The sequence below is a fragment of the Microtus oregoni genome, unplaced genomic scaffold (assembly GCF_018167655.1).
Source record: "Microtus oregoni isolate MIOR12 unplaced genomic scaffold, Mior012 000034F_ref0000314, whole genome shotgun sequence".
NCBI classification, from domain to species: domain Eukaryota; kingdom Metazoa; phylum Chordata; class Mammalia; order Rodentia; family Cricetidae; genus Microtus; species Microtus oregoni.
Window position 1 is genome coordinate 17,450,736 of NW_024543093.1, and position 109,595 is coordinate 17,560,330.

General features: G+C 37.9%; 1 pseudogene; it reads right to left on the bottom strand.

Annotated features, from left to right (window-relative positions):
* Nucleotides 1–3,828: 3,828 nt before the first annotated feature.
* LOC121432334 lies at nt 3,829–105,819 on the bottom strand (annotated as a pseudogene).
* Between the last annotated feature and the right edge of the window lie 3,776 nt (nt 105,820–109,595).

A 109,595-nucleotide genomic window follows, 5' to 3' on the forward strand; every position in this document is an offset into this window, starting at 1 on the left:
GAAGTGACTCTCCACAACTTCAATATCCATTTTTGGTCACAGAGGAAGAGTACATTTTAGCATATTTATTATAATATGATAACAAACTGATTGAACTTTATTAAAATTGTCTAGTATTCTAGTATATTTTTGCACTATTAATCAACTATATTGTGTTATATTTCACAAATTTTAAACCTAGAAATAATTATCACTTTTAAAATTAAAAAAAGTTACTTCTATTAACAGAAATATACACCAGGATATGGAAATTTCCTCATTTCTGTATAAGATTGTGGTCCTTTGTCTTTGATAGGTATTTTCGATACCCATTAGCAGTAAGCCAGATTGAGTTTAATTAAAAACTGAGGGACCAGGTTTAATCTGAGCAAAGCACTCCCAGGTGACTCTCGGGAAAGGGAGCAGGAGAGCAATGCCATGGTAGGTCTAAGGACAGGGGCTTAAATACCTTATAGGCATGATCTTGTGCTTTGGAGAAGGAGCTTGGACTTTGGCAGTTTTTCCTGAGAGGGGCAGGGTTTGGAAAGGGAGGAGTGGGGCCAAGACTGAGCTTCCAAGTGAACAGTCTTCTTAATGACTGCCATTTGGCATCTCGATACAGTATTAATTTTTGTTTCTCATGCTTAAGGATGCTGAATACATTTGCAAATATTTATGAACCATTTGTCTTTCTTCCTTTAAGAATCCCTATTCAGTTCAGTGGCTTATTCATAGACTAGAAGACTGGAAGATTATTCTTGGACTGCGTCCACGGTTCTAGATATCAATCCGCAGTTCCCTGCTGAATATATAGTTGGAAAGATTTTCTTCCATTTTCTTTTGCTGTACAAAAGGTTTCTTTAATTTCATGCAATTCAATTTCAATTCTTATTTTTATGTGTGCTTGCGTCTGTGGGTGTATGTCTGTGTCTCCTTGTCTGTATGTTTTAAGAACAAATAAGTAAAGCTGAATTTTGAGAGGGGAAGGTCAGTTATAAAGGAGGTATGAAGGGGGAAAGGTTAAGAAGTGAACTCTCTGTGACACAAAAGCAAAAATACAGGGCTATTTGTTATAGATGAATGCTAGGAGGAGAGTAAGGGGGCAGATAAGAACAAATCATAATACACATGCATTAAAATGGCACCATGAAACCCATTACTTGGTATGCCAAGAAGTAAAAAGAACTTCCCATCTGCTTTCATGGTTTTGTTTGTTTGTACTTTTTATTTTTGGAACTGGATCTGTTGTGGTGGAAGGGTACATGAGATCTTAACAATGGGTAAGAACAATCAAAACATATTCTATATATGTTTAAACATGTCCTAGTTGAAGGGATAAAACCAACTCCTTTTTTGCTAGGCCTCATGGTGGATATCAGCAGAGCAGGAAGTTCCCTAGATGTTGATAGCAGAGTGAAAATACCCTAGACTGGAGCCAATCAGAGAGTCACCTGTACCCCTTATGCCCATACAATAGATATGCCGTTTTTTGCCTTTATAAACTGTTGGGACTAATGAGTCCTGGCCTTCAGCTGGATGTTGGGACTAATGAAGGCTGAAGGCCAGGACTCATTAGTCCCAACAATAAACCCTGCCTAAGAACAGTGGGGCTCCTCCTCTGGCCCCTGCTGCATCATTGTGCGAGATGAGGTCCCTACTGAGATTTGTACTACAGGATTGAACTTTGCTTTTGCATTCGGTGAGTCTGTGTCTCCAGCAGTCTTTGAGATCCAGTACATTCTTCAGCCTTCCATTAGTCCCTAAGAGCTTAGCCTGCTTCACCTTCAAATGACAGACAAACAGATGCTGAGCCAAAATTTGGCTATTGTGACCCCCCCATGCATTGTAAGGAGTGCTGAAGCACCCCGAGATAGGTGGCTGAACAATGCCCAAATGACCCACTTTCAGGCACTACTGCTTAACCCGACCCAAATAACCTTCCATGTTCCAATTGTCTTAAACCCAGCCATCCTACTGCCAGATCTGGAGTTAGAGGCCCTGCTACACAATTGTTCTTGGATACTAGCTCAGATGCATAGCATCAGACCTGACCTATCCCAGATGTGGAGGTCACCTGGTTCACAGATGGCAGCAGTTATGTGTAGAAATGACAAAGGTATTTGGGGCCGCAGTGACAAGGACTACAGAGGCAATATGGGCTGAACCCCTACCACGGGAACTCAGCACAGAAGATGGAGTTAATAGGCCTTACAAAGGCCTTACAGACTGGGAAAAGCAAAAGCTAACATCTATACAGACAGCAGGTATGCCTTTGCCACAGCCCGTATTCATGGGGCTATCTATAGGGAGAGGAGGTTGCTTAGAGCAGAAGGAAAAACTAAAAAAAAACAAACAGGAGATTCTGGATCTCTTACAAGCATTATTGCCATAAAGTTGGCAATAATACACATTCCTGGACTCCAAAAAGGCTCCAGAACAATACAACTGAGAAACAACTTGGCTGATTTCAGTGAAAGAGGTGGCTTCAGCCCCAAGGGCTATGGTGAGTTTAAATGACCCAGGAACCAGGGACCTGCCACAAAGCCCCAAGTCCACACCTGAGGATCTATCCTGGATACACACTCTCCCCATGGTCCAGCAAAAAGTGGAATGGTGAAAAACTGCTGATGAGCGAGTCATCCTGTCCCAAAGGCTGGGTCATAAGAGATTAAAAAAAAATACACTGGTCCTCAAACATAGGGACTCGTAGAGTACAGGACCTGTCGCAAGGGCTCAGGTCAAAGTTCAAGATGGTAACCAGACTGTTGAACAGATAGTGACACAATGCCAAGCATGCCAGCTGACAGATGCGGTGAGCACCCCTCCAGCCCAGGGGCCCATCAGCTGGGAACTCGACCAGGTACATACTGGGAAGTAGACGTTACTGAAATCAAACCTGGAAAATTTGGATACAAGTATCTCTTAGTGTTTATAGATCCTTTTTCCAGAATGGACTGAAGCCTTCCCCACCAAACACGATAGAGTCACAGTGGTGGCTAAGAAGCTGATTGAAGAAATCTTGCCTAGGTATGGGTTCTCAGTCATGACAGGGTCAGACAATGTCCCTATTTTCATTTCTCAAGTAAGTCATGGACTAGCTGCTGCACTGGGGACTGATTGGAAACTTCATTGTGCATATAGACCCAGAGCTCAGGGCAGGTAGAAATGATTAATAGAACCGTAAAAAAGATCTTGACTAAATTGGCCTTGTAGACTGGCACTGACTTCACCCTTTTCAGAGTCAGAAATACCCCCTATCAAATGGGTTTGACTCCTTTTGAAATTATGTATGGGCATCCTCCTCCGATGTTTCCTAGCTTACAAACTGACCTGATTGCTGACTTTGATGATCAGGACATGTTCAATGCCATCCAGCAGCTCCAGTCAGTTTGTAAAACCATATGGCCCAAGCTTTGGGCAATTTATGAAGCTGCCTTTGTTCCCTCACAGATTCAGGCCCAGAGACTGGGTTTTTATTCAGAGGCATCACCTAAAATCCCTGAAGCTAAGATGGAAGAGGACCTGCATGGTTGTCCTGACAACACCAACTGCCCTCAAGGTGGAGGGCATCACCTCTTGGATCCATTATTCACAAGCCTGCCTGGAGGTTCCCTTTTCCCTACAAGAGAACTATTGTGGCAAGACTTGGGAGGCATCCAAATATCGCATTAACCCCCTAAATGTCCAGCTTATGCATTGTTCCTGATCCTGTTGATGTTGATGCTGGGTCCCTTTGCTCCTGCTAACAAAGTCAACCCTTACGTACCCATTAAAACTGATTTGCGTTCTTAAGGATGGAGAGGCATACAAAACTCCCTACCAGCCCCATGGAACACATGGTGGCCTGACTTATATTTCTGCTCTCATGACCTGACCCATGTCTACAGAGTAACAGGACAGGTGGAGACCAGGAGGTATGGTTTTTACGTGGGCCCAGGTCACATCAGGAATAGGAAGCAGTGTGGAGGCTTTGAATCCTCTTTCTGCAAAAGTTGGGACTGTGTCACCTCTGGTGACAGGGAATGGAGATGGTCTGTAAGTAGACCAGACTTAGTCACGTTTAAATGCGTAAGACCAATCTGGAATGCTCCCCCTCTTTCTCAGTCTGACAAGCCCTACAGGACAGGTGATTTAGACCATATAAAAATTCCTTTCACTAATCAGGGGAAACAGGACACACAATGGTCATCAGGCCTACACTGGGTGTAATATACTATAGATATGGGGGACATGTCCTGACCACCCTTGTAATTCAGCTTAAGATAGAGCTAATAAAACCAGCAATAATAGGCCCCCAATAAGGCACTGGACCCAAATACTACTCTCCCACCCACAAAGAGACTGGTGCCCCAACAACTGACAATAACCACACTTTCACCTAAAACACAGGCCCCAGATGCTTCAGCTATTACCAAGCCTTTAGTGCCAGAACAGCATCCCTTCCTGGAGCTTCTGACAAATACTTATGGTTCTTAACTCCTCATGACTGAACCTAACCAACTCTTGTTGACTCTGTTATGATGCAACTCCCTCTTATAATGAGGGAATTGATGTCCAGGGCTTTATTCAAGAAGTGGCTAAGTGTGATGAATGTCACTGGCATTCACGACACTCTCTAACCCTGTAACAAGTAACAAGGTAGAGGCTTTGCGTAGGTAAAGTTCCCATTGCCAAGGCTTTTCTTTGCAATTCACCTTATCCCTCCCAACCACTGCAGAGTACCTAGCCCCCACAATAACACCTGGTGGGTGTGCTCCTCGGGTGTAACTCCTTGTGCACTTACTACGGCTCTAAAGAACTCCAGTGGATATTGTGTCCTCATCAGACTGGTATCCTGGCTCCTTTACCATGACTACCAAAGTTTCCTAGATAGAAGGGAGCAGGATGCTGGTCTAACTAGAATAAAAAGGGAGCCCATAAGCACCCTTCACACTCAGTATCCTCTTAGGGGTGAACCTTACAAGGTTGGGAACAGAAACTGCCCCCCTTCTGTCCCAAAGAGAACATTACTCTGCTTTGAGAAAAGCTAGAGATGTTGACATAGAATGCCTAGAGACCTCAATCTCCGACTTGTAGGACTACCTCTCCAAACTGGCTGAAATAGTTTTACAAAACAGAAGGAGACTTGACCTAATCCTTTTGCAGCAGAGAGAGTGTGTGCAGCCCTGGGAGAAGAATGCTGTTTCTATATAGACCATTCAGGACTTTTAACGGATACCATGGCCAAGGTGTGGAGAGGGACTTACAAAGAAAAAGAAAGGGAAGCCAGCCAAAGATGGTTGAATCGTGGTTTAATAGTTCCCACTGGTTGACTACTCTCATCTCCACTCTGACGGGACCCATCATAATTTTGTTGATACTGCTGACTTTTGGATCATGTATACTCAATAGGCTAGTCCAATTTATGAAGGGAAGATTGGGGACCATCCAACTTATGGTGCAGCGCTCTCAGAACTAAAGACCCCTCAGGACAGAAGATACCTGTGAACTAACTATAAGAGACCAATCAACGACAAAAAGGAGGAATTAAGGGACAAAACCAACTCCATTTTGTGCTAGACGCCAAGGTAAATACCAGTGAAGTAGGAAGTTCCCTAGACTGGAGACCAGCTGCTTGAGGTTGATATCATCAGAGTGGAAAATCCCCTAGACTGGAGCCAGACAGTCACCTGTTACCCTTATGCCCATAACAATAGATTTGCTGGTTTTTGCCTTTAAAAATTTTGCATAAGAACAAAGGGGCACCTCCTCTGGCCTCTGCTGTGTTGGTGTGTGAGACAGGTCCCTACTGAGATTTACTACAGGATTAAACCTTGCTTTTGCAATTCGGTGAGTCTGTGTCTCTGGTGGTCCTCTTAGGATCCCTGCGACTCAGGCACTACACTAATAAGATCCATTATTTTGTATAATTAATATGGACTAATGAAAATTGTGTTTAAACATTGGGAAAAGGAGAAAATGCTTAGAAAAATTCAATAGTAAAAATTTAAAAACACATTTTTAAAGGAATATCAGCCTAGAACAAGAAGAGTGGAGTCCTCCCACATGTCTCAAATGCCCATGTAGGCATTCTCATTTGAACAACATCAACAGCATTTGAAGCTGCGCACCAGGCTATGGAGTTAAGCATAATGCTGGAAGTTGATCCTAGGAGCACGTTCTTGCTACCTCCAAGTCTAAAGTTAAGGATTCTAAATAGAATGTGCTGTGAATTACACATGCCATGACAATAACTTAGAAGCCTAAGTGTGCGTCTTTTGAAATAAATTCATCCACTCATCTAAAAGAGCATGAGAGTGTTCCCAATACTGGGAATAGTATTTCATGCTTGTGTCTTTGTAGAAAACTTTCATTTAATGAATGTGGATTTTTTTAAAAAAAAAATGTTACTTTAATTACATCCAAAGACTTTATGATATGCAGGACTTTTAAGGGAGGTCAAAGTAACAATCAGGAATACAACTGACGTACTTGATGTCCTATAGCCTAAGTGGGAAATTACAAGGGTAAAGTTATTCTGCGCTGTTGTTCTACATCTGCCATGGTTATTCAGGAAGAGGTAAATTCCTAGTTTTCTGGTTCACTTTCTCTCTTTTTTTTTTTTAATATTAAGTTCACTTATTATTCTGGTTACTCATCAAATGTTGGTGGGGATTGATTTGCTTCAGCACAGGCAGAACCTTTTGCAAATAAAAGGCCCAGTTACATTCCACAGGGTTACATTCTGGACCTGTCCTTGATGCATGAGCTAGCTTTTTGGAACCTTTTTTCTAGGATGGGATGCCTTGCACAGCCTTGATTGATGGGGAAGATCTTGGTTTTGCCTCAACTGTGTACACCATGTTTTGTCAACTTCCATGGGAGTCCTTACCCCTTCTGAATGGAGAGAGAGGAAGAATGGAAGGTAGGGTACAAGGAAGGAAAGGGAAGAGAGAATGAGGGATGGGTGAAGAGAGAGGAGAAACTGTGGTTAGTATGTAAAATAAACAGATAAATTCATTAATAATTTAAAAAACTGTAAAGACATCTGAAAGAAAAAAAAGCCCCAAATAGCCACACACATAGGACAGTTCTAGGCTCATCTGGTGAGATGAAAGACAGCTTCCCAATAAAGGTTTGGAAGAAATGGCAAGGGTAAAGAAAAGAGAAAGCCCTAGAGGCAGGATTATATTGGGGGTAATGGGAGAACCCAAAAATAAGTCAGCTCGCCTTGAGAATGGATGGCAGAGGCTGGCAAGTCTGAGTCTGAGGCAGACAGAGCCTAGAGACTTAAGAAGCTTGAAGGTCACTTGAAAGACAAACCTTCTTCAATTACAGTAACTTAGAGTCCAAGCCCTACAAAATTTGAAAACAAAGTGAAACTCAGCACAAAGGAATAAACACCTAATTAAAGCTTTTGAATGCCAATTAGTGTTTTGAATTAACAGCACTAAGCAATGCTCACAAAGATTTCAAAGGAATCCAGCTTCCTTCCTTTAAGTGGCAAGTTTTATTCCATTTTTTTAAAATTTCATTTCTTTCTGCCATAACAAACTTATGCTTCCTTGATTCTCCTATTCCTCAAGTGACTCAAAAATTCACCCCATCAATAATTGAAGTGAATAGACTGGAAAAATTTAACAACTATTGCTTAGTGACATGTTCATGTACTAAACTAAAAGAAATGGTTAATAAAGAATATTATGGTGCTAAATATAGACATTGAAAATAGAAATATGCACTTAATAAGCTCTGTTAGGAATATGGATAACAGCAATAACTGGAGGAGTTCCTTAACTTAGTGTACAGCTAGGCTTAAGGCAGAGGTCATCAGTCATCCCCCACTGATGGCTTCTGGCTGAGCCCAAATGAACAAGATTCCCAGTGCCTTAAAATGACTCAAATCACTACACCTTTTAATGAAATAGCATACTATAATTTTTAAATCTCCTTTTCTGCAAGTTGTCAGTAAACCATTTTTAGAATGACTGCGGCCTTTATATGAAGCTGCATCTTTTAAGCTATGCTGACTTTTGCTAGGCAGTAAGATATATAATACTTAGACAAGGTTTTATGATTTTTGTCTTAAAATTTTACATAATGCTCATGGTTAATGTTTTTTTTCCTAGATATATGTATTGCCATTAAATTACCACTAATGTCTTTTCCCTCTGATGTGTGAATGTGGCCATATTCCCCTGGAATTCTATATTCACTAAAAGGATATCTAAGTATTTCAAGTCTTATGCATTCAATTACCCCTTTACCCTTTCATATTCCAGACTTTAAAAGTAATGGTTTCTTTTTCAGAAACTTTGCATTTACTAATCTCTTTTGGAATTCCATAGATACAAATTTACAAACTACATTCAGGCAATACAATCCCTTATTTTGCTAATAGGATATATTGTTTCCATTAAGAAGAAGTTTTGGTAAATATAATACCTTCCTTTAGGATTTCCAAACCATATATTCAGAAAATAAATGCAATATGTGATTTTATTTTTATTTTTTTATTTTATTTTATTTATATGTATTCATGGGATTATGCTATCACTTGCTTAAGTCCTGGAAATTACCCTCAAATTAGGTTTGTGGCTTCCATGTGCGCACAGGTTCATGTGAGAACAGGTGCATGTACCCAAATATATGTACACATAAAACATATACACATAATTCAAAAACACTCACAAATATGCATGCACTGAAAGTAAAATATTTGAAAATGTATGTGATACATATGTGAGGGTGTCATTGATATTTATAACTATGGTCAGGAAAAATGACCAGTGGCACCTGGGTCTATAGACAATCTTGGTTCACATCGCTTTGCCACCAGATTATTCACCTCTCCATATTTCTTTACTAATTCTCACAATCTTATTCTTCTTATTTTAGTGAAAATGCACTTCTTTTGGGTAACATTCTCTTCCTTCTTTTATTATGTCTTCCACTGTTTTATGTTCTACTGAATCCTTAGAGTATGTTAGAGTTGCTTTAAAACAAACATCATGGTTTATAATGAATTTGCATTGTTCCATTAACAATGGTATACTTAATTACAGGTAACAAAATTCCAGTTAAAATGTTGTGATATGGCATGATAATAGACACATTGAACAATATCTGTGTGCATTCTAAAACCAAACATGCGTTATAGATCCCTGCCAAGAGCTTCAAGTTTGGGAAGCAAGGATTTAACTACTTGGTGTGTATTCTTCTCTGTATGCCTGCCTCTGCTTTGTGTTCACTCTTCTGCTGTACATGTTGATGGACAGACACTCTAGTCTCTTTCCTGCTCCAGATTTTGAGAAGCAGAAACAGAATCTCTCTGAGCCAGTTTGAGTCATATGTCAACTCTGGACAGATTACTATAGTTGAAGAGGAATGATGTGGCCATGTTAGAGACATGGCAATTTCTTTGCAGAAAGATGACTTTTAAAAGTCCTATGAGTGTGAAAAGGCTCTACCTGGCAGTGAGTTCAACAGAGGAAACATGCAAGCTTTGTGTACTTACTTGTTTAAGATCCATAAAGAGTACCGGAAAACACATTTTGTGATGAATGAGAATGTGTTGAATTTCTGCATTTTTTTACAACCTGACCCCGTACCAGGAGCATCAGAGACTTTTGATAATTGTTTACTGATTGCACAAATGTATATATGCAAAGAAAGTTGTTTTGATTGACGAAGGAGACAGAGGTTAAGTGAAAAGACAATGACCTTGACAGATAATGAGAAACTTCTGGTCTTATAAAAGTGAGAAGGATGACTCAACCGTGTGTGTGTGTGTGTGTGTGTGTGTGTGTGTGTGTGTGTGTGTATGTGCCAATGCTAATGTACTCATTTTTAGTTTGCCTGTTCAAACTTTTTAAGTCTCACTTCCAAAAAATTAATAAGACTTACATGGTGAGAAGGGCATTAGTTGAACAGATGTTACATTTCTAGTGGTTTTGTCCTGTTAGGATGAAATGAGTTATAGAGCACTGCTTTAAACCCTGTAACCTCACTTAAGAGACATTTGATAATTGTAAGCCTTAATATTTCCCATTTCTTTGGGGAAGACAACTGCATAGTTTCCACCTAGAACAGCCATCGACACTTCTCCTGTGGAGAAAATGCACACCTTAAATACACAAATTTGTGGTTAATACTGAACCTACCAGCTTGATCATGAGACACAGTTTACTCCTGAGGATCCTTTACTCCCTACCAGCTTTATATTCCCTGATTAATTGGTTATAATGTTTTCTCAGAAATCTAATCTTGTGAAAGTGTTAATCCCCATATTCCCATGTAAGACTTTCTTTAAGACATAATCATTTTGTTATCTTTAACCCTCTGGTTACTGCTGCAATTAATAACTAGGATCAAGACATAACTATGTAGAGTAGGAGAGAGGGCACAGCTGATAAAGTTACTTGCTGCCAAACCTGATGACCTGAGTTCAATCCCCAGGACGCACATGGTAGAAAGAACAGGCTCTCACATTGTCCTCTGACTTCTACAAGTACACTGTGGTATAGGTACACACACACACTCACACACACACACACACACACACACACACACACAAAATGAATGAGCAACTAAATTATAACAAGTAACAAAAATGATTTTTAAAGATATAGTTAAATAAAGAGGACAAAAAGATGACTGTGAAGAGCTAGAAAGAAATGGGAAGATGTAACAGAATTAAGAGGAATAAGTCACCTCAAATCTATAAGAGGAAGGAGGTGAACAAGAAGGGGAACTGAAAAATCATCTTCCTTTACCACCTATTTTGTGGCAGACTCCCAGATAACAAATGACAGATGTAATCCTTTCAGTAGGCAAGTTACCTTTTATCTGGATGTGGCAGACAGGGCACTGGAATCTCAGAGGTGCTGAATAGATCGCCCACAAACACAAGTTACTATTTTGATTGCTTCTTAGAAATGAGACAGAAAGAGTAAAAGGAAACGTGATTCAAAACCCAAAGAAATGCTAGTTTAAAAAAAAGGCTCCAAGGAGATGTTGAGATAGAGATGTTACTAAGTTAAACTCATTCATTCATTCATTTTTCTGTTGCCTGGAACTGTATAATTCTGTAATAGTAATTCTAAAAATTGTCTCAAAAGAGACAATTTTCCATGAAAATCTAGTTAGTTGAAATCATTGTAAAACCTAATTTGCCATTTAAGCTGGAGATTTTCTCTCTCAAAAAATATGCACGATTAAACCATTCAGATGAAAAAGATGATAAATGCATTCCCTTTGGTTGCCTCAGTAGCTCTCAGGTCTGTAATGAAAGAAAATGCATATATATATATATATATATATATATATATATATATATGCCTTAAAGATATTGTTAACCTCAAGTGCAGCATGGAAACCTTGCGAGGACCAGGCCCACTCTGAGAATACAGTGAAATCCCTGTTGACATAATTAGGTGTTGCTGTTCAGTGAGCACAGACCCTTCAGCCTCTGTTGTAATAAACCTGTCTAATATTATGCACAATAATTACTGAGCCAGCATCTAAATGAGTGCTCCTTCCTCTTTACCCATACCTGCATGCTTTCTACTTTCAAAATTAATTTCAAATTGTTATTTGAAGTCTAATGACTTATTCTTCAGGATATTTCTCTTCTATGATCCTGGTGACTCTCTTACTCAAGTAGACTATCTACTCATGTCCTCTTTCCTTTATTTAGCTGTCCATTCTTCAAGACTCTAGAAATACATGTTAGAAGTTACATGCTGGCTAAATGACAGATCCATATTTACATTAAGAATTTAGAAAATACAGCCAAAATATAGTTGATTTGGTGTATGGTTCAAATCTGCTCCCTGCCAGAAGACAGAAGCTAAAGCCCTAGAATGAGCTACAACTCTAAAAGTGTCAGACAATGTTGTTTCCCAGGTAGCTACTTTAATTTTTCTTCCTCTACTTCGGGACTCCAATTAAGTTCAAGGAGAGAATGCGTTCAAAAAAGTTCAACTCTCCACAAAACTTAAATATTAGGTGTTAAAAGAAAAACCCACTGGGACAGGTAGGTGAAACATAACTATATGGTGCCTGCCAATTGTGCAAAGCACAACACTCTCCCCCCCACACACTGGAATTAATAGACCACTGTAGTGAATTCTACTGTTCTCTGATTCTTAGAACATAAAACTTCAACATGGCCATCTCAGGTTTTTTTTTTGTTTTGTTTTTTGTTTTTTTTCTTTCCATTATTCCCATGGGTGATCCAAAGTCTTCGGTAAGAGAGCTATGTGTTATACTCAAGTTCTAGGGATGAAAATAACTCTGAAAAGCTGCATATAAACAGTAGTTGGTTTTGCTTTGAAATGAGGACAGTAACATTCTTAAGGTGCAAAAATAATAGGAAAGTACATGCAAATAATGGAAAGTGCTTGGTCACTTACATACCTCTTGACTGGCCCCATCCCCTAGAGAGTATTATCCAACACCCCTAGGTTCATAGTTTCACTAAACAGAGCCAACATTCAATCACCCTGGATTTCCACAGAACCAGTGGAACACCAGTCAACTGCAGCCTGTTTGTATGACTGTGGGCAGCCTGAAGCAGAATGTTACTGATATAGTCACCAGCACTGCCATGAGTTCCAGAACTGTGACAAGGGCTTGTGATTCCTGGTCAAAGGCACGCTATGAAGACAAAAAGTGAAATCATCATTAAATAAAGTATATTGTGTTTGTTGGACTTCTGAAGCCATCTTGTTCTGTGAAACAAACAGTCAACTTACTGTTTCCCAAGATAGGTCAGTTGCTTTCACCACTGTGATCTCTTCTCTCTTCACAAAAAATCTATAATTTTAAATTTAGGCACCTGAACAGGGGTATAACTTTAGCCTATCAAACAGAAACTGACTGCAAGGATGAGTGTGCAAGAAGAATGAGTTGGTAACATAGAAGACATGACTTCTGCTTCCATGGAACTTACATTTTGCTGACAAAGACCTTAAAATATTTTCAAGATGAAACTTGAATAATTGCAGCAACTCCTGCTAGAGCATCATGGAAAAGAGGCACTAAACTACAGTCCTGAGGAACGTAAAAACACTTCCTCAAAGAAAGGATATCAGAGTTGGAACACAGATGTCAGTGCTATTGGTGAGGGATCAATGGTTTGCTTTCTACAGGAGGAATGCATCTGAAAGACCCAGAGGCAGCAGAGAGCATGGGGATTTGGAGAATCAGTAATTCTGCCATGTTGTCGGAGGTTTCTGTCCTGCCTAATCTGGCAATAAACACATAGAAACTATACTATTTGCAATACCGCCAGGCCAATAGTTTAAGTGCATTGCTAGCTAGCTCTTACATCTTAAACCAAGCCATTTCTATTAACCTATGTATAGCCATATGTCTGTGGTTTACCAGCAAATTTCCAGCGCATTTGTCTCTTTTGGGTGGCTACATGGTATCTCACTGACTCTGCCTTCTTTCTCCTCCTCTATCTGCTAAGAACTCCTGCCTTGCCATACCCTGTGCTGCAAAGGCTCAAAGCAGCTTCTTTATTAACTAGTGGTACTCACAGCATACAGAGAGAAATCCCACATCACCTCTACATTTCTGTTCAAATAAAAAGTAAAAAGGATCCGGGTGGTGGTGGCGCATGCCTTTAATCCCAGCACTCGGGAGGCAGAGGTAGGCGGATCTCTGTGAGTTCGAGGCCAGCCTGGTCTACAAGAGCTAGTTCCTGGACAGGAACCAAAAGCTACGGAGAAACCCTGTCTCAAAAATCAAAAGAAAAAAAAAAGTAAAAAGGATGGTTTTAACTTTAACATAGTAAAATTACATATAACAAAACAGTTATCAAGCAAGAATTACAGTTACAATATTTATGTTTACCTCTCATTTATCATAACTAAGGAAAACTATAACTATAACTATAAATTCTTCAACTCCATCAAATACTCCAGAAGGATATAATATTACCTAAGTAAACAGGAAGTGCATTGTAAGTAACTTCAAAAACTCTAGAATTGACAAACATTTCTGCCTGGAGTCACCCAAATTTCTTCTTTCTTATTGGAGCATCAATCACCAGCCTACAGGCCCATAGTATCCAGCAGACTTTTCCATGAAAAAGGAAATTTCAAAGACAGTTCCGCCTATATTGGCAGTTTGTCAGTCACTTTCAGAATGTCTGGCAGACTCTTTCATGTAGCAAGAACTCTGAAGGACTGTCTCACATTTAGCATGTTTAGCAGTCATTTTTCTGTGAGTACTGCATGTCCAGTTTATACAGCGTACTATCAAGCAGTCTAGGCAAGAGCAGTTCCTTGCCCAAATGGTTAACAAACTCCATAAGGAGTCTCCTTGATGCCCATTTTCCTCTTGAAGTAGATTGGTGCTGCTAGGAGCACATATGTCTCATTGTCATGAAAAGTCTTATGTTTTTAAAACATTTTAAATGCCATATTCTGTTAGTCATTGAAAGGCTTGAAGAATATCTATCTAACTGAAATATATCTTTATATGTCCAGAAAACCTAACTTATATGACTACAAACTTGACTACTAAAGATGACTGTCTATTAACCTGTACTTCTTAATTACACATTTTATTTTTAAATGAGCTGCACAAACACAATACCTTAATCAAGAGCAAAAATATACATATAACAAAATTGACCTTAAATTTGTATCAATAAACCAAGATTCATACCAATGCAAATCTCTGTATCATATCCCCCTTTAAATGTAAACAAACATTTCTAAACCATCATTTAGGGAATTTGGGTGTAGTTCTCTCCAAACTGCTTCCTGCTTTTTGTTGGATGAAGTATTTTATTTTAGGGGGTGGTTCACAGAGACCTTTTGTGGGGTCTTGGTCCATCAAACCACATTAGTCTGGAATTAATCCACAGGTTTTCATCCTCTACGGAAACAAAAGAAGAATCTCTTTTCCAAAGCAACATATCCTTAGAACCAAATTTTGAAGACAAGATACCTTTAAAACAGCCCATTTAATAAATTGTCTTTCTTTACTTAGCTCATACACAGTCAAAAAATTCAAAGAAAACACAATAATATTCATAACTCAGACTCTCTGTGTATTTTCCATCTTTACATTTCTTATTTTTTCCCCTTTAGTCTATGACTGTCTCTATTCTGTCTCTTTAAAGAATTTGTTTTAATTTTAAAACCATTTATTTCTTTTTATAACTGTCTATATTCTTATTCTTTTTTATCTTAACCCTACATATGTTTATCCAATACTGAGACCCACACAGAGGTCTTTTTTTTTTTATCTGAATTTGTGTTTATTGCATATCTGTAATCCTTTTCTGATTAGGACCACTTCTTAAAATAACAAGCAGTGTGACTAGGACTAATGCTGCTTTTCATTTTGGCTCCGCCCAGTCCAACATGGCAGAGGTTTGTTCATTGCCTCTGAAACTGCCAGGTAAGAGCCGTCCTCACCATCTCAACTCTGGGTAGCACTGTGAAGCATATAAACCCATTTTATCTGAATAATACCTAAATCTGCCATACAGCACACCAGCTGCCTGGAAATATAACTGTGTATGACAGCAGGAATCCACCATGTTCTCCTCCCTGTGTCATTCTTAGTAGATCTGATCCCAACACTTGCCCAGGCAGGGGACACTGAGCAATAGGCATAGATAGTTTCAGCTACTTTTTCCTGACCCCAAGTAGGCACAAACGCATCCGGACCTGAAGTGGGTAGTAGGTATTAGCCCCAAATGATTCAGACCATGTTAATGTGCCAATCTGTTGGGACAGGCTCCTCATTTGCTTCCCGGATACCCAGACCCCTGAAATAATCAGACAGAAATCCGTATTAATTGCAATACTGTTAGGCCAATAGCTTAAGCATATTTTTGGCTAACTTATATCTTAAATTAACCCATTTCTATTAATTTGTATATCACCACATGGCTGTGGCTTATCATCAAAGTTCCACTGTGCATGTCTCCTGCAGATAACTACATGGCTTCTCTCCCACTCTGCCTACTCTCTCCTTTTCTATCTGCTTCAATCTCCCACCTTGCCCTGTTCTGCTAAGCCACAGATTGAAACAGCTTTATTCATTAACCAATAAAAGCAACACATAGACAGAAAGACAGGACTTCCCACACTACCACAAAGTCTGGTGGACAGAAAAGATGAAGCAAGTGGACGTCCATGGGAAGCTGCAGACAGAAAGCAAGAGCCATGTCTGTTGTAATAGGAGAGGTGGGGCTGCGTTCCTGGCACCCGGCCGCCTGCATGGCTAGCTTTATACCCGAAATAATTACATGGAAACTGTATTCTTTTAAACACTTCTTGGCCCATTAACTCTAGCCCTTACAGGCTAATTCTCATATCCCGATCAACCCATCTCTAATAATCTGTGTAGCATCAGTCTTACCAGGAAAGATTCAGCATGTCTGACCTGGTGGCTTGCTTCATGGTGTCTGCCCAGGAGAGGGAAGCATGGCCTCAGTCTGAGGCGTCTTACCTCACTTCCTCTTCCTCCCAGCATTCTGTTCTGTTTACTCCACCCACCTATGTTCTAAGCTATGAGGCCAAGCAGTTTCTTTATTACTTAACCAATGAAATCAACAGATTGATATATGACACTCCCACATCACATGTCCCACAGTGCCCACTGTCAAGGTCATGTGGATTTTGTATTTCAAATTGTTATTCAAAGGGACATTGCTTGTATTGTTTTTCAAGCACAAAAGAATAAGGTTTTTTTTTAAGTATGCTTTCTAGATGATGAGGTTTCTTTGTGACAGTTGACTGTCAGGAAAAGCTCCAAGTCTTCAATAGCTTATAAATTATATGGATGAGTTGCCTATGGCCTAAATTCTAGCATTTTGAGAAATGTTCTTCCACTAAGATGTCATTAGACATGAGTCAGATAATTGTTTCTCTTCTAACTGCTGTAGAATGTTAAATAATCCCCATGGCACACTAAAGAACTAAATGGGCTAGCCAAAAGACACAAAAATATTTTTCAGATTCAAACTCCTTATTCATACATTGGAGCAAATCTGCTTCCTCCTATAGGGTTGCAAAGTAACTACCTGAACTACTCAGAAACCTTCAGGAGTCATTATTATAGAACTACCATATTTATGCATAGCCTTTATGTGAGACGAGAAAACAGCCCCAAGGTCCTAGACAGCTGTAATCATAAATGCGGACTTAAATCAAGCCCCATTATTATACCATCTGTATATCTAATATTTCATGATAGATGTACAGAAGTTCAATAAGCCACTTAAGAATTTCAACTGGGAAATAAGTGTCTAAACCCAATAGCTAGTTCTGAATCTAATTGCATGAAATGAAGATAGGACTGCTCCAAGATTGGTTGAGGAAGATATTATTGTAGATATGAGAAAGAGTACAGCCAGAGGAATTTAGAAGTCATCAAAACAAGGCTAGAAGGAGTGTGGGGAGGCAGATGTGTTGTGACAAGATCTGGAGAGAGAGGAAGAGAATAGACAAGGGGGCAAGTCGACCAAGAGAGCTCTAAGAGAACCAAATGAGCCTGTGGTAGAAATGGCAGTGTTATATGGGAAAAAGAAGCTGGAAGAAGAAAAGAGTTTAGGGTACTAGGTGGAAGTGAGAAGAAATGCCACAGGTACTGAATGAGTCTAGAGGCCTGTCTGCTCTTTGGTATGCCAATAGGCATCACAGTTAGCCATTTGCCCCAGTTCTTTGGTACTTGACACTGATATGAGGCCTGCTCAGAAGCACAGGCTGTACCTATCTCTCAAACACTGTGTCTCTACTTCCCACCTTTGAATCCCATTCATCAATACCCTATGTATCCAAAGTAGTGAGATGCATTCTCATGAACATGCAGTAAACTGTGCAAGTGATTCCTGTGTAGTATAGGAATACAGTCAGCAGTTGAACTGCTGGAGTTATCCAGAGACCAGGATCTGAGCCTTTTGAGTGATCTTATGTAAGTGGTCATTAGTACTAACAAGGGAAGTTTCATACTAGATAGTGTTTCAAGGTTTTTTTTTTCCTTTGCCAAGGATGTATTTTTTAATTCTTATATTTTAATTTTATTATTAAATGTTTTTGTTTATTCTTTGAAAATTTCATAACTATGTACAATGTATCTTGTCTAAATCATCACCCAACTAGGTCTAAACCTATTTCTTTCTCCATAAAATCTATATAGTTTATCAATCATGTATATGTTTCTTTATATATTATATAAGCAAAAATAAATTTTGAGTTAGATGATAAAAATGGTGGTAAATGGCTATGTCCCTACAACAGATTAAAAGATACTGCAGATCTCCATATGACATTTCAAGTCCTGCCTGTTGGCTGACTTCAGAAAAAGTTTTGGATCACAATTACACATATCTGTTTACTGTTGTCTATGGCTGCTTTTCCATGGCTACTTCTAGGAGCACTTGCTGCAGAACCTTCACAGACAAACCCCAAAATGTTTAACTTGTCCACATCATTCTTCCAAATGTAGTGAGACTTGTATAGGTGAGAATGAGGTCAGAGGAGAAAGCCAAGAGCATGCATTAGGCGTAGGAAACCAAGAGAGGCAAATATTGTTGCAATAGATGCAATCAGAACAGAGAATGTGCTAATTCCTGAGGAGAGTGCAGCGAGGAACTGTGCATACCCGAGCAGCAACCAGAACAATACAAGGTAGCAGTGACATCAGAGAGAAACGTGTAGCCAGGAACAATAGGCAGTATTCAGGAGGAAAGGATTTGCTAAAGGTCAGAGCTGTAGGAAGGAGGGGAGCTGGTATATTTAGAGACATAAAGAAGTCATGAGTTTAAGGTTTGTCAAGAAATAGACTACAGTTAAGAGATTAGGTAGTATCAGAAGAATGAGTAATGGAACAGAGGAGTTAGGAACCAGGGTGCAATGTGAAAATAGAACGCAATCAGGAGATCTACTGTTGTCATAGACTATAGTACAGCGAGGGTGCAAGATGTGTATACAAGGAAGGGGGGTAAAAGGAAGAACGGTAGATAGATACGGGAGATAGGTATGGTGGAGAGCAGAGTGTTGACATGGAGCAGAGTATGGTCAAAGGCATGCTCAAAGGACTGAGGGGCTGTGCTGCAGAGTTGGTCCTTATTGAACAGAGTCAGTGTGTAAGTTACACTCAAGAAGAAGAATGTCATCACAGAGCAAAGTGTATTAGAGAACAGACTGTAGCAGCCAAAAGAGGGGGCAGGAAGAATAGGGTAGCCAGAGAGGAGAGAGTTTTATAGATTTAATTAGAGAGATGGCTGGTTATTGTCAAGCAGACAGGGAGACTATTACAGAGCCAAAGAGAATGGTCCAAGTTGGCACTGGGGAAATTGAGACACCAAGTTTGAAGTTTAGTTCTTGGTCAAAGTCTGTTTGTCCTCTGGATCTCGAACCTTAGCATATACAGCAAGGTATCAAGTATTTATTGTAAACTAGGAACTCTGCTAAGTGTTCTTCCATCTGTTGCTTGTGCATTCGCCTAGACCAGGGGCAGGTGTTGTTTTTCCCTAAAGGAAATCACAGAGCCTCAAAGCCAGAAACCAGTTTCTGAGTGATGCCAAGGTGTTGGGATCATAGGAAGGGTTGGCACAATATAACTGTGCTCTGTGTTTTTGTAAATAATAATGAGAATAATTATAAAACTCAATCCATATGTGCCTGCTGGCCTTAGGCATTGTACAAAATGTTAGCTGAAATTCACTCTGCACAAAGAAATAAGATTTTTTATATTTCTTTTTAGGAAATGAAATATAATACTTTTTCAAAATGATTTTTCAGATTCAGAGAATAGTAATAACATTGTATAATAAGTTAAACCTGGAATAGATTATTTCTCCCCCCACCATACTGAAAGCTGTTAATGCAGTTTAACTATATACCTAATTAAAACCGCATACCTTAATTGCCTTTGATGCATTCATAAGTATATTTACCAGGATGTCAGTACACAACCTACAATATACACATGGGTCTTGATATACAATGTAGAATCCTCCTACATTTGAAGAAATAGAAATAATTTTAGAAGGTGGTTATTAGAAGGGAAATTATATAAGGAGCTTTTTGTAAAAATTATTTTATTTTACATATTGGGATAAATATTTCTTTTCTTGTATCACAATTTTATCCTTGTGCTTCCCTATAGTATATGCTTATTAGTTAATAGTTAATTAATATATGTTGAGTAGCTCTAGCTCATGGAAGGCATTTATTATCTCAAAAATCAAAATGGAATGAAGTTGTTCACTGGAAGAACAATTTAGTTATTTAGTTATTAGACTAGTTTATTAGAAATGATCATTTTCTTGGAGGAAAAAAATGGGTGTGCCATTTCAAGGTAAGCCTTAATAGCTGCACAATTATCTTACAACCTGTGAATCTACACAACATCTTAGGAAAAGAAAAATGAGACTCAGTAAGTCTGGTCAGTGGAGAATTTCTTTGCATTAGAAAAGCATTCCTAATACACAGAGATCATCACACTCATTCTGGAGGATAGCTGAAACCATGGGTCTTTCTGTAAAACCTGCCTGAACATTTTGCTCTGAAATGCCTAAGGCTGAGTTACGTTGTGTTAAATGGTATATTTAAGCTTTTACTATGGTAAGGAAAAGGCTGTTTTTATTTTCCCCATGTTCTATAAATGCTTCTTTGCATTGGTGGCCCTTTATTTCACACAAGAAAATATTCTATGTGAACATAGAATGGTATTGGACAGGGAAAGTTTTCAAGTATTTTCATAACACATACATGAGGCTGGGGCCTATTTATTTGCATCTGGGCAGAAAACTCTTGTCTGTATATTGACCAGAAAAGTACCCATTCAAGCTCTCATATTTATGGCTAACTTAACTCCAAAATGTTATTATTTTTCCTGCAGAACTGCAACTATTTTCATTGTCTTATTTCCTGATTAGACTCAATCTGAGTAAGATTCACTCTTATCAGCTCTACTTTCTTATCTGACTCAGTAAAATGTGTTTCAAAAAACCCAAGATTCAAAGCAGTTTTCTCTCCAGGCCTTGCCTCCCCAAAGAAAATCATGAGTTTCCTCTACATTTTGAATTAAAGCACGTTATCAAACACCACACAGTGCTTATGACTTCTATTTTAAAGAGGGCAATGGACAATAATTTGTAAGGAATCCTAACATATGGCTTTTCTCTTTTCTTTTTCTCATGGAGTACAAGGTCACCGCAAAGCCACAGTGAATGTCTCCCTAATTTGAGACTGAGCCTCATTATAGCAGATGCTATTTATTATGCCATTAACCCTGTCTGAACCTTATTTACAGTAAGGCTTCTCTCCCTTAGCCATAGAGATCTTAATAGTGGCTTACCATTAGCTTTCTCTTTTCCTTTCTGACTTTATCCACCAGCCCTCCACAACCTAGCACACTTTTTCTGCCTGTACCATCTCTTTTTAACCAGTGTTATTCTAAGTCTTGAACTGTGCTAGGCCCTAGAGAGACTGAGATGAAAGTTACAGCATCTGCTATAATGAGGCTCAGTCTCAAATTAGGGAGACAAAACTACATTAATGGTTCCAATATGGGAAGAGGAATAGTAGAATAGTGGTCTTTCAGGTACCGCGTGAGTTCTAAGAACTAACTTCTCAAGATCAGTATAAGATCAGTATAAGAGATACCAGTGAGACCAGAGGAGATTGTGAATGGGTCATAAGGAATAACATATCCTGATTAGTTTATTCTTTTTTGCTATGTGATGGAAAACTAGGAATTAAAGTTTTAGTTTTTTATTGCATGTCTAATATTCATAACTAGATAAAAACTCAGTAGATTTTTTTTTGTTGGTGAGTGATAAGGATGAGTGAGGTCAAAACTCAGAAAATATACAGGAGAAATTTAGGATAAATTCTTGTATCCAGTGCTAGAACAATGGAACTGGATAAGCTATTAAACTATACATTTGAAAGAATAAGTTATAAAGCACAATCATGCAAAGAAAAGAAAGAAGGAAAGAAGGAAGGGAGGGAGGGAGGGAGGGAGGGAGGGAGGGAGGGAGAGAGGGAGGGAGGGAAGGAGGCAGGGAAGGAGGCAGGGAGGGAGAAAGGAAGAGATGGAGGGAGGAAGGAAGATGACTAAAGGAGTAAAGAACTTTGAAACGGGCTGAAGAGATGGCTTAGTGGTTAAGAGATCTGTTGCTGCTCTTCCGGAGGACCCAGGTTTGATTCCTAGTACCAATACAGTGGCTCACAACTGTCTTTAGCTCCATTTTCAGGGAATTCAATGCCCTCTTCTGTCCTCCATAGGAAATGCTTGCATGTCGTGCATAGACATACATGCAAAGCACTATATATAAAAAGAGAACGTTGAAATAAAGTATTATTGCAGAAAAGTATAATGAACAGATAAAAATATTGTTATACAAACACTGTATACTAGATCATATGGTTGCTTGTGATACAAATACAGGTTAAGAATTCTAACACTACCATACAAGTGCCTTGAGGATTAAGAAGAAAATAAATGAGGGTCAGATGGCTGGAGCAAGATTTCTCACTGTTAGGGAAAGACATTACAAATACACAAGGAAAGGGGAAACAAACCAAGCTCTAGAGACAGTGATTCCATTCTTAGCTTGCTATGTAAACAGAGGATATGGAGCAGAAAGGATTGTAGGCATGTATAGAAACATGAATCAGCACACACACAAATTTCTTCTTTAAGAGCTCAGGAGTAACTGAATCTCTGAGTCAAAAAACCTATTGCTTTTGTCCTGGTAAATACATGCTAAGAGTCATTCAAAAGATGACTGGGGAAAAAAGCTTATGGAAAAGATTTCAAAAGTATCAAATTTGTAGTTAGGTGTGGTTGCAGAGAAAGAATGTTAAACTCTAGAATGAGAAATCAGAGCATTTTAGGGATATTTATATGTAAAATGCTACAGCATTCTTGAGATTGACAGCAACAAGATGTTCTCATTTATCTCATAATAAAGAGGGCCAGATATAGAATTTAGGTAAAGAATAAATCAGCTTGAGTTAGGGCTATGACATTTGTAGAAAAGTAGATAGTAGCTGGGCAGTGGTGGCACACACCTTTAATCCCAGCACCCAAATGGCAGAGGCAGGTGGATCTCCATGAGTTCGAGGCTAGACTGGTCTGCAAGGGCTAGTTCCTGGACAGGCTCCAAATCTACAGACAAACAAACAAACAAACAAAAAAAAAACAGAAAAGAAAAGTAGACAATATTCCTGAATGCACCACAGAGCAAGCCAGTACAGAAGCCAAAGGAAGATGGTATGCTTTCCCCATCTGGCTTGGGAATTATAATTCATGTGTTTACATTTTTACATTTTTCCATATTGGAAATAATTGTAGCAAGCATCTTGTGAATCCTAGCGTTCCATACCAGGAAACAGGAGCTGAACCTTAATCAGCAATTCTAAGAGCATGCAACACTTCCTGTGAGCTTTTCTGTCCTGGAACACGATAGATGACAGCTCTGGTTGTGGCCCTCTCTGTTACCACTTTAGGAAGGTGAAGAATTAATCTCTAATGAGTTTTCACTGGTAGGCATGAGGGAAACCATTCTTCACTTTTCAGTGATTGACAATTTCAGAAAGATGCAAGTAGTTGAAGCACTACTTCCCTCTGGGGATCAAACTTTCTGGAGACATAATTTTCTTATATTTATAAAACTTATATTCCTTGCAGATCTTTTTCTAACCATCAAAAAATACTGTGGTAAACAAGTATGAGCTATATAATTCTCATTGTCTTGTTTATCTTTTGCCCTTTAAAGTGTATGGATACTGGCAAAGGGGAATAGAAGCATCGGAGGGGAAAGGTCACTTGAATGGAAATGTTCTTTACTGATTAGAGAAAAATGAAGCTTGTTGCTACAAAGATAATTATATAAAGAAGGAAACAAATTATAACAAGAATAATATTAGTACCTCCTCTGCATGCCAAAAAGGTGACATTGCTGGGCACTGCACAACTCTGGTGTAGCCTGCTCCATTCTCAATCCAATAAGGAAAATAAAACCGGCTTATTTTACACAAGAAAAATAGAGTTGAACATAGGCAATCAATAGTATAAGAAATGGAAATAATAAAAACCAAAATAAAAGCTGGTGAAGAAACCCAGATACACAATAGACAGTATAACCAACTTATAGGTTATGAAGAAGAAACATAGAAATGGTTACAGTCTCAGCTTCCTGAGTCATCTGGAGAAAAGCATGATCATAACAAGTCCATTTACAAAACATTTTATCAAAAACGCCCAGAACTTTGTATGCTTCACACCCTCCAGTCTTCCACGTGCATGTCCCTGAATGCAGAGCAATAGGGGAAGACTAGAAAAAAAAAAAAAGAGTATGAGCGTAGAGTTAAGGCCTGACAAACAGGGGGGCAGCTGATGAGTGAGAAAGTCATTTCAAAATCGAATGCCCACTAACTAATAGAACCTCTCTTTTCCTGCAACACAGCACATGATCTGGATAGAATTCATGTTCTGAATGTTAATAGATGATGTACTTACTAGGGATATTACACTTTCAGCAATAAGACTGAAAATGTAATGTTTGCATATCTTGTACCATTAAAAAATATGAAAGAAATGCTTCAGATAAAGAGATGAGAAGTGGGTTAAGGCATCAGTTTCTATCACACAATACAAAAATACAAATGCTAGAGTAACTGTTGCTATTTATTTGGTGCTACATGATCTGATTTAGATCATTCCAAAGAAGTACAGTTAAGGAAGGTGGCTGAGATTCCAATAGCATAAATACTAAAATGCAAAACAATAATCAAAATGCTAGAAAATGAGGTGTGAAATCTTGGGGGGAGGGTAAACACAAAGCATATTACTTTTCCTTAACCACGTATATCTGATTTTCAAGCTGGTTTGTAACCACAATGAAGCAACATAAAATAACAATTAAGAGAAAGGTGCAGTACAAAGTACTTGAGGGTCTATTCCTGACTCTACCAACTAATTATCCTGAAACTTCAGCATAAGTATATGAACCTTCTGTACACCAATGTTTAGTTATAAAATGGTCATTTTTATATCATTTTATCTTCATTTTCATCATAGTTCTAAAGAGGAAATTCATTCATGCATAAAAGTGCTTATGTCAGCATCTATAACAAAATACACACACACACACACACACACACACACACACCAAATCAGCGATTCTTTTTCATGATCATTACACTTAGGTGCAGAAACACTATGTTTTAAATTCAGAAAGACAGTAATTATTTTTATCTCTGTCTATGCTGTTGAAATTTATTTTTCATTGTCCTCAGCTTTCAAAGGATATACACATTTACATATGCATGTAACTGTATGACTATGCATCTGCCAACACTGCAATTCACATACGTAATTTATGCTTCCATAGATGTGAAGTCATGTGCAAAATGGACTGGCATTGCAGCTGTCCAAATCTTTCTGCATTTGATACCTTTCTTTTCTTATAGAAAGTGAAGGGGGAAATGTCAATAAATTATTCATTACAGCAATCTGATGATAGCTCAGCAAATAAGAAGGGCAATAGGACGTTGTGGAAGAAAATTTATTAAAAAGTAAGAATTTCCACAGATAACCTACTTCACACTTGATTTTTCTAAGTAATTAATTTTATCACAAATGTATCTCTCTTACCTAATTTGATACTTATGGTATTAATGTAAAAGAGGGTACATTTTCTACAACATTTTTGCCTAAGCTTCATATTGATTTTCACAGCAAAAATAAAGTGATCCCAGATCTTAGCTGCCCCAGTTGTTGGCATTTCAGCCATTTAAGCACACTCACTCAATAGAGGCTTTGGTATGTATGAACATCAAAACATTGTTGCAGGTCTTGTTGGGGGCAGGTAGAAGTTTAAAGAGAAAGTGTTTATTCTTTATTTGTAATTGCATTAGTCTACAAATAGGAATCGTGGAGAAACTTTCAATTCTCCAAGTGATTTCTAAAGAATTTCTGCTAAATGAAATCTTTGTTCATTTCTTACGTGATGCAAACTGTCAAGGGAGGTAGATATATAGACAATTGTTAACTCATACCATGTGAACACGATTGTCATGCATGACATTTTTTTGTGATCATTATCTAAAAAGGAGACCATATCTCTTACTTTAAATATTGGAAAGCCATGGTAAAGGCATTTCTTAACAGCCCTGCAAAATACCACAGAATTACAACTAGAAAGTCCCATCTGAAAGCATTTCATTAAAGGAAGCATCCACGACACTGCATTGAGAATCGTTAACTACAGGCCTTATGTGAGTTTTTTGACTATGTGCCTTCTGAGGAATTTCACTAATATCCTACTGGTTTCAGGCAATTACAATGCAAATAAACATTTAAAGGTGTTAGATTGAAGCTCATATTTAAAAAGGATATCATTCTCCATTCTCCAAAGCTGCTTGCTTCTTTTAAGTGGATGATGCTTTGTGGCTATACCTTCTGATTAATACTGTTCACTCAGACAGGCTTTTCAACTGGCAGGTAGAACTTTTGTTTCTTTGCTTTTCATTCTAAAATCTGATTCTTCCACTTGCAAGAGTATTCATTTTTTTTAATATGAAGCATAAACATCCTTTCAAAGATGGAAATTTTAAATCTTAATATTGGGTTTAAGAACCTCTCCAGGAAGCACTAAAGAAAAAAGCCAGTGATGGTTTCTTGAAGATAAAAGAATGGCAGCAATGATCTGTTACATGTGTTCATTGGCCCACTCTTCAGCCATGAATAAATGTATGCTGAAGAACATTAATCTGTGAAAGAAGACTTCCTAACAAGAGATAGCCAGATGGTGCCATAGCAATATAAGTGCTCCTAATGGAATTATGTGATGCTTCTGCAACTGATGGCAAGGTATTTCATCTCATCTTGTCTGCAGAAAGGCTGATATTATCTCAGTCTGGAATTATAATAGCTATCACAATTGTTCAAGGAACTAATGGCGATAAAGACATCATTTTATAATACCCAGAGTGGTAAATGAGAAACTTGGATTCCATAGTATTTACACAGGATTTTATACTATTATGTTCAAGTACAGTTCTTCAAATACAATTTCATTTTCTACTTATATCTACATATAGTCCTATAATAAACATAGAAAGATATATTATCAAATGAGACACTGTCTATTGAAATATGCGATTTTTTTCTCATAACAGATCATCTCTCATAATCACTAATTAGAACTAAACAAGCAGTTATGTTTGTCACACAACTGGGAAGTCAAAGGGGGTAATTTGAGACTGACTGTCTCAAGCACGTTTTCAGGTGATTGGACACGAAGCCCTGGAACTGAGGTTGTTCTCTCCATGTTTCTGTCAATATAGTAGACTAGTTCAACAGAAGCCGACTACTATTTTATAAATGCCTTGCTTGAGACAGGAAAGTATGTAAAGCAGAAAGTTGCTTGCTTAAACTAATGACAGGCTTAGTAAACACATAACTTGAGGATAAAGATATAGAATTAAGTATTCAATGCTCTGAAATGGTTGGAATACGCATTCCTCATATATATCACTATTTATAAAGATTATTTTCCGAAGAACACTGTTGAGTTACGAGATTCAAAAAGAGTTCTCTGTCTTCCCCTCAACTGCTTGAAACCAAGCATGCCTTCATTTTCATTTCTTTTTGTGAGTTTATAATATATCATTTCCTCTCCCAAACATTCTCATGTACCTCCCTTTGCTCTCATTCAATTTCATGACTGATTTTTTCATCAATAATTGTTTATATTCCTATATGCCTATATGTTCTATTTGAATTTATGATGTACTTAACAAATAAGAAATCATTTTTGGTGCTGGAAACCTAGGGTAAGTCAAGTTATAGAACTTGGAGGAAAATCTGCAACTGCCACTTTACTAAAGCAGCATAACACCTAACTACAGGCTAAATATCTTACAGATCAATGTGGTCCTCACTCATCAAAGAAACTTCTCTGTGTAATAGATGAAAACATTACAATCACAATCAATCAAAATGAAGCAGTGGGGAGCCCAATCTCAACTGATACAACAAATAGATACAACAATGGTATAGACATAGGTAGACATAGATATAGACACAGATATAGATTTATGCATACATATAGTTAGATATAGATATAACATATATATCATATAACTCCTGTACCCAAGTCTTGGGATCACTTCAGTAGAGGGGACAGAAAGATTTTAAGAGCCTGAGAAATAGGGAGTTTTCTGAGATTGTGTGTCCTAGGAATGTCAGAAGCATATATTTCCTTTTGGTATCCCACTATATGAGGAAGAGGAAGAGTCATTGCCATTGGAGTTGAAGTCATCATTGAAAGGAAACAGGGTCAACAGTTCTCACGAAGATAACTCCTCATTTCCATAAACTCCCCCATGTAGTCACTGCTTATTTGAAGTGACTAATCATTAGTTAAAGCCAACCCCCCCTCTTATTTATGAAAGTGACATACCCAAAGCTAACTACTATTTTGAATTTAAGTATTTTGTCTCAAGTCATAATGTACAGAAATCATTAATAAAATCTAATAAAACCATATAACCTTTTCTCTTGCCAGACCTCCTTGGTTGCTTTAGTTTAAAAGGCCCCTCAAATACTGCACCCAAGAGGTCAAGGGAATGCTTTCCCTTCCCAAAGTCACTTAATAGCTAATCAATATAGCCCCTTAAAATTCAAAAACCTTAACTCCTTATCTATTTCTTTTCCATTTGTATAGACTATTTAATCGCTGCTGTCCTGGACAGTATAAACTGCTGACCAGAGGTCAGAAACATTTTAATTCCCCTAGTTTTACTCAGGATTCTTCTTTTGTCTGATACATCTTTAATTTAAACCTTTCATAATTGCAACTTCCATCCAGCTCATTGAGGAAGCTTTCTCTATTTCTATACACAATGACATTGTTTCTGTAAGACTGTAAGTAACTTAATCATTTCTACTCATTTGCTTACAGTACGTGTTGATCTTTATGAAAATGGAGAAATTCTGCCTTATGAGAACCCAGATGAAGTAGGAGCAGAGCATCTTCTGAGCTCAGGTGTGTGGTTCATAATGAGTACACAGAAAGAAATAAACACATGATCCCTTTAGTCACCACCTGTTAACAATACAAAGTAAAAGCTGCTTATACATGGAAACCAGCATCATCAAGTGCTACCGTAGATGCCATTCATTTGCTCATTTGTCCAACAATATTAGTGTATCCAATATGCACTGTGGTTAAAAATGTAAGGATGCCATTGATCTTCACTTTGAAGAGCTCAGACTCTGAGTCAGTCTGGAGCCAAGCTAAACACTGCTTTTTCTGTGCAATACACTTAGAAAAGATATTAGGAATGAGCTTCAAGGAGATTGAATCTTTAAAACAAAAGATAACAGAAATATCATTTGATTGATCTAAAAAGATCACCAGCAAGCTTTCAGCAATCCCAGAGGAGAGGCCTCTTTGAAACAAATGACTGAAGTGACTGCTCAAGTTGATGAGAAGACACTCCTTCATTTTTGTTGGCACATGTTACTCATTCTGAATCATGGATTTCATTGCAGTATTTCACAGGTGTACACAATGTACTTTGATAATGCTCACCCTTCACGCCTACTCCTGTCTCTTTCTCCTTCCTGCCTGTCTCTACTCCCTACTCCCAACTGTTGTCTTTCTGCTTGCTTCTCATTTCGCTTCTTAAATCTAGATTCTGCATATGAGAGAAAACACATGATAGCTTTCTTTTTGAGAGACTCATTAAATAATTCAAGCTTATTTGACATTGGTAAAGGATAAGGTGATGATCACTTACTAGTTGACAAAATAATAAATTTTTCTTTGGGTAAGATTAATATTGTAGTGATAAAAACATAAATACATATTCTGTTTTATAACAATTATAAAAATAACAAAGAAATAAATTTGTTAGTTATAGAATCATTTTAAGTGTGGGTGTTGGCTGACTAGGAAGCTGAAGTTGAGTTTCAGATGACTGAGTAGGATTTGCAAGTGTGATATTTAGAAGGAGGTAAATACATTACAAACCAAAAGAGAAGTGCATGCCTGGGGGAGAAAAGAAATTGGCCTATCCTATGTTAACAGTCGCTTTGGTCAATTCCATTTTCATTTTAGAGACCACCAAATGAGTACAGAATTTGCTGAAGTGAATCTCCGTAAGGCTCCTGTCTCAAGAGGCTATTCCAGGGAATAAGGTTTGTGAAATGAATAAAAATACAAGTTGAGCATAACCATCTTCTTTATTTCCTTAGTTCACAACCTGCCTGAGTCACACTTGCTTTGGGAACCATAATTTTGAATTCCTGGACTCGACGGCACTTAAAAATTCCCTTCAAAAATGGGAGGTGGGAAAAGAAAAGTGTTAGGTATGAAAGGGAGACACACAAATAGCTGCTCTGCAGGCAATATGAGAAGTGTCACTGAGAACAAAAAGCATTTTCAAAATCATATTTAAAATATCTGCACAACATCAGGGAAATCCAGGGCATAACAGAAGTTTATTGCTGCTTATAGTACATTTTGCCCCCTTTACAGCCATTCTTTCTGTGGTTTCTTTCATTCTAAGATGTTGGGGGTAAAGTGGAATATAAAAATTTGAGGATATTTTTATTTCAAGCAGCTAGTTCTGCTATACTGCATAAAGGAAAGCTACATATTCAGAATCATCTATATGGAAGCATGTTTTTGGAAACTTACCATGACATTTAATTGTTCAGAACTTATTCAGCTAATGAGTCAATTTGGATTCCTTTTATTAAAATTTTAGCTCATAATATTAACTCCCTAATAAAATTCTGGTGCCATACTTAAAGAATATATTTAGTATTGATACTACTATGGTATGCAGTCCGGGAAATTTTTCCTTTCACTAAAATGCAATAAAATTGTAAATATAGTCACATATAATGTCAGTATGTTATTGTGCCCTATTTCTCTATAGCAGTATAGAAGTTGTTACTAAATGCTTCCCAAATTCCAATCAAACTAATGAAGTTACTCTTTATTGTCATAAATACTGTAGAGCTGTACTCAGCATTGTGATATGTGTAACATAGATAGAGCAAAACCGTTAGACCACGTCAAAACATTAATCATAACATAACATTGGGGTCAATAAATAAAGGATCTCATCAATTTATGAGCCACTAACTATCTATAAAAATTCATTGTTTATAATTAATAATCTGTTAAACAAAACACTGACATGCTTCAGCCACTCATTTGACAGGTTTACAAACTGTTTATTCTGTGCAGGAAAAATATAGACATGGAATGATCCAATTTATGTCGCCACAATGCCTAAATTTTAATGGGAAGACAGTTGGATCTCTTAAAATCACCAGAATAAACTGACAAAGGTCTGATCTCCAAAATATATAAAGTTCTCAAGAAACTAGACCGTAAAAGGCTAATCAACCCAATTATAAAATGGGGCACTGAGCTGAACAGAGAATTCTCAACAGAAGAAGTTCAAATGGCCAAAAGACACTTAAGGTCATGCTCAACTTCCTTAGCGATCAGGGAAATGCAAATCAAGACAACTTTAAGATACCATCTTACACCTGTCAGAATGGCTAAAATAAAAAACACCAAGGATAGCCTTTGCTGGAGAGGTTGTGGAGAAAGGGGTACACTCATCCATTGCTGGTGGGAATGCGAACTTGTGCAACCACTTTGGGAAGCAGTGTGGCGGTTTATCAGGAAATTCAGGATCAACTTACCCCTGGACCCAGCAATACCACTCTTGGGAATATACCCAAGAGAGGCCTTATCATACAACAAAAATATATGCTCTACTATGTTCATAGCAGCATTGTCTGTAATAGCCAGAACCTGGAAACAACCTAGATGCCCTTCAATAGAAGAATGGATGAAGAAAGTATGGAATATATACATATTAGAGTACTACTCAGCAGTAAAAAACAATGACTTCTTGAATTTTGCATGCAAATGGATGGAAATAGAAAACACTGTCCTGAGTGAGGTAAGCCAGACCCAAAAAGAGGAGCATGGATGTACTCACTCATATTTGGTTTCTAGCCATAAACAAAGGACATTGAGCCTATAGTTAGTGATCCTAGAGAAGCTAAATAAGGAGAACCCAAAGAAAAACATATAGGCATCCTCCTGAATATTAACCTTCATCAGGCGATGAAAGGAGACAGAGACAGAGACCCACATTGGAGCACCAGACAGAAATCTCAAGGTCCAAATCAGGAGCAGAAGGAGAGAGAGCACGAGCAAGGAACTCAGGACCGCAAGGGGTGCACCCACACACTGAGACAATGGGGATGTTCTATTGGGAACTCACCAAGGCCAGCTGGCCTGGGTCTGAAAAAGCATGGGATAAAACTGGACTCGCTGAACATAGCGGACAATGAGGACTACTGAGAACTCAAGAACAATGGCAATGGGTTTCTGATCCTACTGCACGCACTGGCTTTGTAGAAGCCTAGGCAGTTTGGATACTCACCTTACTAGAACTTGATGGAGGTGGGGGTTCCTTGGTCTTTCCACAGGGCAGGGAACCTTGATTGCTCTTTGGCTGAGAAGGGAGGGGCACTTGATCGGGGGAGGGGGCGGGAAATGGGAGATGGTGGTGGGGAAGAGACAGAAATCTTTAATAAATAAATAAATAAATAAATAAATAAATAAAATCACCAGAATAATCATCGGGGGAAATAAACATGAATCGTATTAGAATAACTACTTTTGGTATCAGGGGAATCCTCTGATGTGATGTGTCAGCTTTAAAGAAAAAATAAGGATGTGCAAGAATTTCTTGGTTGTTCTAAGAATGAGCATTCTCAACCTGGGAAGATAGTTCAGAGGGTAAGACAGCTTTCCGTAGAAATAAAAGATCCGAATTTGAATCACAGAACCAATATAAGATTAGGACAGAGTCATGTACACCTTTAACCCAGGTGATGAGAGGTTAGAGACAGGAGGGCCACTTGACCTTTTTGACTGCAAGACTAGCTTCATATTCAATGAGGGATGCTGTCTAGAAGCAATAAGAACAGGGCAGGACATCCAGGATCCTCCTCTAGAGTTTGTATGCATAGCTACTATACACATTTATATCTCTAAAACACTGTCTGTATATCTCTCTGTGTACTTCTATTTCTGTCTCTCTCTCTTATGTTCTTTGGTCCACGTGCACAAAAGCAATAGGGGGTTGCATATTATCATTCCATTTGGAGGAACTGAATGCTGCAAGGTCATAAGGTGGAGAGAGTTCATAAACCCAAGGTACTGAACTTTTGCTCAAGTAAAGGCTTTAAATAAAGAAATAAAAGAGCAGGTATAGTAGGTGGTTTGGCATAAATCTAGAAGCAAAAATTCATACCAGGTGCTTTAGTTTCTTAGGAAAGAGTGGCTCAGCAAAAGTTGAAAATGTAATTATTTTTATAAATAACCAATAAAATATGCATGTAAGAGCTATGATGATATTGGAAGGATGAGAGACAATTAAAGACATGTTATTATGCATGCTAATTTTTAATTTGCTTATTTCCACAAGGAAACTCAGAAACCAGAACACTACAGAACCCGAGTTATCTGAGTGGGGCTCCCATATCTATACACTGAGTCCCTTTGATCATTAGTTGAGATGAGTGTTAAGTCATGATACTGAAAGCTGTAGCACAGGTCTTAAGCAGACTCCAGGGGCTTCTTCAGTCAAAGAAATGCAAATACTGGAAGATGGAAGCTCATTGTGCAATGAAGCAAAATGCACAGTACACCATTAGATATACACAAATAACCTTAAACTTTAGTTTGTGGAGCAAAGGATGCTGATGACATTGTGTGGAATAAATGGAAAGAGCTTTAATGAAGTTACTGCTATTCACTCATTGTGTTGTGACTTTGTGAACATTTTTAACTTCAATATGCCTGCTTTCTCATCTAGAAAGCAACTTCATAGTATGGCATAAGAATAAAGGGAAGGAATTCATGCAAGATGCTGAGAATGCTGTAGCACATATTAAACTTCAAAGACAATAATAAAACTATCAGTGATAAAAGATTTTGAGCATGTGAAGTCATGACTAGATTTTGTGATCTAAGAGAGAAAGCAGACGTGAAGTGTGGATGATGATGATGTTAGACCATGTTATTTTGGCAATGCTGTTGGGAAAGAAAGAAAAAAACAAATAAATAAGTTGTTTTAAGGAAGAAAATAAGTTAACTAGTTATGGGGAGTATTGATGTGGTTAGATGAGTGGAATAAATAGATTTGCAGAACAAAACTGCACTAGAAGTTTCTTTCTCTAAAATTGTTTCTATATAATATTCTATATATTGTATACATGGTATTTCCCACAATATATATATACTATATTAAATATAATATACCATATAATATAAACACATATATACAGCAATATGGAAGACCAAGAAACTCTGCTAATAATTTAAGACACATATGTGGGTATTTATAACTTTTTTATGAGTCAGGCTACTCAAATACACATAAATATATAGCAGATAGTATAAAATATATGTTTATTAATTTTTTCATTATTTACTCAACCAGGAGCCTTTCAAATTACAGCACAAACATTTATAATTTTTGAAGAAATAGTAACTGTAAATTAAAAATAAAAACTATGTAAGTATAAAGTATCTAATATTAAAAGACAATATATGCTTTTATATATATCAAGATTTTTATTTCTTTAGAATTTAGAAATAACTTCATAAGATATAAACAGTTGCTAGTTACTTCCAATCTATATTGCATACAAAATTTTCCATGCCTTTTCTTGTTTTCCTTAATTATGTTGCTACTTTACTTGGTTTTTTTTTTTTTTGTCTAAAATCGACTAGTAAATACAAGGCACTATTACATAAAAAATTATAGATTTATAATCAATATGCATCTCTAAAAATTGCTTTTAGTTTGAGGTAAAGAAATGTTAACCTGGGTTTCTTTAAAATGGTGCTCATCAACCTCCCTAAAACTATGACCTTTAATGTAATTCCTCATGTTGTGGTGACCCCCAGCCAAAAAATTATTGTAGTTGCTACTTTATAACTTCAATTTTACTACTGTTAGGAATCATAATGTGAATATCTGATATTCAGATTATCTGATATATGACTCCTATGAAAAGGCCATTTACCCCTAAAGGGTCATAACCCCCAGCTTGAGAACTGCTGTTTTAAACGTTTTTTCCTTATGTTCTTTCATGTGATAGACTTGAACAAAAAATAGTGTAATATAGAAAAAGAATGATAGTCATAAGTTAGAAGAAAACTATTTAGTCATCAAGAGTTTTCTACTTTATTAAACAGACCATTACATATTTGCTAAAAATAAAAAAGTATACAACAAAAAAGACAGGAAAAATTGGAGTTAAAAATTTGGGTTCACAAATCTCTCTAATTCCCTTCATTATTCTACAGTTTTCCTTCTTGAAATTTCATTAGTGGACCCAAAAGTTAGCGTGTGGCCTCAGTGGAACCCTGGAACACAGTTGCTCCAATTCTGAGGGGAACTGGGAGGTAAGTCAACAGCCACAGGGCTGGACAGCTGGACACCCCACTCTCTAGGACCTCTCCAATGGGGCAAAACACAAGGGCCCGTCCCCAACTCCCTTGGCTTTTCTAGCCAGCCAGCAGGGAATTTTTCTGCCACTAGGCTATCCCCCAACCTACCCTGCCTCCAAACCCACCTATTCACCTTTGAGTTCTGTAGAATACTGAAACTCGCCTTGCTCCAATACTAAGGAGATCTACAAGACAGTGACAGCAAGGATTGGACCAAGACACCAAGACACTGGCAGCCTCATTTGAAGGGAGAGATGGGTAGGCACCAAGGCAAGAAGAATTCCTCTAACATCCTAAAAAGCAACATGGTAAGACCAGAACCCAGCAGACACACAGAAGGAAAACATGATCATACTAACCCAGAAGAAGGAGAAGAAAATGACTTTAAACATAACACTATGAAATAATGGAGACCTTTAAAGAGGAAGTAAAAACTTACTTCCCTTAAAGAAATGGAAGAGAAGACAAACAAAACGTTGGAAGAAATTAATAAATCCCTCAAAGAAACCAAGAAAACCAAGAAAAAAAAAACAATCAAACAGGTAAATAAAACAGTTCAAGACTTGAAGAATAAAATAGAGGTAATAAAGGAAACAAAAACTAAGGGAATTCTGAATGTGTAAAATCTGGATAAGTGAACAGGAACTAAAGAGACAAGGAGAACCAACAGAATACAAGAGATAGAAGAAACAATCTTAGGCACTGAAGATACTATAGAGGAAATAGACACATTGGTCAAAGAAAACATTAAATCCAACAAATTCTTAACAAAAAAACATTCAGGAAATCTGTGACACAATGAAAAGAATAAACATAAGAATAATAGGGGTAGAAGAAGAAGAACTCCAGTTCAAAGGCACAGAAAATAAATTCCATAAAATTATAGAAGAAAATTTTCCCAACCTAAAGAAGGATATCCCTATGAAGGTACAAAGAGCTTACAGAACACAAAATAGACTGGATCAAAAAAAAATCCCCTCACCATATAATAATCAAAACACAAAACATACAGAATAAAGAAATAATATTAAGAGCTGCAAAGGAAAAAGGTCAAGTAACATATAAAGGTAAACCTATCAGAATTACATCTGACTTCTCAATAGAAACCATAAAAGCCAGAAGGTGCTGCAGACACTAAGACTACAGATGCAAGCCAAGACTACTCTACCCAGCAAAGCTGTCATTCACCATTAAGGGAAAAAAACAAGATAATCCATGACAAAAACAGATTTAAAAAAAAATGTATCCACAAACATAGTACAGAAAGTACTAGAAGGAAAACCTCGACCCAAGGAGCTAACTACATCCACAACTGCACAGACATCTGATAACCCAGCATAACTCAAAGAAGGGAAACACACAAACACTACTACCGAAAATTAACAGGATTTAACAACCACTGGTCATTAATATCGCTTAATATCAAGGCACTCAATACACCTATAAAAAGACACAGACTAAGATAATGGATACAAAAACAGGATCCAGCCTTCTGCTATTTACAAGAAATACACCTCAACTTCAAAGACAGACACTACCTTAGAGTAAAAGGTTGGGAAAAGGTTTTCCAATCAAATGGACCTAAAAAACAAGCAGGTGTGGCTATCCTAATAACAGAAACAAGCAATCACTGGTCATTAATATCCGTTAATATCAATGTACTCAATTTGCCTATAAAAAGACACAGACTAACATAATAGATATAAAAATTGAACACACCTCTACTTCAAAGACAGACATTACCTTAGAGTAAAGGATTGGGAAAGGATTTTCCAATCAAATGGTCCTAAGAAACAAACTGATGTAGCTATCCTAATATCCAACAATGCTACTTTTACAACATCTCAATTCTGAACAGCTATGACCCAATTACAAGGATTGGGTAAATTTTGTAAAAGTAACATTTGTAAAAGTAACATTACTAAAGCTTAAATCACACCTCAAGCCCCACTCACTAATACTGGGGACTTTATCACTCCACTCTTACCACTGGACAGGTCTCCCACATAGAAAATTAACAAAGAAGTAAAGAAACTAACAGATATTATGACTCAAATGAACTTAACAGACGTCTGTAGAACATTCCACACAAACATAAAAGAATATACCTTTTTCTTCTTAGCACCTCATGGAACCTTCTCAGAGATTTAAAATTGGTCACATACTCGGCAGCAAAGCAAACCTCCCTAGATTCAAAAAAACTGGAATAAACCCCTATAGCTTATCAGAACCCCATGGCTTAAGTTAGATTTCAACAACAATGCAAATTCCAAAATAACTACAAATTCATAGAAGCTGGATAAAGCCCACCTGAATCACCCCTGAGTCAAGGAGACATAAAGAAAAACATTAAAGATTTCTTAGAACTCAAGGAAAATAAATGTACAGCATACCCATACTTATGAGATACTATTAAATAGCACTAAACACCTACCTAAAGAAATTGGAGAAGTCCCATACTAGCAAATTAAAAGAACACCAGAAAGTTCTAAAACAAAAAGAATCAAGCTCACCCAGGAGTAGTAGATGCCAGGAAATAATCAAATTGAGTACTAAAAATCAATAAAATAAGCTGGGCGGTGGTGGTGCACACCTTTAATCCCAGCACTCGGGAGGCAGAGGCAGGTGGACCTCTGTGAGTTCGAGGCCAGCCTGGTCTACAAGAGCTAGTTCCAGGACAGGAACCAAAAGCTACGGAAAAACCCAGTCTCGAAAAATAAAAAAAAAAAAATCAATAAAATAGAAACAATGAGAACAACACAAAGAATCAATGAAACAAAGAGCTGGTTCTTCAATAAAATCAACAAAATAGACAAACCCTTTTCCAAACTCAACAAAGGCAGAGAGAGATTATCCAAATTAACAAAATCAAAAATGAAAAAGGGGGCAACAGCAATACCACTCTTGGGAATATACCCAAGAGATGCTCTATCATATGACAAAAGCATTTGTTCAACTATGTTCATAGCAGTATTATTTGTAATAGCCAGAACCTGGAAACAACCTAGATGTCCTTCAATGGAAAAATGGATGAAGAAAGTGTGGAATATATACACATTAGAGTACTACGCTGCGGTACAAAACAATTACTTCTCGAATTTTGCATGCAAATGGATGGAAATAGAAAACACTATCCTGAATGAGGTATCCCAGACCCAAAAAGATGAACATGGGATGTACTCACTCATAATTGGTTTCTAGCCATAAATAAGGGTCATGGAGTCTACAATAGGTGAACCTAAAGAAGCTAAGTAAGAAGGTGAACCAAAGGAAAAACATATAGTTATCCTCTTGGCTAAGGGAAGTAGACAAAATTGCCGGGGAGAAAATTGGGATCTTGCGGGTGGGGTGGGATGGAGGTAAGGGGAGATGGGGAGAGAAAAGATAGAAGGGAAGGAGGGGGGAACTTGGGGAAACAGGAGGATTGGGATAAAGGAAGTTTGGATAGGGGAGCACGGAACCACAATTCTTAGTTAAGGGAGCCACTTTAGGATGGGCAAGAGACTTGACCCTAAGAGGGCTCCCAGGTGCCCAAGCTGAGGTCCCCAGTTAGTTCCTTGGGCAGCTGAGGATAGGGAACCTGAAATGACCCTATCCTATAGCAATACTGACGAATATCTTGCATATCATCATAGAACCTTCAACTGGTGATGAATGGAGATAGAGACAGAGACCCACACTGGAGCACTGGACTGAGCTCCCAAGGTCCCAATGAGGAGCAGAAGAAGGGAGAACATGCGCAAAGAAGTCGGGACCACGAGGGGTGCACCCACCCACTGAGACAGTGGAGCTGATCTACTGGGAGCTCACCAAGGCCAGCTGGACTGTGACTGAAAAAGCATGGGATAAAACTGGACTCTCTGAACATGGAGAACAATGAGGGCTGATGAGACGCCAAGGAAATGGCACGGGGTTTTGATCCTACTTAATGTGTTGGCTTTGTGGGAGCCTAGCCAGTTTGGATGTTCACCTTCCTAGATATGGACGGAGCGGGGAGGACCTAGGGCTTACCACAGGGCAGGTAACCCAGACTGCTCTGTGGACTGGAGAGGGAGGGGGAGAGGAGTGGGGGGAGGGTGAGAAGGGTGGGAGGAGGGGGAGAAGGGTGGGAGGAGGGGGAGGGAAATGGGAGGCTGGGAGGAGGTGGAAACTTGTTTTTTTTTCCCTCCTTTTCTCAATAAAAAAAAGGGGGGGGCAAGCATAACAACAGACAATAAGTAAATCATCAGATTCTAGAGAATAATCAGGTACTTTAAAAAACTGTACTCCACAAAATTGGAAAATTTTAAAGAAATAAACAATTTTCTGGATAGGTACCACATACCAAAATGAAATCAAGACCACATAAACAATTTAAATAGACCTATAACCACTAAGGAAGTAAAAGCAGCCATTAAAAGTCTCCCAACCAAAAAAAAGTCCAGGACCAGATGGCTTCACAACAGAATTAGACAATATTTTCAAAGAAGAGCTAATACCAATACTTCTCAAATTGTTCCACACAATAGACAGAGAAGATACATAGTCAAACTCCTTTTATGAGGCTACAACTATCCTGATACCCAAACTACACAAAGATGCAACAAAGATAGAGAACTACATAACAATTGCCCTTATGAACATTGATGTGAAAATTCTCAATAAAATACTGACAAACCAAATCTAAGAACACATCAAAAAATCATCTACCATTACCAAGTAGGTTTCATCCCAGAGGTACAGGGTTGGTTCAACATATGAACATTTGTCAATATAATCCACCATGTAAACAAACTGAAAGAAAAATAAAACACATGATCATCTCTTTAGATGCTAAAAAAGTCTTTGACAAAATCCAACACCTCTTTATTTTAAAGGTCTTGGAGAGAGCAGGGATACAAGGAACATATTGAAATATAACGAAAGCAATTTACAGCAAGCCAACAACCAACATCAAATAAAATGGAAAGAAACTCAAAGTTATTCCACTAAAATCAGGAACAATAAGTCTGTCCATTCCCTCCATATCTATTCAATATTGTACTCAAAGTCCTAACTAGAGCAATAAAACAACAAAGGGAGATCAAGGGAATACAAATCTGAAAGGAAGAAGCCAATCTATCACTTTTTCCAGATGATATGATTGTATATATAAATGACCCCAAAAACTCTAGCTGGGAACTCCTACAGCTGGTAAACATCTTTAGGAATGTGGTGGGATACAAGATTAACTCAAAAAAAAAAAAAACCATTAGCCCTCCTATACACAAAGGATAAACTGGCCTTGAAAAAAAATCAGAGAACCATCACCCTCTAAAATAACAATAAATATAAATTATCTTGGGGTAACTCTAATCAAACAAGTAAAAATCCTATATGAAAAGAACTTTAAGTCTTTGAAGAATGAAATTGAAGAAGACATCAGATAATGGAAAGATTTCCCATGCTCTTAGATAGGTAGGATCAACATAATACAAATGGCACTCTTATCAAAAACAATCTACAGATTCATCAACACACTTCCCATCAAAATCCCAACACAATTCTTCACAGACCTTTAAAGGACATTACTCAATATCATATGGGAAAGAAAAAACAGCATAGCTAAAACAATCCTATACAATAAAAGGAATTTCTTGAGGGATCACCACGCCTGAGTTCAAGTTCAACTATAGAGCTATAGTAAAAAAAAAACAAAACAAAACAAAACAAAAAAAAAAAACAACTTGGTATCAGCATAAAAATAGACATGTGGACCAATGGAATCAAACTGAAGAACCTTACATTAATCCACATTCATATGAATACCTGACTTTTGAAAAAGAAGCCAAAAAGATACAATGGGAAAAGGAAAACTTCCTTAACAGATGGTGCTGACATAAGTAGATGTGAATATGTGGAAGACTATAACGGGAGGGCCTGCCTGTTGGGGCCTACATCCTGCCCAGTTCCCACGACTGCTAAGCTCCCACAGAAAAATCACAAGGCGAGTCTACATTAGGTTATAAACTGGTTGGCCCACTAGCGCAGTCTTCTTATTAGCTCTTGTAGCTTATATTAACCCATTATTCTTATCTATGTTAGCCACATGGCTAGGTACCTTTCTCAGTGGGGTAGATCACATCCTGTTTCTTCGATGATCTGGGCAGGAATGGGCAAAGTGCTTCTTTCTTCCCAGAATTCTCATGTTCTCATCATCCCACCTCTACTTCCTGTCTGGTTGTCCTGCCTATACTTCCTGCCTGGCCAATCAGCATTTATTTAAAACATAATTGACAGAATACAGACAATTTTCCTGTATCAGAAGACTGCAAATAGATCCTTATGTATTGATTTGCACAAAACTAGAGTCAAAATGGTTCAAAGAGCTAAACATATAACCAATTACATTAAACCTGATAGAAGAGAAAGTGGGAAGTAGCCTTGAACTCATTGGCACAGAAGGCCATTTCTTAAAATGAACACCAGTAGCTCAGATACTGAGAACAACAGTCAATAAATGGGACCTCCTGAAACAGAAAAGGACACAGTAAACAAGACAAAATAATAGTCTACAGAAATGGGAAAAGATGTTCACCAACCTCATATCTGATAGAGGACTGATTTTCAAACTACATAAAGAACTCAAGAAACTAGACAACAAAATACCAAATAATCCAATTGAAAATGGAATAAAGAGCTAAACAAAGAATTCTCAACAGAAAAAGCTCAAATGACCAAAAGACATTTAAGAAATTGCTCAATATCCTTAATCATCAGGGAAATGAAAATCAAAAGACTCTGAGATCATCTTACACCTGTCAGAATGGCTGAGATCAAAATTACTGAGGACAGTTTATGTTGGAGATGACTTGGAGTCAGAGGAACCCCCCATCCATTCCTGGTGGTAGTGTAAACTTGTACAGTCATTCTGGGGGAAATTAGAATGGCGTTTCTCAGAAAATTGAGCATCAGTCTATGTCAAGACACAGTGATATCACTTGTGTCCTGGCATATACCTAAATGATACTCAAAAACACTTGCTCAACAATATTCATAGCAGCATTTTCCACAGTAGCCTGAGCCTGGCAACAATCTAGATGCCCTGCAACAGAAGAATGGATAAAGAAAATGTGGTACATTTAAATAATGGAGAATGATTCAACTGTATAAAACAATGACATCATGAAATTTGCAGGCAAATGGATGGAAAGTAGAAAAAAAAAACATCCTGAATGAGATAACCCAGGCTCAGAAAGACAAATACAGTATGTATTCACTCATAAGTGGATATTAGTTATAAAGCAAAGGATAACCAGACTACAGTGCACAGCACCAGATAAGCTAGAGCTTTGTTCCAGTAATTGATGGAACCAGATGCAGAGATTCATAACCAAGCACCAGGCCGAACTCCAGGAATCCAGTCAAAGAGAGCGAGGAAGGACTATACGAACAAGTGAGATCAAGATCATGATGGAGTAATCTACAGAGACAGCTGAACCAAGATCGTGGAAACTCATGAACCCAACATGGACAGCTGGTGAGCATCCATGGGTCTAAACTACACCCTAGGTATGTGGGAGACAGTTGTCAGGCTTGGTCTATCTAAGGGAACCCTGGCAGTAGGACCAGAATCTATTCCTGGTGCATGAGCTAGGTTGTTATAGTCCATTCCCTGTGAAGGGATGCCATGCTCAAACTTAATGCAGAGGGGAGGAGCTTGACCTTGCCCCTAATTAATGTGCCAAACTGTGTTGATTCCCAGTAAGAGCCCTTACCTGTTGGGTAGAGTGGATGGGAGGTGGGCTGGGGGAAAAGCAAGGGGTGCTGGAGGAGTAGTGAGAGGGAGAACTTTGCTTGAAATGAAAATTAATTAAAAAAATAAATTTGTAAAAAGAGGTACTTTATAAGTCCATAAGTAACACAGAATTTAAAGCAGAAGTCTTATCCTGTTTTGACAAAATCAGCCCCTTGAGAAACTAATCAAAATGTATACATATAAATGTTATAAAAAGGAATATGCATTGTGGTCAAGTTTTAAAACATATTTGAAAACCTGTATTGGGGTTAAGTTAAGCAAAGCTTCAGATTAATGCAATTGGCCAAGGTGCATTAATCAGAAAGATAAAAAGAAAATGGAGTTGATCTTATATGCTCCCAATGAGGAGCAGAAGGAGGGAGAACATGAGCAAAGATGTCGGGACCACGAGGGGTGCACCCACCCACTGAGACAGTGGAGCTGATCTACTGGGAGCTCACCAAGGCCAGCTGGACTGCGACCAAAAAAGCATGGGATAAAACTGGACTCTCTGAACATGGCGAACAATGAGGGCTGATGAGACGCCAAGGACAACGGCAAGGGGTTTTGACCCTGCTTAATGTGCTGGCTTGGTGGGAGCCTAGCCAGTTTGGATGTTCACTTTCCTAGATATGGACGGATGGGGGGGAGGGGACCTGGGACTTACCACAGGGCAGGGAACTCTGACTGCTCTTTGGACTGGAGAGGGAGGGGGAGAGGAGTGGGGGGAGGGGGAGAAGGGTGGGAGGAGGGGGAGAAGGGTGGGAGGACGGGGAGGGAAATGGGAGGCTGGGAGGAGGTGGAAACTTGTTTTTTTTTTCTCTCCTTTTCTCAATAAAAAAAATGAAGAAAAAAGAAAAAAAAAGAAAATGGAATAAAGGGAGTGGTGCCCTCAGGACAAGGCTCCACACAGCTAAGCTTCCAACTTGTGAAAAGAAAGGGAAAGCAGAAGGCTCAAAGGAAACCATCATCAACAAAGGAAAGCTTATGCAAATCAAAGTCAAGGAGGGGCCAAAGCAGAAAAACTTGGCAGCTTTGGCCACAAAATTCTGGCTTTAGAGTCAAGAAAGATACTGGAAAGGAGTTATAGAATCTTCCTCCACAGTTAAGGAAGGACTTGGCCAGGCAGTCCCTGCGTGGAGGCCTGGAAAGAGCATTTCATGAAGCTCAGAAGGAGAAGCTTAGATCGTGTTAGAGACACTGGAAATGACAGAGTGCTTGGATACCTACCTAAATGAGCTGATAGCAGATTGTGGAAAGTGACAGAGAGGGAAGCTTGTGGCTGTCAACAAAGCCCAAAAGAGCTGGAGACCTGGAGTGTTTTGACATCAGGCATGGAGGTGCAGAATTTAGAGTTTGCACTGCTAGGTTTGTACTTTGCTTTGGTCCAATATTTTCTACTTGTGCTCTTTTTCCTTTATTTTAGAATGGCAATGTGTCATTTTATGTTGGTAGAATGTAATCTACATTTTGATTTTGATTTTATAAGAGTATACAGTTAAGAAATTGCTTTCAGTCTCAGATGAGATTTTGGATTTTTTTAAAGTGTTGAGACTGGAATAGATTATGGGGACATTTGAAGTTAGACTAAGCATTATAATATGACTATAAGCCTATGGGGCAGGGAGTATAATGTGGTGGTTTGAATGAGAATGCCCCCCCCCCATAGGCTCACATATGTGCACACTTAGTCCCCAGGAGATGGACTGCTTCAAAAGGAATAGGAGGTGTGTCCTTGATAAAGTTCTGAAATAGACTTCCCTACTTTGAAACCTTTCACAGTTTATTTCATAATTAACAAAGATACCAAAGTTTAAAGACAATCCTGACATTTCTTGTCCAAAAAAATTTATACCTTGTTTCGGTGAGCATATTTAATAAATTTAAATCTTTTAAGATACCAATATGATGTAGCTCCAAATTACCAGCCTTGATGAATAGTTTATCCTCTTGCTATATGTCCTAATGAAAAGTACAATAGAAGTACAATCAGGACTGTTTCCATCATGGAATGTTCCAGTTGGACAGGACCAGTATATTCTAAAGACCTGTTGTATAACATAGCGAACATATTTAACACTGGATTTTACAGTTGCTGAGATGTGTATTTTAAATGCTTTTGCTACAACAATGTAATTATGTGGGCAACGGAGCTATTAAATAACTATTTTTTCTACAAGGCAGTGTATTGTGCACTAGTAATATGCACAAATTTTATTTAGCAACTACTCCTTGAAAACACAGAAGTGTATGCTGTATCCAAAAAGGCAAATGTGAAAATTAAATTTACTAAATGTGGTGATATCTTTCACTTCATTTGCTAAAAGGTTCTTTTTCTTATGCTGTTTAGAGTGACAATGCCATTTTCTTCCAAAGACCCAGGTCAAAGTGTACACATATTATTAGCATTTCTCTGATTGTCTGTTACCAACCATTGATATTTCTTAAATATATTCCAGAAAACATGGAGTATTATCTAATTAGATTGCTCATATACACTTATAATACTGTTCTTATTATAGAACCATAATTAATTAGAGTAATAGAAGTGCAAGTCTATTGAACACTACTTAACTCATAAAATAAAACAGTTGATCCTTGATCATTAGACTATATTCAGTAAACTCATAAAGTTAATATTTCTGCTAAGTACACAATTGTAGATACATAGAGTTGTTTAGTTGTCTTCATGTTACTTAGCACACTTAGAGTTATTACTAGGGCTGAAACAATAATTGCACTAATCAGACACCAGCAACATTTGCATATAAAATGGGGTCCTATTTTTTCTTTATATGGTATATACACACAGTAGGTAAACTGCACTATAGCAGTATTTTTCCTCAAAATAAAAAAAAAAACAGAGCTTCTGACTACAGTTTGTGTTTATATCTTACAAAGGGAGACAGAGTAACAAAATTTAGTCCATAGACAGAGAAGGATAAGAAAAACAACTAGAATATATAAAAATTAGAATATCCATTTAGCTGGTAACTAAGAATCATGAATAGCAGACTACTCTGTTCCATTGTCTGAAAGTCAACAAGACTGTTGTTTCTGAATTCTTTGCTCTGCTGAAAGAAGAAAAAGTGTCAGGGGCCATACATGGGGACCAACAGGTACCGCTGAAACAGATGGCATACGGCTGGGTGATTGGAAAAGCTATGCTTTAGTGAACCGTGGAGAGGCAAAGCACCAAGGGTTACACCTAATGCTGTAATTGAGCTCTGATTGTGTCCTCGTGGTCAACACACCCCTCATAATGTTTGCGTTGTATGAAAACTCTTAGGGGGTTTCTAGCCCATCACCGGGTAGTGTTACTGATTCTTACAATAATAGTGATTGATTTTTCCAAGTACTGCTGCTAGGAGCAGATTACTGATCCAACCACCACCCTTAAAAAAATTTAGACATGAAGAATTGTTAGTAAGGTTAGGTTATGATGTTTTTGCTAAGGACTTTGAGATAGAAAATCTTGGGGAACAATTTAAAATTTAGAAAGGCACATAGTTGAGTGAGGGATTCACTGTAGTCAAAAAGCAAGAACAATGGCAGCCTGGCTATTGCTAGCAGATGTATCTTTCTTGCTAAATGGGTTGAAGATCAAAGATGATGCTCAATTCCTTGTACCACTTCTGCCCTCAGTTTCCTGATAATAATAATAATAATAATAATAATAATAATAATAATAACAACTATTGCTGAGAGGGTATGCATCCTGAGGATTTAAAGTAGAACTGTTTTTCACATATAAAAGTTTAGATTTATGATTCTTTTAAGATTTTTTATAAGATTATCTTTTGAGATAAGTAATAAAGTGATTCATTCTTTCTTTGAAACTGCAAAATACAGTCTGTCAGGAAAAGAACTGACTAAAAAAAAATACCTCACTTGCTTATACTCTGGCATTCTACAACAAATCACTTGGATATAAATGTATGCGGGTGGTTGGGACATCCTGTTCCTCACCTGTAATACGTAAAATCTTAATCATGTAAGTGACGTGGAAACATGCAGTTTTTACTTGCAGTCTTTCTAATCATTCACATAAAAATAGCATGTAACCACAATGGAATCGTTAAACTCTATGAAAGATTGTGCTGGAGTATATAAGCTGTAAGAGAAAAAATAAAGACACAGTAGAAGGAAAAAAACAGGAAAGCTATAGAAGGAAGACATCAAGACAGACAAAAGGGAAACATAAGGATAGAAGAACAGAACAGAAAAACAGAATAGAGTAGAACAAGCAGCAGTAAAAATAATAAGAGATCTATTGGGTTCCAGAGAGTTTCATTTAGTAATTTGAAGAAGAGAAAAATAAAGAATGATGTAGAATAGTTTTGGAAACTTGGCTTGGAGACAGCATGCATTACCTTCTATCAAATTCCAGGGTTATAAACCTTGCCTAAATACAAATTGCCAGTGTTGATGAGACTGCCTTATTGTGACCAAAACATCTAACGTGAACAACTTGAAGGAGAAGCCATTTATTTTGCCCATGATGGAAACCTAATTGTTAAGAAGCCTCTCAACAGAGGAGGACTAACAGCAGAGCAAGCGTTGAACAAAGAAGACATTGGTTCTTTTGTGTGGGACTGTTCAGTCAGCACTGTTTCCTAACTCATTGAGACTGGAACATTTCTCCTTTCCCAGTGACAAGTGTGGCTAAGGAGATCCGTGCCACACAGAAGACACATCTGCTTTTGTCAACAAGCCCTAAACTTTAAAAATGTCTTCAAGTCTTCAATTTGATCATTTCCACATCCACCAAAATGATCAAAATTTTCTAAAACATCAGTTTATACCAAATCATGCATGTAAAATCAATATACTTATGTAATTGACATTGCTGGTTGCCTGAATCTCATTTATTTATGCAAAAGCATTATATATGCTTGCATTAAGGTACACATTAGTGCAAAAATAATCATCTTTTAATATTCACAAATGCCTATAATCTAAAAATACACCACCGTTTCTGCAAATAAATGATATAGAGCTCTATGTTTAAATATTTAGTAACAACTTTATAATAACAAAAAATTTAAGAAATATAACTACTATATATTATAAAATATGTTCATAACTTCTGGAAAAATTTAAAAACTATTGACCTAATTTACTGTTCACAACTAAGCCAATCATTATTGAACTAGTGCCACCCTAATATATTAGCAACATTCTACTTTTAAAGCTGTAATGTTTTGCTTCAAGGAGGAGATTTTGGTCACTATGTGCAATAATAAATAAAATTAATAAATAAATGATAAAATAAAATTAAAGCTATATGTATTGTCCAGTAGTAAACAGAACAGAAGCATTGAGTAGGAATAAAAAAAGTCTCTAACAGGTAAGGGAATTACCTGAAATGATATTTTGTGTTGTTATTGCTGTTAAAAATACATACAAATTTAATAATCAAACTTATTTTTTGAATTCTAGAAAGGAAAATCTTCTCAAACAAGTGATAAACATCTACTAAGCCACTAGTAAAACAAATTTTTCAATATCTGTTTTAAAAATTGTATACCTGGTAACTTTAAATAAGTCTCCTGTGCTCTCTGGGATCTTAGTTCAACACACACACACACACACACACACACACAAACACCAGTTTTCATGAGCTCTGATATTATAGAAACATAAGATATTCTCATTTGAAAAACAGTATTTAGTAGATAACTAGATAACATTAGGTATTCTCATTTGCAAATAAAAACTAGAAATAAAATGACTCAGATGATAAGTGTTTGTCTGTTTGTAATTTTATTTTTAAGATTATGGCATAATTACACCATTTCTCTCTTCAACTTCCTCCCTCCAAACCCTGTCATTTAATATTTATTTCTCTTTTTCCAAATATATGGCCTCTTTTTTCATTAATTGTTGTTGCATGAATGTATGTATACACACACACACACACACACATACATATTCTCAAATATTTGTAAGGCATGCTTAGTCTGTATGTTATTTGCATCTATGTTTTCAGGGCTTGCCATTTGATATGCTCTTCCCTGAAGAAAACTATTTCTCCTGCTGTCAGCATTCCTTAGTTAACTGTTTGTTTTTTTAATTTATTTATTTATTAAAGATTTCTGTCTCTTCCCCGCCACAGCCTCCCATTTCCCTCTCCCTCCCCCAATCAAGTCCCCCTCCCTCGTCTGCCCAAAGAGTAATCAGGGTTCCCTGCCCTGTGGGAAGTCCAAGGACCACTCACCTCCATCCAGGTCTAGTAAGGTGAGCATCTAAACTGCCTAGGCTCCCCCAAAGCCAGTACATGCAGTAGGATCAAAAATCCATTGCCATTGTTCTTGAGTTCTCAGTAGTCCTCATTGTCTGCTATGTTCAGCGAGTCCGGTTTTATCCCAGGTCTTTTCAGACCCAGGCCAGCTGGCCTTGGTGAGTTCCCAATAGAACATCCCCATTGTCTCAGTGTGTGGGTGTACCCCTTGCGGTCCTGAGTTCCTTGCTCGTGCTCTCTCTCCTTCTGCTCCTGATTTGGACCTTGAGATTTCTGTCCGGTGCTCCAATGTGGGTCTCTGTCTCTGTCTCCTTTTATCGCCTGATGAAGGTTAATATTCAGGAGGATGCCTATATGTTTTTCTTTGGGTTCTCCTTATTTAGCTTCTCTAGGGTCACTAATTATAGGCTCAATGATTGCTTTTCGGGCTGAGGGGGGGGACTTAATTAGGGGAGGGGGAGGGAAATGGGAGGCGGTGGAGGGAAATGGGAGGCGGTGGCTGGGAAGAGACAGAAATCTTTAATAAATAAATAAATTTATAAAAAAAACAGGAATATATACATATTAGAGTACTACTCAGCAGTAAAAAACAAGGACTTCTTGAATTTTGCATGCAAATGGATGGAAATAGAAAACACTATCCTGAGTGAGGTAAGCCAGACCTAAAAAGAGGAACATGGGATGTACTCACTCATATTTGGTTTCTAGTCCTTAGTTAACTGTTGTTCTTTGTGTAGGACTGAGGCCTCCAAGGCTTTTCCATTCACTTTAGAGTGTATATCTTGTTTCGTTCTAGGCAGATAAGAGATCTACTGTGTGATGCTGTGGCATTCAGATGGCACCTACATGTATAAAATCCAGCAGGAGGAATCCTTGAGCTCCGTATTACACTGCTTGGAAACTTTATAATTCTTCATAATTTTGTATAATAATTACAAAATATAAGGCATGTTTTTCATGAAGTCATTGTCATAAACACCCAAATAGCACTGACACTGTCAAGCATATTTAAGTTAACTATACTACATTTGATCAACTTTTAATCAAGCTGTACCTCATAATTGAAAATATTTGATGATTTTCAATAACATTTTTTCTCATCAGGTAACATTTCTAATACCAGCATTTACCTCATAATTAATAGTTCTTATGTTTAAAGACATATAAATAACTATAGTTTGAGACATAGGCTTTTATATCCATTTTAATCATCACTGATACCTTTTAATAAAAAATTCTCATCTTCATATTTCAGAAGATTTTTGTCTCCTAATCATTACATTTATGAAGTAGTAGTTAATCTTTTTTCCTTTTTTAGGTAATCATAATGATGTATTAGCCAATCACACCCTTGGATTCTTAGATAATGGAGATTATTGCTGTTAACACATTGCACGATTGCCACATTGTGCTATTTCTGCCACTTTGGCATTTTGCTTTGTTGTATATAAATACATGATTTAAATTCTGGCTTTTGAAATCCCAAAAATAGTGCAAAGGCTGTCATTACTATTTCATACACCCCATGAAACTAGAGACACCATATTGGGAATCTTGGTCCCAGAAAAATATGTATTTCTGAATTATAATTAGTCCTCATGTGGCATTACAGGTTAATAAATTATGTTCTGGTCCACAACTTAGTATTTCTTTTTTAAAATTTAGATATTATTGTAATAGTAATAAGGAAATGTGAACACTCTGCAAATCATTTATATTTAAAAGAATTCTATACTGTTGTGAGTGTGTAGGAGTTTAAAATCTGAGCATTTATACGATTTCAATAGCAAATAGCTAACATATAATGCAAATAATAGATTGGAACAGCATAATATGTTATCACATACTTATTTTACAGGCTTGTTTGGATCTTCATATTTCTCATGAGATAATATTAAGAAGGTCCAACAACTGTATACACTGCATATACTAGTTTTATTTCCTATATTAATAAGTGTGTATGTATGCACAGGTACATGTTTAAGTGTAAATGTATAATTGTTAGAAGAAAAATGAAATAAAACAGCCATAGCAACCAATGGGTATTTGTACAAGTGCTTTTTATGATTTTCTTTACATTTATGATTAAACAATTAGACATCAGAAGCATACATACCTTATGATTATAATATGTATTATTAAAACTCCAAACACAGAAAAATTAAATTCAGTTTGAGTCCTCATTAAAAACTTCTCACTACTTCTTTGTCAAACAATTGATATATCCTCAGAAGACAGAAATGATGCTTCTTGCTAAATGATTAAGTTTTTTATTTTTTCATGTCATAAAGATTCATTATTTTCAAGGAGATATTTGTTCTTTCCTATTAATGAGGTCAAGCAAATTGTTCTATGCAGCAGAGCTGCTGATTATGAAACAGTGTTTCCTTTTGGTACCTAAGATAAAGTTAGCCCACCTCCTACACATTACCACTTGGGTTACTTATCTTTTATACTCAATAATAATTCTTGAAAAATATTTATTATATTGCCTCTGCCATTTTGAAATATTATCATATGTTATTTTGCATTTTTGAGTTTCATGTTGTATTTTTATTTATTAATTTTATAAAATACATGTATTAGGCACAATTCTGTAAGGGGACAAAATATATGGAATTTATTAAATTGGCTTGAAAGTTGTGGCCTAGGTAGCCCAATAATAACTTTTTCATTCAAGACAGCTGAAAACTCAATAGTTGCTCAGAATTTGAGGCTAAATGTTTCATCAGAGTCAACCTGAAAGTAAACCTGGATTATTCTTGGAAAGCTTGGTTCAGTCTATGTCAAAGGTCCAAATAAGCTGCATTTAGTATGGGCAAAGGACTGCAGCAGCAGGGTGGGTGCACCAGAGTCAGGGAAGCAGGCACAATGCACAGTCTCATTCTTCCATGTCCTTTTCATCTGTGCAGTCCCCAGAAGGTGCTGTCTGGGTTTAAGGTGGAACTTCCTGTTTCAAATAATCTGATAGCAAGAAAATCCTTGGAGCATGTGTTTTAATTAATTTCTGGTTCCTTCAAGTTGATACCCAATTTTGGCTATCATAATAGTTTATGACTTTAGTAGTCATTTATAAACACTTTTACAACCTCTTAAAATATAGTATGTAAGAATGGAATTCAAGACCATGAAGGGGCCATCCACTGACACAGTTTGCTTGAGCTAATGGTAGCTCACCAACCCCAACTGGACTGGGAGTGAACAAGCATGGGAACAACCAAGCCCCCTTGAAGAGGGTTGACAGCTGGGGCAGAATGAAGGGCCGCTGATAGAGATACTGGGATGTGTCTCTACTTGCATATACCAGCTTTATGGGATCCTATTCTCTTTGGATGTAAACCTTGCTCAACCTAGATGTAATAGGGAGGGCCTTGGACTTTCCACAGGGTGGGGTGCATGGCACTCTCTTAGGGTTGGAGGAGTGAGGGGAGGGTCTGTGGAGGGAGAGGGAGGGGACTGGGAGAAGGGGAAGAAGTAGGAATTTGGATTGGTACTTTTTTAAGTAATAAAAAAAGGAAAAAAAAGAATGGTGTTTGGATATAATTTTTATCTATCTGTGTTCATGTGTGAGAAAATATATACAAGTATGTACATGTGCATGTGTAGAATAAAAGTCAAAGTTAGACATCTTCAATCACTCCCCACCTTCTTTTTGGCACAGAATTCTCACTCAGTTTGGATCTCACCGATGTGGCTTTGGTGATTAGCTGATAACCCTGGACATTTTGTGTCTATCACACCCAGGCTGGTATGTACTGCCACACCCTAATTTGTATGTGGGTTCAGGTATTCCAAACTCAGGAACTTGTGTCCACAGTGCTATTAAAATACTGACTAAGCTACTCCTCAGCCACTTAACTGGATCCTTTATAGTTCATCATTTAACTAACAAAACTAATTTCAATAATTACCTACACACTAATCCTATATACTATCTGTAGATAATAACTTTCATATGAATTGCCATCAGAGTTATAACTGAAGCTACCCGGATATTTCACAATTTCACATAAAGCAGAAATACAGGATATGGGATTGGATTGGTTTTTTTTGTTGGTGGTTTTTTTTTTGTTTTTTGTTTTTTTTTTGTTTTTTTTTTTTTTTTTTGATTTTTATGACAGGGTTTCTCCATAGCTTTTGGTTCCTGTCCTGGAACTAGCTCTTCTAGACCAGGCTGGCCTCGAACTCACAGAGCTCCGCCTGCCTCTGCCTCAAGGGTGCTGGGATTAAAGGCGTGCGCCACCACTGCCTGGCTGGATTAGTTATTTTTGAGTCATACTTTTTTTGTTATTTGTTAACTAAATGGCATGTACTTAGTTAACCTCTCTGTGCTTCAGTTTCCTCCTTTGAGATATGATAGAATGGACCTATCAATTTCTGGTAGATTAAATATGCTTTTTTAAATCTTTTAAAGATGATGGTAAATACATATTTGTTGAGTAAATGTTCACTTTAATTATAAAAAGGGTGTTCATAAAGTTCTAGAAAGAAAATGTGATTTTTTTCCTGTAATTGATGCTGGACCACTTGGATATCCAGGTGGAAAATATATAACTTGATCATATAATATACAGCATAGCTAAAAGATTCTTTAGGATAAGTTATACATCTAAATAAGATACCAAATCATATACATTTTAGGAAAGAATATAGAAAGATGTCTTCATGACCTTAGTGTAAACAAGGATTTCTTAAATGGAAAATATTATGCATAAACCATAAAAGAAAAATAGATACTTCCAGTTGAGAACATGCCACTGAGTGCTCAGTCTATATCATAGTTAGGATTTCTATTACTGTGAAGAGACACTAAGATAACAGCAGCTTCCATAAAGAAAATATTTAATTGAGGGTAGTTCACTTGCAGTTTCAGAGGTTTAATCAATTGGCATCACGATGGAAAGCATGGCAGTGTACAGGCAGATGGGCAGATGTGGTACTAGAGTAGTACCTGAGAGTTCTACTTTAATGGGCTGTCCTGTCTCTTTAAGAGACAAGACACATCCACTCCCTCCCCATCCACTGAGACAATCTGATCTTCAGCTTCCAGCCTGAGTTCCTCCTCTTTTCCGTCTCCCCCGCCTCTCTCTCTCTCTCTCTCTCTCTCTCTCTCTCTCTCTCTCTCTGTCTGTCTGTCTCTCTTAGCGGTCTCATGCACTATCCCTTCCTGGGACTGGCTGCTCTTAGGACCTGCTGCCCACTGCTGCAGCTCGGGGGACCTGCAGTGTTTCTGCAACCGCAGTCATTTGGGGATCCGCAGCATTTTTAATTAATCCATTACACTTATATCTTTCAAGCAACAGGAATAAGACTGTCGCACTGAGCAAAACTTAAGCAAAAGACCTCAAAGCCCACCTCCACAGTAACATATTTCCTCCATCAAGGTCGCTCCTACTTCAACAAGACCACAACTCCCGATAATGCAAGTCCCTTTGAAGGGCATTTTTTTTTTTTCAAACCATCAAAGTCTGGCAGTACATATCTATAATCACAGGACTTAGAGGCTTTTTACAAGGAAATTTGAAGTCAATCTAGGCAGGCAACATGGTGAATTCCAGGTCAGCCTGGGCTAAAACATAAAAGTCTCTGCAAAAATAAAAGCAAGGGTATAAATTTCACAATAAGAAAATAAAAAGGCATATGACATGTCTAATCAAATATAGAAAATGCACAAAGCCAACAAAGGACTTATATTAATTTCATACAAATTATTTGGCCAAATCAAATATGGGCCAAATAATTCATCAGTTACTTCATAAGAGAAGCTAACAAAGGATTGAATAGATGACCCAAATCTTTTCTCCTTAGAAAACATAAAGCCAAACTTCAAAGAAATTTGTATTCCCATAACTGGATAAAAACTATGATTGCTGATATAAAATGTTGGTGAGGCTAAAGAACAAGTGTGATGCTTGTGCTCTCTGTTCGCTTATACAACCATGAGAATGTACCTCATAAACCCCAACAGCCATTTTAATTTGTCACAACTCCAGCACAGAATTCTGAAATCCTTAGCTCCTTTTCCTCAAGGCTCTGCTTTCCATGGACTAATTCTTGTCAAAAGCCAAATTTTGCCAGGATCCAAGACAGATGCAGAGCATTCCTCCATAGGTAATGGTGGTGGGAGAACTCTGCACATCTTCCTCAAGCTCCTTCGACTCAGTCTGATATTCACCCACCCAACTCATTTGTGCCAATCTCAGGAGGCTCAAACTTACACTGCATTTAACAGCCCCATCAGCCTCCATTACATTTTTCCAATAGTATTTTATAAAGCAAAATTTTCATACACTCAATTCAGTTATTATATCTTCTTTCTGGAACAGTAAGGTAAAATATCGAATCCATTTCAAAACCATTCAAAATGAAATCTGGCTACCAGATATACCTATTGTTTACAACTGAATATCCAAAGGAAGTAAATGTAAGTTTTTTTTTAAAAAAATAAAATGCTGGCAACAATTATTTTGAAAATGTCCACAAATAGATGTTATCTATTTTTTTTCAATAGGAGTATGAATAACTTGTGTTAAATTCATCATAAATTCATAAGTTGCAATCCAATGAAACAATAAGAAATGAACTTCTATTATAGCTCTCCCTGTAAGTGACATACGGCAAAGTAAACTAGACACAAAACATTAAACTCAATGGGATTTCATTCAAGAATAGACAAAAGTAGCACATAATATTAAGAATAATAATATGTCAGCCAGGTAATGGTAGCACATGCCTTTAATCCCAACACCCTGGAGGAAGAGCCATGGAGATGTCTGAGCTCAAGACCACCCTGGTCTACAGCTCGAGTTCTGGGACAGCCAGAGCTGCTCAGAGCAATTCCATCTCAAAAACAAAAGTAAAAACAAACAAAAAAGTAATAATATATAAAAAACGTTTTTTCCTTGGATTTGTTTAAATAGTTACATACATGCAAATTTATGTTAAATTAGCACATGAAAATTAGCATGCTAACTTCATAGTACTGATTTTATCTATCACTTAGGCAATGAAAAGTAAAATACCTAAATGACACATATGTAATAGTACTGATTTTATCTATCACGTAGGAAATGAAAAGTAAATGATACATATGTATGTAAAGAGAAGTTTCTCTTCTGTTTAATCTGCTTCTATGGTTGTCTGTCACTAAAGTAACTTACTTTAAGTAAGTTTTCTGAATTGCTATTCATCTCTTAAAATCCTGCTTTTAACATCATTAATTCAAGAATACATAGGGTTCTGGAAAGATGACTTATTGGTTAAGATCACTTTTTTCTTTTACAGGAGACTGGTGTTATGTTCTCAGTACCTACATAACAGTTCACAACCATCTGTTACTCAAGTTCCAAGAGGATATGATGTCATCCTCTGTTGAAATACGGATCGGCGAGGCTGTGTCCCGCCACCCGGCTAGCTTTACCCGAAATAATTACACGGAAACTGTATTCTTTTAAACACTGCCTGACCCATTAGTTTCAGTTTCATATTGGCTAGCTTTTACATATTGATCTAACCCATTTCTATTAATCTGTGTAGCCCACGAGCTGGCTTACCAGGAATGATCTTAACCTGCGTCTGTCTGGAGTGGGAGAATCATGGCGACTCCCTGACTCAGCTTCTTTCTCCCAGCATTCCGTTCTGTTTACTCCGCCTACCTAAGGGTTGGCCTATCAAATGGGTCTAGGCAGTTTCTTTATTAATAAGAAATCACTCCCACATCATTTCCCCTTTTTCTGTTTAAACAAAAAAGAAAGGCTTTAACTTTAACATAGTAAAATTACATATAGCAAAACAGTTATCAAGCAAGAATTACAGTTATAATATTTATATCTATTTTATCTTTTATCATAACTAAGGAAAACTATAACTATCTATTCATTCTTTAACTCCATCAAAGACTCCAGAAGGATATAATACTACCTAAGTAAACAAGAAATAAGAAAACTCTAGAAATGACAGAGACATCTTGCTGTCTGGACAGTCACCCAAAGTTCTTTTGTATGGTTGGGGCATCCATCTTCAGCCTTCAGACCCATAGTATCCAGCAGACATTTTCATGAAGCAGGAAATTTCAAAGACAGTTCAGTCACTATCTGCTGTGTCCTGCAGAATGTCTCGCAGACTCTTTCATGAGTCATGAACCCCAAAAGACCGTCTCACCTTTAGGCAAGTTCAGCAGTCCTCTCTCTGCGGGTTCTCTGTGTCCATTTTATGCAACAGTCCAGGCAAGAGCAGTTTCTTGCCCAAATGGCTATCCAACTCCATAAGGATCCTCTTCGATGCCCATCTTCCTCTCGAAGTAGATTGGTGCCGCCAGGAGCAGATATGTCTCATTGTCATGAAAAGTCCTAAGTTATTAAAATATTTTAAATGCCATATTCTGTAGCCTTTGAGAGATATGAAGAATGCCTATCTGAAATATATCTCTATATATCTAGAAAATCTAAGTAACATGACTACAAACTTGACTATTATGATTATCCATCAACAACCTATATTTCCTAATTATACATTACATTTTAAAAATGAACTACACAACCTTATTCAAGATCAGAAATACATATACATATAATAAAATTGACCTTAAATCTCTATCAATAAAGCAAAATCTATACTAATGCAAATTATTCATATCTATATCATATCCCCCTTTAAATGTAAAAGAACATTTATAAACAATATTTTGGGAATTATGGGCGCAGTTTTTTCTCTCCAAACTGCTTCCTGCTGAATGGGGGCGTCGTTAATTAGGTCTTTCATGGTATAACCTGTGTGCTAGTTTCATCTCAGTCTGCAGTTGAGCGAAGCAATTTTTTGAAGATGTTCACAACAACCTTTCAGGAGGGCGTGGTCTATCATACCAAATTGTAATAGAAGAAATCCACAGGGTCTGGTCCTCTGTGAAAACAAAAGAAGACCCTCTCCAAAGCATCATATTCTTAAACCCAAATTTTGAAATCGTAATACCTTTATATCCATTTTGGTTTAGCTTGGCAGCCCATGTAATGAAATGTCTGTCTGTACTTAGCTCCTTTACAGTCAAAAATTTTAAAGAAAACACAATGTACATAATCCAGACTCTCTGTGAATTTTCCATTTTTACGTGGCTTATTTTTCTTTATTTATTTTAATCTCTTAACTATCTGTACTCTGTCTCTTTAAAGACTTTACCCTTTTTTTTTAAGACATTTACTTTATTCTCTATATTCTTATTCTTCTCTCTCTCAAGCCTATGTACATTCATCCAACACTGTGATCCACTGAGGTCTGTTATGTCTGAATCTGTTTTATTGTGAATCTGTAATATTTTTACTATCCAGGAGCATTTCTTAAAATGTTAAGCACTTCTTAAAAACTTAAGTTGCACCATGTACAGGTAATACGGTACCACCTGTGTCCTGCCCAGTCTAAACCTTAACTGTGCTGTTATTATGGTAATTACGGTAGTTCCTGCCAACCAGCACAGTTCAGCAAGGAGCAGCAGCTCCTGCCTCAGATCCATTTGGTGCCCCTGAGCTGTGCACAGTTCCAGGCACACAGCAAGTCCTCATTGGAGCTGCACTCAGTAGTTTAATTTTGAGACTGAGCATGCAGCACAGAAACTCTTTTTATCCAAGTTACAACCAAATCTGACACGCAGAGCACTGCGCAGTCTGAAAACACGTCTCTTCCACCATGCTCTTCCGCCTGCCTAAGCCTGATTCTGCCATCTGCCCAGGTGCAGGCGGGGAGCGCTGAGAGCACTCTCCTTCCGATCCCAAGCGGGAACACAAACATCCAGTCCCATAAAATCCATTGAAATGCTTTAAAGCCAGAGTTTGCACTGGCGGCACAGTCCCAAGAAGCCGCACTTTAAAATGACGCAGCTTTTTTTTCTGCTGCTGTTGCCGAATCAGGAAATCTCTCTACAGCACGCCACCAACAAACAGCAAAAATCTGTGTTAAAGTCTCTCTCCCTTATTTTTAAGCCTTCTCAGGTTTTTAAGTGGATTTAGCCCATCACGTCGGGCGCCATTCTGTTGAAATACGGATCGGCGAGGCTGTGTCCCGCCACCCGGCTAGCTTTACCCGAAATAATTACACGGAAACTGTATTCTTTTAAACACTGCCTGACCCATTAGTTTCAGTTTCATATTGGCTAGCTTTTACATATTGATCTAACCCATTTCTATTAATCTGTGTAGCCCACGAGCTGGCTTACCAGGAATGATCTTAACCTGCGTCTGTCTGGAGTGGGAGAATCATGGCGACTCCCTGACTCAGCTTCTTTCTCCCAGCATTCCGTTCTGTTTACTCCGCCTACCTAAGGGTTGGCCTATCAAATGGGTCTAGGCAGTTTCTTTATTAATAAGAAATCACTCCCACATCAATCCTCTGATCTCCACATGTATGAGGTACACACATATTGTAGAGACATGCATGCAAGCAATTGTACACATAAAATAAAAGAAATTTGAATAATGAAAGAATGCATCAAAAGGAGAACCAGCAAGAAGGCTCAGTAGGTAAAGGCATGTGCCACCAGTCCTGACTATCTGATCTTGATCCCCAAACTCATGGTGAAAGAAGGGAAACTGACTCTTGAAAGCTGTCTGCTGATGTCCGCACCCATGTACATACAGCACACATGCATGCATGCGTACATACACACAATGAGGAGGGGATAAATTAATGTACAAGAACATTTTTTAAAGAAATGCATGACAAGGTAACTGATGAGTGAGTAATATGTAGGTGAAGGCGCTGCCCTGGGAAAAAAGATTGTGTCAGGAATTTCTTGAGCGCTGTGCTGAGCAGGAAAACCCTGATGTGTTCCAGGAGGTGGATCCAGCAGTTATTTTGGGCACAGCACTCATCTCTAACTGCAGGGAATTGTATCCCATTCAAGTAGGAAATGGCAGCCTGATGTGGAATGACAATTACTGGAGAAGTAGTAGAAATGCCTGTCTTTCAGAGGCTATATTTGGGCAGATATATTTTGGGGGAAAATACGTTTAACTTCCTTACTTACATCTTGTCTCCTGTAAATATTGTTTTAAAGAGGTAGTCACAGTTTTGATCTTGGAATAGCCCAGGAATTCAGGGTCTTTTTTACTAGATAGAGGGTTGAGGTTTTTTCCTTCCTTTTTAAAGATGGTCTTGCTTTTTTGTTCATTGCTGCTGGAGAGGATTTTACTTTAAAATAGTAATTTTGTACAAGATCAATTCATGCCTTCTTAAAGTTTAAGTGATTTTTGTACTTAATACTGATAAAATATGTAGAAATGACAATAAGAATTATTTCCTTCTGTGACAGTGTGGTTATTAAATACACTTGCCTTTAAAGAGCCTTGTTTTATTTGAAATTTTTATTTGAATCTTTCAGCACAATGAGTTTGTATGAATTGTGATGGGGGAGAGTCTTCTGTTTTGTGTTAATTTCATTGGTTAAATAAAGAGACTGCCTTGGCCCTTTAATAGGACATAAAAGTAGGTAGGTGGAATAAACAGAACAGAATGCTTGGAGAAAGAAGCTGAGTCAAGGAGTCGCCATGATTCTCCTACCGGACACAGACACAGGTTAAGATCTTCCCTGGTAAGACACCTCGTGGTGTTACAGGGATATTAGAAACGGGTTAGATCTATATGTAAGAGCTAGCCAATAAGAGGCTGGAACTAATGGGCCAGGCAGTATTTAAAAGAATACAGTTTCTATGTAATGATTTTGGGTAAAGCTAGCTGGGTGGCAGACGAAGCCCCGCTGCTCATATTACAACAGAATTGTATAATATATCAGTTTTTTTCAAAGGTTTTGGACTTCAAATGACTATGTAAAGATTCTCCATTTCCATCACATTATGCCATTAACATAGAGTTACCCTGACATTCCAGAAAAATGCCACCTACCTTATGAAAAAAATGAAGCTAAAAGTGTTGCATTCCTCAGTCACAAAGAAGAGGAGAGAGTAGGGTTGGAGGAAAACCTCGAGGCAATGATTCTCACAATGTATTCAGAAATGGCTTCTTAATCATTTGGGCATGCTACTTTTAGATTCAGTATCCTCCCTGCATCCCTGCATCCTCCACCCCATACACTCAAGGAACATTTACGGGCATGGAGGGAGGAAATTCACATTCTGAACTTGATGCCCAAGTGATTCTTTAATGTGAGATTTCTCCTTTCTGTGTGTTTCATTTTATTTTACATTATCCTAGGATAAGTGTGATGGTTACTCTCATAAAATAATCCTTCATTATACTATCCTAACAATTGAAGTCAGGGCCAGAAAGATAGCAAAAATGAAGGTGCAAAATCTGGAATACTACCTGAAATTTAAATAAAATATGAGCCCTGTTTATTTATACTACACTATTCCATTTTTTGTAACAGGACAAAAATGTTTTCTTATTCATATCCCTTAGTGAAACCACAAGGGAGACCTCAGGATCATTTCAGAATTACAGGTTGATCCTTGTTTATTTATTATTATATCAAACAATGAGAAATTATAATTTTTTAAAGATAGAAACTGAACAAAAGAGTAACCATGATATTTCTTCTATTTTTTTTTAATTATTTATGTATTAGGTATACATTATTCTGTTTCTGCTTGTATGCCTACAGGCCAGAAGAGGGCACCAGACCTCATTACAGATGGTTGTGAGCCATCATGTGGTTGCTGGGAATTGAACTCAGGATCCTTGGAAGAACAGGAAATGCTCTTAACCACTGAGCCATCTCTCCAGCCCCCTATTTCTTCTATTTTTAATAGAAGAATCTTTTACTTTAAAGAGCAGGGAAGATGAGAGTCTGAGAACTTTAGCTTTATTTCTGCAGATGTGATTCAGCTTCATGTCTCAAAATTCTTAGCAAACTTAGGACACATTTTTAAATCCAACATGAATGTGAGAAATGCAAGCAAAGCATCTCATTGTAGAATGATATTTCCTTTGGATACTGGAGTTGTTACAAGTGGAGCTGTTAGATTTTACCAATTTAAGATGTGAGAGACTTGTCTATTATTAACAATCCAGTTCACCTTTCACAGGTTGAAGGAGAGATAGGCAGTCTCTTTCTACTGCCTGAGTAAACAGGGGAAAAACTGGAGGAGGGGAAAACTTTTTTAGGAACCAAAATCCAGTATCCTAACATTTTCCATGATCTGATTTATGTATTTAATCTGGGTAATATTAGATTTGTATACATACCAATTTGATGATAAAATGGTAGGAATATAACCAATGTGCCTCCTAATGTTATACAGCTCTGATGTAAATAAAAATTTTGAGACAAGTTAAATAACTACATTGCCATCATGATCAGCCATTTACATTTTGGTCTTTTGTTGCTGCTGTCATTTGGGGGAAATGCAGGCATCTCTCTTTGCCCCCTCCTATTCTCCACATACTGATATTAGGAAGAGTCTTGTCATTCCTTCCCATAAAGTTTTTGAAAGTCCAATTTTTGTTAGGAAACTTAATTTCTGTAAAAATCTCCTCTACAACTTGTTGAAAGGGGTTCTGTGGCATTAGAAAATGATGGTAGAAATCCTTTTAGGATAAATATAACTAAAAGTGTTCCTATTACTTCAGTCATATCCTGGTGTAGGAGGTCCTTCTGTTTGTGTGTTGCTTTAATTGGTTAATTAATAAAGAAGTTGCTTGGCCTGATAGGGCAGAACTTAGGTAGGCAGAGAAGACACGACTGAATTCTGGGAGGAAGAAAGCAAAGTAAGAGAGAGAACTGCCATGGAGCTGCCAGAATCAGACATGCTAAATCTTTGCCGGTAAGCCATGACCTCCTGGTGATACACAGATTAACAGAAATGGATTATTTCAGGTGTAAGCTATCTGGGCAACTGGAATGAAACAAGGGCCTGCTCTCCTTGCAACAATACCCTAGGTATGGCAGTGGCTGATATAAGTATTGGTTCTAAAACATGATATCGCATATATTATATATATATATGCTTATGGACTTGTATATAATATATTTAATATTAAAGCATACTTACATAATATATATATGTGTATATATACATATATATATATATATATATATATATATATATATATATTTAATAAAGCCACTCCTCTGCATCTAACTGTAGAATGTATTACCCAGTATTCTGTTTTCTTTGGGAAAGAGTTCCTTAGATAGTCTGAAATAATCTCTAGAATTTTCTCACATTTTAACTTTGGCCTTTGGCATTTAGACAGCTTGGATCTAGGGTAATCCAGAGAAACTTCCAAACATGCCTAGTGATAATTGTACTATTGTTGCATTTCAAGTTCCATACCAAGAAAGTATTAGCAACTTAAGGAAAAGACAGTTTATATTGGCCCACTGTTTGAGGTTCACAGTACATCAGAAAGGGGAGGTTATGCATGTGGGAGCGTGAAATGGGAGGCTGTATTCTATCCACAATTATGAAAAGAGAGAGAAGATTCTCATGTTCAGCTTTCCTTGTTTCCTTTCTCTTTATTTTCAGGACAGGATGCATGATATGATGTTATCTACCTTCAAAGTAGATATTCACAGTTAAACACTTTTATGAAAAACTCTCCCAAAGACAGCCAAAAGTATGACGATTTAATTTTTTTCAATTTTATTAGATGATATTACATTTATCAAACTAATAACCATAATTAGCAGCACATATCAGAAACAGACAATCAGCATTCCCATGGGGAAGCAGATGCATGAAGAAAACATGGAGATTGTTAAGCCAAGTATCCCTTCCACTACCTCAGTTTTTCAGAATAAGTAGAATTTGCTCTAGCTCCAGCTGCCTCAGGATGGCCTTCTACTCTATCTGGAAATCAGATATTTTTGACAATTTCTCAATTTAAGAATTCTCTTGGCAACACATTTGAAACTTACCCTCTCTACAGATTTAAGGGTTGAAGGAAAACAGGGACAATTCCATAAAATATGCACAGTGGAGCCCAAATAGAATGCTTTTGGCCAAATGATATCTGATGATGTTTGTAAGGCTGGCAATTACAGAGAAAATGCTGTACAGAAACATGCTCTTTTAGAGAAAAGAACAAACTGTTCTGTCATTGATTATAAAGGCATGTTTAGAAGAAAAACAAGAAATTTATGGTTGGTTTGTCAGGCATAGATTTCTTCGATTTTGAAGCAGAGAACGGTGTGATCCAAGTCCTGGTTTTACTGCTGACAGTTTAAAAGGCTCTGGGTAAGTGACTTTACCTCTGCATGTTTCAGAATCTTTCTGAATAAGGACTATTCCTGGAAATCTAGTCACATCACCTACAGTTTGTTGAGACTTACCAAACATGTGGGACTTCTATTTCATAGTGTTGCAAGGATTCAGAGAGCTTATGTAAGGTAAGTCCTTAAAAAATGTATAATCAAAATTATGCTCATAGAATATTTTGTTGAAATATTTCCCCTTTTTTCAACATTGTTGGTGTTGGATTGAATCACATCTATCAAAATTCTGTAGAGCCAGTCTCCAAGTCTTTAAAAAAAATAGGTGAACTGATTAGGATGAACCATCCATGAGAACACTTTGGAGATTTTTTTTTTTTTTTTTTTTTTTTGGAGAAAAGCTACCGCTCTGTGCCACTAGGTCATAGGTGATATTTGTCATATTTATCTTCTTCACCAAACATGAAATCATAGCAATTCAGAATGCCTAGAGCCCATTGTGAATATTTTGCTCTGCATTTCAGTCTTTTTCTTTGCTTAATTAAAAATAAAGAATTATGATTTATTTCTTCTTCCACATACTCTTCTAATGAAGAGAAATCATTTTGATTACTTTGTTATTATTTATTTCAATAATTTTTTATTAAAATATAATTATATAAACTCCCTTTTTTCACTCAAGTGTCTTCCAAGCCCCCTCTATCCAACCTGCCCCATGACCTCCCACTCTCAGGATGATGACTTATCTTCATTTGATTATTCTTGTTATACTAACACACACACAAAACCTGTGTTTTTGTTATTTGTATGTATATGGTTTTTGTTATTTGTGTGTGTTGGAGGATGGCCAAACCCAACAAGCAGCCCCTCCTCCAACATGTGTGTATATGGTTTTATGTTGACCACTTTGTATTGAATAGCCAATTAGGGGCTCATCCTTCTGAAAAGCTAATTCTTCCTCTGTCCATAGTCATTAGTAGCCTACAGTTCTTTGTTTAGGGGAGAAACCCCTTGAAATTTTTCCCTTTTCACATTAGTATGTCTATTGATATGGTCGATGTATAGAATACATACAATTATGTGCATACATATATAACTTAAAGGAAGTTATGTCACTTGGGTGGACAATACTCATCAAAAGAACTGTAAAATAACAAATCCCTTAGAACGAGGCATGAGAAATTGTTCAGTGGTTGGTCATGATAGTTAAAGTGACTCCCAAAGCAATGTAGGCTATTGTTTGTTGGCTTTAGTTGCTTCTCAAAGGGTGGACATTAGCCATTACTTTAGAAAACACCTCAAGCTTAGGACATAAATGACTTCTAACTACATTATAACTCCTGTCCTTATACCCATAGGTAAGTTTAACTCTGTTACCCCCTCATCAAAAATTTTCTCTTTACATTAAAAGGATACCATTAGTGAAAACCACAGCTGGACACAACACAGAGGGCAATGCATCATGAGGAACCCAGCCTCAATGAATATATCTACAACACAGCCCCTGCATCTGTGTCTTAGGGAACAACATGGAAGTGAAAGAGAAAAGATTGTAAGAGCCAAAATACCAAGAATTCTGCTCTGAATTTAAAGAAGCGTTCTGAAGATCATCTCTTCTAGAAACAGCTGCATAAACAAGATCTTCACAATGACATCAACATTAATATTTTTTATTAATCTTTATATTTTTCCTGAAATTTAATCTTCTTTCTCATGTTTTGGTATTATTAAAACAGTACTAGGATGAATAACATGTATGGCTTTTGAAACTTTAGTCTAAATCCTAGTATAAATCTTTGTGAGTATACTATAAAATATAGTATGTAAAACCAAATTCACCCAAAGCAACTATACTGTAGCAAGTAACATTAGTATTATTTCTTTGTTTCCATTATTAAGGAAGGATGACAATTAAGAAAAATGGTTTAAGATGCAAACATTATGCAGAGCTTGGGAATCCTGAAAAACAAGGGCATAAATGATTGTAGGAGTCAGAGGGGTCAAGGACACCAAAAGAAAACTCACAGAATCAACTATCCTGGACTCATAGGCATTCATAAAGACTGAACTGAAACTCAGGTAGCCTTCATGGAACTGACCTAGGCATTCTGCATATATGTTACAGTTGTGTACCTTGGTCCTCTTGTGGGACTCCTAAGAGTGAAAACAGGAATTGTCTCCAAATCTTTTACTGACTTTTGAAACCCTATTCTTCATATTAAGAATAGGTTACATTGCCCAGCCTTAATATGAGAGGAGTTTCTTAGTCTTATAGCAACATGAAATGCCATATTTTGTTGGCATCAATAAGACACCTGCCCTTTCCTGAACAGAAATGTAGAAGGAGTGGATTAAAGGGTGGGAGCACCGGAGGGTATGGAGAAGGACTAGAAGGAGAGGACTGAGGAGAAACACACACACATACATACATACATACAAAAAATATGGTTTAGCTGCATATTTATTTTTAAAAAGTCTCCTTTCCACATAATAATCGAAACACTAAACATACAGAATAAAGAGGGAATATTAAGAGCTGCAAAGAAAAAAAGGCCAAGTAATATATAAAGGCAGACCTATCAGAAATACATCTGACTTCTCAATGGAAACAATGAAAGCCAGAGGGTCCTGGTCAAGCATTATGCAGACATTAAGAGACCAAGGATGCCAGCCCAGACTACTATATCCAGCAAAACTTTCAATCACCATAGAAGGACAAAATAAGATATTCTGTGACAGAACTAGATTTACATAATACCTAGCCACAAACCAAGCCCTACACAAAGCACTAGAAGGAAACCAAACCAATGAAGTTTGGTACATCAACAAAAACACAGACAATTGATGGTCTCATAGCAACAAATCCCAAAGAAGGGAAAAACACACAAATTAACATCACCAATTTAATATAAAAGAGCAAAAACCCAAAATAACCAAAACAATCTTGTACAATAAAAGAATTCTGGAGGTATCACAGTCCCTGACTTCAAACTCTACTATAGAGCTACAGCACTGAAAACAGCTTGGTATGGGCAGAAGAACAAATGGGAGAACGAATGGAACCAAACAGAAGACCCGGATATCAATCCACACATCTTCAAACACCTGATTTTTGACAAGGAAGCAAAAAATATCAAATGAGAAAAGAAGGCATATTTAATAAGTGGTGCTGGTATAACTGGATATCAACATGCAGAAAAATGAAAATAGACCCATATCTATCACGATGCACAACACTCAAGTCCAAATGGATTAGACCTCAATATAAAACCAAACACACTGAGCCTTATAGAAGAGAAAGTGGGAAGAACACTTGAATGCATTGGCACAGGCAACCACTTTTTTAAAAAAAAAATTATTGATATTTATAGAGCTCTACATTTTTCTCTGTTTCACTCCCTGCCTCTCTCTTCTCCCCTTTAACCCTCCCGCAAGGTCCCCATGCTCCCGATTTACTCAGGAGATCTTATCTTTTTCTACTTTCTACTTTCCATATAGATTAGATCTATGTGAGTCTCTCTTAGTGTCCTCATTGTTGTCTAAGTTCTCTGGGATTGTGGTTTGTAGGCTGGTTTTCTTTGCTTTATGTTGAAAAACCACCTATGAGTGAGTACATGTGATAATTGTCTTTCTGTGTCTGGGTTACCTTACCCAAAATAATATTTTTTAGCTCCATCCATTTTCCTGCAAAATTCAAGATGTCATATTTTTTCTGTGGTGTAGTACTCCATTGTGTAAATGTATGACATTTTACTCATCCATTCTTTGGTAGATGGGCATTTAGGTTGTTTCCAGGTTCTGGCTATGACAAACAAAGCTGCTATGAACGTAGCTGAGCACATGTGCTTGTGGCATGATTGAGCATCCTTTGGATCCAAAAGTGGTATTACTGAGTCTTGAGGAAGGTTCCTAATTTTCTGAGAAAAATCCACACTAGCATCCAAAGGGGTTGTACCAGCTTGTATTTCCATCAGCAGTGCAGAAGTGTTCTCTTTTCCTGACAACCTCTCCAGTATAAGTTGTCATCAGTGTTTTTGACCTTGGCCATTCTTTCAGGTGTATGATGGAATCTCATTATTGTTTGGATTTGCAATTCTCTGATGACTAAACATGTTGGAACATCCTTAAGTGTCTTTCAGCCATTTTAGATTCCTCTGTTGAGAGTTCTCTGTTTAGGTCTGTACTCAGTTTTTTTTTTTAATTGGATTATGTGTTCTTTTGGTGTTCAATTTCTTGGGTTCTTTGTATATTTTGGAGATCAGACCTCTGTCTGAAATGGGGTTGGTCAAGATGTGAGAAGTATACTCGAATGCATTGGCACAGGAGACCACTTCCTAAATATAACCCCAGCATCACAGTTACTGAGAGAAACAATTAATAAATGGGACCTTCTGAAACTGAAAAGCTTCTGTAAAATAAAGGACATGATAACAAGACTAAATGGCCACATAGAAAATGAAAAAAATACCTTTACCAACCCCACATCAGACACAGGACTCCAAAATATATGATGAACTGAAGAAATTGATCATCAAAAGAACAAATAATCTAGTAAAAAATGGGGTACAGATCTAAACAGAGAACTTTCAACAGAGGAATCTAAAATGGCTGAAAGATATTTAAGGAAATGCTCAACATCCTGAGCCATCAGAGAAATGCAAATAAAAACAGCTCTGAGATTTCATCTTACACCTGTAAGAATGGCCAAGATCAAAAACACTTATGATAACTTATGCTGGTGAAGATGTGGGGTAAAGGGAACACTTCTGCATTGCTGGTGGGAGTACAAGCTGGTACAGCCCCTTTAACTATCAGTATGGTGGCTTCTCAGAAAATTAGGAGGCAACCTTCCTCAAGATCCAGCAACACTACTTTGGGGTATATACCAAAGGATGCTCAATCATAACACAAGGACATGTGCTCACCTACGCTCATAGCTGATGTGGGAGGTCCTTCTGTTTATATGAAGAGACCGCCTTGGTCTATTGATAGGGCAGAACTTAGGTATGTAGGGAAATCTAAACTGGATGCTGGGAGAAAGAAGGGTGGAGTCAGGAAGAAGCTATGTAGCTCCACGGGAGACCAGATGCCAGAATTTTAGCCACTAAGCCATAGTCATGTACACAGATTAATAGAAATGGGTTAAATTAAAATGTAAGAGTTAGCCAATAAGAAGTTAGAGCTAATGGACCAAGCAATGATTTTATTAATACAGTTTTTGTGTGATTAGTTTGAAGCTGAGCCACTGAGAACCAAGAAGACATTTCCTTAGTAAAAATTGGCATGCCAATGTGGTGGACTTAAATCCATATAAGACCTGAGAAAGCTTTAAAAAGTAATTTTAAACACACACACACACCAAAAAAAAAAAAAGAAAGAAAGAAAGAAAGAAAGAAAGAAAGAAACAGAGTTAAGCATGGTTTGGTAGCACCATCTTCTTGGGTGGGCTCTGTATGCTAGAAGCAATCAGAGGCATGGCTTTTTAAAGAGAGGTTTTCCTGATTCAGCAACAGCAGAAAAAAAAATGTGGTTTTAAAATGGGAGCTTCCTGAGCTGTGCTGCCAGCACAAACTCTGGCTCTTTCTGGAGGCTGAGCATTTAAATGGTGTTTTCTGGGCAGAGTGCTACAACTGCTTAATAACTCGACATAGACCCACTGCATACTTGGAACTAGGGCAATGTGAATGGCTTGCAGAGGCAGTGAAAAGACTTCCACCATTTAGACTATATGGAGCAAGCAACAAGTACCACATATACCCTAGTAATGACACAACTTAAGTTTTTAAGAAACACTTAGCATTTTAAAAAGAGCTCCTGAACAGTAAAGAATTACAGATATTCAATAGGACAGATTCAGACATAAAAGACCTCTAAATGAGAAATGGAGTTTTTAAAAAAATATATGTAGGCTTGGGAGAGAGGAGAAAAATAATATAAAGAGTTATAAAATAATAAAACAAAGTCTTTAAAGAGACAGAGTGCAGACAATTATAGATTAAAAGGAGTAAAGAAAGAATAATCCACATAAAGATGAAGAGTCCACAGAGAGTCTGGATTATGTATATTATTGTGTTTTATTTGAATTTTTTTTTGCCTGTGAAGTAGCTAAGTACAGAGAGACAATTTATTGTATAGGCTGCCAAGGTAAACCAGCATGTATATAATAAAGGTATCTTGACTCCAGAATTTGGGTCTAAGGATATGTTGCTTTAGAAAAGAGGTTTTTCTTTTGTTTCAACAGAGGATGGGAACCTGTGGATTGCTTCCAGACTAATACGGTTTGATATACCAATACCTTCTGAAAGTTCACCGTGAATACCTCCAAATAATTAAATTGCCCATATTACCAAATATTGTCTATAAATGTTTTTTTTACATTTAAAAGAAGAAATGCTATAGAGATTTGCATTGGTATGTATCTTGGTTTATTGATACAAATTTAAGGTCAATCTTGTTTGTATATTTCTGCTCATGATTAAAGTGTTGTGATTGTGTAGTTCATTTAAAAAATATAATGTATATTTTAAAAATATAGGTTAATAGATAATTAACGTTGTAATTAGTCAAGCTTGTAGTCATGTTATTTAGATTTTCTAGATGTATGGAGATATATTTCAGTTAGATAGGTATTCTTCAAATCTTTCAGACACCTTCAGAATATGGCATTTAAAATGTTTAAGGACTTAAGACTTTTCATGACAATGAGACACGTCTGCTCCTGGCAGCACCAGTTACGTCAAGAGGAATCTGGGCATCAAAAAGGCTCCTTACGGAGTTGTTTAGCAATTTGGGCAAGAAACTGCCTTTGCCTGGATTGCTTACCTGCATATGTAGAACCCACAGAGAAATGACCAATGAACTTGTGTAAAGGTGAGACCATCCTTTGGGGTTCCTGCTTCATAAAAGAATCTGGCAGACATTCTGCAGGACAAATGGAAAAAAATGACTGACAAACTGCCAATATAGGCAGAATTTTCTTTGAAATTTTCTGCTTTGTAGAAAAATCTTCTGGATACTATGCTCTGTAGGCTGAAGATGGATGACCCAATGGTACAGAAGAACTTTGGGTGACTGTCCAAGTAGTGAGATGTCACTGTCATTCCTAGAGTTTTCAAGTTGCTTAAAATGCACTTCCTCTTTACTTAAGTAATATAATATCCTTCTGGAGTCTTTTTTTTTTTTTTTTTTTTTGGTTTTTCGAGACAGGGTTTCTCTGTGGTTTTGGAGCCTGTCCTGGAACTAGCTCTTGTAGGCCAGGCTGGTCTCGAACTCACAAAGATCCGCCTGCCTCTGCCTCCCGAGTTCTGGGATTAAAGGCGTGCGCCACCACCGCCCGGCTGGAGTCTTTGATGGAGTTGAAGAATTTACAGTTACAGTTTTCCTTATGATAGATGATAAAGTAGATATGAATATTATAACTATAATTCTTGTTTGATATTTTTGTTATATGTAATTTTACTATTTTAAAGTTATAGACTTCCTTTTCATTTTAACAGAAATGGAGAAATGATGTGGGAGGTCCTTCTGTCTATATGTTCCTTTTATTGGTTAATCAATAAAGAGACTGTCTTGGCCTGTTGATAGGGCAGAACTTAGATATGCAGGGAAAATTAAACTGAATGCTTGGATAAAGAAGGGCAGAGGCAGGGAGGAGCCATATAACCCCACTGGAGACCAGTTGCTGGAACTTTAGCTGGTAAGCCACAGTCACATGGCAATACACAGATTAATAAAAATGGGTTAAATTAATATGTAAGAGTTAGCCAATAAGAAGCTAGAGATAATGGGCTAAGCAGTTATTTAATTAGTACAGTTTTTGTGTAATTAATTCAGGGCTAAGTGACTGGGAATCAACAAGCAGCCTCCTTACTACACATTGCTTGCCATAGCCAGAACCTGAAAACAACGTAAATGCCTGTCAACTGAAGAATGGATAAAGAAAATGTGGTACATTTACATAATCGAGTACAATACAGCAGAGAAAAATAATGACATCTTGAAATTTGTAGGCAAACGGTTGGATCTAAAAAATATTATGTTGAATGAGGCAAACCAGACCCAGAAATACAAATATCATATGTACTCACTTATAAGTGGATTTTAGACATAAAGTAAAGAAAACCAGCCTATAATTCACAATTCCAGAGAACCTAGGAGGGACATACATGGATCTAATCTACATGGGAAGTAGAAAAAGACAAGATTGCGGCGAACTTCTCGACCAGCGAGAAAGAACAACCACCACACGAGGATTCTTCTCAGATCACGCTTTAATGGAGTGCCCTTGGTTGAGGGAGAGCAGGAAGCGAGGGGCCCCGAGAGCATTAAAGCAGCTGCTTATATAGGGAATAGGCACACGGGTCGCCCTGTGATTGGTTGCCACCATCAGCTGACACCAGACTGCATCGGGATAGGCCCAAGGGCCCTTATCCACCACGCATGCGGGGAGCAGGGGACATGCAGCTCCCAAAGGCATAGCCAAATATGGAGTTGTTTATTTCCAACAAGACAGGATGTCGGCGTCATCTTGTAATGGCGATCCTGTCCGGCTTCCTGCACAAGATCTCCTGAGTAAATTGGAAACATGAAGATCATGGGAGAGTGTAGCAGGGGAGAGAAAAGGAAGAGAGGGAAGCAGAGAAAATTGTATCGCTCAACAAAATTAATAAAAATAAAGAGCCTCTTTAAATGCAATTTAGAGGAATAAAATTTTATTTTACTTATGTTTTAAGAAGATAATATTTTAATATCAGGGATAACATGTTAGAGCTAATGGCAGAAGGAACATTTGTCTTGGTGAAACATGGTGAAACAGGAAGTGAAAGAAGAATGCATTAGCCATGTAGGTTGATTTTCTGCCAGAACTAGATGCAAGACCTTGTTGCTGAAGGCCACATATCCTTTGATTATAAGACACAGAGGAACCCAGGAGGAACAAGATATAATTTTACACACTGATGGCTAGCTTGTGTAAACTCCAAAACTTGTTATGCATGCTATGAAGGGAGAATTGCCATCAAAAGTCCTATTCAACTGGGGACATTATAGGCTGTACTGTCAACTGGCCAGGCAAGAATTATTCTAAGGTTTAACTATGTTCTTATTGGATTTGAGGCCTACTGTATTGGATGAAATCTATATCTGGTCCATAAGCATGTTGAAAAGCCAGAGTGGTCATAGGTCATAGTGGATAAAAATTATGAAAATTCTGCTGTGATTTGATTTCATGTACCATCACTTTGTCTTTTAGATATATAGACAAAAGTTTCTGTACTGCCCAATCCCACAGTCATTTAGTCCCAAAGAAACACACAGTCTTACATTAATTATAAAATGTTTGGCCTATTAGCTCAGACTTTTTATTAACTAGCTCTTACAACTTAAATTAATCCATAATTCTTATCTATGTTTAGCCACATGGCTTGGTACTTTTTCTCAATAAGGCATTCTCATCTTGCTTCCTCTGCATCCAGCTGGTGACTGATGCTGCCTTTCATCTTCCTAGAATTCTTTTTGTCTAGTCTCCCCACCTTACATCTTGCCCGGCTCTTGGCCAATCATTTTTTTAAAAGCTAGTACGAGTGACAAATATTTACAGTGTAAAAGATCATTATCCCACGGTGCGTGTGTGTGTGTGTGTGTGTGTGTGTGTGTGTGTGTGGTGCCATAAAACTCCCTTTTATGTAGGGAAGTAGTTACTGCAGAGACTCATGACTAGTTAATGTGATGAGAACAATACACTATAAAATACTCAATCATAACTGAGGTATCTCTATCCCCACTCCCAAGAATAAGGGAATATCTCAGAAAAAGTGGTAGAAAAATTTAAAAGCTAAAGAAGAGATTGGAGTGAAGTAGAATGTCATCTTTGGAGTATGATGGCACCATTGCAGTCTTGATCTCATAGCAGTTGTGCACAAATTGAGGTTATCAATATCCTGCCTAAAACGAGTGCCATAAGCTCCACCCATATCACCAAGACTTGTGAGCTGATAATGGCACGTAATGATGGGGAGAGGCAGTTTATTGGGCATATCTGTAGTTAATTACTATAATTGCTAAGCAACTTAACTAGAGTCAATGCATAATTTAATTATCTAATCTGATTATGGGCACTGGAATTGTTTCTATTTGGGGGTTATTACAAACTGAGCCACTGTATTGATTTGTTTGAATTGTTTTTAATAAACAAATATTGTGGTTTTAGCAGTACATAGGCCTAATCATACTAGGAGCTGCAGTGTGCCAAGGACTGTGCTGCTTTGCTTCACCAGCAGAAACTGGTTATAAAATAAAATCCAAGTTATCCCCTGCCCCTTCACCTTTTAGTATTAAAGCCACTACAATGGAGCTGAGCTCATGCTTTTTATCATTACCTTTATCTTAATGATGAATGATGTTAAGCTTATTTTCATTTGTTTATTAACCAATAATGTGCCTTCTTGGGAAGTTCTTATTGAAGTTCTTTTTCTCCATCATCTTAACGGACCTTTGTGCATTTAATGATAATGTGTGTGTGTGTGTGTAAATTTGTAGATATAATATGAACATATATACTTGGAATATATATGTTTAGATTTAAAATAGTAGCTTGATGTGTAACTACCTGACTCAATTATTAGCTTAAAAGTTTTTTAAAAGGACACAAATATACAATAAATAAATAAAAATAAATAACACCAGATTTGTTAGGAAGCAATCAAAAATAATTTAGACTTCCACTAGCCAAAGGTGACAGAACTTGAGCACTGCTGAGCATGTCACCAATCGATTATAATCTATTAAAATATTTCAGTCTATGACTCATAGAGACATTAATCATTGAAACTAAATAAGTGAGTGATTAAAAAAAACAACTCATTATTTTGGACGAAGGAAAATAAGAGAAACCATTAGAATAATTTCCAGCTTTTCTATTTGAGCTATAACAAAATAGTTGAGAAGATAAAGTTTATTTTAACATTACTATTTCAGTTAATAAATTTAAAATGATTGAAACATCAACTTACAATCAGTTATTATTTTTTGTGCAGTCATCATTGATTTCATTACCAAGAATAAAGATATACATTTTATATCTCCAAAATATATTTCATAATACTACCTATAGTATTTGTGTATTAATTTCTGATGAAATCTCATTACCTATGAGGTAAGATGTAAAGGATAGAGAAGCAAATGGAAGTATTCCATGAGATATAATGTGCCAAACCCAGATTCAGAAGTAATAATATAGAAACTGCTCATTATAAATAAATTCATTGGCTGAAATTGAACATGTGAACTCAGAGGCATTTGTTATAGTTCTTTTTTTAAATTAAACTCAGTATAAATTTTTAAGTAAGTATAACTGTCTATTAAACTCAGTATAAATTTTTTAAGTTAAGTATGATTTCAATAAACAATCTTATTCTGAATGTAGAGTCCAAGTTGTTTTGTGAGTTGCCTAGCTAGAGAATGAGTGATATTGGCTTGTGGACCATGGTTTATTTGTACTGTTCTCCTTTTGTATTATTAGTAGTACTTTCTAATTTCTGTAACACTCAGAAATTAATAGTAAAGGTAAAACACATGATTACTCACAAGATTCTTATACTAATATATCATCTAAAGCAGTAACTAAAATAATAGTAACTAAAATAAGCAATAACTAAAATAATCAAAGTTTGAAAAGATTACTGAAGGGACCATATTCATGAATTCAGTCAAAAGCTTTCTGTGTATGCCTAATGATCACACATTTTGATTATCCTTATAAATAATTTATGATAGTATATGCTCAAGAGTCATGTGACAGAGATTTATAATCCCAACACTGAGTGGATTGAGTAGGAGGATTGAAACCCAAACTACGCTGGAATACATAGCAAGACTCTTCTTGAAATAGAAAGAGATTGAAGGAAAAGGTAAATGAGAATAATTGGTATCTTGTAATGAAAATATTCTTTTCCTTATGTGAAATAGTCAAGAAATTATCCCTAATACTTAAAGTACTGACAGAGGGACATAGTCCCTATCTTCTGGTATTTTGTTATTTCTACATTCACAAACAACTGGCATAGATGACATTTATGTCACAAGTTGCCAGGGTTGGTGTTGCCTGTCAACCTGACAGAATCAAGAATCACTTGACATAGTGGGTGTCTGGGATTTCCTTTGCTCTGCTAATTTGAATGAAAAAGGCCTATTCACTTTGGATGGCACAGTTTCCTGCCTGGAATCTGGATTGTATAGTTGAAGAAAGTAAATAGAGCAGAGACAGGTTTTGCTGCTCACTACTTCATGTCTATGGATGTGACCTGCTCCTGCCTCTATACGTTACCCTGCAGTGATGGACTGTAACCTAGAACCATGAGCTGAAATAAATCCTTCTCTCATTAATTTTTTTTCCAAATATTTTAGCATATAAACAGAACAAGAAACTGCCAGAGAATCTGATACCAAAGAGTGGTACCACTACTGTGATAAACCTGACCAAGTAGTTATTAGTACTTTGGAAATGTTTTATGACTGCAGTGTAGAAGAGGAGATACTTTGGGCTAAAACTCCCTAACATTCTTATTACAGTACGTAATGGGTAATTTTTATGGGAGATGGGAATGTGTACCATGGAGACCTGGCTTTTGAACTTTCAGAGGAAAACAAGTATTCTACCAATAACTGGAATAAGGTTTATTCATTTGATATTTGGCAAGAATTTGACTTCAATCTGTACATGTTCTGAAAACCTGAGATCTCTGTGTGAAGATGATTGAAATATAACAGACTATTCTCTTCGGTGAAAAAAAGGTGGGTGAAGGCTTAAAATGCTAGGCAAAGAGAATGTCGACAATAAATCCATAGCTGTTGAAAAGACTTATGTCAGTAAAGAGAAACTTGTCCGTCAACACTGGGACAACAAGAAAGGAGTATATGTAAGCCTAAAACTTTGAACAAGGATTGTGTAAACAACAAAACAATTGTAACTGTTGAAGAGACTCGTGTCATTAAAGAGAAACCTGGCAGTCACCAATAGGACAACATGAAAATTTTTCTGTGATGATCAGCACATAGGAGCCAATATAACTGTGATCTAGAGCTTGAGCCTGAACTTGGTAACATCATCCTTGTGGTATTGGTCTTAAAGGCATGAAAAATGCCAGATTGACAGGCTTATTGAAAGAAACTGAGGCTAGAGATCATGTGGTAAAGCTGCAATTCCTACAAAAAGGCCTGGAGTTTCATTGCATTGCACTGTAAAGGTAAAGCTGAAGTTAAGGTTGAAATACCAGGATACTGGAGATGCTGAAACCATGGTGCATTCATCAAGGAGAAAGACAAACAGCACAGCGGACTGGCCCAGGAGAGAATCTCTGTGTGTTGATGATGGTGGTAACGCATGAGAAGTGGGGCTATCTAAAGCACTTGGAATTCAGAATATTACTTGTGAACTTTAGATGTTGGGTATGGAACTACAGGATTTGTGTTTACCCTACGGGATTTTGCTTTGCTTTGGTCTGATCATTCATTCTTTTGTCACATTCTTCTACTATAAAAATGAGTACTCTGTTCTATATATTGAAAGCAAGAAACTTAATTTTTGCTTTGAGGGAGTTCACAGTTAAGAGACTTTGGGCTTTCACAGTGTGAAAATTGTTGATGACTATAGGGGCTTTCAATGTTGGACCTATATATTATATAGCAATATTATATTATATTATATTATATTATATTATATTATATTATATTATATCATATGGCTATTAGACTATATGGAAAAGAGATAGAACTTTATGCCTTAAAATGATATGGTTCAATGTCAAGGTGACAAGGGGTAGATCCATGATTGTATCATCAACTTGATAGCCTAGAATCACTAGGCAGGTGAGATTCTGAGTCTGTGAATCTAACTATGAGAGAGTATCTTGATTACATTAACTGAGGTGGAAAGAGCTGGCCAGTGTGGCGGTGAGGACACTATTTCATGAATGTGATCATAGACTATACAAATGGAAAAAAGAAATTCAGTAGAGGCAGTCATTCACTGATCTCTGTTTCTGGACTGTTGGTGTGATATGACCAACTATCCTAAGTTCCTGTGCTGTCATTGCCCCCTAAATATAGCACACACCCATAAAACATGAGCTGGAGCAATCATTTTTCTTGTTGTTTTTGTCTGAGTAGTTTATCACAGTAAGGGAATGAAAGAAAATGGGATTCCTCATCTCTTTCTATTTTGTAAAGCTTTCTAAGGAAGGAATCTGATGAGGATGTGTGTGGTACGAAGATAATGCAGCTCCAAATAAAAGCAGCAAGGGTTATAATAGCTTATTGATGATCTTGTTGTCTCAGCTTCAGAAAATGATTTCCAAATGGGACATTTATCCATTTTTATTATTGTAAACTTGAATTTTCACAGGAAAATAAACTTCTTCATTCATAAATGACTGGTATGTGTGTGGAGCCGAAAGGCAACGCAATCTTAGTTCTATTCACCCTACTCAGTTTTTAAAGAAGCAGTCCTTGTTAAAAAAGAGGATTACAGATATGCAGTAAAGACAGATTCAGATAAAAAGACATTTAAATGGGTCACAGTATTGGATAAATGTTCACAGGCTTGGGAGAGAGAAGAAAAAAGAGGATAAAGAGTTATAAAAAGAAGTAAGTAATTTAAAAAAACAAAGTCTTTAAAGAAACAGAGTCATAGATTAAAAGGAGTAAAGACAAATAAGCTGCATAAAGACAGAAAATACACAGAGAGTCTGGATTATGTATTCTTTGAATTTTTTACTGTGAAGGAGATAAGTATAGACATTTCATAGTATTTTGGCTTCAAAATTTGGGTCCAAAGATTTGTTGCTTTGAAAAAGAGATTCTTCTTTTGTTTCCACAGAGGATGAGAATCTGTTGTTCGAAGGACCAAGACCTGTTAAAAGGTTGCCAAAAACACCCCACAAAATTACATAGCCCCACAAAAAGCAGGAAGCAGTTTGGAGAGAATGATGCCCAAATTCCCTAAATGATTGTTTATAAATGTTTGTTTACAATTAAGGAGGGATATGCTATAGAGATGAATACTTTGCATTGATATGAATCTTGGTTTATTGATACAAATTTTGATATCAATTTTGTTATATTTCTATTTCTGCTCTTGTTTTAGGCATTATGTTTGTATAGCTCATTTAAAAATGTAATGTATAGTTAAAAAATACATGTTTAATAGTCAAGCCTGTAGTCATCTTAGTTAGGTTTTCTAAATGTACAGATATATATATCAGTTAGAAAGATAATCTTCAACACTGTCAAAGATCTACAGAATGACATTTAAAATGTTTTAAGAACTTAGAACTTTTCATAACAGTAAGACACATCTGCTCATGCCAGCACCAATCTACTTCAAGGGGATGATGGGCTTTGAAGCGTCCCCTCATGGAGTTTGTTAGCCTTTTGGGAAAGAAACTGCTCTTGCCTGAACTGCTTGACTGGACTTGACCCACAGAAAAATGACTCATGGAGTTGCCTAAAGAAGGTGAGACAGTCCTTTCATGTTCCTGCTTCATAAAAGAGTCTGCCCAACATTCTGCAGGACACAGAAAAAAGTGACTGACAAACTGTCAATATAAGCAGAACTGCCTTTGAAATTTCTTGCTTCATAAAAAGTTTGCCAGATACTATGGGCATATAGGCTGAAGACAGGTGCCCCAATGTTAAAGAAGAACCTTAGGTGACTGTCCAGGCAGCGAGATGTCTCTGTCAATTCAAGAGTTTTATAAGTTGCTTACAATGCACTTCTTGTTAACTTAGGTAATATTATATCCTTCTGGTGTCTTTAATAGAGCGGAAGAATAAATAGTTATGGCTATAGTTTTCCTTAGTTACAATAAAAGATCAAGTAGGTATAAATATTGTAACTGTAATTCTTGCTTGATACTTGTTTTGTTATATGTTATTTTACTGTGTTAAAGTTAAAACCTTCCTTTTTATTTAGACAGAAAGGGGGAAATGGTGTGAGATGTCCTTCTGTCTAAGAGTTGCTTTTATTGGTTAATGAATAAAAAGCTATTTCTGTCAGTGGCTTAGCAGAACAGGGCAATCCAGGAGTTCCAAACAGATAGAGGATAGAGACAGTAGGCAGAGTCATAAGAAAGCCATGAAGCTGCCCATAGGTGACAAATACAAAAGAACCTTGCCAGTAACCACAGTCATGTGGTGGTACACAGACTGAGTTAATTTAAGATATAATAGCTAACTAAAAATGCACTTAAGCTATTGGCCAAACAGTATTGCAAATAGTATAGTTTCTGAGTAATTATTTCAGGTCACAGTGGTCGAGACACCAACTAGCAGCCTTCCACTAAAAATGACTTTGAAATAACAGTACTTATTAACTTTTGATCATAATTTTGTTTTACAATTTTGATGGCAATACAAGATGCTACTATTAAAATATGTCAAATTTTCTGAATTATATATGAAGTACTCTAGCAACACATCAACCTTTAATGTGGAAAAGGAAATTGAGGACAAAGTCAAAGTTTATAAAAAAAATCCTTAAGGAGAATAATGAGGAGGGGGAGAGAAAAAGATGATAAGATTAATGAACAATGAGCTTGCTGTCCTCACTTGGTTACAATTTAGCAACATTTAAATACTATTAGGTTCAGGAGAAAAGGATTACAGTAAACAGCAAACTGGTGTCCTTTCTGTATCTTCTACTTTGCTTCCAGCACAAGTGTTCTCATGTAGAGCCAGATGGATTATTGGTCTGGTTCTGTATGACAGCTGCTCTCATGCTGATAGGATGCACTTATAGCTATAAAAATATAACATGAGCCATAAAATCTCTTGAGAAAGCATCAAAGAAAAATTCAAATTATAATTTTTGCTCAACCATGACTCTCTCTATCAATCATACTTGTTCAACCTTTGCTATTTATGAAGTTGAGACAAGCAGTCATATATGTTTCCATATTTAGACACAAATTACTAGATAAGAGAGCTCCTTGGAAGACAGGATTGCCCCCAAATCTATTAAACTAAAACCATGTAAACAATATCTATAGCAAATAGAAACAGACAATGGTACTTCCCATTTAGGACTCAAGAAAGCTCTTTTAGGAAAATGATTGAAAAGACAGATCTTTATCTTCATGAAATTTCAAATCTATTAAGTTTGTTGTAAGTTTTGTAATTCTATATTTTGATAACTACTATGGGTAATTTCATTTATTGTAATTGTAGGAACATGATTCTTGTAAACACTAATGGGCTAAAATATCTTGAAAAGAAGTAGCAACTTTTTTTAAAAAAGGCTTCTATTCTTTCAACATACACACAATTATTTTAACATGGTTAAAACAACAACATCATCAACAACAAAACAATAATGAAATGATTCTTGATGATATTTTTCTATACTCAGACTGGTGCCTTGTTCAGTGGTCATCAGAGAAGCTTCCTCCTGCTGAAGATATAAGCAGACACAGAGACTCACAGTCAGACATTATGCTAAGATAGAATCTAAATTGTAGTTCTCCATTGGGTTGCTCCCCTTGTAACTATGGGAATCCCAAGTGAGAAGATTATAGGAGTCAGAGGGGATGGAGGACAAAGGAAAACATGACCCATTGACTCAACCAAGCCTGGCTCAAACGGGCTCACAGAGACTGAAGAGGCAAACACTAGGCCTTCATGGGTCTGTACCAGATCTTCTGTGTATATGTTGTTGTTATTAGCTTGATTTTGTAGAATTCCTAACTGTGAAAGCTGGTGCATCTATGACTCCTCTTGGGTTGTCTTGTACCACTTAGGTATGAAGGCTTTTGTCTTGTCTTATTGCATCTTGTTTTGTCATGTTTGGTTGTCATCTCTTGGAGGCTTTCTCTTCTCTGAGGAGAAACAGGGGGACTAGATCTGCAGAGAGAAGAGATGGGATGTGACTGGGAGGAGTAGAGGGAGGGTAAACTCTAGTTGAAATTTATTGATGCATTGTATGAGAGAAGAATCTATTTTCAATTTAAAGTCTCTATTCATCATCACAAGATTTAAAGAAAATACTCACATTTTGAACTGTTGAGATCGTAGGCATATTCATAAGCATGTGCAAACATAAATTCCCTGTTATCAGTTTCTTTTAAGGAAAATATGATTAAAATATAGAATAACTGTATCATTCAATAATTGTTTTCCATCAACTAAATTTACAAAGAACAAAATCTATCACATTGCTTTAAGAGGTCCCCAAATGAAAAGAAACAACAAAATTATCTGTTTTCCTTGTTTATTTCTCTTTTTGGGGGGTTTCAGTTTTATTTTATTTTAATTTTTTTCTAAAACTGGACATAGGCACTAACTATTTTGAATCAAATAATTACATGTAGCAGCATGGCCTGTTGCTGGAATGACAAAAGCTGTAGAGAAGATATTTTACAGCCCAGAGAAATATTTTTCCAAGCATGATTCTAGGTCCACCTTTAAATTGGTAGGTGTTCACCCTAAAGCACAAATTTCTATATAGGCCTGTTACATGTCTTAATAAGGATTTGGCCAGAGCTCTTATCTCTACTCTAATTTTAAGTTTTAAATTCTGATCCACCATATCAAAGTCAATCCTTTTCCATAAGTATTACAGGACACAGCTTTCAAAGAAACTCACACAGTGCAACCCAAGGTGAGGGAGGCACTTATTTTGAGCCTAAAAGCTTACCAAGTGGGTGTTGCTGAGATGGCTCTGTTGGTAAAAGCACTTCTTGGGCAACCCTGAGTTCTCATTCTTAGAATCTATAAAAGAGTGAAAAGCAATAGCTCGAGTTCCAGCAATCCCAACAGCCTGGCTGGCTACTGACTGGCACGACTAAGGCAGGAGGATTTCCACAAGTTTTCCAGCCAGGTAGCCTACTTAATCAACAGCAGAGACCTAGTCTCAAAAAGGTAAAGCTGCAAATGGAAAGACCTCCACATGGGCTGTGGTACCCCCAGCAATGGTGCTCAGACAACACTCACACATACAAGCATCTCAACAAATGGCTTAAGCCAGTCAAAACAGTCAAGCCATATAAAAAGCTTAATCAAAAGTTTGCAAATCAGTCAAATATGGGAGGCGGATTTTGTAGGATTCAAAACATTTTTTGTGGATATTTTGTGTTAACTTTATTTTTGTGCTGCTAAACTGAAATATTGCTTATCTTAGTTACTTAGTTACTCTGAATAAGAATGGTCCACATAGACCGAAAAAGCATGGGATAAAACCGGACTCTCTGAACATGGCGAACAATGAGGGCTGATGAGACGCCAAGGACAATGGCACGGGGTTTTGATCCTACTTAATGTGCTGGCTTTGTGGGAGCCTAGCCAGTTTGGATGTTCACCTTCCTAGATATGGACGGAGGGGGGAGGACCTAGGACTTACCACAGGGCAGGGAACCCGGACTGCTCTTTGGACTGGAGAGGGAGGGGGAGAGGAGTGGGGGGAGGGGGAGAAGGCTGGGAGGAGGGGGAGAAGGGTGGGAAGAGGGGGAGAAGGGTAGGAGGAGGGGGAGGGAAATGGGAGGCTGGGAGAAGGTGGAAACTTGTTTTTTGTTTATGTTTTTTTTTTCTTCTTTTCTCAATAAAAAAAAAAAAGAATGGTCCACATAGACTCATATGTCTGAATGCTTAGTCACCAGTGAGTGGAACTATATGAAATAATAGAAGGACTAGAAGGTGTGGTTTTGTGGGAGCAAGTGTGTCACAAGAAATGGGATTTTGGGTTTCCAAAACCTGTGTTCAGCCCAGTGTCACTCTATCTGTTTGGGGAAGAGAACACAGATCTTATTTATTCCTCCAATACTCCTCCAGCATCCTATCTTGCTTTCAGCCATGATGATAATGTACTAACTTGTGAAACTTTAAGTACCCAGTTAAATGCTTTCTTCTATAAGAGTTGCTCCAGTCATGGTGTCTCTTCACAGCAATAAAACAGTGACTGAGACACTTACTGTGTTTTCTGCAAACCCGTATGTTTTCTACCAGGAGGGCAAACTCCATCAGTATCACCTGAACTCTGGTCCTGTTATGTGCACTCTAAAGAATGGGATTCCATCACATAGCAATTTTAAACCGCAATTAGCATTCAAAGACAATAGGTTGTTCCATTTCTAGGGTAAATATGTTTCTGCCTGAAGGGTAGACTAATCATGCTCTCAAAATCTAATCAGATCAATTATCTTGTAATACAGCAAACTAAACTTATGTTTTTCTAGACTGAAATTAGAGTGGGCGTACCATGAAGTGTATTCTTTTGTTAATCACTTTTCAAATTAACTAAGTAATGTGCTAAAAGTATAAATAAGTGGGGAGGGAGGATGCAGAAAGGGAAAAAAATTCTGATTTACATCCAAGGCTTTTGGTATACTGGGAAAATACTGAGTTCTCAAACACTGTTTGCTCAAAGTTTATATTTTATTGTTATTGCTGTATTTTGGGTAGAGGAGTTGTATCTGAACAATATGCTTCTGAAGTTCCATGACCAAGAAGAAATTCAAGCCAACTGTTTGATTTTTTACTTAAGTGTTTGTTGTGACACTTGCTTACAGAAGCAGAACTTGTCATATGGCTCTTACACTACTGCAATGTCACTATTGTCTTCATTAGACAAGAACAGCTTGTTTAAAACCTACACATGGCAGGGATCTTTTGGAAACTGTTCATTCAAATGGTGATAGATTTACAGACAAAGAAGGGAGAATGCTGTAACATAAATTCAAGGTTAGCCTTTTGGGAGAAGTTATTGGAGTTAGGATTTAGTTAGTTATTATCATAGAAATGGAAATGATGACAGAGAGATATGCTGGTGATTTGTTAAATGCTTCAAAAAGAAAATGAGGAAGAGTCAGACATTATGAAATAAGTAAACACCAAAGTGACAGAGTTTCAGAAATGTGAGAGTGAAGTCATTAAATGCTTTTCAAAAATGAAGTATGACATTTTTGACATGACTATCAATAAAAATATTACCTTGTCCATATAAAAATATTATACATCTGAACCAGTAAAACTCAGTTTATGTCATGAATAACAAAAGAACAGTAAACCATACCAAACCAAAAGTGCTCAAAAAAACACAGAGTTTGTTCTGTGTTGTTTTTATTCATGTGCACATGTGTGCGTCTTCGTCATATTTGTGTGGGTACACAAATAGTTCAAAAGAGGACATTAGATCACCTAGATATGTCTTTGTGACCTACCTGACCTGACTGCAAAACCTTGAAGTTGGGTCCTTTGGAAGAGCAACAAGTGTTCTTAACTGCTGAGCTATTTCTCTGGTCTAACATTTAATTTTTAGTAAAGAATAATGAAGAAAACAGTCTTTTGCATTTATTGGATAGACATATGAAGGCAAAATTAATTGCTCATGAAAGGTTGATCTAAATGTTTAGGATTTTTAAATATCTACAATGAAACATAAAAGAGTTAGTCATAATATAAATAATGCATCTTTAAAAAAACACAAAAATAGTAAACAGAAAGGAAAATATTAATAAATTAAATTGCACTAAATTTTCTGTTGGCAAGCTAGAGAGTCATGGAAATATTTTAATGTATTCAACCATAAAAGAAATTATATCTACAACATATTAAGGACTCCTATGATTTATTCTAAAAGATAGGTAATTAAATAGAATAAAATAAAGTATGTGAATAGGCTGCTTTCCACAGGGAGATAAACTAATGACCAATCAATACATAAATAGATATTAAACATCATTAGTCATCTGGTGACTAAAAAAATCAAGCCATAATGAGAAGGTGGCAATGTCAATTAGAATAAGTAAAATTGAGATTACTATCTATACATTGGGTAGAAGGTGCAAAACTGTCACACACTTGTTTTCAGAATAAAGTAACAGGTCACAAAAACATCAAGTTATGAAAAGATACTGCAAGAGAGAGAGAATACGCAAATTAATAAGATCAGAAATGAAAAGGGGGACATAACCACAGACACAGAGGAAATTCAGAGAATCATCAGATCTTATTACAAAAGCCTGTATAACACAAAACTGGAAAATGTAAAAGAAATGGACACTTTTTTAGATAAATACCATATACCAAAGTTACACCAGGACCAGGTGAACAATCTAAACAGACCTGTTGGTCGCGAAGAATTAGAAGCTGTTATCAAAAACCTCCCTACCAAAAAAAGCCCAGGACCAGATGGTTTCAAAGCAGAATTCTACCAGAACTTCCAAGAAGAGCTAAAACCCATACTCCTTAATGTATTCCACAATATAGAAACAGAAGGGTCATTACCTAATTCCTTTTATGAAGCTACAGTTACTCTGATACCAAAACCACAGAAAGACTCAACCAGGAAAGAAAATTACAGGCCAATCTCACTCATGAACATCGACGCAAAAATCCTCAACAAAATACTGGCAAACCAAATCCGAGAACACATTAGGAAAATAATCCATTATGATCAAGTAGGCTTCATTCCTGAGATGCAGGGCTGGTTCAACATACGAAAATCTATCAATGTAATCCAGCATATAAATAAACTGAAAGAAAATAACCATATGATCATTTCATTAGATGCTGAAAAAGCATTCGACAAAATGCAACATCCATTTATGTTAAAAGTCTTGGAGAGATTAGGGATACAAAGGTCATACCTAAATATAATAAAAGCTATATACAGCAAGTCGACAGCTAATATCAAATTAAACGGAGAGAAATCAAAGCCATCCCGCTTAACTCAGGAACACGACAAGGATGTCCACTCTCTCCATACCTCTTCAATATAGTGCTTGAAGTTCTAGCAATAGCAATAAGACAACATAATGGGATCAAGGGGATTCAAATTGGAAAGGAAGAAGTGAAACTTTCGTTATTCGCAGATGATATGATAGTGTACTTAAGCGACCCCCAAAACTCCACCAAAGAACTTTTACAGCTGATAAACAGCTTTAGTAATGTGGCAGGACACAAGATCAACTCCAAAAAATCAGTCGCCCTCTTATACACAAAGGATAGGGAAGCAGAGAGGGAAATCAGAGAAGCTTCACCATTCACGATAGCCACAAACAGCATGAAATATCTTGAGGTAAATCTAACCAAGGAAGTGAAAGATCTATTTGACAAGAACTTTAAGGCATTGAAGAAAGAAATTGAAGAGGATACCAAAAAATGGATGGATCTACCTTGCTCTTTGATTGGGAGGATCAACATAGTAAAAATGGCAATTCTACCTAAGGCAATTTATAGATTCAATGCAATCCCCATCAAGATCCATCTAAATTCTTCACATATCTGGAGAGGACAATAATCAACTTTATATGGAAAAACAAAAAACCCAGGATAGCCAAAACAATCCTATACAATAAAGGATCTTCTGGAGGCATTACCATCCCTGACTTCAAACTCTATTACAGAGCTACAGTAATGAAAACAGTGTGGTACTGGCATAAAAACAGAGAAGTCGACCAATGGAATCGTATAGAAGACCCGGATTTTAACCCACAAACCTATGAACACCTCATTTTTGATAAAGGAGCTAAAAGTATACAATGGAAGAAAGAAAGCATCTTCAACAAATGGCGCTGGCACAACTGGATGTCAACCTGTAGAAGAATGAATATTGACCCACATCTTTCACCGTGTACAAAACTCAAGTCCAAATGGATTAAAGACCTCAATATCAGCCCGAACACACTGAAAAGGATAGAAGAGAAAGTGGGAAATACCCTACAACAGATGGGCACAGGAGATCGCTTCCTATGTATAACCCCAGAAGCACAGACATTAAGAGCAACATTGAATAAATGGGACCTACTAAAACTGAGAAGCTTCTGCAAAGCAAAGGACACTGTCACTAAGACACAAAGGCAACCTACTGACTGGGAGAAGATCTTCACCAACCCCTCAACAGACAAAGGTCTGATCTCCAAAATATATAGAGAACTCAAACTAGACTTTAAAATGCTAATTAACCCAATTAAAAAATGGGGCACTGATCTGAACAGAGAATTCTCAACAGAAGAAGTTCAAATGGCCAAAAGACACTTAAGGTCATGCTCAACTTCCTTAGCAATCAGGGAAATGCAAATCAAAACAACTTTGAGATATCATCTTACACCTGTGAGAATGGCTAAAGTCAAAAACACCAACCATAACCTTTGCTGGAGAGGCTGTGGAAGAAGGGGTACCCTCATCCATTGCTGGTGGGAATGCAATCTTGTGCAACCACTATGGAAGTCAGTGTTTCGGTTTCTTAGGAAATTCGGGATCAACCTACCCCTGGACCCAGCAATACCACTCTTGGGAATATACCCAAGAAATGCCCTATCATATGACAAAAGCATTTGTTCAACTATGTTCATAGCAGTATTATTTGTAATAGCCAAAACCTGGAAACAACCTAGATGCCCTTCAATGGAAGAATGGATGAAGAAAGTATGGAATATCTACACATTAGAGTACTACTCGGCGGTAAAAAACAATGACTTCTCGAATTTTGCATGCAAATGGATGGAAATAGAAAACACTATCCTGAGTGAGGTATCCCAGACCCAAAAAGATGAACATGGGATGTACTCACTCATAATTGGTTTCTAGCCATAAATAAGGGTCACGGAGTCTACAATAGGTGAATCTAAAGAAGCTAAGTAAGAAGGGGAACCCAAGGAAAAACATATAGTTATCCTCTTGGCTAAGGGAAGTAGACAAAATTGCCGGGGAGAAAATTGGGATCTTGGGGTGGAGTGGGTTGGGGGTAAGGGGAGATGGGGAGAGAAAAGTTAGAAGGGAAGGAGGTCGGGCCTTGGGAAAGCAGGAGAATTGGGATAAAGGAAGGTTTGACAGGGGAGCACGGAACCTCAATTCTTAGTTAAGAGAACCACTTTAGGGTTGGCAAGAGACCTGACCCTAGAGGGGCTCCCAGGTGCCCAAGCTGAGGTCCCCAGTTAGTTCCTTGGGCAGTAAAGAATGGGGATCCTGAAATGACCCTATCCTTGAACAATACTGATGAATATCTTGCATATCATCATAGAACCTTCATCTGGTGATGGATGGAGATAGAGACAGAGACCCACACTGGAGCAGTGGACTGAGCTCCCAAAGTCCCAATGAGGAGCAGAAGGAGGGAGAACATGAGCAAAGAAGTCGGGACCACGAGGGATGCACCCACCCACTGAGACAGTGGAGCTGATCTATTGAGAGCTCACCAAGACCAGCTGGACTGTGACTGAAAAAGCATGGGATAAAACTGGACTCTCTGAACATGGCGAACAATGAGGGCTGATGAGATGCAAAGGACAATGGCACGGGGGTTTGATCCTACGTAATGTGATGGCTTTGTGGGAGCCCAGCCAGTTTGGATGTTCACCTTCCTAGATATGGACGGATGTGGGAGGTCCTAGGTCTTACCACAGGGCAGAAAACCCTAACTGCTCTTTGGACTGGAGAGGGAGGGGGAAAGGAGTGGGGGGAGGGGGAGAAGGGTGGGAGGAGGGGGCGTAGGGTGGGAGGAGGGGGAGGGAAATGGGAGGCTGGGAGGAGGTGGAAACTTGTTTTTTTTTTTCCTTTTCTCAATAAAAAAAGAAAAAAAAAGAACAAGATAGATATCTCAGGTCATAGAACCAAATAAATTGTGTATTTTAAAGGTATTTAAATTTTGAAATCATGACAAATATGAATCTTCAATAAAATTCTATCTTGAAAAAAAAAAGATACTGCAAGAGGCCAAATTGAATTATTCCACTCACATGCATTGAAAATCTAGACAAAACTAGTTTGGATGGTTTTAAAGCACAAGAAAGTAAATAATTCTGTAGAGAAAAGGATTAAAAAAATACCGAAAGATTGTGAGCTTGATATTATTTTCTACCTTTGTGAAAATATCAATATGTACATTTGAAGTTCATTAAGTTCTAAACTATGTGGTTTATAGTGTATTTTTAAAATAAATATTTGATTTTAATACATTGCTGCTATTAAAACAAGTAAGCTAGAATATTACTTTTCTTTTTACTAGTATCTTACATGTAAAACAGTTTACCTTTACATTTCTTACACACTTATTTGGGTTTTGGTGAGATGAGATATGCTTGCACACAGCACACTCCATTGAGCAGATTCATTACTTACAGATCTTGATACCAACAGATAGCAGAAGCCCAGGACTCTATGGAACCATTTGCCACAGAGTCAAGGATATTTTCAGGGTGAATGAACCTTCACTTATATCTCAGCTTTGGAAATCAAGAGTCATCCTGTCCTGAGTTATGTACCTCAAAGGCAATATAATCCACTGAGACCCACTTTAAAGTTCTCCTTCCCGAGCTGTATCGGTGATTTTTTTTTTCTGATTCAAGATGTTATAGTCCATCAGGAAAACAGTAACAAGACTTATGCTATCTCAAGCCTCCCTGTCTTTAAATGTTTTATGTCCAGCATATTCTACAACCAGTTTTAGAATCACAAGCCAGGAGTTCGAAGAACTGAACTGGTGTAAGATCACAAGAGAAGTGTTCTAAAGTATTAAGGCCTGTATATTTCTAAACTGTACTGAGACGTATCTACTCTGGATATTATGTTTTTATTGTGATATTTTTCTTTTCTCCTATATTCAACTCTTAAAATCTACAAAGGACTATAGAATAAAAATTGTGTATTATATTTATAGTATTCTATTTTTGCAAAGTATTGTGACAAAATGGTAACGTGAAAGATTCTCATCTTATATATGATCTTCTATGTGGTTGTCTATATATACTGCACAGATGTAAGATATGTGTAAGCTCACCTCATCTTACTGTTGTTTTCCTTGGCAAGAGCAAAGCTCTATTCTACTTTTCAAGTGATTTCACCACACACACACACACACATTGTAGTTTTGTGGGCTTTTTGTTTGCCTGTTGTGTGATCCTTGTTTCCCAGGGTAAACAGGGTGAGAAGATATGGAAGCAATGGTACAGACCTCAAGAGATTCCAATATGGAAGCTCTTTATTGTAAAAAGGTTGGGGGTTTTTATGGGGTTAGGGAAATTAAGCTGCCACAGGAATGTTTCTGGTTTGTCCTTTTGAAACTGACCACTGCTGGTATGTTGTGATTGGCTAGAAGTAGGTGTCATTAGTTACTGTGCTTTTGGTCTGCTGACAGGTTGTCTTGGCCAATTTTGCTTAATCATTGTGAGTTTGCATGAACTTGCTTGTGCTTGGGCTATTGCCCTGCCTTATCTCACCCTTTCTATTTTATTTTTATTGGGAGACCTAGTGGGAGTTATGAATTTTTATAGCCCCACCTCGAGGACCCTCCCAGAATTTAGGGCTGTGCCTGTCTTAGGTTGGCCTACTGGAAGGGCTCCTACCAATCTTTGATTACCAGTCCTCAAAGGAGTGGGTCTCCAGAAGGTCCCAAAAATCCAGAAGCAAGAGGACACTTTCAGGAGAACTAGGGTTTTAAATGGCCTTCTGTATTTGCATTAGACAAGCATGGACCACCTCCCTTGGAGGTTTTGGTCTAGTACTCTCCATAGCCATTAACACCTAGAATGATGCCTGGTTTACCTGCTGTTGTCAGGATATTAGCTGTAGGAGCCATTTAAGTAGAAATATTACAGCCACTACCACCCCTCCCATAAAACACCATGCAAAAAGTTTAGAGGGGTCTAGTAAGGATTTTATGTGATCCCATACTTGGCCAAAGAATGTGGTAGACAAATTTAATGACTCAACTCATGTCTGTTACATAGGTTCTGACTGGGTCATTTCCAATACCTTAAGGACTGCCAATAACTCTCCTGGTTGTACTGATCCAGAACTTGGATGAATATAGGACTTTCCTTTGTGATAACTTCTATTATTAATCCAAAATTAGTTTTATTGGCATCTGTAAGACTATAGTGGCTGGGCAGATGGCATTTTTTTATTGGTATGGCATTTTTTTTTTATCTTTAATTTTAAAAGACAGAGGGCAGAAAGTTGTCTGTCCTGAGGGAAATGATTATCCAGCTTGCCTATACTGGACCTAGCAATTGCTTTAAAACAGACTTCCTCTCTCCATGGTTTGTTGTTTTCCCTGTCTTTTATTATGACAATGTTTCTGCAGTTTATATATATAACTGTAACTCCAGGGTCAGGAATTACACCAAGTACCACAAGCAGTTGCTGACTGGCCTGAAGGGCAGCAAACAGCTTATTTTTATAGACTTTGCCAGGAAGGTAGCTGAGAACATAGAGCATGAGCAAGAGAAACTCTCTGTTACAACCTTGACTCTGGAAAAGGACCTAAATGTGTTCCACAGTGCTCTCAAGCTAACTCACAAAGACACCAAAGTCTCTATCAAGTTTGGTTCTACTGCTGTTTAAGTATCCTTGACAAAGAGAACAAAAGTATTGTGGCAATCTATCTTATTAAATGACAGCTACTATGCTACTGAAATTGAGGAGATCTGCCTAGGGGATAAGAACCTGTTCATTTTAACGAGTGTAAACCAAGGCACATCATTGATAGAAAACATCCTTCAACCTTTAAGAGGATGGATCCATTTAGGGCATGACCTTTTGGGTACCCAGAGAAAACTACCAGCCCACCTAGCTCTCTGTCTCTCTTGTTCCCATGTTACACACCTTGAGGCTGGATTTTTCATTTCCTGTTCTGTGAGTTTTCCACTTACAATAAAGGATAATAACTGGAATCTTTTGGAGTTAGTTTGGGATTTTTCAACGTGAGTCCTCACCCCCCCTTTTAAGTAACATCTGGCATTTCATCATGGGTCATGGGAACCAGTCCACCCTTCTTTCAGGGCCCCCGTGACAGGCATGTGGAGCATTGAGTGCTGATTATCCCTACCTTATTTCCAGCAGATGGCCCAAGATCTAGAGCTGCTGCCAGGCCCTGTGAACCACTGGAAATCAGTGCGACCTTCCATATACCACTGCTTCTCCAGCCAGGAATCCCTACAGCCTGCATATTCTGAGACTTGCACCAACAGAAGGTTCAGGGTTTTCTTTTTATCCTGGTCACCAACTCTCAGAATCCCTTTGATCACTTTAATAAACACTCTTAATGTGTTAAATAAAGAATGTTTTCAGCTTTTCGGCGCCAGGAGACCCAGCATTAGAGTGAGTTTCTGGCCCACGGCGCCAGCCTGGGACGGGGAGCTCGGGGGTTTCTTGGCCCCCTGTCCTGCTTGGGCTCTCTGCAGGGCCTTTACTCCCCGGGTGCTGCCTCTTTCTTCCTGGCCCACCCAGCTTCCATCCAGAGTCCTCCCCACTTCGCCCCCACTGCCCTCTTTAGGCGCGTGGCATCGCCCAGCCCAGCCTATCTGGGCGCTGGGTCCGAGTATCCGGGGCTCCCGGGCGGGCAGCAGTTCCTTTGTTTCTGTGGCCTGCCTGCACCAAGCGGGGTAGGCGCTTTGTCTGCGAGCTGCCCAACCAGCACGGAGGCCTGATCTTTCGGCGCCAGGAGACCCAGCATTGGGAGAGCCAACATTGGGGAGAGACAGCGTTTGGTAGGCAAGGAGACCTAATCCGGTAAAAGAAGATCCATAGGGAGCATTTGGAAGAAGAGATGGGCCGACGTCAAGGCAAGAATTCGCCCAACAAGCTGAAAAGCAACATGAAGCTACCAGAAACAAGCGACCTCACAACGGGAGGACAAGAACCCCTTAATCAAGAGGAAGGAGAAAAGATTGACTTCATGAAAGTGATTGACACCCTTAAACAGCATGTAAAAAACGCCCTTATAGAAATGGATGAGAAATATAACAGAAAGTTTGAAGAATTGAATAAATCAGTGAATGATACCCTAGAAAACCAAGGAAAAACAATCAAACAGATAATGGAAACAGTTCAAGACCTGAAAACTGAAATGGAGGCAAAGAAGAAAACACAAACAGAGGGCCGTCTGGACATGGAAAATCTAGGTAAACGAATAGAGACTACAGAAACAAGCATAACCAGCAGAATACAAGAGATAGAAGAAAGACTCTCGGATTCTGAAGATACCATAGAGAAAATAAACACACTGATCAAAGAAAACAGCAAGTCCAACAAACTCTCATCACAAAACATTCAGGAAATATGGGACACAATAAAAAGACCAAACCTAAGAATAATAGGAGTAGAAGAAGGAGAAGAAGGGCAGCTCAATGGTCCAGAAAATCTATTTAATAAAATTATAGAAGAAAACTTTCCCAACCTAAGGAAAGATTTTCCTATGAAGGTGCAAGAAGCATACAGAACACCGAATAGGCTGGATCAAAAAAAAACATCCCCTCGCCATATAATTATCAAAACACAAAGCATACAGAATAAGGAAAGAATATTAAGAGCTGCAAAGGAAAAAGGCCAAATTACTTATAAAGGTAAACCTATCAGACTTACACCTGACTTCTCCATGGAAACCATGAAAGCCAGAAGGTCCTGGATAGATGTACTGCAGAAACTGAGAGACCATGGGTGCAAGCCCAGATTACTATACCCAGCCAAGCTTTCATTCACTATAAATGGAGAAAATAAAATTTTCCAGGATAAAAACAAATTTAAACAATACGCAGCCACAAATCCAGCCTTACAGAAAGTAATTGAAGGAAAATCACTAACCAAGGAGTCCAACAATGACCACAATAACTCAGACATCTAGAGACCCTTCACCAACACAAAACAAAGAAGGGAAACACACAAACTCTATGACTAAAAAAAAATGACCGGAGTTAACAACCACTGGTCATTAATATCACTTAATGTCAATGGACTCAACTCACCTATAAAAAGGCACAGGCTAAGAGATTGGATAAGAAAACAGGATCCAACATTCTGCTGTTTACAAGAAACACACCTCAACCACAAAGACAGGCACCTACTCAGAGTAAAGGGCTGGGAAAAGGCCTATCAAGCAAATGGACCTAAGAAACAGGCAGGTGTGGCCATACTAATCTCTAACAAAGTTGACTTTAAACTTAAATCAATCAGAAGAGATGGAGAGGGGCATTTTATACTCATAACAGGAACAGTTCATCAGGATGAAGTCTCAATCCTGAACATCTATGCCCCTAATATAAAAGCACCCACGTACATAAAAGAAACATTGCTAAAATTCAAGGCAGCCATCAAACCGCACACACTAATAGTAGGAGACTTCAACACTCCTCTCTCACCAATGGACAGGTCAATCAGACAGGAACCTAACAGAGAAATAAGAGAATTAGTGGAGGTAATGAATCAAATGGACTTAACAGACATCTATAGAACATTCCATCCAAATAGGAAAGAATATACCTTCTTCTCTGCAGCTCATGGAACCTTCTCGAAAATCGACCACATAGTCGGTAACAAAGCAAACATCCACAGTTACAAAAAAATATTAGTAACCACCTGTGTCTTATCAGATCACCATGGATTAAAGTTAGAATTCAACAATAATGCTACCCCCAGAAAGCATACAAAGTCATGGAAACTGAACAGTCAACTATTGAACCATAGCTGGATTAAGGAAGAAATAAAGAAAGAAATTAAAGTCTTCCTGGAATTCAATGAAAATAAAGAAACAACATACTCAAACTTATGGGACACTATGAAAGCAGTCCTAAGAGGAAAGTTCATAGCACTAAGTGCCCACTTAAAGAAAACAGAGAAAGCTCACATTGGAGACTTAACAGCCCACCTGAAAGCTCTAGAAAAAAAAGAAGAAGACTCACCTAGGAGGAGTAGAAGACTGGAAATAATCAAAATGAGGGCTGAAATCAACAAAATAGAAACACAGAAAACAATACAAAAAATCAATGAAACAAAAAGCTGGTTCCTGGAAAAAATCAACAAGATTGACAAACCACTATCCAAGCTAATCAAACGGCAGAGAGAAAATTTGCAAATTAATAAGATCAGAAATGAAAAGGGGGACATAACCACAGACACAGAGGAAATTCAGAGAATCATTAGATCTTACTACAAAAGCCTATATGCCACAAAATTGGAAAATGTAAAGGAAATGGATACTTTTTTAGATAAATATCATATACCAAAGTTAAATCAGGACCTGGTGAACAATCTAAATAGACCTGTTAGTCGCGAAGAATTAGAAGAGGTTATCAAAAACCTCCCTACCAAAAAAAGCCCAGGACCAGATGGTTTCAATGCGGAATTCTACCAGATCTTCCAAGAAGATCTAATACCTATACTCCTTAATGTATTCCACAATATAGAAACAGAAGGGTCATTACCAAACTCCTTTTATGAAGCCACAATTACTCTGGTACCAAAACCACTCAAAGACTCAACCAGGAAAGAGAACTACAGGCCAATCTCACTCATGAATATCGACGCAAAAATCCTCAACAAAATACTGGCAAATCGAATCCAAGAACACATCCGAAAAATTATCCATTATGATCAAGTAGGCTTCATTCCTGAGATGCAGGGCTGGTTCAACATACGAAAATCTATCAATGTAATCCAGCATATAAATAAACTGAAAGAAAAAAACCATATGATCATTTCATTAGATGCTGAAAAAGCATTTGACAAAATTCAACATCCATTTATGTTAAAAGTCTTGGAGAGATTAGGGATACAAAGGTCATACCTAAATATAATAAAAGCTATATACAGCAAGCCGACAGCTAACATCAAATTAAACGGAGAGAAACTCAAAGCCATCCCACTTAACTCAGGAACACGACAAGGCTGTCCACTCTCCCCATACCTCTTCAATATAGTGCTTGAAGTTCTAGCAATAGCAATAAGACAACATAATGGAATCAAGGGGATTCGAATTGGAAAGGAAGAAGTTAAACTTTCGTTATTTGCAGATGATATGATAGTGTACATAAGCGACCCCAAAAACTCCACCAAAGAACTCCTACAACTGATAAACAGCTTTAGTAATGTGGCAGGATACAAGATCAACTCCAAAAAATCAGTCACCCTCTTATACACAAAGGATATGGAAGCAGAGAGGGAAATCAGAGAAGCTTCACCATTCACAATAGCCAAAAACAGCACAAAATATCTTGGGGTACATCTAACCAAGGAAGTGAAAGATCTATTTGACAAGAACTTTAAGGCATTGAAGAAAGAAATTGAAGAGGATACCAAAAAATGGATGGACCTCCCTTGCTCTTGGATTGGGAGGATCAACATAGTAAAAATGGCAATTCTACCAAAGGCTATTTATAGATTCAATGCAATCCTCATCAAGATCCCATCAAAATTCTTCACAGATCTGGAGAAAACAATAATCAACTTTATATGGAAAAACAAAAAACCCAGGATAGCCAAAACAATCCTATACAATAAAGGATCTTCTGGAGGCATTACCATCCCTGACTTCAAACTCTATTACAGAGCTACAGTAATGAAAACAGTGTGGTACTGGCATAAAAACAGAGAAGTCGACCAATGGAATCGTATAGAAGACCCGGATTTTATCCCACAAACCTATGAACACCTGATTTTCGATAAAGGAGCTAAAAGTATACAATGGAAGAAAGAAAGCATCTTCAACAAATGGTGCTGGCACAACTGGATGTCATCTTGTAGAAGAATGAAAATAGACCCTTATCTATCACCGTGCACAAAACTCAAGTCCAAATGGATTAAACACCTCGATATCAGCCCGAACACACTGAACCTGATAGAAGAGAAAGTGGGAAGTACCCTACAGGAGCTGGGCACAGGAGATCGCTTCCTATGTATAACCCCAGAAGCACAGACATTAAAGGCAACATTGAATAAATGGGACCTACTTAAACTGAGAAGCTTCTGTAAAGCAAAGGACATAGTCAATAAGACACAAAGGCAACCTACTGATTGGGAGAAGATCTTCACCAACCCCACAACAGACAAAGGTCTGATCTCCAAAATATATAAAGAACTCAAAAAACTAGACTTTAAAATGCTAATTAACCCAATTAAAAAATGGGGCACTGAACTGAACAGAGAATTCTCAGCAGAGGAAGTTCAAATGGCCAAAAGACACTTAAAGTCGTGCTCAACTTCCTTAGCAATCAGGGAAATGCAAATCAAAACAACTTTGAGATATCATCTTACACCTGTGAGAATGGCTAAAGTCAAAAACACCAAGGATAACCTTTGCTGGAGAGGCTGTGGAGGAACGGGTACCCTCATCCATTGCTGGTGGGAATGCCATCTTGTGCAACCACTGTGGAAGTCAGTGTTTCGGTTTCTCAGGAAATTCGGGATCAACTTACCCCTGGACCCAGCAATACCACTCCTGGGAATATACCCAAGAGATGCTCTATCATATGACAAAAGCATTTGTTCAACTATGTTCATAGCAGTATTATTTGTAATAGCCAAAACCTGGAAACAACCTAGATGCCCTTCAATGGAAGAATGGATGAAGAAAGTATGGAATATATACACGCTAGAGTACTATGCTGCGGTAAAAAACAATGACTTCTCGAATTTTGCAGGCAAATGGATGGAAATAGAAAACACTATCCTGAGTGAGGTGTCCCAGACCCAAAAAGATGAACATGGGATGTACTCGCTCATAATTGGTTTCTACCCATAAATTAGGGCCACGGAGTCTACAATAGGTGAACCTAAAGAAGCTAAGTAAGAAGGTGAACCCAAGGAAAAACATATAGTTATCCTCTTGGCTAAGGGAAGTAGACCCAATTGCCGGGGAGAAAATTAGGATCTTGGGGGTGGGGTGGGATGGGGGTAAGGGGAGATGGGGAGAGAAAAGGTAGAAGGGAAGGAGGGGGGATTTGGGGAATCAGGAGAATTGGGATAAAGGAAAGGTGGATAGGGGAGCACGGAACCACAATTCTTAGTTAAGGGAACCACTTTAGGATGAGCAAGAGATTTGACCCTAGAGGGGCTCCCAAGTGCCCAACATGAGGTTCCCAGTTAGTTCCTTGGGTAGCTGAGGATTGGGAACCTGAAATGACCCTATCCGAGAGCAATACTGACGAATATCTTGCATATCATCATAGAACCTTTATCTGGTGATGGATGGAGACAGAGACAGAGACCCACACTGGAGCACTGGACTGAGCTCCCAAGGTCCCAATGAGGAGCAGAAGGAGGGAGAACATGAGCAAAGAAGTCGGGACCACGAGGGGTGCACCCACCCACTGAGACAGTGGAGCTGATCTACTGGGAGCTCACCAAGGCCAGCTGGACTGTGACCGAAAAAGCATGGGATAAATCCGGACTCTCTGAACATGGCGAACAATGAGGGCTGATGAGACGCCAAGGACAATGGCACGGGGTTTTGATCCTACTTAATGTGCTGGCTTTGTGGAAGCCTAGCCAGTTTGGATGTTCACCTTCCTAGATATGGACGGAGGGGGGAGGACCTAGGACTTACCACCGGGCAGGCAACCTGGACTGCTCTGTGGACTCGAGCGGGAGGGGGAGAGGAGTGGGGGGAGGGGTAGAAGGCTGGGAGGAGGGGGAGAAGGGTGGGAGGAGGGGGAGGGAAATGGGAGGCTGGGAGGAGGTGGAAACTTGTTTTTTGTTTATGTTTTTTTTCTTCTTTTCTTAATAAAAAAAAATTATTAAAAATAAAAAGAATGTTTTCAGTATCGAACACACAAAAACAAGTTCAGGACTCTCCTTGGCTTGCATCTTCCAGCCATGTGGCTACAACTGTTACACCTGCTGGCCCATAATGGTTATTGAACCTACTCCAATTTATTATAATCACCTTATGACAGGTGAGATTTATAAAACTACAGCGATGATCGATAATTTAATAATCCAAGAATTTAATGGCTTTTTTACTTATGCTATGGATGTTTGTAAGGCTTATGTGATTTTGCTCCTACATCCCTTTATTTGATTCTAGGGTTTACCTTTGTTTTTCATATTATCTCATTAAAAACAGTTTGATAATAGAGCCAAGAGTGAGACACTTTTAGAAATGATAGTCTTTATAGACTAATAATGACCAGCTAAAGGGGAAAATCAGCATTGTGGAGAAGAATACAACCAATTTGGTGGACAAAATCCAGTCAATGATGGAGGGTGCTGAGAAATTGTCTGAGAGAATCCATGCTGTTGAATTTAATAATCAGAATCTATCAAATAGTTGATAGATTTACAGATCGGGTATTCAGGGTGGTAATATGTAAGTCATCAATTATGTCAGAGGATGAGACATTATCTTCACTGGACATATTTCATACTTTGGAATCCTCAGTGAGGGTATTAGAATAGAACATCAGACAGAAGATACAGACTTTACCAAAGGTAGTAGTAAAAAGATTTTTAAAGATTGAGGAATATATCATAATTCATGATCAGGGACAGAAGGTACAAGGACATTATTTAGCTTCATCAGTATGTGCCAAACTCTAGGATTACTTACATAGAGTTAAAACAGTCTATCCAGTGATCTCCTCAGAAAGACCATCTCTCACTAAGTAACCTAGGTAGTCAAAGAATATACATGGGAACCTATACATATTAGTGATCTAAAAGAAACTATACAAGCAGTAGTGGCTTATGGATTACATTCACCTTTTGTTAGGGAAATGGTGAACATCTGGGCCTTAGGCAATAAAGCTACCCTGCAGAATTGGCTTCAATTAATCTCTTTGGTCCCAAAAGACAAATTTCAACTGCTTTGGAGGAGTTACTGGAGAAAAGAGGCAAAAATTTTAGAAGAACGGGGAAAACCAAAAGCACTTGAGACTTCCCAAGAAGTCTTGGCAAGGGACATTAACTCTGATCCTCAAGTGAAACAAACCATGAGATGGGTTGACTGCATGGGGCCAGAAGGATAAAGAGAAAGGCTTATATTAGCTAATATTGAATTGAATTTATCGGGTTCTGACCTATTACTGCAATGGAATATCCAGATTAACATTCCTACAGTCCCAAAAACTTATGTTTTGGGGGAAGATATTATAAGGTATTATAAACAACAGTAACCAGCCATTCAGGCTGTAAAAGAACACAAAGTAACTAGCAAACTTTTAGAGATACTAAAGGCCCTGCCTTTAAAATGGTTAACTGAGAAACCAATATGGGTTAAACAAGAGTCTTTAACAGAAGAGAAACTGCAGATTTTAGAACAGCTGGTACAGGTGCAAATAGATACTCAGCATATTGAAGAATCTAGCAGCCATTGGAGTTCACCTGTATTTGTTGTTTAAAAGAAATCTGGAAAATAGAGGATAGTGATAGATCTAAGAGCTCTTGCCAAGGTTATTCAATCTATGGGCTCTCTACAATCTGGAATTCCTCTGCCTTCTCTATTACCAAAAGGATGGCCTCTCATAGTTATTGATTTAAAGATTGTTTCTTCACTATACCTTTAAAAGAAAAGGACAAAGAAAAATTTGCCTTCACAGTGCCTACTTATAATAATTCTCAGTCTACTAGGAGATAACAGTGGACTGTTCTCCAAAAGGGAATGCTCAATAGCCCCATCTCATGCCAATACTTTGTAAGTCAGCCATTGGAAATAATACAGAAGCAATTTCCTAAGTCTAAAATTTACCAGTACATGGATGGCATTTGTTATCTGATTCAAATGCAGATACTTTAGAAAGAATGTTTGAAGAAGTAAAGAAAGTTTTACCTAAATGCGCATTACAAATTGCTCCTGAAAAAATACAAATAGGAGATTCTGACAATTACTTAGGTTACAAAATAGGTTGCAGAAAACTAGAATACAAAAGGCACAAATTAGGAGAGACTGGTTGTAGGCTCTTAATGACTTTCAAAGATTGTTAGGAGATATTTCCAGTCACGACTGGCTGTTGGGATAACACCTTCTAATAATTCATTTAAACAAAACCTTAGATGTTTAAGATATATTGTATGATTCAATTTTTAGGATACATTTATCATATTGTATTATATATTTCTACCTCTGATCAAGATACTTATACATTGTTTGCATTTTGAGGTTATTGTCCCCATTTACTGCACAGTTTACAGATTTTTAATATTCTGATATAAAGTCTTAGTCTTTAAGGTCAATAGTCACTCATGTTTGCTATACTTATAGTCAGATTAATTAGGTTCTTTAGATACATAGAGAATATATTCTGCACAGATAGGTAATCTTCAACCACTTCAAAAAGCTGTAGAATATGGCACTTAAGTAACTTAGGGTTCTATTGACATGAGAAACAATTGCTCTTGACAGTACCAATCTATTTCCAAGAGAAACTGAGTACCAGAGACACTCCACTTGCAGTTTATTTTCTTCTTGGCACAACTGGGCTTTGGGCAAGGAACTGCCCATGCCTCTGCCATTGACGAAGTACATAGTGTTCAGACTAGATAAGCAGGATACAAGAAAAAAAAAAAAACCTGCCAAACCTTGCCAAGACAGGGTAAGATGTTTCTGAAAAATTTCCTGCCTCTGAAAATGCTCTGTCAATTACTCAAGGCCTTAGCCAAAGTTGTTTGCTTCAACATTGCAAATGAGACTTTGGGTGATTGCTCAGGTAGCAAGTTGTCTCTGTCATATACTGCACATTTTGGAAGTTGCTTGATTGCACTTCCTGCCTACTCAAGTAATATTATCTTCCTTCTCAGGCCTTCAATGAGTTTGAAGACTAGATAGCCATAGTTACCTTCCTCTTATGATTTAGCCAAGCCATTTCCAATGAAAGACTTAGACTCCTTATAACAGAATGTTTATTAAAATACTTAGCATACATTCCTTGCTTAATACTGTTTATGCGGGTTGTAATTTTATACTTGATATCTGTTCCTTGTGTACATCATTTTTTACTGAGTTTGGAACTCTCTTACTTAGACACAAGGGGGAGGTGATGGAGAACCTCCTTCAGCCAATGACCTTAAAGAGGCTGGAACAGGTTATTGCGTGACTTTTTGTTTACCCAGAGCATCTGCCTGACTCTGCTCTTCTTCCCAGCATCCAGTTCTGTCTTTCCTGCCTACCTTATCAAAAAGCTAAGGTAGTCTCTTTATTCAACCAAGGAAAGCAACACATAGAAAGAAGGACATTCTACACCAATACACTCGGAAGTGTTCAAGCATATAGAAAATGGACTAGAACCATGATAGAGGAAGGTCATTGGTTAAGTAATAAAGAAACTGCTTGGCCTCATAGGTTAAAACATAGGTGGGAGGAGTAAACAGAACAGAATGCTGGGAGGAAGAGGAAGTGAGGTAAGACGCCTCAGACAGATGCCATAGATCAGCTCTCAGGGGCACACGCCATGAAGCAAGCTGCCAGGTCAGACATGCGGAATCTTTCCCATTAAGACTGATGCTACACAGATTATTAGAGATGGGTTGATCAGGATATGAGAAGTAGCCTGTAAGGGCTAGAGTTAATGGGCCAAGCAGTGTTTAAAAGAATACAGTTTCCATGTAACTATTTCGGGTAAAGCTAGCTATGCGGGCAGCCGGGTGCCAGGAAAGAGGCCACCGCTCCTATTACAACAAAACCACAGATGTTGGACCTCGGAGTGACCCTCCTCATTCAATGACAAATTCAGATGCTTGGTCCTGCCCTGGAAGTTGAAAGTGAAGACCTATTTTCCATGTCTTGTCTCACTCTGACATACCAGGAAGATACCATAGGAGCCAGTGTTTCCTTCCAGCACTAACTGGGCAGCCTTGAGTCAAGAAAGCATACCACGGAACCAATGATATAGTGAGAGGGGCTGATCCCTGTCAGTACCCTCTGACTCCCCCAGAACAGGAATGACTCTATGCTTCCTTCTGAAGTATTCAGGGTAGGGTAGAGGATTGAGAGGTGTTGAACTGTCCCTGCTGGGGGCCCCTTCTCAATGGGAATGTGAAGGAAGAACTCCAGAAGGAGCAATTCCATTTAGTCAAAGTGGGACGCAGCAATGGAGGCAGAACAAAGGGAGAAGGATGCTGATGGCCAGTCATAAACCCCCTGCAACAGGCAATCATTACTTTAGCTGGGGCCCAGCAGTAGATCCTGGCTGAGCAGACTCTTTGAACAATATAGGCAGGGCAACTCCAGGCTGTCTGTGTTATCCTTTATGAGGAACGAGGTCCACAGGGCCAGGGGAAGGTTCATGGGATGAGAGCTGATAGCAGGATGGAGTCCTGGGCTTAGGCACTCCTGGATGTCAGACACCTAGGTCTTCATATGAAGTTCATCGGTTGTCTTCAGAATGTACTCTGAAGGACCTTTTACCTTAACCACAAACGTATTCTCCCTGTCAGATATCTCTAGGGCTCTGGCTGTGCAGGCATCAGTGAGAGTAGAACAGGAAATGCTGAGTCAGGACTGGGATGCCTTGAGTGGTATGAAGAACTCCAAGAGACTTCCTCCTCCTTCAATTTCGCTTTAAAGCAGTAGGTGACACTTCTGCCACAGAGGTTGCCCTCCTCCCTCTATGGTCAGCTCAGCCACCTCTCTTCCATAACCTACTCCTGCTGGGTCACGGGCAGCTTCTTCAGCCCTCCTAAAACTGAGTAGCTCTTCTCTTTGTGTCAATCCTGCTGTGTTGTTCAAGGTTCCCCCTCAATGACTCAGCCTCAGCTTCTCAAAATGCTGAGTTCATCTCTTTCCAGGGAATGTGTCATCACTAGCCAATCCCCTATCAATTGTACCAACACCATCAGAAGAGTTGGAGTTGCTGTTTCCACCTGGGACCGGGAGGCCTGATGTGTTCTTCAGAGGCCCAGCTGGGGAGAAAATGTCAACCACCCCTTGTCACTGTGGGATGCCTCATATAGTACTTCTGACTGAGCAGCCCACTAAACAAAGGTAGGAAGGGAAGTATTTCTTGAGTTTCAGCTTTCAGGACATTGTACAGCAGGAACAGATTGAAGAAGGAAGGGGGCCGGCTAGGTCCTCACAAGATAGAGATAGGCCCAACACAGCCAGGGCCCCGCCCACCCTGCAGCTGTCAAGGGACAAGTCATGTGGTGGTGCAATCTCCACACCACACCCCAATGGGACCAAGACAGTTGGGGAGAGTGAGCCCAAGGCCTGGGTCACCTCAGCTTCGACATGCTGCAGGAATAGCTCAGCAAAACGGCCAGGAAAGGCAGCTTCTGATCTAGGCTCTCAATATTGTGGATGGGAGGCCAGGTAGATACAGTGAAATCGGTAGGCGAGATCCGAGGTAGAGGCCCTTGCATGGGATTTACAGAACTCTTGCCAACTTGGGAGAGAGGGTAGTGGCAGCACTGACAGAAGGGAAAGTCCCATCCCCTGGGAAAGGGACACCATTCATGATGGGACCCTAGGAGGAGCTCGTGAGGAGTGGCAGCAAAGAAGAAAGAGGGCAGAAAACACGGAGTGAGCAGCAACAACTACATCTCGGTCCAAACACTCAGCTTCAGGGTCAAGCTTGCGAGAACATTCCAATCCCCAAAAGGAAAGGAGATTCAACCACAATCAAATGGTCAAAGTCTTTCCACGAATTAAGAAACTGGTCATGGTCCTAAAGGCCTTTAACGGGTGGTCATACAGCTGGATTAACTGAGAAGAGAGACTAGGAGAGGAAGTCCAACAGTCCATACTCCAAAGTGCAACCAGAATTCCCGTAAAGCCAGAGAGCCTTTAGACAATCCCGGAGAGAGGCGGCAGGCAAAAGTCATCAGGCAACGTGAGGGAGTCTGCATGAAGATGTAAGGGAAAGGGAAAGGGAAAGTAGTCTTTGAGGACTGAGTGCCCTGCTTATAGTGAGGGACTTCTGCAGTTTGTTAGGCCACAGCTATATGCTCACACAGTGTCTCCAATGGTCAGCCCTTATGAGGAGGTGCCATGATGAAGTGAGTCACGATGGAAAGTTCCTAACTAGGATGAAAAACAAGGGGGGGAAAAAGAAATTATAGGGAGGGGGGGGGGAAAGCCACAACTCACCAATGGCTTAGAAAATGAAAATAGAAGTCAACTCACTGAAAAGAGCCTAAGTGGGAAAACTCAAGACACCAGCAGAGAGTCAAAACAGGGACTGCAGCCAGGGCAGCAAGCAAGAAAGAAATATGCCCAAAAGAGGGTAAGGAGGACCAAAAAAGCGAGCAAAGGAAGAAGCTCAATTCTCTTCAGGCGCCAGTTTTAGTATTTGCAAGCTTGTTGTTGCTGCCTGTTGTGTGATTCCTGTTTGTAGAGGGGCAGGTAATGAGATGACACAGAGTCAACTGCACAGACTCTGGGATATTCCAATACAGAACCTCCTTATTGTAAAAAGTGGCGTTGGGGGGGTGTTTATGGGGTTAGGGAAATTAAGTTGCTGTGGGAACATTTCCGGTTGGTCCTTTTGAAACCGGTGCTCACTGATGTTGTGATTGGCTAGGAGAGTGCATCATTAGTTACTCTGCTTCTGATTCGCTGACATGTTGTCGTGGTTAATTTTGCTTACTCATTGTGAGTTTGCATGTGCTTGCTTGCGCTTGCACTATTTCCCTGCCTTAAGACACATACACACACACACACACACACACACACACACACACACACACGTGATAAAAACAAATGACTACTTTCCTAATTTGTGAAGTTACAGTAGAAATATCTAATATTCTTTTATTATTAAAATCCTGTTTCTGAACATACGTATGCTTGAGTTTGTACTATCTTTACCAAAAAGGCTTTCAGGCAGATGCAACAGGATGAAGAGTGTTCTGAAAGAAAAATAAGACAGAAAAGTATGTTAAAAAGGAGGGGACAGTAGTTTAAAAAGCAAAGGGTATGGGAAATAAATACATTTGAACAAAAGAAAACCAACAAAACATCACAAAGTCTTCATTTAAAGGGCAAACCCAAAAGTATTTGAAGTCACATGACAGTGAATTGTACTCACATGTCCTAGGGGTAGAAAGAATCAATGTGAAACAAGGACACACTGAGTATCAAAATTTCATTGACATCTCAGAATTCAACAGTACCATCTTGATCGTCTCTTTATAATCAAAGCAAGAAAAATTAAATATAGTGACTAAATACGCAAATTTCAGAGATGGAAAAAATAAGTAGGATATTAATGAATGAAAAAAAAATAATTTCCTCAAGTCCAACACGTGAGAGTGGAAGTGACGGAGTGTAGAGAGAAAGGGCATCAAAGAAGGGATGTGTAAAGGAAGAGAGAAAAACATAGAACTTGGGTAACAGTGGAAGGCTCAAGTGTGTAACTCGTCTACACTGTCGAGAGATACAAATCCTGATGGGAGTTTCTCACAAACTTCATTTAGCAATTGCTATCTTTAAGAAAAAAAGGCATACTTGTAATATTGTGAATCCAAGTATGACTAGGCATGGAAGAATACACACAGGCATCTGTGCTCCCCTAGATCTAAAGCACTGTCCATTAAACACACTGCAGGGATCAAATGCTGAAGTTCTCTGCAGGTGTGCCACTTAGAATTCAACCACTTTCTCAAGGACCTACCCTATGCTTTCTCCACTTTAGCTGATATAATAATAATTATCATTAATGATCTGTAGCCATTTAGAATTCTCTCTCTGCCTTCTGATTGCCCAAAAATTAGGCACTCATGTGAAAGTAGTATAATTTACTATGTTGAATATTTTTTCAAGTAGTTCAGAAGTATTTTAACATATTGTACTTGCTTAAATCTTCCAAAAGTAACTTAGAAAGTTCCTGGGAAATTATGTAGCTGTTTTTCATATGTAAATCTTGGTAGGCTTATTTTAGTTTACAGCTGAGTCCAGGACCCTATACTTGCTTTCATATCCTTGCATTTTAAAGATTGTCAAATTATTGTATGTAAAATGAAGTTTTCACACCAGCACACTCAATAACTATCAATCTTTCCATCAGCTTCCAGTAACTACAGAATCCTGTTCACTTATATAAAGCAAGCATGTTAGAAATATTTAATTACAAAGTTATACTGCTCATAAACAATATTAAGGGAACTTGTGAAATAAATAACAGCATTTCAGTTATGCAATCATGATAACATAATAAACTAAAATAATTCATTATCAACCTGAAACTTAATTAAAATTTTATGGAATTTCATCTAAGCACTAGGTGATTCTTAAAAAAAATTCTTTAAAAATATGGCTTCAAGGTTAATGAGATGGTTCAGTGGGTCAAGATGCTCCCACCAAGTCAGATGACCAGAGTTCCAACCCAATGTGGAAAGAACATGCTGAGGCCTCCAGACTGTCCCCTGATCTCCGCAGGCATGCTGCAGCATGTGTCCAGTCTCCACTCACCCAATACTAAACAAACAAGCAAATAAATATAAAATAATTGAAAATAAAAAATGGCTTCATTTTTACCACATCATCACAGCAACAAAATCCCTGCAGGGCAGTGAATGGTGTCCCTTGTTAAATCTATAGGTATTTAGTATGAAATAACTGATATTTCCCTCCATAATTTATATCATGTATTTAGTAAGGATAAATCCCCTTCCTAAGTTAGTCTCCATCTTGCCATTCGTGGGTCTCAAAGCTTCCACTTTGCTATGATGCTAATTAAGAAAGTATGTGTTTACACTTATTTCCTAATGTTAAAGCTCAAGCTATGATTGCAGCAATAAACACAGCCTCTCCTACTGCCTTCCTTTCCCAGTCAAAAAATTGTATCACTTAGTTTTATTTTTAGTATAGAGTGAGTTTTCAAGTTAGTGTGCCCATTAATATTTAATAACATATAGAAATACATTTGTTTGGGGTATTACGCATTTCCATTTTAATTGTTGTAAAGTGTTTACCAGTGTGAAATGTGAAGTATTATGTTTATGTTTCCATATCTGAGTTGCCAGAAATTCTCCCAATCAGTCATAATCGTAAGCAGCTGTTTTGATTTCACAATTATCTCATTTGTTCTAAGCAGTGAAGGGGCCTGGAATGAAACTCCTTTCCAGGTTAATGTCAGAGGTATTATTGGTACATTCCCTAAGGTGATATGGAAGAAATTAATCCTAGTTCCAACATTCTAGAAAAGTATTACATTGTCTGAACAAATGTTAAATTACCTCAAATTAAGATCTAAAATAATCATCTTACATATTTTCCACATAAAAAAAATGA